At 45.4% G+C, this 121,896-nt stretch overlaps 1 protein-coding gene across 3 annotated transcripts; it reads left to right on the top strand.

The window, feature by feature from the left end:
• Positions 1–419: 419 nt before the first annotated feature.
• Positions 420–100,189, top strand: GMIP (GEM interacting protein). Of its 3 annotated transcripts, XM_056570688.1 has the most exons (22): positions 420–1,114; positions 14,770–14,907; positions 40,172–40,265; positions 42,908–42,980; positions 59,383–59,443; positions 63,166–63,291; positions 64,766–64,830; positions 67,719–67,829; positions 68,662–68,742; positions 70,946–71,128; positions 74,475–74,612; positions 79,497–79,687; positions 84,642–84,751; positions 85,381–85,482; positions 87,183–87,278; positions 87,376–87,536; positions 87,641–87,829; positions 90,863–91,000; positions 92,057–92,241; positions 95,066–95,327; positions 97,072–97,111; positions 98,801–100,189. In XM_056570688.1, exons 1-22 carry the CDS (start codon positions 1,087–1,089, stop codon positions 98,968–98,970), a joined length of 2,742 nt encoding a protein of 913 aa, XP_056426663.1. In that variant the 5' UTR covers positions 420–1,086; the 3' UTR covers positions 98,971–100,189. The 3 variants fall into 3 exon arrangements, with proteins under 3 accessions (XP_056426663.1, XP_056426664.1, XP_056426665.1); XM_056570689.1 differs by lacking the exons at positions 420–1,114; positions 14,770–14,907 and adding an exon at positions 34,722–34,837; XM_056570690.1 differs by lacking the exons at positions 420–1,114; positions 14,770–14,907 and adding an exon at positions 37,514–37,623.
• Positions 100,190–121,896: the final 21,707 nt, after the last annotated feature.

Below are 121,896 nucleotides of genomic sequence, written 5' to 3'. Positions count from 1 at the left end.
TCTCCAGTGAGATAAGCTTCTTCCAGAGGTGTCTGGCAGCGGAGCTCTCATCTTTCCATGGTTTACATGTTTAAAGGGGAATCAGGAACAATACCTGTTGGCCAACCAAGTGGTCAGCCACATCTATTGAAGGCATATTTCCACCTCCATACGCGCAGTGGGTTTATACATGCTGTGCATATCTCTCCCTTCTCTGTGTGGCCGTCTCATAGACTTAAAAACCCATAACACTTTACTAAGGAATTAAAGGAAGTTCTGTAAAGTGACTGCTGCGGCTCAGGGCTGGCAGAAAACTAAACAGTTCAGTATTTCCTGTGTGCTGATTGTGTCACAGCCGGTGAGGAAACACTTCCTACCGCATAGACTGATGTAGAACCCTCTGTGCCTTCACTACACTGGTAAACATCCTCACATGACACCACCGCTTCTCCATGCTGCAGAAATCCACTTTCAGTACAGAACCTTTGACAGCCAACTTGAAGCTTCTAGGCCCTGGTGCTGAATCAGTCATAAGGCCTTTACTTACGGTGTGCCATTTTTAGTATCTGGCAGAAAGGCCTATGGACCCAGTCAAGCATCAAGGCCCAGATTGGACTGCTACCATGCAAAACATTCCTGGTGAAGTTACCCTATAAGTTATACACATTTTGGGTACTTCTTAGTTTTCCCCTTTATTTCAATAAAAAGTGATCACAATTATGGTGGCCAACTGAAGGCTTTACCAGTGGCAGCGCCAAGGTAGGCTTGATTTGGTGTGGTCCTGAAGGCATCAAAGGGTTTATACTTCCATGTTTCTTGATTATTTGGATTGCACTGAGTTCCTGTGTGTACATTGAGGTTGTTGCAGAGAACAGGGGGTTAACCTTTGTAGTGTAAGGATGCTTTGCCTGTAAGAGCATGGTCACATATCCGTCCTTCAATATACTGCTCCGGCCCCTTTTTCTGGGATAGGAGGAGGTACTTCCCTTTGTGAAATGTAGTGTAGTCCTGACCTCGGTCAGAGGAGCACATGGGGCTCAGGAGCTCCTGTTACCAGACAAGAAGTTTGCCACAGGGTGCTTAGTAAGGTCACCATTTATCCCAGTCATGTCCAAGTCTGCTAGCGGGTCCCACTGTAAGTATAGAGCTCATTGTATAGAAGTAAGTTGTCACAGAGAAGAGAGAAGTACTCTTCTACTTTTCTGTAAAATTGACAGGGTATCGTATAGCCTAAGTGCAAACTCAAGGGCCACTCTAAACTAACGGACGACTTCTTCTTTAGCTTGAACATCTCTCAGCAACGTCCATCATGAAAGTAAGTGGCATGGCATACCACAGCTCACCCCATGTGAAGATCCCTATAGCTGCTCAGATATTAAGGACACCTGCAAGCAAAATATCAAGTTCAAGTAGTATAACAAGGGCCAGTATATTGTGAAAAGTGGCCACATTCTGAGGCTCCCAATTTACATGGGTATCATCTAGACCTGCTGTTTACATCATAAGTTTTACAAGTAAAATTTGCATTGCACCTTCTCCTCGTTTCCCTGTGTACGGTTATCTTCACACACCAACTAAAAATGGGCACCCCAAGCACCATCACCAGCAGACAGTATACTAGGATGTGCCCCGAGGATCCCACTACACTACCACCAAGTGCAGGCCCTCCATTGACAAAGCTGTGCGCACCTAGGGCTGGGTTACATGGGACTGCTACACCACTTGCAGCACCATTGACGTTCCAGTAGAACTATGGGTCCCAGCAGAAGACCCCCTGGGTCGCCACACAATTGTTTGACAACCTGTCCACTGAATTTTGAAATGGATACCAGCTGCTGCTGACCCCCACAGATCTAACTTTCCGACCCAATGAAGCCAGGTTTAAGATGACATAACTATTCAATGACGCAGGTAAAACATACTCACAAACATTTCTGCTTTTTTGTAGGATAATCCAGTTAACTTCACCGCAGAAGTGGTGCAAACCTCACCCAAAAGTGGGCTGTTTGGTGCGTTCTGGGGGACATTCCTGGGCCTCTATGCAAACAGGGCCCACTTCCTTCCATGCCTTTCATGATGTCACGTGTCAGGTTGTTGTTGCTAACCTGATGATCCCCTAGGAGCCCAAGTACTCTTTTGTCAAAGGAGTTTACCCCGTAGAATGAAGTTCACCAATGAGAAATCCAGACATTTGTGTAATGTGGAAACTACTTGAAATGTTACTAAACCTTCTGTGCAAATCCAGTTATAAGACAGTTTTTGTAGCACAGTGAAGTTAGTCACTGCCACTTTGAGAGTTGCTTTATTAGCAGATAACCTGACTGGAAGTCTCTGGTGTGCTACTAGTTAAATGCAGTTGCAGATAAAATACAATAACAATCTTAGTAGGTGCTGTCTACTGTGAAGATCCTACACAGGTTGTCTTACTTTGATGCAGGTACTTTACTTACAGGTTTTGTGGCACAATACCCTATATATTTATATATATATATATATATATATATATATATATATATATATATAGATATATATATGTATTCTAAACCACAAAGCGCTAAATCCAACTTTAGTTCACTGAATGGATTAATGTACGCAGAGGGGTCCTTGTCCAGATTTCTCCTCCTCTGACTAGTAAATACTCACTTTTGTAGCTGAAACCTGAAGTATGATGCCCTCACAGAGTGGACTGGAGACAATCTTTTAGGTGAAATTCTCCAAATGCCATACACTGAAGATTCTTAAACTAGGTGAGCTCCTTTCTGGCCTCAACTGAGCTGAACCTAGGAGATACACTCTAGACTAGGTATGTGTCTGCCTAGAAGGAGCAGAGCCAGGAGAGATGTTGCTTGGGCAAAAGTCAGACCAGAACTAACTTGTTTGGGTCCAGCCCTCTGAGGAGAGGCAGTTAGATTAGGGACTCTTCACACAGCCTTTCTGGAAGTTTCTTCATATAAACTAGCTTAGGAATCTGTCATGTGACCAATGAATCACTCATGTGATACAAGCAATGCAAATATTTAACCCCTACACAGTTGTGCGATCTCAGTGTTCGCTATTTTGGCAATGTAATACACAAAACAGTTATGCTGGTCAATTCACAGTACCCCGTAGGGGTTTCTCAGCCATACGACATGTAATATCTTGTATCTGGGACACTGCAAGACTTGAAAGTCTTGGGCCACAATGCAAAAGATTTATCTGGATCCACAACAGTTGATGACATTGCATTCTGCCACCAATTTATATGAATGAATGTATTTGACATAGTACTGTATGCATGTGCAAATAGCATGATATGCATAGCTGGATGATAGGGGCAAAAGGGGCAATTGTCCAGGGTAGCCTCTACCAGTTGCTTCTACTACCCTCGGGATTAGCAATTGACAACTATTCTTATATTATTAACATAAATTGGAAAGCAAACAAGGTGAGGACCAGCTCACCCCGCCCCGGACAGCAGAGCACGGATCCAGGTGCTGGACGGAACCAGCCAATGACAGGAAAATGAAGGAGAACGGATCCAGCTCAATGCAGGTAAAATCAAGTTTAATCCATAGGACAAGGAAGGAACACGTAACGCGTTTCAAGCGCTATACGTGCTCATAGTATGACTAAGAGCACGTATAGCACTTGAAAAGCGTTACCTGTTTCTTCCTTGTCCTATGGATTAAACTTGATTTTACCTGCATTGAGCTGGATCCGTTCTCCTTCATTAACATAAATTGTATTATAACTATAGTATTTACTATGATAAGCAGCCTGGCAATCAATGGGTTATGGGACCTTCTTTCTGCATACAGAACTTTGTATACAGATCACATCAGGACCATGGACAGTGGTCAGGGGCTGGGTGGGCTGCACTGCCTGTGGTTTAGGAGTGAGCTGTGAAGGCCGGATAAAGACATAACATTTATATAAAATAGTATCGCCGTCCTAGGGCATAGGTAGGTTTTGGGGGCCAAGGGGGGCACCAACTAATTATTCTGCCCTAACCAAGCTATGTACAGTAGATAAAGGGCTATAGCAGTTGGAAAGTCCTTCTAACATTGCCATCATTCTGTGAATTACTTATGAAACGTCCGATTTTACATGCAGTCCAATCTTGGTAGATGTCTTCTGAAATGCTCTGTGCTGCTGTTTTTCCCTGTTCGTTCCACTAACTGATGTTACGTGCCCTCCTCACTCCTCATGTAAACCTTTGTACTCCCTAACATATGAGTAAGCAGGTCACTATATTCATCACCTACTGCAATGGTCTTCAAACTGTGGACCCCCAGGTATGGCAAAACTTCAATTCCCAGCATGCAAGTTTTGCCACAACTAAAAGTCCAGAATTTGGAGACCACTGAAATACTTTTTTAAGAGGGCAGTGTGTCTCCTTGAGGAGGCCAAGTTGGGCAAGATGGACTCCTTCAGGCAATGCCAACTATTGGAGGTAGCTTCTCTAGAAGACAGTGCCTAAAGAGGTTATCTGGGGTAGGAAACGTATCCCCTATACAACGGTTAGGTGATAAGTATCGTATCATGGGATCCAACTGCTAGGACCTCCAGCCCCCAACCTTTCGAGACAATCAGAACATCTCTGCCGAACTTCTCCGTACTGCTGTGGATCCCTACTCTATCCAATATCTATTTACCTGCCATTTTGTTCCCATTCCTCTGCTCATACCATAAAACTGGCATTACTTGTCCTCAATAACAAAATTACAAAAGCCTCTCTGCCTGTCACAATGGTCACTGCCTCTCACAATGACATCACACTCTTCTATTGCTGCTGTAACTATACCCATCATCTACAGATTGCCCTATCGCCACCCATTTTATAACACTCCACAAACTGTTGTGTCGACCACCACAGGGTTACATGACTGGACCGGTCACTATTCCCCAGAAGATGAACCCCCCCCCGTCTTCCGCTGCTGTAACAGTGCGACCATGGTTTTTCTACAGAGTGATAATATGCCAAACCACAGGGCCGAAGCCTGTGGTAAAAAACCCTATACAGTAACCCCCCGACATGCGATGGCCCCGACATATGATAAAATCGACATACGATGCTTTTATATGTCGGGGCCATCGCATTAACTGCTGTCCGACAGCGCAAAATGCTTAAGCTGCTGTCGGATAGCAGTTTAAGCATCCCGGGCAGGTTCGCTTACCTATCCCCGCTGCTCCGGGTCCACTTCAAGATCCTCCGGCGTCTTCCGCATCTTCTCCAGGGTCCGGGCCTCGCTTTCCGGCGTCGTTATTACGTCACTACGCACGCAGCACGTCAAAGCAAGGGCCGGACCCTGCAGAAGATGCGGAAGAAGCCGGAGGATCGCGAAGAAGACACCGGAGCAGCGGGACAGCATCGGGAGCCCCTGGGACACTATCGGGAGCGGTGAGGACCTGGTCCGGAGCGGCGGGGACAGGTGAGTACAGCTTCCTATACTTTACATTGCACGGATCCCTCAACATACGATGGATTCGACAAACGATGGGTCGTTTGGAACGAATTACCATCGTATGTTGAGGGACCACTGTATATTACAACCCTAAAAAGCTACTTTTATTGAGTATTAGCGATGAGCAGCAGGGGCCATATTCGAATTTTCAATATTTTGTGAATATATGGATGAATATTTGTCCTATGTTCGCGAAATTCACATATTCGTTATGTTCGTTCTTTTTTTTTTTTCATGCGTAAATCTGTAATGAAATTCGCATAGTGCGGATGCGCAATTATATCTCACCTAAAAGAAGGGAGGGATCAGAGTCCAGTCTGGAAGTGCCGATATTCACATAAAAATTTGCATAAAAATGTGCATAAAAAAACAAATATTCGTCATTCCGAATATATATCACTACATTCTAAATATTCGTGAAAACGCGAAGTGCCAATATTCGTGGTAAAAATTTGCATTCCGAATATTCGCACTTAAGACTATTGAGTATAATTTTAAATGTAATCCCAAAGTGAAGTTAAAATAATTACTAGAGCAGGGTAATATATAAGTGTCAATATGTGGTACAAAAACGGATCCTCCTAATATAATATGAGCGGTACTACAGTACACGCTATGTAATTGCCCTGTCTAGTGTGCCTTTAAAACAAACACTTATATGCAAAAACAAGAAGAAGAAAACAGACAAAAGCGCAATCATGTGCCGTTATTCCGATAGACAAGGGGTTACCACTAGCAACAATATGGTAACGTGGTGTTATGCTCAGAGCATAACACCTACTGAAACTTGAATCCCCAATCTCTGGGTGGGTAGCCGTGGTGCTGCCTGGATCGTGCCCGTCTCTGAAGTCCTCACAACCTCACAATGTGAAGTTAAAATAATTACTAGAACAGGGTAATATATAAGAGTCAATATGTGGTAAGGAGACAGATCCTCCTAATATACTGTATTTTTCGCCCTATAGGACGCACCGGCGTATAAGACGCACCCAATAAAAATAAAGATTTTGAACCCAATAGTGATCTTCAATAGTGTTGAGCGGCATAGGCCATATTCGAATTCGCGAATATTCGTCATATATTCACGGATATTCGCATATTCGTAATATTCTCGTTTTATTTTCGCATATGTGAAAATTCGCGAATGCGAAAATTAATATATGCGAAAATTAGCATATACAAAATTAGCATAAGGGACAATTCGCATATGCGAAAATTAGCATATGCAATTTTTTGCATATGCGAAAATTCGCACACCAGTCTCACACAGTAGTATTACAGCTTTCTTTACACCACACAAGCTGGAAGCAGAGAGGGATGATCACTGTGATGTGTACTGTGGAAATTTTTTTTTTTTAAAAAGCTAATATTCGTAATTACGAATATATAGTGCTATATTCGCGAATATTCGCAAATTCGCGAATATGCGATATTCGCGAATAAAATTTGCATTGTGAATATTCGCGAGCAACACTAATCTTCAACCTGCGGACCTCCAGATGTTGCAAAACTACAACTCCCAGCATGCTGGGAGTTGTAGTTTTGCAACATCTGGAGGTCCGCAGATTGAAGACCACTGCATAGGAGGTAATACTCACGTGTCCCCGCCGCTCCGGACCCGTCACCGCTGCCCTGGATGTCGCTCCATCGCCGTTCCCTGTCGCTCCGGAACGTTTCTGCTGCTGGCCGGGTATCCTTGCTCTCCGTCGCCGTCATCACGTCGTTACGCACGCCGACGCACGTACGCGACGACGTGATGACGAGGAAGGAGAGTGCCGGCCATACAGGGGATCCCTGAACGGAGAAGACACCGAGGAGGCAGGTAAGGTCCCTCCTGGTGTCCAGTAAGCACTAACCCGGCTATTCAGTCGGGCTGTTCGGGACCGCCGCGGTGAAATCGCGGCGGTCCCGAACAGCCCGACTGAACAGCCGGGTTAGTGTCACTTTCCCTTCAGACGCGGCGGTCAGCTTTGATTGCCGTGTCTGAAGGGTTAATACAGGGCATTAACCCCAGTTTTTTTCCCTCAGATTTGGGGAAGAAAAAGTGCGTCTCATACGGTGAAAAATACGGTAATATGAGCGGTACAACAGTACACCGCTATTTAATTGCCCTGTCTTCCTCAGGTCCTGAGGAAGAGGGGGTCCCACCCCTTGAAACGCGTAGTCCCCAGCGCTTTGAATACATTTTTATTTTTATTGAATAATTTCCACTGTCCGACTCGGTATCTGCTATATACCACCGGGAGAGTGCCAAGAGGATCAAGCTTCAGTAGGTGTTATGCTCTGAGCATAACACCACGTTACCATATTGTTGCTAGTGGTAACCCCTTGTCTATCGGAATAACGGCACATGATTGCGCTTTTGTCTGTTTTTTTCTTCTTGTTTTTGCATATAAGTGTTTGTTTTAAAGGCGCACTAGACAGGGCAATTACATAGCGTGTACTGTAGTACCGCTCATATTATATTAGGAGGATCCGTTTTTGTACCACATATTGACTCTTATATATTACTCTGTTCTAGTAATTATTTTAACTTCGCTTTGGGGTTACATTTTAAATTATACTCAATAAAAGTTACTTTTTTGAGTTGTAATATATAGGTTTTTTTTTATCCCAGACTTCGGCCCTGGGGTTTGGTATATTGTAAATTTGGCCCCTAGCGGCCATTGTGGGTCCTTGTTGTCAGAGTTTCCACAGAGTTTACCCCTCACCATAGATATTAGGGTAGATACAATGAAGCCATTAAGGCCCTCTTCACAGGCCACATTTAGCAAGTTGAGGCCAAAGTCGACATGTAGCCCCATTGATAGGTAGAAAGCTTAAAAATGATAGACATGTGTATGGATGTAGGGAAAAAAAATAAAACATTTTAGTCCTCTGCTTACTCCCGATCCTGTGGTGCTGCACTAAACTATCTGGTGGAAGAGTATGGTCAAGTCAACGTACACTGTGAATGGGCCACTGCAGCCAGTCATTGGCCTCAGAGATGACAAACTCTTTCACGTGACTTTAAAAGGGAACCTGTCATCAGATTTTACCATATATTAAGCGTTATTCATGGTAAAATCATCTTCCTTACCATACCCAGTAGAGGTTTCTGCCAGCAGCGATGGTGAAGATAATGGGGGAGATTTATCAAAACCTGTGCAGAGAAAATGTTGTCCAGTTGCCCATAGCAACCAATCAGATCGCTTCTTTCATTTTTCAAAGGCCTTTTCAAAAATGAAAGAAGTGATCTGATTGGTTGCTATGGGCAACTCAGCAACTTTCCCTTTGGACAGGTTTTGATAAATCTCCCCCATAAAGTTTGAAAGGTGTCCCCCGTCGGCATGTAAGTAGTCCTCTGGGCGGGGAGCCATCCTCTTCTAATCCCACCTTCTCCAGCTGTAATCACACCGCCTCAGAGAGATTGACAGCCCGGGCATGTCCCACATCATTGCTCTACTCCGTCTGCTTAGTTACTGGTGACACTGGATGTCAATCACACTGAGGAACAGAGGTGTAAGTTGTAGCTTCTGGGCCCAAATGCAAAATATGCAACAGGGCCCCATATCTACCATGTGCCATTTATAATACCGATCTCATATGGGGCAGACGTACCTTGGGGTCCTTATAAGCACCAGGGCCGCGGTGCGACAGGTTCTTCTGCACCCCCTATAGTTACGCCCTGGGCAGGAACATCTCCCGGGCATGGTAGGGAAGAAGATTTTATCATATAGAACACATTGTACAGGTATATGGTGAAATCTGATGACAGGTTCCGTTTAAGGACAGTAACTGGCAGCAGTGGCCCATACACAGTGTACAGTGCAGTCGGGTACAGATGGAGAATGGAACCAGGAGCTAGCGGAGGAGACAGCACGTTTTTTGTTTTGTTCTGCCATTCCCTGCTAGAAGGATAGAAAAATCTATATATATAAAAAGAGAAGGCCTGACTCACTGACTCATCAACGCCCAGCCTAAACCCTTGGACCTAGAAAGCTGAATTTTTTCACAGGTGTTGTTTTTAAGACGAGGAATAAGAAAGGATTTTTCTAAATTCAACCCTTAAGGGGGTGAAAAAGGGGTTGAAAGATTGTATGGAAGTACATCATTTTTGAAGCTAGAAGCATGAAACTTTGTTTTTGGCTAACAATTAGAGATAAAGAAAGACGTGTTTTAACGTTTTCTAAAATTCCACCCCTGAAGGGATGAAACGGGGGTTCAAAGTTTGTATGAATTAACCTCTGGCCGCAGAAAGCCGAGTATACCCGGCGCTGCGGCACGGGAGGGTTATGAAGCGAGCTCAGGAGCTGATGTGATAGCCTGGGGGAGTAGGTATATGGGGTCTAGCTGTGCGGTGACTAAAGGGTGTCTGGTTAACCTTTTCTATTCATGATGCCAGGGTGAGGGCTCCTCTGCAATGCTTGTCCTACCGCCACCCTTCCCAAGAGCGATAGGGAGGTATGGAATAATTGAATGTCCACAACCGGAGAGTTTGCTGAAAACAGTCAGAACTTTACGGAAGATTTTATGCAAGTTTCATAACCAGAACAGTCTCTATACATGCAAAGTCTCTTGGAGATTGACAGTGGTTGGAACCTTAAGCGTTTTAGAATCCATAGACTGATATGTGCTGTTCCATTGAATTTAGGGGATTTAGTTTCCGTCCAGTAGTCACGCTAGCTTTAGTGGGGATTAGTTTAGAACTCACGGTTTAGCTTAGGCTGAGGCCGGTAGGTTTTCTGGCCTAGCGTGTCTTTGAAAGTTGCGCAGATCCGTCCTGCTAGTCCGGCATCCACGAGAGCCGCAACCCAAGAGAGCGATCATTGGCTACAGCTCCCTTATATGGGCAGGGGCTGGACTAGAGCTAATTGGTCCAATACTTCTGTCAATCACCTTTACATAGAGTTATGGGTAAACATGTGACCCAAGGACCTCCAAAGGTCCTCCAACATACCATAGAGGAATTAACATAGTCAGATGACCGAAGGTCATGCGACGCTAACAAGGTAAGTATACTATACATTATATTAAATATACACATTATTAAATATTTACACATAAACATTATAGAATTGGAGAAAGAAGAGAGGCGACCAGCGGCTGTCCCACCTGGGGGACCCTACCTGAGCATAGTAACTCTGACTTTGGGGACCATTATACAAGGTACGGTATGCAATACCGTACCGGGACACCACACTGAGCTCGCATCATACCCGCACGGTCCCGGCTGCTATCAGCAGCCAGGACCCGTGGCTAATGCCGGACATCGCCATTCCGGCAGATGTCCTGCATTAACTCTTTAGACACGACAATCAAAGTTGAAAGAATTCGGGTTGTTTGGATGTCCGTAGACTTTACCCAGAGAAGCCTCATTACTATGGGATCGTAAAAAGTAGATCTATGTTACCCCGAATTTAATGCGAGCGAAGCCGCAGGCAAAAGCTAGTCATAAAATATATATACTGTATACACTGTTCAAAAAATAAAGGGAGCTCTAAGATAACACATCCTAGATCTGAACGAATGAACTAATCGTATGAAATACTTTCGTCTTTACATAGTTGAATGAGCTGACAACAAAATCACACAAAAATTATCATTGGAAATCAAATTTATCAACCCATGAAGGTCTGGATATAGAGTCACACTCAAAATCACAGTGGAAAACCACACTACAGGCTGATCCAACTATGATGTAATGTCCTTAAAACAAGTCAAAATGAGGCTCAGTAGTGTGTGGCCTCCATGTGCCCGTATGACCTCCCTACAACGCATGGGCATGATCCTGATGAGGTGGCAGATGGTCTCCTGAGGGATGTCCTCCCAGACCTGAACTAAAGCATCCGCCGTTGGTGGATGGAGCAAGACATGATGTCCCAGATGTGCTCAGTGATTCAGGTCTGGCGACCAGTCCAGAGCATCAATGCCTTCCTCTTGCAGGAACTGCTGACACACTCCAGCCACATGAGGTCTAGCATTGTCTTGCATTTGGAGGAACCCAGGGCCAACCGCACCAGCATATGGTCTCACGAGGATCTCATCTTGGTACCTAATGGTAGTCAGGCTACCTCTGGCAAGCACATTGAGGGCTGTGTGGCCCCCAAAGAAATGCCACCCCACACCATTACTGACCCACCGCCAAACCGGTCATGCTGGAGGATGTTGCAGGCAGCAGAATGTTCTCCAAGGTGTCTCCAGACTCGTCTGTCACATGTGCTCAGTGTGAACCTGCTTTCATCTGTGAAGAGCACAGGGCACCAGTGATGAATTTGCACAACCCCCACCTGTGGACATGAGTCCCTCATACCACCCTCATGGAGTCTGTTTCTGGCTGTTTGAGTGGACACATGCACATTTGTGGCTTGCTGGAGGTCATTTTGCAGGGCTCTGGCAGTGCTCCTCCTTGCACAAAGGCAGAGGTCCTGCTGCTGGGTTGATGCTTTCCTACGGCCTCCTCCACATCTCCTGATGTACTGGTCTGTCTCCTGGTAGTGCCTTCATGCTCTGGACACTATGCTGACAGACACACCAAACCTTCTTACCACAGTTCGCATTGATATGCCATCCTGGATGAGCTGCACTACTTGAGCCACTTGAGTGGGTTGTAGACTCCGTTTCATGCTACCACTAGAGTGAAAGCACCGCCAGCATTCAGAAGTGACAAAAACATCAGCCAAGAAGCATAGGAACTGAGAAGTGGTCTGTGGTCACCACCTGCAGAACCACTCCTTTATTGTGGGTGTCTTGCTAATTGCCTATTATTTCCACCTGTTGTCTGTTCCATTTGCACAACAGCATGTGAAATTGATTGTCAATCAGTGTTGCTTCCTGAGTGGACAGTGTGATTTCACAGAAGTGTGATTGACATGGAGTTACATTGTGTTGTTTAAGTGGTCCCTTTACTTTTTTTGAGCAATATATATATATATATATATATATATATATATATATATATTTATATTTATGTGTATATTATCCCAAAATCATGTAATTATCTGGCACTTAAAACGTCATAAACAACAACAAAAAAATCTCATTAACTGACTGCAAAAAGGCAGCTGAATAGGAACGTCATTCTGCACTTCCTTCTATGGAGGACACTGGTTAATAGGGCTCAGCGGGCGTGGTTGAGGGCAGGACTGTCTCCCATTTCTTGCAGAGCAGGTTACCTACAATTAATAGGATAATTAAAGTTTCCCGCACACACCTGGTATAGGAATTTAACCCTTTGTCTAATATTTGCTCGGACCTTGTGCACCAACACCAAATCCAAATGGACCCCTGATAGTGGAGCCCTGGATCAGACAGTCCAGCTGAGTATATGGAGGATTGTAACTCTACTCATGGCAGGGTAGGGGGAGCCACGTTCAGCTCCTGTCACACTCATGAATACCTGGTGTTTATCCAGCAGCACTGACAAAGTCATTAGGGAGTTTCCTCTTCTCACCCACATTACTTTGATTTCCTTGGTATCCCAAATCCAGATTCTGAGATACTGAGCATCATTTCTTTAGCCGGACAGACGTGGATTTTCAGGCAGCATGGATCATAGCTAGAAATACCATCACTGGCTTAGAAGACTTTGCAGTTCAGGGGGCTCAACTACTACTAAGGGTCAGCATTTATACCCCAGGCTTAGTTGCAGATGGTGAGGTACGTCCTTTAATTTCATACATAGAGCTATGTGTAGAATGTCAGCTCTCCGGTCCAGTTATTCATTATAGGAGCAAGAACAGCAAGCAGAGTTAAGATAAGGACAAAAAAGCTTTTCTCCTGGTATGAGACAAATGTCAACTGCTTTATAAGACTTTTTTTCTTTTGCCTTCTTCTGGATCAACACTTTAGGATTATAGTTTGGACTTTGTGGACCCTTGTCTTTTTTTTTTTTTTTTACTTTATTAACTATGTAACTAGGTAAGATGAGCTTCTTCTTGATCCATGTAAGAGATTTTTAAGGTCAGTGGGAACCTTCCCTGTTACTTCAGACATGAGCTTTGCAGGGGAAGTTGGGGCTACACCAAGATGCCTTGTAGGCGATTGCTATCTGTCAGCTCTCTACCACTCAGCGTTGATGGGGAGTCACGCCGCCCCAGTGAACTCTCCTCAATTGATCCAGTTCTGCTCTCGGCTCAGGAAAGTTGACCAGAAGCTTCAGGAGATGAGAGATGTCTACCAAGGATCAGGTGAGAAAGGGAAAATCTGAAGGGGACATTTGTAGGGACAATCAGAGGCATGTGGAATGGGTGGGTGATAGTATAGATAAATTGGATAAGAAATGGTCTGAATTGGTATAGACATCGTATTCAATGGGTTTATCCATTATGTCATCTTTTAGCAGGACATGAGTGGTGTCCTTGGGTACTTGTTGGTTTTAGATGGTCCTTTGATGGACAAGGGACCTCTGTTCTCATGGTCGGTGGGTCCAAAGTATCGGAACCCCATCGATCAGACACTTATCACTTGTCCAATAGATAAGTGATAACTTAAAATCACCAAATAAATGCTTTGAAGAGACCTTCTTACATATATCAATGACACTTCAGAAGTTGCCATGAAGCAGGGGTAAACATTTTAACCAACATTTTGAGAGTGACTCCAATGTAAAAAAGGGGATTGGACAAAGAACTTGAAGGGGTTATCCAAAAGTTGATTTCTTCCAAACACAGCCCCACATGTGTTCTTAGGTGGTGTGTAGTATTACAATTTGGCTCCATTAACTTTAATGGAACTGAGCTGTAATACTACACAAAACCTGAGGACAAGTGTGGCACTGTTATAGGAAGAAATCATCTCTGTTTTACTAATCTTGGATAAATCCTTTAAAGCTGTATTCTTGGATATGTGGGGGTCCATCCCTTGCTGATCACAAGAACACAGGACAATTGTGTCCCTGAATATACAGAGTATACTGCCTTTGCACAGCCAGCGTTCCATTCATTCTCTATAGGGCTCCCAAATATTGCTGAGCACTGAAGTTTGCATTGTTTGAAAGCCCTATAGGAAAAGAACAGAGCACTAGCCATGTCTGCGCTCTGCTGCTTTATTCATTCAGAGGACATTTGTCCTCTATTCTCAGGGTATGGTGGGGGCCAGAGTGGTTGTGCTTCCACCAATTTTGTGTATAGGTGTTTAATTTCTAAAATGAGAAGACCCCTTTAAGTAGACACAAGTCTTATAAATAGCACATGGTAGTTGTAGTTCATGTTACAGATTTTGCATTGGGGCCTGGGAACGTCAAGTTACACCTCTGCTTACTATACTAAAATACCATATAAATAAATTATGAGGGTCTTGGCTTCTGAATTCTGTAATTTTTCATTATTTGGCTGCTTATTGCCATTTCTTCTCCTCCTCGTAGGTCCTTTTTCCTGTGACCAAATTGAGCTCAAGCTATCAGAATTACTCCAATCCGTTGTATTCCTTCTCTTCAAGTATCCAGCACTGAAATCTCACTGTGTGCAGGAGGCAATGACAAACCTTGTCAACCGAGTCCGAGGTACAACCCAACAACCCAACACATGGCACCAGATCACCACACACCATCCTAATCCATCCATATATACTATATTTCTATGCAATCCTTTGTAATATATTGTGATATACTGCTCTCTACTCAGGGCCGGCCCAAGACATTGTGCTGCCTGGGTCCAAGAGTGAAAATGCTGCCCCCCCCCCCAAAAAAAAAAAGAAAAGAAAAAGCATTAGGTAGACAGCAGTGCCCCCACATTAGGTAGGCAGCAGTTTCCCACATTGGATAGGCAGCATAGTTTCCCCACATTAGATAGCATATTTTCCCCACATTACGTAGCATAGTTTCCCCACATTAGGTAGCATAGTTTCCCCACATTAGGTAGCATAGATTCCCCACATTAGGTAGCAGTTTCCCCACATTAGGTAGCATAGATTCCCTACATTAGGTAGCATAGTTTCCCCACATTAGGTAGCTGTCACGATGCCGGCTGGCAGGTAGTGGATCCTCTGTGCCAGAGAGGGATTGGCGTGGACCGTGCTAGAGGATCGGTTCTAAGTCACTACTGGTTTTCACCAGAGCCCGCCGCAAAGCGGGATGGTCTTGCTGCGGCGGTAGTGACCAGGTCGTATCCCCTAGCAACGGCTCAACCTCTCTGGCTGCTGAAGATAGGCGCGGTACAAGGGAGTAGACAGAAGCAAGGTCGGACGTAGCAGAAGGTCGGGGCAGGCAGCAAGGATCGTAGTCAGGGGCAACGGCAGAAGGTCTGGAATCACAGGCAAGGAACACACAAGGAACGCTTTCACTGGCACTAGGGCAACAAGATCCGGCGAGGGAGTGAAGGGGAAGTGAGGTGATATAGGGAAGTGCACAGGTGTAAACACTAATTGGAACCACTGCACCAATCAGCGGTGCAGTGGCCCTTTAAATCGCAAAGACCCGGCGCGCGCGCGCCCTAGGGAGCGGGGCCGCGCGCGCCGGGACAGAACTGACGGGGAGCGAGTAAGGTACGGGAGCCGGGGTGCGCATCGCGAGCGGGCGCTACCCGCATCGCGAATCGCATCCCGGCCGGAGGTAGTAACGCAGCGCCCCGGGTCCGTGGAACCGACCGGGGCGCTGCAGTGAGGGAAGTGTAGCGAGCGCTCCGGGGAGGAGCGGGGACCCGGAGCGCTCGGCGTAACAGTACCCCCCCCCTTGGGTCTCCCCCTCTTCTTGGGGCCTGAGAACCTGAGGATCAGACTTTTGTCCAGGATATTGTCCTCAGGTTCCCAGGACCTCTCTTCTGGACCACAACCCTCCCAATCCACTAAAAAAAAAGTTCTTCCCCTGACCTTTTTAGAGGCCAAAATCTCTTTGACAGAGAAGATGTCCGAGGAGCCGGAAACAGGAGTGGGAGGAACAGATTTAGGAGAAAAACGGTTGAGGATGAGAGGTTTAAGAAGAGAGACGTGAAAGGCATTAGGGATACGAAGAGAAGGAGGAAGAAGAAGTTTGTAAGAGACAGGATTAATTTGACACAAAACTTTAAAAGGACCAAGATAGCGTGGTCCCAACTTATAGCTCGGGACACGGAAACGGACATATTTAGCGGAGAGCCATACCTTGTCTCCAGGGGAAAAAATGGGAGGAGCTCTTCTTTTCTTATCTGCGAATCTCTTCATGCGAGAAGAAGCCTGTAAGAGAGAATTTTGGGTCTCTTTCCATATGGTGGAAAGATCACGAGAAATTTCATCCACAGCGGGCAGACCAGAGGGCAAGGGGGTAGGGAGGGGGGGAAGAGGGTGACGGCCGTACACCACGAAAAACGGAGATTTGGAGGAAGATTCAGAGATTCTGAAATTATACGAGAATTCGGCCCAAGGTAGAAGATCTGCCCAGTCATCCTGGCGGGAGGAAACAAAATGTCGTAAATAGTCACCCAAGATCTGGTTAATTCTCTCTACTTGTCCATTGGATTGAGGATGGTATGCAGAAGAAAAATTTAATTTAATCTTGAGTTGTTTACAGAGAGCCCTCCAGAATTTAGACACAAATTGGACGCCTCTATCCGAGACGATCTGTGTAGGCAACCCGTGAAGACGAAAAATGTGTACAAAAAATTGTTTAGCCAACTGAGGCGCTGAAGGAAGACCAGGAAGAGGGATGAAATGTGCCATTTTGGAGAATCGATCAACGACCACCCAAATAACAGTGTTGCCATGGGATGGGGGTAAGTCAGTAATAAAATCCATACCAATCAGAGACCAAGGTTGTTCGGGGACAGGTAGAGGATGAAGAAAACCAGCGGGCTTCTGGCGAGGAGTCTTATCCCGGGCACAGATAGTGCAGGCTCGCACAAAGTCCACCACATCAGTCTCTAGAGTCGGCCACCAATAGAAGCGAGAGATGAGTTGCACAGATTTCTTGATGCCCGCATGACCTGCGAGATGGGAGGAGTGACCCCATTTGAGGATCCCAAGGCGTTGGCGTGGAGAAACAAAGGTTTTTCCTGGAGGATTTTGCCTGATGGAGGCTGGAGAAGTGGAAATCAGGCAGTCAGGAGGAATGATGTGTTGAGGAGAGAGTTCAATTTCAGAGGCATCTGAGGAACGAGAGAGAGCATCGGCCCTAATGTTTTTATCAGCAGGCCGAAAGTGAATTTCAAAATTAAATCGGGCAAAGAACAGAGACCACCTGGCCTGACGAGGATTCAGCCGTTGGGCAGACTGGAGGTAGGAGAGGTTCTTGTGATCGGTGTAAATAATAACTGGAAATCTTGATCCCTCCAGCAGATGCCTCCATTCCTCAAGTGCTAATTTAATGGCTAGAAGCTCTCGATCCCCGATGGAGTAGTTCCTCTCCGCCGGAGAGAAGGTCCTGGAAAAAAAACCACAAGTAACAGCATGCCCGGAAGAGTTTTTTTGTAGAAGGACAGCTCCAGCTCCCACTGAGGAGGCATCAACCTCCAATAGGAAGGGTTTAGATGGGTCAGGTCTGGAGAGCACGGGAGCCGAAGAAAAGGCAGACTTGAGTCGTTTAAAGGCGTCTTCCGCTTGAGGAGGCCAAGACTTGGGATCGGCATTTTTTTTTGTTAAAGCCACAATAGGAGCCATAATGGTAGAAAAATGTGGAATAAATTGCCTGTAATAATTGGCGAACCCCAAAAAACGTTGGATGGCACGGAGTCCGGAGGGGCGTGGCCAATCTAAGACGGCAGAGAGTTTATCTGGGTCCATTTGTAGTCCCTGGCCAGAGACCAAGTATCCTAGAAAAGGAAGAGATTGGCATTCAAACAGACATTTCTCTATTTTGGCATAGAGTTGATTATCACGAAGTCTCTGAAGAACCATACGGACATGCTGGCGGTGTTCTTCAAGATTGGCAGAAAAAATCAGGATATCGTCCAGATATACAACAACACAGGAGTATAGTAGATCACGAAAAATTTCATTAACAAAGTCTTGGAAGACGGCAGGGGCGTTGCATAGACCAAAGGGCATGACCAGATACTCAAAGTGTCCATCTCTGGTGTTAAATGCCGTTTTCCATTCATCCCCCTCTCTGATGCGGATGAGATTATAAGCACCTCTTAAGTCCAGTTTGGTAAAAATATGGGCACCTTGGAGACGATCAAAGAGTTCAGAGATGAGGGGTAGGGGGTAGCGGTTCTTAACCGTGATTTTATTAAGACCGCGGTAGTCAATGCAAGGACGTAGAGAGCCATCTTTTTTGGACACAAAGAAAAATCCGGCTCCGGCAGGAGAGGAGGATTTACGGATAAAGCCCTTTTTTAAATTTTCTTGGACGTATTCAGACATGGCAAGAGTCTCTGGGACGGACAGAGGATAGATTCTGCCCCGGGGTGGAGTAGTGCCCGGGAGGAGGTCAATGGGACAATCATAAGGCCTGTGAGGAGGTAGAGTCTCAGCTTGTTTTTTGCAAAAAACGTCCGCAAAGTCCATATAGGCCTTAGGGAGACCGGTTACATGAGGAAGCACAGGGACACGGCAAGGTTTACTGGGAACCGGTTTTAAGCAGTCCTTGGAACAAGAGGGCCCCCAACTCTTGATCTCCCCAGTGGACCAATCCAGGATTGGGGAATGGAGTTGAAGCCAGGGAAGTCCAAGAAGGATTTCAGAAGTGCAATTGGGGAGGACCAACAGTTCAATCCTCTCGTGATGAGATCCGATGCACATTAGAAGGGGCTCCGTGCGGAAACGTATAGTACAGTCCAATCTTTCATTGTTTACACAATTGATGTAGAGGGGTCTGGCGAGACTGGTCACCGGGATGTTGAACCTGTTGACGAGAGAGGCTAAGATGAAATTTCCTGCAGATCCAGAGTCCAGGAAGGCCACAGCAGAGAAGGAGAAGGCAGAGGCAGACATCCGCACAGGCACAGTAAGACGTGGAGAAGCAGAGTAGACATCAAGGACTGTCTCACCTTTGTGCGGAGTCAGCGGACGTCTTTCCAGGCGGGGAGGACGGATAGGACAATCCTTCAGGAAGTGTTCGGTACTAGCACAGTACAGGCAGAGATTCTCCATGCGGCGTCGTGTCCTCTCTTGGGGTGTCAGGCGAGACCGGTCGACCTGCATAGCCTCCACGGCGGGAGGCACAGGAACAGATTGCAGGGGACCAGAGGAGAGAGGAGCCGGGGAGAAGAAACGCCTCGTGCGAACAGAGTCCATATCCTGGCGGAGCTCCTGACGCCGTTCGGAAAAACGCATGTCAATGCGAGTGGCAAGATGGATGAGTTCATGTAGGTTAGCAGGGATTTCTCGTGCGGCCAGAACATCTTTAATGTTGCTGGATAGGCCTTTTTTAAAGGTCGCGCAGAGTGCCTCATTATTCCAGGATAATTCTGAAGCAAGGGTACGGAACTGTACGGCATACTCGCCAACGGAAGAATTACCCTGGACCAGGTTCAACAGGGCAGTCTCAGCAGAAGAGGCTCGGGCAGGTTCCTCAAAGACACTTCGAATTTCCGAGAAGAAGGAGTGTACAGAGGCAGTGACGGGGTCATTGCGGTCCCAGAGCGGTGTGGCCCAAGCCAGGGCTTTTCCAGACAGCAGGCTGACTACGAAAGCCACCTTAGACCTTTCAGTGGGGAACTGGTCCGACATCATCTCCAAGTGTAATGAACATTGGGAAAGAAAGCCACGGCAAAACTTAGAGTCCCCATCAAATTTATCCGGCAAGGATAGTCGTATTCCAGAAGCGGCCACTCGCTGCGGAGGAGGTACAGGAGCTGGCGGAGGAGATGATTGCTGGAGCTGTGGTAGTAACTGTTGTAGCATAACAGTCAGTTGAGACAGCTGTTGGCCTTGTTGCGCAATCTGTTGTGACTGCTGGGCGACCACCGTGGTGAGGTCAGCGACAACTGGCAGAGGAACTTCAGCGGGATCCATGGCCGGATCTACTGTCACGATGCCGGCTGGCAGGTAGTGGATCCTCTGTGCCAGAGAGGGATTGGCGTGGACCGTGCTAGAGGATCGGTTCTAAGTCACTACTGGTTTTCACCAGAGCCCGCCGCAAAGCGGGATGGTCTTGCTGCGGCGGTAGTGACCAGGTCGTATCCCCTAGCAACGGCTCAACCTCTCTGGCTGCTGAAGATAGGCGCGGTACAAGGGAGTAGACAGAAGCAAGGTCGGACGTAGCAGAAGGTCGGGGCAGGCAGCAAGGATCGTAGTCAGGGGCAACGGCAGAAGGTCTGGAATCACAGGCAAGGAACACACAAGGAACGCTTTCACTGGCACTAGGGCAACAAGATCCGGCGAGGGAGTGAAGGGGAAGTGAGGTGATATAGGGAAGTGCACAGGTGTAAACACTAATTGGAACCACTGCACCAATCAGCGGTGCAGTGGCCCTTTAAATCGCAAAGACCCGGCGCGCGCGCGCCCTAGGGAGCGGGGCCGCGCGCGCCGGGACAGAACTGACGGGGAGCGAGTAAGGTACGGGAGCCGGGGTGCGCATCGCGAGCGGGCGCTACCCGCATCGCGAATCGCATCCCGGCCGGAGGTAGTAACGCAGCGCCCCGGGTCCGTGGAACCGACCGGGGCGCTGCAGTGAGGGAAGTGTAGCGAGCGCTCCGGGGAGGAGCGGGGACCCGGAGCGCTCGGCGTAACAGTAGCTTAGCCCCCCCACATTAGGTAGCTTAGCCCCCCCCCAACACAGAGACACACACGGACACATAGACACACACAGATACAGGCACACAGAGACAGACACACAGACAGACACACATGCAATAACATGCAGAACTGTGGGGCATTTCAGATTCCCATCACCCTTTAAGCATTTTACAGCATCTTGGAGCTAGAGTCTATTGACAGATGAAGGACTATGGCATATGAAGTATAGTCTCAGACTACTCGGAAGGGAATTGGAGGAGGCTGGGAATTCTCCAGAGCGCTGCCTGTTATTATAAGAACCCAACCACAACTAAAGGGTGCCGGCCCAATAATATTATCCCAGAGCATTGCTACTATGTACTTTCATGTGGTTCCAAGGTGAGGCATCACTTTGCTATATATATATATATATATATATATATATATATATATATGTAATGGGATGTATTTACCATTATTCACCATCACGGAAGACGGTGCGGAGTGGACCCTCAGCAGAACGTAGGGTTACTAGGTATTTTGGCCACCCTGCCGGTATTTTATATTAAAAATACCGGCACTGCAATGGCCGGTATTTATCCAACCAATCCTCCAACTCCCGTAATTTTGCACCATAACCTATGCCAGTGTTTCCCAGCCAGGGGTGCCTCCAGCTGTTGCAAAACTACAACTCCTAGCATGCCCAGACAGCCGTTGGCTGTCCGGGCATGCTGTGAGTCGTAGTTTTGCAACAGCTGGAGGCACCCCTGGTTGGGAAATACTGACCTATACTTTATACTACTATATAGTCCAACATGCTGGGAGTCGTAGTTTTGCAACAGCTGGAGGCACCCCTGTTTGAGAAACACTGACATATACTATATACTACTATATAGTCCAACATGCTGGGAGTTGTAGTTTTCGATTGGGGAAGCTGTTGAGCCACAGGCTGTATCAGAGCATGCTGGGAGTTGTAGTTTTCATTTGGGGAAGCTGTTGAGCCACAGGCTGTATCAGAGCATGCTGGGAGTTGTAGTTAGTATTAAACACCTATTAAAACAGAATGCACCACAACTAAGTATGGAAAAATCGATGTATATCTCTTTATTAGGTTATGCAAAAATAATTTAAAAAACATTAAGATACATTTTAAACATAGACAGCACCAGATACATACATAGAATAGGTATGAAGGCTCAACCCATAGGAATGAAGCCAGAAGTTAAGAAACCAGATCAGGTACAAGGCGTAACCATTTATAAATTCATAGAATAATACAAGGAAAGACCTGAGCAAAAGTAAAGAACAATTACATAGGGGTGCCGAACCATACCTATACCGACCCCAACGATTGTTTCGCTGTAGTATCGCTTCCTCAGGGGTCGTGAGGAAACGATCCCGATGACCTGAGCAAAAGTAAAGAACAATTACATAGGGGTGCCGAACCATACCTATACCGACCCCAACGATCGTTTCACTGTAGTATCGCTTCTGTTATGCCGAGCGCTCCGGGTCCCCGTTCCTCCCCGGAGCGCTCGCCTCATCCTTGTTGCTGCAGCGCCCCGGTCAGATCCACTGACCGGGTGCGCTGCGGTTCCGCCTCCAGCCGGGATGCGATTCGCGATGCGGGTGGCGCCCGCTCGCGATGCGCACCCCGGTCCCCGTACCTGACTCGCTCTCCGTCGGTCCTGTCCCGGCGCGCGCGGCCCCGCTCCCTAGGGCGCGCGCGCGCCGGGTCTCTGCGATTTAAAGGGCCAGTGCACCTATGATGGTGCCTGGCCCAATCTCCCAATTACCAATTAGTGTGATCACCTGTGCACTTCCCTATATCACCTCACTTCCCCTGCACTCCCTTGCCGGATCTTGTTGCCTTAGTGCCTAGTGAAAGCGTTCCCTTGTCTGTTCCTAGCCCGTGTTCCTGACCTCCTGCCGTTGCCCCTGACTACGATCCTTGCTGCCTGCCTCGACCTTCTGCTACGTCCGACCTTGCTTCTGCCTACTCCCTTGTACCTCGCCTATCTTCAGCATCTTCAGCAGTCAGAGAGGTGAGCCGTTGCTAGTGGATACGACCTGGTCACTACCGCCACAGCAAGACCATCCCGCTTTGCGGCGGGCTCTGGTGAAAACCTGTAGTGGCTTAGAACCGGTCCACTAGCGCGGTCCTCGCCATCCCTCTCTGGCACAGAGGATCCACTACCTGCCAGCCGGCACCGTGACAGTAGATCCGGCCATGGATCCCGCTGAGGTTCCCCTGCCAGTTGCCTCTGATATCACCACGGTGGTCGCCCAGCAAGCCCGACAGATCGCCCATCTAATCCACCAGCTGTCGGAAGTGTCCTCCATTATGCACCAACTTCAGTCGCAACTTCATCAGCAATCTTCTCCTCCGCCAGCTCCTGCACCTCCTCCGCAGCGAGTGGCCACTCCTAGCCTCTGCCTGTCCTTGCCGGACAAATTTAATGGGGACTCTAAGTATTGCCGTGGCTTTCTTTCGCAATGTTCCCAGCACTTGGAGATGATGTCGGACCAGTTTCCTACTGAAAGGTCTAAGGTGGCTTTCGTGTTCTGCCTTCTGTCTGGAAAAGCCCTGTCATGGGCCGCACCGCTCTGGGACCGCAATGACCCCGTCACTGCCTCTGTACACTCCTTCTTCTCGGAAATTCGAAGTGTCTTTGAGGAACCTGCCCGAGCTTCTTCTGCCGAGATTGCCCTGCTGAACCTGGCCCAGGGTGTTTCTTCCGTTGGCGAGTACGCCATTCAGTTCCGTACTCTTGCTTACGAGTTGTCCTGGAATAGTGAGGTTCTCTGCGCGACCTTTAAAAAAGGCCTATCCAGCAACATTAAAGATGTTCTGGCCGCACGAGAGACTCCTGCTGACCTACATGAACTCATTCATCTTGCCACTCGCATTGACATGCGTTCTTCCGGATGGCGTCTGGAGCTCCGCCTGGATATGGACTTTGTTCGCACGAAGCGTTTTTTCTCCCCGGCTCCTCTCTCCTCTGGTCCTCTGCAATCTGTTCCTGTGCTTCCCGCCGCGGAGGCTATGCAAGTTGACCGGTCTCGCTTGACACCTCAAGAGAGGACACGACGCCGCATGGAGAATCTCTGCCTGTACTGTGCTAGTACCGAACACTTCCTGAAGGATTGTCCTATCCGTCCTCCCCGCCTGGAAAGACGTAAGCTGACTCCGCACAAAGGTGACACAGTTCTTGATGTCAACTCTGCTTCTCCACGCCTTACTGTGCCTGTGCGGATATCTGCCTCTACCTTCTCCTTCTCTACTATGCTCTTCTTGGATTCCGGATCTGCAGGAAAATTTTTTTTGGCCTCTCTTATCAACAGGTTCTACGTTCCTGTGACCAGTCTCGCCAGACCCCTCTACATCTATTGTTTTTACAATAAAAGATTGGACTGTCTCGTGCGTTTTCACACAGAACCCCTCCTAATGTGCATCGGACCTCATCACGGAAAAATTGAGTTTTTTTTCCTCCGGTTCTTTGGCCCCAAGAAGAGGGGGAGACCCAAGGGGGGGGGGTACTGTTATGCCGAGCGCTCCGGGTCCCCGTTCCTCCCCGGAGCGCTCGCCTCATCCTTGTTGCTGCACGCCCCGGTCAGATCCACTGACCGGGTGCGCTGCGGTTCCGCCTCCAGCCGGGATGCGATTCGCGATGCGGGTGGCGCCCGCTCGCGATGCGCACCCCGGTCCCCGTACCTGACTCGCTCTCCGTCGGTCCTGTCCCGGCGCGCGCGGCCCCGCTCCCTAGGGCGCGCGCGCGCCGGGTCTCTGCGATTTAAAGGGCCAGTGCACCTATGATGGTGCCTGGCCCAATCTCCCAATTACCAATTAGTGTGATCACCTGTGCACTTCCCTATATCACCTCACTTCCCCTGCACTCCCTTGCCGGATCTTGTTGCCTTAGTGCCTAGTGAAAGCGTTCCCTTGTCTGTTCCTAGCCCGTGTTCCTGACCTCCTGCCGTTGCCCCTGACTACGATCCTTGCTGCCTGCCTCGACCTTCTGCTACGTCCGACCTTGCTTCTGCCTACTCCCTTGTACCTCGCCTATCTTCAGCATCTTCAGCAGTCAGAGAGGTGAGCCGTTGCTAGTGGATACGACCTGGTCACTACCGCCGCAGCAAGACCATCCCGCTTTGCGGCGGGCTCTGGTGAAAACCTGTAGTGGCTTAGAACCGGTCCACTAGCGCGGTCCTCGCCATCCCTCTCTGGCACAGAGGATCCACTACCTGCCAGCCGGCACCGTGACAGCTTCCTCAGGGGTCGTGAGGAAGCGATCCCGAGGAAGCAATACTACAGCGAAACGATCGTTGGGGTCGGTATAGGTATGGTTCGGCACCCCTATGTAATTGTTCTTTACTTTTGCTCAGGTCTTTCCTTGTATCATTCTATGAATTTATAAATGGTTACACCTTGTACCTGATCTGGTTTCTTAACTTCTGGCTTCATTTCTATGGGTTGAGCCTTCATACCTATTCATTGTTGTATGTATCTGGTGCTGTCTATGTTTAAAATGTATCTTAATGTTTTTTTAACAATTTTTGTATAACCTAATTAAGAGATATATCGATTTTTACATACTAAGTTGTGGTGCATTCTATTTGATTAGGTTTGTAATATTTTATATGCACCCTTTACCTGCAGGTTGCTGTAGTTTTTTTTTTTTGTATCGGTGATATAATAGAGTTGTGGTTAGTCACTAACTGCAACTGCCGAATTTAATAAAAAAAAAAAAAACGATCAAAAAGCCACATCATAACAAAAATGGTACGGTTAAAAACTACAGATTGGGGCGCAGAAAAAGAGCCCTCATACAACCCTGTATAAAGAGAACAACAAAAGTTATAGGAGTCAGAATAGGACAACATTTCCCCTGCATATGTGTATCCTGTGATGTCATACATATATAATTAATTATGCAAATTAGCATGGCCTGTATTTTTTATTTTTTTTTGCAAGAAAGGTGGCAACCCTAGCAAAACGTGATATTAAAAGACTATGTGTTTGGGGTCATGTTGACTATCTAAGTCGATACTGGTCACATCTTAATATTGTATATTACAAAAGGGGGAACGTACTGACATGACCCTTTGGGCATTACGGTATTGCTATCCAGTCAAGCGGTGGTGTTGAGGTGACACTTTTTGGGAGGAAAGGAAACTGCTGTCTTGGTCGCCCATATACATCATTATCAAGAGCTTTGGACATGCTCAGCCACCAATCCTACAGTATATGTGGCTGCAATAGCAGATCGGGGGGCATCTCAAAGGTGGGTTTGGGGCATCTGGGTCTGAGAGGTGAGGTTGGGAACTTATATTGTTCACTCTCCAGCTTTACATCATCACAAAGAATTGCGACCCACATTACTCTGCAGTTCTGTACCTCGCCATCCATGTCTTGACTTCTGGACATTCCATGGATAGTTCTAGTAATAGGAGTCAGGACAATAGGATGTCATTAATATCATCCGGAATGACACCAGAATAGTAAATGGCGCTCAGGATCTACGATGTCACAGGTTAATTCAGTATAATTACCTCTGGAGGCTTCTCATCCATTAATTTCATGTGTGAGCGTCACATTCCATGTTACACCAGTCATTCATGTTTTATGACCTTAGATGGATTTATGGAAGGTGTTTAATGCTTTACGCAATGTAATGGCCCATGAGATCTGAGCTGCGATCCTGCGATCTTCATCAACTGTGACCTGTCATACAGTCTGGGGATTTGTTTCTAACCTATAACCATATACGAGAGGTCAAGCCTTATAGGCCATTTTAATCATGATTTCTTGGAACAAGAATTAGGTCTGATGTAGGTTTTTGCACTGCCAGGTTATAGAGTGGGCAAAAGGGGTTAGTAAAGGTAATGAGGGGCATGCGTTAAGATTTTACCCCTGTTTTGTGTTAAAATTTTTGCGCAAAATTTTGCGCAAGCTGTTTTTTTGCATCTTTTTTTGCGTACATTCTGGTGGAGCGTTTCCTCCGGATGTGTATGTTTCGGTGTACCTTGGAGTGACATATTTAGTATGAACGAATTTATTAACTGCGTACATTTCATTTACCCACAGAAATCTTGTGCAATGACCATATTTTTAACGCAAATATAAGCCATCTTGGACTGCACGTAGCAAGATGCTCTAAATCATCGACTCGATTTTTCAAAGAGTGGATTGGGGAGATTACTATATCTGCCCCCAATTTATTAAACTCATTGTGCTTGATTGATAAATTTACTGCCTCTGCGCTTAATTTAGAATTTGGCAAAAAGGGGTAAACTGCTTCTACCATACACAAATAATGATACATGTCCCCCAATAACCCTCTTATCCCCCTGCCCTTATGATAATCATGTGTGTTCCACTTTAAGTTTATTGTTATCCTATTGGTTGTGTCCACAGTTTCTATTATTGTGTAACCGACTCACAGTATTGCAAATGGCTAAAGGAACCTGTAGACAGCTCCACCTCCAGACCCTTCAGTATCATAGTTTCCTAGCTGCCAGCTTGTGGGGACTGAGCGTCACACCAGCCCATGCAGACCCCAATGCTGAGATAGTTGTACCTACAGGGTTGAAAGGTGCATCAGTGCGGGTTAGTTGGGAATAGAAGTCCCATAGGGAAGTAGATGGTCATTTCTGGGCCTTTTGGCTAAGATGAAGTGTAATATCTGTTCTTATCAGTAAGCAGGGAACGCTGGTGAGGTTGTATGCATGGGACCAGTGTACCAGGGCATTCTGGGGCTGGTTCTGAGGAATCAGCTCGACAGCTGCCCCGTTGAGACTTGTGCTCTCCGGGTCTGGTCATTGGGTTGTGGGGGTGTAGAGCCGTGAACCTTTGTTCCTCAGGTAGTAGGGACCCTAAGGAACCTAAACTCACTAAGGATGGAGTGAAAGCACTGGCACCAACCTCTTCACCTTCAGAACTTCACCTCTTAATTCCAAGCCTTCTGGCTAGGATCAGAGAACATTTTTATAGATCCAGCGGGATGTCTGGGCAGTATATACGGCACACATTCACTTATTTATTTCATTGTGTCTGTCACGATTCGGCTTCCAGGTAGTGGATCCTCTGTGTCAGCGAGGGATTGGCGTGGACCGTGCTAGTGGACCGGTTCTAAGAAGCTACTGGTTTTCACCAGAGCCCGCCGCAAAGCGGGATGGTCTTGCTGCGGCAGTAGCAACCAGGTCGTATCCACTAGCAACGGCTCTACCTCGCTGACTGCTGAGAAGGCGTGGGACAGAAGGACTAGGCAGAGGCAAGGTCAGACGTAGCAGAAGGTCGGGGGCAGGCGGCAAGGTTCGTAGTCAGGATGGGTAGCAGAAGTTCAGGTACACAGGCTTTGGACACACTAAACGCTTTCACTGGCACAAGGCAACAAGATCCGGCAAGGGAGTGCAAGGGAGGAGACTAGATAAAGGCAGGGAGCAGGTGGGAGCCAATTAAGCTAATTGGGCCAGGCACCAATCATTGGTGCACTGGCCCTTTAAGTCTCAGAGAGCTGGCGCGCGCGCGCCCTAGAGAGCGGAGCCGCGCGCGCCAGCACATGACAGCAGGGGACCGGGACGGGTAAGTGACCTGGGATGCGACTCGCAAGCGGGCGCGTCCCGCTGTGCGAATCGCATCCCCAACGGCCAAAACAGTGCAGCGCTCCCGGTCAGCGGGACTGACCGGGGCGCTGCAGGGAGAAAGACGCCGTGAGCGCTCCGGGGAGGAGCGGGGACCCGGAGCGCTAGGCGTAACAGTACCCCCCCCCTTAGGTCTCCCCTTCTCTTTGTCCGGTAACTGCCTCCCCTGGGATGAGGACACCGGGAAAGAATGGAGGGTTTCCTCAACGGCAGGCAGTACAGCAGGAGTGGGAATGGGGAGGGAGGGCAGAGGGCGAGGCCTGGCACGGGGCAGTGTGACACCAGGACGGGGGCCATGGGGAGGCACAGAGGCTTGCCTGATGGGACTGGGAGGGGGGGAGAGGCACTTCCTGTGGCAGGCAGAGTCCCAGTTCCTGATCTCCCCGGTGGTCCAATCAATGGTGGGGGAATGAAGCCGGAGCCAAGGCAGACCGAGGAGGACCTCAGAGGTACAGTTGGGGAGAATAAAGAACTCAATCCTCTCAAGGTGGGGTCCAATAGACATGAGGAGGGGCTCTGTGCGGTAACGCACGGTGCAGTCCAATCTGGCTCCGTTGACCGCGGAAATGTAGAGCGGCTTAACGAGACGGGTCACCGGGATGCTGAATTTATTAACAAATGACTCCAAAATAAAATTTCCAGAGGCACCGGAGTCCAAGCAGGCCACGGCTGAGAGGGAGGAGTTGGCTGAAGAAGAAATCCGCACGGGTACCGTGAGACGTGGAGGAGCAGACTTGGAACCAAGAGACGCCACACCCACGTGAGCTGGGTGCGTGCGTGCGTTTCCCAGGCGTGGAGGACGGATAGGGCAATCCACCAAGAAATGCTCGGTACTGGCACAGTAAAGACAGAGATTTTCTTCCCTACGGCGATTCCTCTCTTCCTGGGTCAGGCGAGACTTATCCACTTGCATGGCCTCCTCGGCGGGAGGCCCAGGCGTAGATTGCAACGGATACTGTGGGAGAGGTGCCCAGAGATCTAAGTCTTTTTCCTGGCGGAGCTCTTGGTGTCGCTCAGAAAAACGCATGTCAATGCGGGTAGCTAGATGGATGAGTTCTTGCAGATTGGCAGGAATCTCTCGTGCGGCCAGCACATCCTTGATGCGACTGGATAGGCCTTTTTTAAAGGTCGCGCAGAGAGCCTCGTTATTCCAGGATAATTCTGAAGCAAGAGTACGGAATTGTACGGCATACTCGCCAACGGAAGAATTACCCTGGACCAGGTTCAACAGGGCAGTCTCGGCAGAAGAAGCTCGGGCTGGCTCCTCGAAGACACTCCGGAGTTCAGTGAAGAAGGCCTGGACTGTGGCTGTGGCAGGATCATTGCGGTCCCAGAGCGGTGTGGCCCAAGACAAGGCCTTTCCTGAAAGAAGGCTTACTACAAACGCCACCTTAGACCGTTCTGAAGGAAACAAGTCCGACATCATCTCCATATGCAGGGAACACTGAGACAAAAATCCGCGGCAGAGTCTGGAGTCCCCATCAAATTTGTCCGGCAGGGACAAGCGGAGGCTAGGAGCGGCCACTCGCTGCGGAGGAGGTGCAGGAGCTGGCGGAGGAGATGGTTGCTGCTGTAGCAGAGGCAGAAGTTGCTGTAACGTGGCGGTCAACTGCGACAGCTGCTGTCCTTGTTGGGCAATCTGCTGCGATTGCTGAGCGACCACCGTGGTAAGGTCAGCGAGACTTGGCAGCGGCACCTCAGCGGGATCCATGGCCGGATCTACTGTCACGATTCGGCTTCCAGGTAGTGGATCCTCTGTGTCAGCGAGGGATTGGCGTGGACCGTGCTAGTGGACCGGTTCTAAGAAGCTACTGGTTTTCACCAGAGCCCGCCGCAAAGCGGGATGGTCTTGCTGCGGCAGTAGCAACCAGGTCGTATCCACTAGCAACGGCTCTACCTCGCTGACTGCTGAGAAGGCGTGGGACAGAAGGACTAGGCAGAGGCAAGGTCAGACGTAGCAGAAGGTCGGGGGCAGGCGGCAAGGTTCGTAGTCAGGATGGGTAGCAGAAGTTCAGGTACACAGGCTTTGGACACACTAAACGCTTTCACTGGCACAAGGCAACAAGATCCGGCAAGGGAGTGCAAGGGAGGAGACTAGATAAAGGCAGGGAGCAGGTGGGAGCCAATTAAGCTAATTGGGCCAGGCACCAATCATTGGTGCACTGGCCCTTTAAGTCTCAGAGAGCTGGCGCGCGCGCCCTAGAGAGCGGAGCCGCGCGCGCCAGCACATGACAGCAGGGGACCGGGACGGGTAAGTGACCTGGGATGCGACTCGCAAGCGGGCGCGTCCCGCTGTGCGAATCGCATCCCCAACGGCCAAAACAGTGCAGCGCTCCCGGTCAGCGGGACTGACCGGGGCGCTGCAGGGAGAAAGACGCCGTGAGCGCTCCGGGGAGGAGCGGGGACCCGGAGCGCTAGGCGTAACAGTGTCAGTCGCTGGGCCACTTTTCATGTTGTTTTGTCACTAAGATTGGTCAGGGTGGAGTAGCCCTTCTGGGTATCCCTCCTGGCGGTCTAGGGGAGGTGTGTGTGGCCAATATGTTCCTCACCTCCCTGTGACCCATGGGTGTCCTCTGCTTCAACAGAGTTGCCAACTGTATACAGCTCCGCAGGCTGATGCCCTGGTTAACGCCTAGGTTGATGATAGGAGCTTTTGTGGTCCCTAAGTAGCTTCGGCAAAAAGGGACATTGTACCTGGACCCTTGCTAGTTTCTTTGGGGATCTCTTTTCTTTCGGAGAAGGGCTTGCGATGGACTGGATCCTCATGCACGTTTTTTGTGTGCAACGTTTGCACTTTTTCTTGCGCTTGGGTGAATTGAGCATCCTAGATGGTAGTTAAACCGATGTTTCCCTGTGAGCCCAACAATCCTTATGTCAAAAAGTTGCGTAAAATCTGCAAATTTTTACATTACATACATTATGCCATGTCCACAAGGTGAATGGCCGATCACACCCACTAAATTTACTAAAACTTACACTTGCAAACAGCCCTACCTTTTGGCTGAAATCTATGCCTGCTCCTAGTTGCTGTGGGTTTTATTCAGGGGCATACAGGGCAGCCACACAGGTGCCATATTTTTTAAGAAGTTGTAGTTTTGCAAAATCTGGAGGTCCGCATGTTGAAGACCACTGGTTTTGGAGGTTATACTCACGTGTCCCCGCCGCTCCGGACCCTCACCGCTGCCCTGGATGTCGCCTTCCATCGCTGTCGCCGCGTCCCCGGGGTGTCCCTGATGCTCCGGCAAGGCCTCTGCTTCCCCGGCATCCTCGCTCTCCATCGCCACCATCACATCGCTACGCACGCCGCTCCTATTGGATGACGGGACGGCGTGCGCAGTGACGTGATGACGACGATGGAGAGCGCCGACGTTGCAGGGGATCCCGAAGACGACGCGCCGGAGCCCCGAGGACAGGTAAGTGATCATCAGCGGACCACACAGGGCACTGTAAACGGCTATCTGGTGCCAGCTGAAGCAGTCTGCGCTGCTGGATAGCGGTTTATGCGATGGCCCCGACATACAAAAGCATCGTATGTTGATGCTGCCTTCAACATGCGATGGCCTCTGAGAGGCCATCGCATGTTGAAATGATCATATGTCGGGGCGATCGTAGGTCGGGGGGGGGGGGTCACTGTATTAGGATTATTACTTCCGGTTCACTCCACAGACCTGTAGGGTCCACAAGGACTATGGATTCAAAAACAAACCTAACTACAGCTCCTCCGGGTTTGTGCCTTTCTCCATTTACCCTCTACAGGTGACAGATAATGGACTTTGTCCCACAACCCCAGTAGTCTCCCCGGAATGAGCTACTCACAGGCTGAGAATGTACAGCACACTGCAAGCCACCTACTTCTATGCCCAGTTCTTATCTGGTAAAAGAAGTCACTAGATCACCATCTGCTTTGTAAGTTGTAGGACCTGCCTGTCTGAACAATACTACTGCTCCTCCTGGGAAGACTTGTTGTCACTCCCGATCAGCTCCACACAGGCCTGCACCACGTCTCCTGTCTTCTGACCTCCAGACCACCATCTTCTTTCACCCTCCAGTCTCCCTCTCTCTCCAGCAATGTCCGAGCCCAGGCCTGCTTCCTACTGCACTCAGGCCAACAGGACTTCTCACAGCACCTTACCAGGTTGTTTCATCACTTTACCCCACTTGGCGCCAAATGCCCTGCCTTTTAACACTTCTCCCGCACTTCACCCTACATAAGAGAAACGGGGGCCATTAGGCTTGCCACCTTTCTTGCAAAAAAAAAAATATACCGGCCATGCTAATTTGCATAATTCATTATATATGCGTGACATCACAGGATACACATATGCGGGGGGAAATTTTGTCCTATTCTGACCCCTATAACTTTTTTTTTCTCCGTATACAGGCCTGTATGAGGGCTCATTTTTCGCTCTGATCTGTAGTTTTTAAAGGGGTTCTCCGCCCCTAGACATCTTATCCCCTATCCAAAGGATAGGGGATAAGATGTCAGATCGCCGCGGTCCCGCTGCTGGGGAGCTCTGGGATCCCCGCTGCGGCACCCCGCTCTCATTACAGCACAGAACGAGTTCGCTCTGTGCGTAATGACGGGTGATACGGGGGACGGAGCAGCGTGACGTCATGGCTCCGCCCCTCGTGACATCACAGCCCGTCCCCTTAATGCAAGTCTATGGGAGGGGGCGTGACGACCGTCACGCCCCCTCCCATAGACTTGTATTAAAAGGGGCAGGCCGTGACGTCACGAGGGGCGGAGCCGTGACGTAACGATGCTCCGGCCCCTGTACTGTTGTACTGTTGTAGTTTTGCAACAGCTGGAGGCACTCTGGAAAGGAAACACTGGTATAGGTTATGGCGCAACATTCCGGGAGTTAGAGGATTGGTTGGATAAATACCGGCCATTGCATTGCCGGTATTTTTAATATTAAAAAAAACAGCAGGGTGGACAAAATACTGGCTGAGCCGGTAAAATACCGGTCAGGTGGCATCCCTAGGGCTCATAGCAGATATAAAATGGGCTCTCTTTTATGGCGTCTGATTTTGCCTTCTCCCCCAAGGACCGAAAGGTCTGGTGTTTATATCCCTTTGCCTTCCATGACCCATTGGTCAATCTCCCTCCATTAAGTTGCTGACAATGCAGTTCCCTGGAGAGAGGACGTTGGCACACTTTCTTATCAATAAAATAAAAAGGAATGGGATCAACCACGACAGGGCTCCTTGTTCTCTCCAAGGATCCCATAGCAGGCGCATGGTCTGCCACTATGGCACCTACGCCCTTGCACTATGGTAGTACCATGGCTTGCTCTACCTCCAGGGCATATGCCCATGCAGTGGTCAGCAGCCTGTGAGGCTTGCTTTCCTGTTGCCTACTACTGCTATCCAACATGGTGGCACAGCTGGGCACCACAAACCACTATCCTTGGGCACCTGCAGGACAAACACAGTGAAATATGCAATGATATAGAAAATGCCAAGGGGCAACTCAGCTCACTCACCACACCGTAATGTAGTCCTGGGCTTCGTGGAGAGAGAACAGTCTGGAGCATGCAGATGGCATGCAGAAAGAAGGTGGGAAGTTCAGCTCACTGACCAGAAAAATAAAACGTAACCTTTACTGTGGACGGTTAAAATCCATGAGGACAAGAAAAACTAAATAGTGTATAAAAACATCGCGCCGACGCGTTTCGGGCTGCAGACGAGCCCTTAATCATGGTTAAGGGCTCGTCTGCAGCCCCGAAACGCGTTGGAGCGATGTTTTTATACACTATTTAGTTTTTCTTGTCCTCATGGATTTTAACCGTCCACAGTAAAGGTTACGTTTTATTTTTCTGGTCAGTGAGCTGAACTTCCCACCTTCTTTCTACAGTGAAATATGGCATAATTTACACAGTATATACAAAATTCAACAAGCAAAAATATTCTGTGATGCAAAATGGCCGTTTAAAGTAACAGTCAACCATTTAAAGAAGCACAGAGTCCTGCAAGGAAGAAGATTTCCAGCTCATGGTCCTTACAAGCAGCCATTGCCCTCTCCTGTATGTCAGCTCAGTGAGTACGCCTCTGAGGGCGATTGCAGCGCTCAGCACTCTCACTTTGCACTTCCTGATGCGATGACTGCTGTCAGGAAGCTGTGGGTCTTTGTCACTACATCAGTAAACCCGGGTTCCACAATTGGCAGGGGCGTCCACTCCAGCTGGGCCCTGGGAAAATGGCGTCAGGCAGAGGAGGGGGTAAGAAGCTGCAACCTGCCCCCCATCTTTTATTCCTTCTATCTCTAACGTCGCTTTCGGCTTTTGTGGGTTTATGTCTTACGTATAGTTGTGTATAGTTCTTTGCCACAATCTGTTCCTCTTCTGTGTTCACAACCATGTTCTCATGCAAATACTATAAATATATATATATATATATATATATATATATATATATATATTCATAGTATGTGCATGGTTTATTGGTTTGACTATGCTCAATATACTGTATGTGTGACACAGGCAAAATGTAGCTGTCGATTTATAGCCCGGACTTCCATGGTTCCTCTGACCAGTTTGTGTCATTTATGCAGTGTAAGATACATATGTCTTGATGCGTCTGTCTTTATTGTCTTACTTTCTGTCTATTATAGCAGAGTATAGACAAATAGTCGTATATGTGCCCAATCATGTCTGCCACTTCCTCTACCATAGTTGGGGGGTCGTGTATGTTGTATAGCGATTATATGTGAAACGCTATGATTGTTACCCGTCTCTATACGATCAGGCTTAGTCTCTATACAATATTCATGGTACGTGCCTGTGCCGGGCTTTATAGGGTTATATGTTCTCTTGATGATGTTTTAACCACATCCTGCTTTCGGCATGGTACAAGAAGTCAGTGACTTGTTATTTCTGTCTGCACAAAGTGTGGCAGGAAGGTGACGGGATTAGAAATGTAAGTAAAGGCGGGACAGACCGAGAGATTATATAATTAAATATAGGTTATTTTGGTAGGAAATAGGTAGTAATAGCATCGCACTATGGAGATGCCCATAGCCAATGCGCGTTTCTTCCACTGGCGGTTGAGGCAAAAAGGTGGAAGTTTACACTATGTTGGCCAAGACATTGCTTGCAGGACAGGTCTGTGATGATAATGGCTGTGTATTCCTAGCGTAGTACGGGTCTGTGAATTTGTTAAAGGGGGCCCATGATTTGTGATGTTGCTCAGCTCTGTATGTGGAGGAGAGAGCACTAGGGCAGTACCTAGGGACCCATTTAAAAAGACGCGTTCTATGAGGGTGGTCTTCATAAAGATGGTACTTCATCTGTTATAGTGGAGGACTCCAATACAACCCTCATGGTCACCAACCGTCCAGGATTTTTTCCCTGTTCTATTTCAATGAAGTAACTGAAAAAGCCTGGAATGTTGGTAGGCCTTGAGGACTGGGTTGGGGACCACTGAAGTATAGCGCCCCTAAGCGCACCTCTTTGAGAAGATCACCCCCTTATCCAGACCAAGTTTTATGTGACAGATTTTTAGCTCTCCATATATTATACATAGTGGCCACTCTCCTTGAGAAGACCCTTTTAAATGCAATTTTGAAAGGTCTTCTCAAGAGTTTCATTGTATTCCAACAATAGACCTTAATTGCATATCTCTTGGGATCCCCTCTGGTCCTAAGAACATGGTAGTAGGGATGAAGGATGACAGTCTTGTGCGACCCAAGAGCCTGGACAGTTAAATCATACTTTACCATGACTTTACCAGAAGTCCAGTACAAATATATGGGAAGTACAATTCCTAAACACAAAAATCTCAGCCTGGGAGTTTTAAACATCCTGCCACTGGACCAACGTTATGGTGCAAGGATTACATGGGGAGGAAGAGGGGATGGGGCAGTTGGGGGGGGGGGGGAAGAAGATTTATTGTGGGGGCATAGAGAGGGCATGGCAGAGCTGCTGCAGTGAGGAGTGCAGGGAGGAAAAGCAGACTGTCACTGCTAGGGCAGTATGCATGCTACCCAGCTTTCCCAGTCTCCTGAAGAGCTCCAATAGGGCTGCTTTGCCAGACAAATATTCTCTTCAGGAGACTGGGAAAGCTGGGTGGTAGGCAGTACACAGTGCAGGGCTCACACTACTCCCTCAGCTTTCCCAGTCTCCAGAAGAGATTATGTGGGAGATTTATCAAAACCTGCCCAGAGGAAAAGTTGCTGAGTTGCCCATAGCAACCAATCAGATCGCTTCTTTTATTTCTAACAAGGCCTATAAAAAATGAAAGAAGCGATCTGATTGGTTGCTATGGGCAACTCAGCAACTTTTCTTCTGGACAGGTTTTAAAAAATCTCCTCCTATGTGTCTGGTGAAGCAGCCATATTGCAGACATGTATTTCCTGAAACTGCATTGATTTAATTATTGATTATTGTTATTGAGTATTTTAAAGGGGTACTCGGCCCCTAGACATCTTATCCCCTATCCAAAGGATAGAGGATAAGATGTCAGATCGCCGGGGTCCCGTTGCTGGGGACCCCGGGGATCGCTGCTGCAGCACCCCGCTATCATTACTGCGCAGAGCGAGATTGCTCTGCACGTAATGACGGGCAATACAGGGGCCGGAGCATCGTTACGTCACGGCTCTGCCCCCGTCAATACAAGTCTATGGGAGGGGGCATGGCGGTCGTCACGCCCTCTGCCATAGACTTGCATTAAGGGGACGGGCCGTGATGTCATGAGGGGCGGAGCCATGACGTCACGCTGCTCCGGCCCCTGTATTGGCCATCATTACGTGCTGAGCGATCTCGCTCTGCGCAGTAATGATGGCGGGGTGCCGCAGCGGCGATCCCTGGGGTCCTCAGCAGCGGGACCGTGGCGACCTGACATCTTATCCCCTATCCTTTGGATAGGGGATAAGATGCCAGGGGCGGAGTACCCCTTTAAGGTGTGAAAAGCTTCAAATGAAACATAAAGCTATAGACCAAAATATAAAAGGACTGCGCTGCTTCTTCTCTCCCACAAGATTTAGGTAGAAACACCGGGTACTCAGCTAGTACGTAATAAATGTTAATCGCTGGAATTCCCCTTTAAAGTCTGCAAAGTAGGCTAGCCAAATTTAGCCAAAGAGTCTAGTCCTTAAAGGATTGTTTTCTTTCTTCTGGTGTAGAGCTCATTTGCATATTTTTTCCTATTCCTATAAAGTTTGGGATGTTTAGTGGTATTTCTCATATAGTAGAGTTTTTTTTGTTTTTTTTAGATCGCATTATATATTTCCCTTACATGATTTTTTCATTTACACTGTGTAATGTTTTATCCATGTGTCCTATTATTGAAAACCTTTCATAAAAACATTGGAAAATGAAACCTCTATGCTCCACAAGGTCTCTTCAGTGACAAACTATGACCCCCTACTTGAGGTGTATCAAGCTAGTGCCAGCTAGTGCCTTACTCTGTTTTGATAAGAAGGAAGAATCCCGAAACAGAGAGTACCTCCTCAGGCTTTCCCCCCAAAAAATAGCTTGTGGTGTCAACAGGGTGTTAGTAACAATACCTGATCACTTCGTGACGCCAGGGCACCGTTATCCTATGCACAGTCCGAGGTTGGGGACAGCTTCTCCTGGGCCAGACACGGGGAGTAAATAAACACACCGACGTCAGGTTACGGATAACTGTCTTTACTGAGCTGGTGCAGATGGTAATACAATTACAGCTGGCTTTAGGTGAGAGAGTGCAGCGTTCCCCTTGGAAACCCTGTTGCCTTGCTGGGACTTATGGTGTTGACACCAAACAGATTTATACTGACTTGTGAGACGGAAGATTGAGTCCTGGTAGCTAGGGTCCTGTCAAGGTACTGAAGACCGTTCCGAAGAGGCATGAACTACCTCCTTGCGAGTAATCCTTGCAGGATGACCAGAGAGATTTGATTTGAAGTAGGCCTCTCCTCAGAGCACACGACACACAGCACACCTGAGCTAAGCTGTTGCTCAGGAGCCACACTAGGGTGAACTGACTAACTCCTCCCCTGCACTATACAGGGGGAGACTTTTGGGGTTCCCATTGGCAGGCAGGGTCACTTGGAATTCACTGCTCTCATTTAAGGATACAGAGACATGAAAACATATAAACATATAACAATAAGATAGTTAATTTAGGAACAGATATCATTTGTGTTATAAAGTATGAACATAATTAATTTAACAATAAGTCCTTTGAGTGGGCCCAACACCGTACGCTACCAAGCTGCCCGAGACAGTCCAAAGCCACAGGACAGCTATTGGTGCAGGGACACCACAAGCTGTCTATAGATGGGTGCCTCTTCCTTTCAGGGGATTGCCTAGTATGAGATAGTGTTCTTTCTGTCTGCATTTCTCATCAATGAGAATTGGTAACCCCAATAAAGTCCCAACGGCTTCCCATAGAAACATTACTGCATTGAGTAGGACATAGTTCATGGTCAACAGGATTTTTTTTAGGTCATGTTTATTTAAAAAAAAGCAATAACTATTTCCCAATCGGAATCACGGGTCTATCACACACTAGAGGCACCTCCATAAAAATTAACTACCCTATGTTGGGGTCTGAGGGACAACCCATGTCCTGGTATCTTTTGCCCACCAGTGGAGGTAGGGTTCTCATCCTAGGCTATACGAAACATCCTCATATTTTCTAACATGACACAAAATGTGTGAACATTATGGACCTTTTGTGGCCCCATTATTTTGTCAGATCTCAAGCCGCCATCCTCTGGTGGGCCAGTCTAACCATGAATGACCCTACTAACCATATTAAGTACTGTCCGTACTACTTACAGTGGTCCCTCAACATACGAAGGTAATCCGTTCCAAATGGACCATCGTTTGTTGAAACCATCGTATGCTGAGGGATCCGTGCAATGTAAAGTATAGGACAGTGGTCTACAACCTGCGGACCTCCAGATGTTGCAAAACTACAACACCCAGCATGCCCGGATAGCCAACGGCTGTCTGGGCATGCTGGGAGTTGTAGTTTTGCAACATCTGGAGGTCCGCAGGTTGAAGACCACTGGTATTGGAGGTTATATTCATGTGTCCCGGTTACTCCGGACCGTCACCGCTGCCCTGGATGTCGCCCTCCATTGCTGTCGCCGCGTCCCTGGGGTGTCCCCGCCGCTCTGGCAAGGCCTCTGCTTCCCCGGCATCCTCGCTCTCCGTCGCCGCCATCACATCACTACACACGCTGCTCCTATTGGATGATGGGACGGCGTGAGCAGCGACGTGATGACGACGATGGAGAGCACCGATGATGCAGGGGATCCCGAAGAGGACCCGCAGGAGCCCCGAGGACAGGTAAGTGATCGTCAGCAGACAATACGGGGTACCGTAAACGGCTATCCGGTGGCAGCTGAAGCAGTCTGCGTTGCCGGATAGCCGTTTATGCGATGGCCCCGACATACAAAAGCATCGTATGTTGATGCTGCCTTCAACATGCAATGGCCTCTGAGAGACCATCGTATGTTGAAATGATCGTATGTCGGGGGGGGGGGGGGTCACTGTATCTATCTATTATTAATAATAATCATAATAATGATAATAATAACAATAATAATTGTGTTTTTTTTATAGATGTAAATGCACATGTTGCGCCTGCAGAGGGTCAGAAAAGGTTTAGTGAAATATTTCGAGACCTGGATGCCCTGGAGATAGGCCTCGGGAATGAGTGAGTATGACTCGTGTATTTGTGACATTTGGGACTGAGGAAAATGTATCTTCTGTCTAATGTCTTATGATCAGCATAATGTACTGTATTATGGACTTTGATCATCAGGGTCTGAGTGTTAAGAACCTGACCAATAAGTAGCATGAACCTTAGAGCTTTCTCTCCCAGCTCTGAGCCAAGTGACTGAGACGGTCTCATAATGGAACTCAATGGAACCATTTTGCTCATATGGACATAGAGCGGGGAGAGAAGCATGTGACTGAGAGCTTCTCTCTCCACTTGTTTCAGTGATCAGCCGAGGTCTGGCCATTTAAACCCCAAATGAGGAAACCTTTTGGCATGTCTCATGGACCTGTGACCATGTTAACACTTTGAAAGGATATAAATAGACCACTTTGAAAAAAAATGCCTTTGGGGCACCAAATCTAGAGCACTGCATAGAGAGTTAGCCACCATTTCATGGCCTATATGATCTGATATTTTTTTGCAGATCACTTTCTTTACCAAGAGTGACTTTTTACCCCAGGGAAAAAAAACTCTAAAGTTTTGCCACTAGGTGCCCCACTACTCTGCAAACTGCTGTTCCATTGGCTGTTGTTAGGAGCATTCTGCCCCTAGAAAAAGATAGATTAGGGAAGTGGGGGCAGAAATTAGGTAATTTTATGTGCAGGCAAGAAGGAGCAACCTTGGGCTGTGTACATGGAAGCTGAAGCTATCTCCTTTCTACAGAGTATTTGCACTGTCCATGAAAGGTAAATCTGCCCTTTCTACAAACCTTAGCAACAGCAGCAACAATCTCCTTTTAATTAGCTGTTGTTAGGGGAATTCTGTCCATAGTAACAGCTAGGTTGGGATGGAACACAGCAAGTGGAGGAATTGGCTACTGTTATGTTCATGGGAAGCAACCCTTGGCTGACTGTTGAGACCCAATTAGCTCCTAGCAGGCTATAACTACCCCTCCCCCTTATTACAATAATTAATTAAATAATAACTGACACAACAACAATTTAACTTTTCCGTGGGTGGGAATCGGCCACAGCTTTATTTATAAAATTACTTATATAAATAACAATTTAACTGTAACAAAGACACCGATTGGCTTCTTACCAACCCGAGAGGTGCTGCCACACTGTCCTGTGTGGAGGTCTACCCCGGGTTGACCCCACTTTCACCGTCTTCTCACCGCCAAGCTGTGACTTACAATAAACAAAGATACAAAAAGGGAGGGAGGGAGGTCAAAACTCCGGGTCCTGGGCAGATTGAGGGGGGAAGGGAGACACCACAGCTATAAATACCCAGGGGAGGGCCTCTGAAAGCCCGGGAAACTATTAAACCCCTGATTGGTGCACTCCTTCCCCCCTACCCATGGGACATACCACTGTAGCCACTGGCAAGTTTTACAGGCGGGGGAGGGGGCTAAAAAACCTTGCCTGTACATTTCTTAACCCCTTAACTGCTCACCAGTCAGGGGGCAAGCTAGTTATGCACAGCTTGCCCCTCCAGTGTACATGCAAGCTGTGGCTTTCTCCTTCCTCCAGAATATCTTACTGTTCATGATAAGTAAATCAATGCTTTCTTCAAATCTTAGCAGCAGCGTGTGCAGCAAGAGCAGCAGCAGTTCGGTGCTTGGTGTAACCTCTTCCTAGCTGTGGGAACTGCCTCCATGGTTGCAGCTTCTTTTTAAAACTCAACGTTTCAGAGTAAATCATTGTGTCTCTGCATGCTGCTGCCTGTATCTGTTTCATGCTGTCTGTGGTTTGGGTAGCATGAAACAGGTTACAGATCAAATTTAATGGTGCAGAGTTGCATTATCAGACAAAGCCCACAGACAAGTGCAGATAATTGATTTTCCTGAAGACAAAAAACATGCCCTCTACCAGTTGGAAGAAAGCTGTTTTTTGTCTTTAAAATCTGCTGCATATTTTTGCTGCATATTTTCTGTAGTTGATTTTGGAATTGAAGTTAAAGGGGTACTCTGGTGGAAAATATATTTTTTTCAAATCAACTGGTGCCAGAAAGTTAAACAGATTTATAAATTACTTCTATTTAAAAATCTTAACCCTTACAGTATTTATCAGCTGCTGTATGCTCCACAGGAAGTTCTTTTATTTTTTAATTTCCCTTCTGTCTGAGCACAATGCTCTCTGCTGACACCTCTATCCATGTCAGGAACTGTCCGGAGCAGGAGATGTTTGCTGTGGGGATGGGGCTTATACTCTGCACAGTTCCTGATACAGACAGAGGTGTCAGCAGAGAGTACTGTGGTCAGACAGACAGGAAATTAAAAAAGAAAAGAACTTCCTGTGGAGCGTACAGCAGCTGATAAGTACTGGAAGGATTAAGATTTTTAAATAGAAGTAATTTACAAACATGTTTAACTTTCTGGCACCAGTTGATTTGAAAAAATTTGTTTTCCACCAGAGTACCCATTTAATGGGTAGCAAAATCAGATGCACAAAAGATGCAGCAAAAATATGCACCAGATCCTGTTCGTGTGATTGTACCCTTCAGTAGAAAGTTAAAAGAGCCTGAGGTATTTTGCCTTACCATGAATGACAGCAGAGAGGCTGAACTTTTTAAACATTTATCATATCATCATCTCTAATAACCGTGTGACTGACTAAAATATTTATTCCACCTAGGACTGTCGACATGTTCTTAAATGACTCTGCGCCGGAGCACTCCGAGATGCAGCATGATGAAGAAGAACCACTGGTAAGACCTGGGAATACATGTGTGTGTGTATGTGGCACAGACGGGAAGGGACAGACGTCTCCTTTAGAGATGACCGAATTTTTGAAAAATTTGATTCGGCCGATTCGACAAATTTTGGCAGTTCCTCCCCTGTTTGGCTCTGTTCGCCAAGGAAAACCAATCAAGAACAGTGTGACACCGCCATGCCCCGTGTACATGGTATGCTGGAGGGGCACTGAGACTTGTCTGTGCAGTGGAGGCTGAGGACACGGTGGAGGATGAGGAGGTGGAGTCGCACACTGTCACAGGACCAACGGCCTGAGAGCGTGGAGGCAGAAGCGGCGTGACCTGTCCAAGTTGCTGTTATGGCTAAGCAGGAACTACATTTACCCAGTGGGCCGTAAAGGACATGTATTGTCCCTGACCGTAGTTACAGCTCCACACGGCGGCGCTGCCGTGCACTTTGGTACACACCGACAGGCTCAAGGACTGGCCCACCTTCTGTTCCACAAATTTGTGCAGGGCTGGTACTGCCTTCTTCGCAAAGAAATGACGGCTTGGGACTCTCCACCTCAGCTTGGCGCAAGCCATCAATTCTCTGAAAGGTGCAGAGTCCACCACTTGAAAAGGGAGGGACTGCAGCACCAGCAACTTGGACAGGAGCACATTCAGCTTCTGCGCCATTGGATGAGTGGGCACATACTGTTGTGTCTTGGACATAGCTTCGCCGATGGATTGCTGGCGCATAATTACTGATTTGAAGTAGGAGGAGCAGGAGCATCTGGAATGACAGAAAATAGGTATGACACACAGCTCCCTTCGGCTGAGGTGGTGGAGCCTTGGCTGGATGAAACAGGAAGCGGCGTGCCACTGGGTGATGCAGCAGGCTGGAGCACCACATCGGAGCCACGGTTCTCCCAGGCCGCTTTATGGTGGTGAAGCATATGTTGATGCAGGGCCGTGGTGCCGACATTGGGACCCTGGCCAAACTTCACCTTGGGCAGTAGCTGCTGACTGTCCTCTATTTGATCGTCCTCACTGAATAGTGTTGCTGAACCCACAGCATAAGATACTTCTGGAGGGGAGGGAACAGCATAGGACAGAGGCAATGGGAGGACAGGGACTGCTCCCGGGCCATGCCAGCTGAGGGTTGTGTCTGAGGAACCCACTGACTGTTGACTGGGGGTGTCAGATGTCACTTGAGATGAAGTGGATGACCATGTTAACCAATCGATGACGGCAGATGGATTGCTGGTCGAGACATGACTGCTAGCTGATATCGGGAGCTCAGGCCTCTTGCTGCAACTCCTGCTGCCACTCGCCCCTAGTCTGCTGCGATCTCTGCCTGATGAATTTAGGCCTCTGCCACTCCTCTGTGCACGTCTTGGCACTTCTCAGCCTGACATACTTAGTGTGTATGAGAGGAGTACAATACGCTCCACTACGCTTAAAACAGTATTTGTCTACAACACCAACACATGTGTACTTTTGGCTGGCCTTTCACAGTAACTAGGCCCTTAAGACTTAAACAGGAACAAAATGGTACACCACTTAGATGTACGTATGTGGTATGCACTTATGAGGGGAGGACAATGTGCTACAGTACGCTTAAAACGGTATTTGTCTACAACACCAGCAGGTATGTACTTTTGGCTGGCCTTTCACAGTATCTAGGGACTAAAGACTTTAACAGGAACAAAATGGTACACCACTTAGATGTACGTATGTGGTATGCACTTATGAGGGGAGGACAATGCGCTACAGTACGCTTAAAAACAGTATTTGTCTAGAACACCAGCAGGTGTGTACTTTTGCCTAGCCTTTTACAGTATCTAGGCCCTTAAGACTTTAACAGGAACAAAATGGTACACCACTTAGATGTACGCACAGGTTACACTTAATAGAGGACAATACGCTTTTAGTGCTCTGTTCACCCTAACTGGCTGGCTACTATTAGCTTTTCAGTTGTTGTACACACCAGTGCTGCAGCACACAGTAGCTGTGTACTACACCCCAAATTGCAGTTTCTCTCTCAATCTCACTCCCTTCCCTATCAGTGCTTCTAGGCTGGATTTGGGCTTGAGGTGAATCACTGCTGTAAAAAAGCTTTTCTGTGCAACACACACTGCTCTCTGTCCCTTCCTGCAATATAATTTTGATGTGACTGGGAGGTGAATTGCTGCTGTAAAAATGCTTTTCTGTGCAACACACACTGCTGCCTGTCCCTTTCTCTCTGTAATAGAACACTGATGTGCCTGGCCGCAAGATGGCTGGCGATTATATAGGGCTGTGACATCACAGGGGTGGCTGGCTGCTGATAGGCTGCATGTTGCATGTGATTCAGGGTCATCCTGCCTACCCTTGTTCCCGCCTTCCCAGGATTCCTTGCCCCATGTCCTCACATGTGGATCTGCCATTTTAGATGCCCGGCACCTGGAGCCTGGATCGCACTAAATGGATCGTGGTGATATTCGCATTCATAACGAATCGATTTTTTCCTAAAATTCGTAACAAATTCGTATTTTTTAGATTCGATTCGCTCATCCCTAGTCTCCTTTCATGTGGTGTTATCGTTCCTATTATCAGCCCTGGAGGCCAGGACTATGTTGTTACATTATTCAATGTGCTGATGACATGGAGGTTGGCACTGATAATGCTCTCCATTATCAGTCTACCCACAAGAAAAGGAGGTTGGCATTGTTAATGACCGCTTGCAATGTTGTATTTATCTGATGAAGGTTGGTGCTGTTTTTTTGTAGTATTATAATTGTGTGCGTCATAGGAAGGCCAGGAGTATTATTGTGCGATACTGTCATAAGGTGTTGGAGAGGGAAGTTGGCGCATTCTTTATATGTGGTGTTATTATTTTGTCTAATAGGATTAGCTGGTTGGCACCAGTAATCTGTGGTATGGGTGTGTAATAATTAAGGTATGGAGGTAAACTAAGGGCATAAGGGCAGTTTCCAAGGGCTATGGCCGGCAGATGTCCCCAGCTCCCTGGTCAGTAAAAGAACTTAAAGGGGTACTCTGCCCCTAGACATCTTATCCCCTATCCAAAGGATAGGGGATAAGATGTCCAATCACGGGGGTCCTACCACTAGGGACCTCCGCGATCTCTCTGCTGCACCTGGCATTCTTTTAGAATGTCAGGTGCAGTGCCGGAGGCTTGTGACATCATGGCCACGCCCTTCTCTTGACGTCTAGGCCATGCCCCCTCAATGCAAGTCTATGGGAGGGGGCTTGACAGACATGAAATGTCAAAGAAATATGTCAAAAATGTTAATCGGTTGGGGTCTAAGTGTTGATTTCCCCCATGGATTATTAAAACGAGTGGAAAGAAGCGAGTGATAGGGCGCTTCATCCTCTGGTTCTGAGCAATCTCAGCAATTCTTCACAAGACGTCCCCATAGACTTATAATGGAATGGAGATTGCTGATATCCAGGGAGTGCTAGCGTGCTTCTCCACATTATTTCTGATGATAGGTGGGGCACTGATACCCCGATTAAAACTTTTGTCTCATGTCACACTTTAAACATGTTTTTAAATAATTTTTGGTGATTATTATTATATTTTTTTTTAATCTGGTTACTAAAAGTCCCTTTAGCAGAAAATTGCCAATCTGAGCATCGACTATATCAACTATATAAAAGTTGATCAGCATCATTTACAAGGGGCAATACTTAGGAGTTCAGCAATTTTCGGAAGCCCAATAGAGAATGAATTAGGTGCTGGAACTCCATTTGCTTTGGGGACGTTTGTCCTCTGTTTTTGGGAATATGGGGGCCCCAGCAGTTGGACCTCCACCAATCATCTGGATATCCCTTATCCTATCAACTGTTTTGTAAAGATCATTTTTCAACATTTCATCTCTTTATCTTGCAAAAGCAAAAATCAGGCTGGGTTCACACCTAGTATTTTGGTCAGTAATTGTAGCCAAAATCAAGAGAAGAACAGACAGGGACAACAATTATAATGGGAAGATTTAAACTTATAATGATTTGCGCCTTTTTCTGGTTTTGTCTCTCTTGGTTTTAGCTAAAAATACAGATCAAGATAATGTATGTGAACCCAGCCTTAGTGCAAACTGGTGATCCAGGAAAAATCCCTGTAGATGAAGAGCAATCTTTACTCCTTTTTGGGAGAACCTTTTCCCCATTATAGGGCAGCTGACAGTTTTTCTAGTCTCTCTGGGTTTCAATCCCAAATACTTGGCCTCAAGTGTTTTGTACTGATCTGCTGCTTGAAATGAGCAATAAGATGGAATAGAGGAGGTTATACACTGTCAATAGCTTTAGCCAAATACTCCTTAAAGGGGTACTCTGCCCCTAGACATCTTAACCCCTATCCAAAGGATAGGGGATAAGATGTCTGATCGTGGGGGTCCCGTGACTGATGACTGGCGATGCGGGTTGGAGGCTTGTGACGTCACAGTCACGCCCCACTTGTGATGTCACGGCCACGCCCCTTCAATGCAAGTCTATGGGAGGGGGCATGACTGCCGTCATGCCCCCCCCCAATAGACTTGCATTGAGGGGGCGTGACCATGATGTCACGAGCAGGGCGTGACCATGACATCACAAGCACCCCTGCGAACAGACATCTCATCCCCTATCCTTTGGATAGGGGATAAGATGTCTAGGGGCAGAGTACCCCTTTAAGCCAAACCAACATCCCCTGATCCCCTATAGACATGAAGGCTTGGCTCAACCAAGTGTTCATGTGTTCTGGATGGGGTGATGGAAAAAAAATCCTTACCAGACTCCTTTGGGGATGGCCTATTTTCCCAAGAACAGAAGGATTGTGCAATTGAATCCAACATTCTATAACCAACACACATCTTCATCATCTCACCCTTCCATGTGTTCCAGTACCAATAGCTCCAGCCTGGTTGGGGAACACTACATTAGACTCTTGGCCAGTCCCACTGAAATCGACAGGTTCGGGCTTTACCCAGAAAATAAGAAAAACTTAGGTGCTTAACCACCAGTGGATTCTGGAAAACATTCCTGCTCATCTTCCTACTACACATCAAGTAATATATTGACACCCTTCCCTACTAGACACAAATTTACCTACACCTCCTTCCACTAGACACCAGGAAACCTACCTACCTTCCACTAGACAACAAAGAATCTTGTATATATACAGTTGAAGACAAGAATTACCTCTCCATCCGTCCATCTCCATCTTATGGTGACAGGCAGCTATGGAAAAGGGATTACTATTGACTTAGTCAGGCACAAATCCTGTGCAAAATACCATGTATAATGTATTGTTACACCCTTACTGGGTTATGGTAAGGAATCTAGCACAGATTCTGCATGGTGTTCCCATTTTATGGCCACCTGATGTGAAAAGTATGTGGGGTATTGTCACTTCAGTTATCAAAGCTGGCGCATGGATTATTCTTGTCTATAGCAATTAGACTGATAAAGAAATGTTATTATGAGATAAATATGAGCTAAAAGGGTCTTATGAATACAGCAGTATGCACCACTGAAAACACCTTAAAGTTTTAATGGACGTACATCAGGGGTCTTCACTGTTATGGCCATCTATATTGAGACCCTCAAAATTATGGTTTATACTGTACCTGAATACATTTTTATATGTCAATATTGGAACCACAAAGTAGGTTTTAAGATAGGATCTAGTCCTAGAATATAATACTTTGATTAAGGGGTACTCCACTGTAAAACATTTTTTTAATCAACTGGTACCAGAAAGTTAAACAGATTTGAAAATTACTTCTATTTAAAAATCGTAACACTTCCAGTACTTATCAGCTGCTGTATGCTCCACAGGAAGTCCTTTTCTTTTTTAATTTCCTTTTTGTCTGACCACAGTGCTCTCTGCTGACACCTCTGTCCATTTCAGGAACCATAATGGCCGTAATGGAGCTCTATGATGGCTGTAATGGAGCTCTATGATGGCCGTAATGGAGCTCTATGATGGCCATAATGGAGTTCTATGATGGCCGTAATGGAGCTCTATGATGGCTGTAATGGAGCTCTATGATGGCCGTAATGGAGTTCTATGATGGCCGTAATGGAGCTCTATGATGGCCGTAATGGAGCTCTATGATTGCCGTAATGGAGCTCTATGATGGCCGTAATGGAGCTCTATGATGGCCGCAATGGAGCTCTATGATGGCTGTAATGGAGCTCTATGATGGCTGTAATGGAGCTCTATGATGGCTGTAATGGAGCTCTATGATGGCTGTAATGGAGTTCTATGATGGCTGTAATGGAGCTCTATGATGGCTGTAATGGAGCTCTATGATGGCTGTAATGGAGCTCTATGATGGCTGTAATGGAGCTCTATGATGGCTGTAATGGAGCTCTATGATGGCTGTAATGGAGCTCTATGATGGCTGTAATGGAGCTCTATGATGGCTGTAATGGAGCTCTATGATGTCTGTAATGGAGCTCTATGATGGCTGTAATGGAGCTCTATGATGGCCGTAATGGAGTTCTATGATGGCTTTAATGGAGCTCTATGATGGCCGTAATGGAGCTCTATGATGGCTGTAATGGAGCTCTACGATGGCTGTAATGGAGCTCTACGATGGCTGTAATGGAGCTCTTTGATGGCTGTAATGGAGCTCTATGATGGCTGTAATGGAGCTCTACGATGGCTGTAATGGAGCTCTTTGATGGCTGTAATGGAGTTCTATGATGGCTTTAATGGAGCTCTATGATGGCCGTAATGGAGCTCTATAATGGCTATATCATATAGCAGCTGATAAGTACTGGAAGGATTAAGGTTTTTAAATAGAAATAATTTGCAAATCTGTTTAACTTTCTGGCACCAGTTGATTTAAAAAAAATATATTTATATATTTTTTCCAGGGGAGTACCCTAAGGCCTTAAAGCAGCTGCATGGTCAGCCTTTTGTTGTATGCCTTTGTATGTACATGTGGTACTCTGTATGGTTGTGTATGTGTAAAAAAAAAAAAAAAAAAATATATATATATATATATATATATTTATATATATATATATCTATATATATTACCATACAACCCTTGTCCAAATACATTAAAGCATGTATTCATTGTTGGGTGTTGGGGGGTATGTATTAATATTACAACCATAACTATACCTGGTAACATAGTAGATAATGCTCAGTTTGTAATAATGATAATCTGCAATGTTTGCAGTATATATCAATGCATTTTAAGTGTCCCTGTTGCTTTAAAAAAAAAAAAAAAAAACAGTTGACACCTCTAGAAAAGTTTAAAATAAGGAACACTCTAGACTTGGTACAGACACTTTTTTTTCTGATTAAATTGATTTACTGGTCTTCCTAGCAAGAGCAGGGTCGGGAGACTTCCTCTTACTTTGCCGGCCTAGGCCGGACTGACTGGTTTTAGGTCCAGCCCTCTGCGGAGAGGGAGTTGGACTACGGATTTTTCCCATGTTTTTCTAGAAACTTCTTCATAGAAATTAGCTGCGGAGCATAATGTGACCAAGGCATCACCTATTCTCACACAGCATTATGCCAGTGTTTAACACTTACACTCTTGTAATGCCTCAGTCTATTATGGCAATGCAATCTACAAAAAACGCTTCCCCACACACAGATTTATGTAGGTAGAGTTACTCTTAGCCCCATGACAACTACAAATGCAAGGTAGCTGGAGCATAGGTGCCAGACCAGGACACTACACACACAATTTTATGGGTATGTTCACACTACGGATTTGTAGCTGAATCTCCGCTTGCGGAATTCTGCGAGAGGAGATTCAGCCTGGCAGCCGGTGGTGGCAGTAGGACCGCATAGCACTGCGCCGTCACCATTGACGGGTATGCAGTGCTCGCGGACTTCTGCGCAAATAATGAACATGTTCTTTCTTTGCACGGAACAATTTCAGTGCGGAATTCTGCAGTGTGAACATACCCTAAGAGATAGAGATGGCACTCCCCAGTAAGGTTTTCTTCTTTATTAACCCCTTAAGGACACATGACGTTCTCATACGTCTCCATTTCCGAGTCCTTAAGGACACATGACGTATCAGAACGTCATGTGCTTTCCCGGCCCCCCGCAGCCATCTGGAGCGGAGCCGGTGCCCGATGCCTGCTGAAATCGTTCAGCAGGCATCGCGGCATATCGCCCAGGGGGGTCATGACCCCCCATGTCAGCGATGGCCGCAGATCGCTGTACAATTGAGCCCAGCGATCTGCGGCGGATTCCGGGTCAATCGGGCCTCCAGTGACCCGGTGACCCGGAATTACTGGCTGATCGGGGCCGTCTCTGACAGCCACAGCCAGCAGGGGTGAGGTGGCACTGGTGTCACCTCACGATCGCCCTGATCAGGGCAGCTGCTGCCGGTGTCACTCCCGCAACCCGCTCCGCCCCTCTTCCGGAGGACGTGAGCAGGTGCGGGACGTGGACCCCGGAAGCTGGAGACCCCGATCCCCGGCGTCCCTGTTGGGATCGGGGCCCCTGGAGCAGCGGTGGCGCCGTGAGGGACTGACCTGCAGCGTGGATCAGCAGTTGGGTGAGTGACAGCCTCCTGCTGTTGCTTAGCAACAGCTCCCAGCATGCAAAAAGGGCATGCTGGGAGCTGTAGTTATGCAATAGCAGGAGGCAGACCACCACAACTCCCAGCATTCCCTTATGGGCATGCTGGGACTTATAGTTTTGCAACAGCTGGAGGCACATTTTTTCTATGGAAAACTGTACCTTCAGCTGTTGTATAACTACAACTCCCAGCTTGCACAATCAGCTAAAGTGCATGCTGGTAGTTGTAGTGGTGCATTTGCTGGTTGCATAACTACAACTCCCAGTATGCCCGTTGGCTGTCGGTGACTGCTGAGAGTTGTAGTTTTGCAACAGCTGAAGGCACACTGGCTGTGAAACACAGAGTTTTTTTTTTTCTTAACTCAGTGTTTCACGACTGGTGTGCCTTCAACTGTTGCAAACTACAACTCCCAGCATGCACCGGACATGCTGGTAGTTGTAGTTTTGCAACAGCTGGAGGCACACTGGTTGTGAAACACTGAGTTAAGTAGCAAACCAGTGTGTCTCCAGCTGTGGCATAACTACAATCCCCAGCATTCCCAGCCAAAGTAGTATGCCTCCAGCTGTTGTAAAACTACAACTCCCAGCATGCACTGATAGACCGTACATGCTGGGAGTTGAGGTTTTTGCAACAGCTGGATGCCCCCCCCACCCAATGTGAATGTACAGGGTACACTCACATGGGCGGAGGTTTACAGTAAGTATCCGGCTGCAAGTTTGAAACTGCCAGCGAGAAACTACTGTGAACCCCCGCCCATGTGATTGTACCCTAAAAACACTACACTACACTAACAAAAAATAAAATAAAAAGTAAAAAACACTACATATACACATACCCCTACACAGCCCCCCTCCCCTCCCCAATAAAAATGAAAAACGTCTGGTACGTCACTGTTTCCAAAACGGAGCCTCCAGCTGTTGCAAAACAACTACTTCCAGTATTGCCAGACAGCTACCGACTGTCCAGGCATGCTGGGAGTTTTATAACAGCTGGAGGCACCCTGTTTGGGAATCACTGGCATAGAATACCCCTATGTCCACCCCTATGCAAGTCCCTAATTCAGGCCTCAAATGCGCATGGCGCTCTCACTTTGGAGGCCTGTCGTATTTCAAGGCAACAGTTTGGGGTCACATATGGGGTATCGCCGTACTCGGGAGAAATTGTGTTAAAAATTTTGGGGGGTATTTTCTGCTATTACCCTTTTTAAAATTGTCAAATTTTTGGGAAACAAAGCATTTTTTTTATTTTACATATGCAAAAGCCGTGAAACACCTGTGGGGTATTAAGGTTCACTTTACCCCTTTTTTTTTGCTGTTCTGGCACCATAAGGGCTTCCTAAATGTGGCATGTCCCCAGAGCAAAATTTGCTTTCAAAAAGCCAAATGTGACTCCTTCTCTTCTGAGACCTGTAGTGCGCCAGCAGAGCACTTTTCACCCCCATATGGGGTGTTTTCTGAATCGGGAGAAATTGGGCTTCAAATTTTGGGGGTATTTTCTGCTATTATCCTTTTTAAAAATGTAAAATTTTTGGGAAACCAAGCATGTTAGGTAAAATTTATTTTTTTTACATATGCAAAAGTCGTGAATCACCTGTGGGGTATTAAGGTTCACTTTACCCCTTGTTATGTTCCCCGAGGGGTCTAGTATATGTGTTTTTTTTTTTTTTTTGCTGTTCTGGCACCATAGGGACTTCCTAAAGGTGACATGCCCCCCAAAAACCATATGTCGCTCCTTCCCTTCTGAGCCCTCTACTGTGCCCGCCGAACAATTAACATAGACATATGAGGTATGTGCTTACTCGAGAGAAATTGGGTTTCAAATACCAGTAAAAATTTTCTCCTTTTTATCCCTTGCAAAAATAAAAAAATTGGGTCCACAAGAACATGCGAGTGTAAAAAATGAAGATTTTGAATTTTTTTGAGTTGAGTTTGAAAATTTTGTGAAAAATTTTAAAATTGCTGCTGAACTTTGAAGCCCTCTGGTGTCTTCCAAAAGTAAAAACTCATAAATTTTATGATGCAAACATAAAGTAGACATATTGTATTTGTGAATAAAAATATAATTTATTTGGAATATCCATTTTTCTTACAAGCAGAGAGCTTCAAAATTAGAAAAATGCAAAATTTTCAATTTTTTCATCAAATTTTGGGATTTCTCACCAAGAAAGGATGCAAGTTACCACAAAATTTTACCACTATGTTAAAGTAGAATATGTCACGAAAAAACAATCTCGGAATCAGAATGATATATAAAAACATTCCAGAGTTATTACTGTTTAAAGTGACAGTGGTCAGATGTGAAAAAAATGGCCGGGTCCTAAGGTGTAAAATGGCTGGGTCCTTAAGGGGTTAATTCACAACATCACAAAGCAGGCAGGAGCGGGAATGGCGGGGGGCGCCCGCGCCCCCCGCCATTCCTGCTCCTACCTGCTTTGTGATGTTGTGAATTAATAAAGAAGAAAAGCTTACTGGTGAGTGCCGTCTCGATCTCTTTACTCCTTATGTTGGTGTGAACTGATCCCCCCAGTCCATAGTGCCGGCTTTACCTGTTTCTACCCCCTCGCCCCACTCTTTGTGCGTACAACTGAGGCGGTCTCATAGACTTAAAGGGGTACTCCGGTGGAAAACCATTTTTTACATATCAACTTGCTCCAGAAAGTTAAACAGATTTGTAAATTACTTCTATTAAAAAAATCTTAAAGGGGTAGTTCAGTGGTGAAAAACTTATCCCCTATCCTAAGTATAGGGGATAAGTTTGAGATCGCGGGGGGTCCGACCGCTGGGGCCCCCTGCGATCTCTCTGAACGGGGGCCAGGCTCTCCGGCCAGATAGCGGGTGTCGACCCCCGCACGAAGCGGCGGCCGAAACGCCCCCTCAATACATCTCTATGGCAGAGCCGGAGATTGCCGAAGGCAGCGCTTCGGCTCTGCCGTAGAGTTGTATTGAGGGGGCGTGCCGGCCGCCGCTTCGTGCGGAGGTCGACACGCCCCCTTCCCGCGGGCTGTCGGGGCTCCGTATAGGAGATCGCAGTGGGCCCCAGCGGTCGGACCCCCGTGATCTCAAACTTATCCCCTATCCTTAGGATAGGGGATAAGTTGTTCACCACTGGGTCACCACTGGACTACTCCTTTAAAGGAGTACTCTGGTGCAGAGTACTCCTGCTCCGTCCTGCCGGGGCTGCAAAGGAAAATGAAAATAAATCATCCCTCACCTTCCTGGGTTCCCGCGGAGCGCCACTACAGCTGATCGGTCCTCCGGTCCATCTTCATCATACTTCCGTGTGTAACAAAGCGTCTCATGGCGCTCAGCCTATTATGGGTCGAGGCAGAACATTGCGGCGGACGGCGATAGGCTGAGCGCCATGTGACGCTTCGCTACACACGGAAGTATGATGAAGATGGACCGGAGGACCGATCAGCTGTAGTGACGCTCTGCGGGAACCCAGGAAGGTGAGTGATGGTTTATTTTCATTTTTTTTTTTTCAGCCCGGGCAGGACGGAGCAGCAGTACTCCTTTAACCCTTCCAGTGCTTATTAGCTACTGTAGGCTCCAGAGGAAGTTGAGTTGTTCTTTTCTGTGTCAGACAAAAAAGAACAACTCAACTTCCTCTGTAGTATACAGCAGCTGATAAGTAGTGGAAGGGTTAAGATTTTAAATAGAAGTATTTAACAAATCTGTTTAACGTTCTGCCGCGGTGCAGCGCGCTGTTAGCCCAGGGTCCCGGCTATCATTAGCAGCCGGGACCAACCTGGCGTGATGCGGGGTCACGGCGTGACCCCGTTTTAAACACCGGGACCGGGCGTAGGGCGTACAGGTACGCCCTACGTCCTTAAGGAGTTAAGTCACTTGGTCACTGATACCTCCTGGGTAACAATCACATGACAACTCACATGACAACTGATGATCACATGTTAAACTTTCTTGATACAACATTCTTATATACATGGGCCACCACAATATCCTTAAAGTATGACCTGTTGAGGGTCTTGAGGACGACGTTTAGGAAACACTGGCCTAGAGTGTTTGTGTATAAATAGGCAAATATACACACACTACTGTGCAGGTGGCAGGGACAAGCATACGTTCCGGTTACCATCAATGACCCCCAATGGTTTTATGATAGCACCAAGGTGGCCGGCACTGTTTTGGGGGCACTGAGGGGTGTTGTTAGGTTATATCTTTGGAAATCTTAAGAACGTTTTGCTTTTTCCTTCTGTAGACCATAGCCATTGGCCATAGACCATTTATGTATCTTTGACATCAATATAGAATCATCTATAAGTCCATGGAGCATATATACAAAAAACTGATCAAACTAGTTCTGCGGGAACCCAGGAAGGTGAGTGATGGTTTATTTTCATTTTTTTTTTTTCAGCCCGGGCAGGACGGAGCAGCAGTACTCCTTTAACCCTTCCAGTGCTTATTAGCTACTGTAGGCTCCAGAGGAAGTTGAGTTGTTCTTTTCTGTGTCAGACAAAAAAGAACAACTCAACTTCCTCTGTAGTATACAGCAGTTGATAAGTAGTGGAAGGGTTAAGATTTTAAATAGAAGTATTTAACAAATCTGTTTAACGTTCTGGCACCATTTGATTAAAAAAAAAAAATAATAATAATTTCACCAGCGTACCCCTTTAAATTGTAGGTCATGTGGCACAGAGAATGTTCATTGGTCATTGTCTGAACACTCAGACCCTGACCGATTAAAACTTTTCTTATATCTCAAAGACATGTCAAAAGTATTTTTAAAGGGACAGTGTCCATTTAAAATCTGCAGATTTTTAGCTGTGGAAAATCTGCAGCATATCTTCCCTTGTGTGAACTAAAGTGGCTGTTAGCTGAGTGTTAGTTGCTAGGATTTTACAATCGCTATTGTGAACTCAATATTATTCTATCTGTTACCAGGTGCGGTTATGGTTGTGATAATATATACCACATACTATGCAACTTCCTCTTCCCACTGGCCCCACTTTGATGTGATCTCATCATTTCTCGGTCAGTTCAGGTCTCAATGTTTTTGTCTTTGCAGAAAAGCATGCTGGGAGTGTAGATACAGCTGACCACAGCCAGGGATATTAGGCAAGGCCTACTTCACACTACTACTAAAGTACTAAAATACTGCACTTTGTTCTACTCCAACTGGAGCAACTAACTTTCCTTCTATATAATTCCAGGTTTTTTGTAGTGCTTGTATTTGCCTAAAACAGTGTTTCCCAAGTGTGGTCCTTAATTACCCCAAACAGGTTATGTTTTTTTTTAAAGGATTTTCTTAGTCTTTCACAGGTGATATACTTGTGGTCAGTGCATTAGGTATCACCACAATAATATAACCCATGAAAGACTAAGGAAGTTGTGGTATGGGGTGTGATGCAGGGCAGATGGAATTAACCCCCTGTATTTGTGACGCCAGGGCATGGTTTATCCTCAATACCACCCAAAGGTATGCCGCTGGATCATGGGCTAGGCACAGGGGGGGGGGGGGGCAATAATGATTCCGATGCCAAGTTATGGACAACGGTAGCTTTACTGAGGTTAGACAAGTGGAAAATTCTATACAGTTCAGCCGGGCCCACGGAGGTGACCAGTGACTTCAGAGACCTTAAGGGATTGCTGGCACTTGCAGTGGTTTTGGACAATTTAGTGGAGGCCACATTAACTTGACAATAGATGACAGTGACTGACTTGACTTGACTGGAGATAGACTAAGCTGTGACTTTATCTTACTTGTAGACTTGTAGCTTGTGGCTGCAGACTTGACTTGAGGCTCCTATGACTCCAGACATACTCTTAGGCTCGACTGCACCTCAGCAAAGACTCAGGAACTAAGAGAGAGAGAAGACTCCTCCCAGGGCTTTTATGGGGGAGACTCTGGTGGGGTCCCATTGGTCACCCTTAACCCCTTAAGGACGCAGGGTTTTTCCGTTTTTGCATTTTCCTTTTTTCCTCATCACCTTCTAAAAATCATAATGCTTTCAATTTTGCACATAAAAATCCATATGATGGCTTATTTTTTGCACCACCAATTCTACTTTGCAGTGAAATTAGTCATTTTACCCAAAAATCCACGGCAAAAGGAAAAATAAATTCATTGTGCGACAAAATTGAAGAAAAAATGTCATTTTGTAACTTTTGGGGGCTTCCGTTTCTACGCAGTGCATTTTTCGGAAAAAAATAACACCTTATCTTTATTCTGTAGGTCCATATGGTTAAAATGATACCCTACTTATATAGGTTGGGTATTGTCGTAATTCAGAAAAAAATCATAACTACATGCATGAAAATTTATATGTTAAAAATTCTCATCTTCTAACCCCTATAACTTTTAAATTTTTCCGTCTACGGGCTGGTAAGAGAACTCATTTTTTGCACCGTGTTCTGAAGTTTTTATCGGTACCATTTTTGTATTGATCAGACTTTTTGATCGCTTTTTATTCATTTTTTTCATGATATAGAAAGTGACCAAAAATACACTATTTTGGACTTTTGAATTTTTTTTTGAGCGTACGCCATTGACCGTGCGATTTAATTAATGATATATTTTTATAGTTCGGACATTTTCGCACGTGGCGATACCACATATGTTTATTTTTATTTACACTGTTTTTTATTTATGGGAAAAGGGGGGTGATTCAAACTTTTATTAGGGAAGGGGTTAAATGACCTTTGTTAACTTTTTTTTTCACTTTTTTTTTGCAGTGTTATAGGTCCCATAGGGACCTATAACACTGCACACACTGATCTTCTATGCTGATCCCTGCAAAGCCATAGCTTTGCACGGATCAGTCAGATAGTGGCTCGATTGCTCAAGACTGTAGCTCAGGATTGGATCAATCAATCGACGATCGGACGCCGCAGAGACAGGTAAGGAGACCTCCGCCTGCGTCCCAGCTGATCGGAACATCGCGATTTTATCGCGATGTCCCGATCAGACCGACTGAGCTGCCGGGAAGCTTTTACTTTCGCTTTCAGACGCGGCGGTCAACTTTGATCGCCACGTCTGAAGGGTTAACAGCGCGCGGCACAACGATCGATGCAGCGCGCTGTTAGCCCAGGGTCCCGGCTATCATTAGCAGCCGGGACCAACCTGGCGTGATGCGGGGTCACGGCGTGACCCCGTTTTAAACACCGGGACCGGGCGTAGGGCGTACAGGTACGCCCTACGTCCTTAAGGAGTTAAGTCACTTGGTCACTGATACCTCCTGGGTAACAATCACATGACAACTCACATGACAACTGATGATCACATGTTAAACTTTCTTGATACAACATTCTTATATACATGGGCCACCACAATATCCTTAAAGTATGACCTGTTGAGGGTCTTGAGGACGACGTTTAGGAAACACTGGCCTAGAGTGTTTGTGTATAAATAGGCAAATATACACACACTACTGTGCAGGTGGCAGGGACAAGCATACGTTCAGGTTACCATCAATGACCCCCAATGGTTTTATGATAGCACCAAGGTGGCCGGCACTGTTTTGGGGGCACTGAGGGGTGTTGTTAGGTTATATCTTTGGAAATCTTAAGAATGTTTTGCTTTTTCCTTCTGTAGACCATGGCCATTGGCCATAGACCATTTATGTATCTTTGACATCAATATAGAATCATCTATAAGTCCATGGAGCGTATATACAAAAAACTGATCAAACTAGTTCTGTCCCCTTCTCCTTTATTTAGTGTCCTCACAACAATGTTTTGTTGGATTCTAGGGCGGCAGCCTGCAGGGGGCAGTACGATGTGTGGTGAATTGAATATATATATGCTCATACTTTCTTTTATACCCTAGTTTCACATAGTACATCAGCACTTTTTGATGAAGTGTTTTCCAGGAGGCAAAGACTACTCTAAGGGTATAGGGTACATGACATGTATCCTAATGTCCATATTCTATTATAGATCAGCACTCCTCTGGAAATAAACCGAACAACAAACGACCGGGAAGGCCTAGCCTCATCTAGTAAGTAGCATCTTTATTTCTTTATTTTGTCATTCAAGTGCTATATATATATTTATCGCTTTACAACCTCAGAAGCCCATGAACCTGAATATATAATGTGGCATATTGTCTCAGTGTTTAACATTGTCGCCTTTATGTCTGACTTGGAGGACATCTGCCGAGTCTATATGGTTTGATGGGTTTTCCCCTAAAAACTCTGGTGTCCTCATTTACAACAGAGACCTACTTTTAGGGTAAATGGTTTCCTAAGAAACTCACCCTGGTGCACTGTATGGGCCTAATTTACTAAGCTTTAACTGACCAGTTTTTGTCGGGTTATTTTGGCGCAGAGTCTGCGCCAGTCTACGCCAGTTAGCGGCAGGAAAATCCATCAAACCCCAACATTGCACCGTGAAAAGCCGAAAAAGGGGCGTGATCTTCCGCACAGGGGTCGTGACCAGCCAATAAAGGGGCGTGGTTTCACAATCCGACCTATTTACTATGGAATTCACAGAAAATCCTGTGGATAAATGGCTGGAAATTTCCACCCAGTAAAAGCTGGTCAGAAAATGTTTTCCCTATATTAACCCCTTAAGGACCGGGGTTTTTTCCGTTTTTGCATTTTCGTTTTTTGCTCCTTGCCTTTAAAAAATCATAACTCTTACAATTTTGCACCTAAAAATCCATATGATGGCTTATTTTTTGCACCACCAATTCTACTTTGTAATGACGTCAGTCATTGTGCCCAAAAATCTACGGTGAAACGGGAAAAAAAATCATTGTGAGACAAAATTGAAAAAAAAAACGCCATTTTGTAACTTTTGGGGGCTTCCGTTTCTACGTAGTACATTTTTCGGTAAAAATGACACCTTACCTTTATTCTGTAGGTCCATATGATTAAAGTGATACCCTACTTATACAGGTTTGAATTTGTCGCACTTCTGGAAAAAATCATAACTTCATGCAGAAAAATTTATACGTTTAAAATTGTCATCTTCTGACCCCTATAACTTTGTTATTTTTCCGTGTATGGGGCGGTATGAGGGCTCATTTTTTGCGCCGTGATCTGAAGTTTTTAACGGTACCATTTTTGCATTGATAGGACTTATTGATCGCTTTTTATTCATTTTTTCATGATATAAAAAGTGACCAAAAATGCACTATTTTGGACTTTGGAATTTTTTTGCGTGCACGCCATTGACCGTGCGGTTTAATTAACGATATATTTTTATAATTTGGACATTTCCGCACGCGGCGATACCATTTATGTTTATTTTTATTTTTAATTACACTGTGTTTTTTCTTTTATGGGAAAAGGGGGGTGATTCAAACTTTTAATAGGGAAGGGGTTAAATGATGTTTATTCACTTTTTTTTTGCACTTTTTTTTTGCAGTGTTATAGGTCCCATAGGGACCTATAACACTGCACACACTGATCTTTTACATTGATCACTGGTTTCTCATAAGAAACCAGTGATCGATGATTCTGCCGCATGACTGCTCATACCTGGATCTCAGGCACTGAGCAGTCATTCGGCGATCGGACAGCGAGGAGGCAGGTAGGGGCCCTCCCGCTGTCCTGTCAGCTGTTCGGGATGCCGCGATTTCACCGCGGCTATCCCGAACAGCCCACTGAGCTAGCCGGCATGCTTTCGGTTTCACTTTAGACGCGGCGTTCAACTTTGAACGCCGCGTCTAAAGGGTTAATAGCGCGCGGCACAGCGATCAATGCCGCGCGCTATTAGCCGTTGTTAGAGGCCGGGCCCGAACCGCTATGACGCGGGGCCACGCCGTGGCCCCGCGTTATAGATCGGGAGTGGACACATGACGTTCCAGTACGTCATGTGTCCTTAAGGGGTTAATAGAGAGGAATCCTACAAGGCTGAAACTACATTTTCCATTAGTAAAAACCTGACACTCCTAGTAAATGAGGCCCAATGTGTGTATAAAAACACTAGGGGAGTTATTAATCATTGTGTTCTATTTCTTTTTTTGGTCTACATTTGCGAATTTCTTTTATTTTTTTGTACTAATTGTGGGGCTTTTTTTCTTTTTTTTCTTCAAAGTTCTAAAATCTGTCATTTTGACTTTTTGGTGTCTTACAGTGGTCACGGATTCATTATTTATTATTTATTATTATTTTGATTTTTGCGCAAACTTTTCCGCAACTGGCACAAAAAAGAAATAAAACGCAAATCTAGACCACCTCCTGAACAGGTCTAAAAAAGATTACTACTCCTGTCTGTTTGCCGAAAATAAAAAATAGAGAGATATATTTTTCAAGTTACAAAAAAGGAATGGTAAAGATGTAAGAAACAATAAGATTGTTACCAATGGCCACCATCTCACAATTACATGTGCCCAAGTTTTAAGAAATATCCAACAAAGTGATGATAACATAATTTAAGAAAAAAAAGTGAAAGGTAAAAAAATAAAAAAAATACCTGTTCAACTTAAACCTCTGTCTCTTGAACAATAAAGTTTTTTTTTCCTGGCCTGCGGCAAGGTAAACCACTATTCAGATGGGAGGGAGACTCTCTTTGCAGACCTTCTTTAAGACATTAATTTGCCTTAAAATTTAAACTAAAACAAATAAAGCCAAACACAGACAAACAAGCTCCTCAGAAGCATCATCTGGGTAGAGATCTGCGCAAAATTTATCATGGTCACTGCGACAATATGATACATTTGGAGCAGCAGCGCCAAAAAAAAAAAAAAAAAAAAGAATCTAGACAAACAACAAAAAGGATCTAGCCAAGATCATTATTGATAAATATCCCCTAAGGCTAGGTTCAGACTACGGAATTTCCAACAGAAATTCAGGCGTAAAATTTCCTTCAGAAATTCCGCTTGCTAAAATGTCTAGTGTAGTGAATGGTTTTCCGTTCACAAATTCACACTTCGGAATTTGTGAAGCGGAAAATCCGCTTAGTAAATCCGCTTAGAAATTTCCGCCTGAAGAAAGGTGGTGCTCTTCCTTCAGGCGGAATTCCTCGCGGAACACATTGCAGTCTATGGGAGACTGCAGTGTCCGCACAGTCCTAGCGCCGACTTATTCAGTCGGCGCAGGTGGAAATTTTCTGCCCTGAGATTCCGTAGTCTGAACCTAGCCTAAAGGTCCATTCACACGGCAGAATTTCCGCTTGTAGAATTCCAGCTCAGATTAAAGCCCATAGACTTCTATGGGATTCTGCACTCCCATTCACACTTCTGAATTTCCACTTGCGGAATTGCGCAAGCGGAAATTCAGAAGTGTGAATGGGAGTGTGGAATCCCATAGAAGCCTATGGGCTTTAATCTGAGGTGGAATTCTACAAGGGGACTTCCGCAATCGGAAATTCTGCCGTGTGAATAACCCTTAAGGTGCCCATACACCTTATACTAAAGTCTGCCTTCAGTTAACTGTCTGAGGTGTATCGGCGGCCTCCCGATTTTCCACCAACAGATGATTTCAGTGGAGACAAAGGTCAGGCGTGTTAGATATTTTTCTGCCCCACCCATTTGTTCTGGGAAAGATAAGCCAACACTAGAGCTGTCTGGCTGTAGCTTACCCCTCCCCATAGAGAATTTGAGGCTACAACATTTGCCCAATTCCCATTAAATTCAATGAGAATTGTATAACTTCCCAGTTTGCTTTTGGCTTTCCTGACGACCTCTGGTGGCCACAAACTGGCCAGAAAGACCAACTTAGGAGATGGCAATAGCCCTTTAGGTTTATTTTACTCTGTTTTTGTCTCTTATAGCAGTGGAAGCTGATGACATTCTCATAAGTAATGAAGGAGGAGTGGAGTGTGCCCTCAGCTATGCCAAAAACTGGTGTAAATATGTGCGGGAAGTGCTGGGGTACATTGAGAAGAAACTCAGCTATGGTATGTATCCATGATCTACTTGCAGAATTTCAGTAAACCAAAAATCTGTCATTCTGTTATCATATTGGATTTTCCTCTATAATCATCATTCTCTACATTTGTTTAACCCCATTTTTTGCTTTTCTATTCTGTCAATATGATGGGGTATGAATACGAGTCAGCTGGGATCCAACCTTTGGATCTCCACTATTGGGATAAACAAGGGGCCCTAAGTTCCCATTCTCTACTGGAGAACAGGCCCAGCATGCACTATCCCCCTCCATAAACTCTAGTTAGGGCATTGGAAATACTGAACACCCCCATTCGGCCCATCTATAGTTAAAGGGGTACTTGGTGGAAAACTATTATTTTCAAATCAACTGGTGCTAGAAAGTTATACAGACTTGTAAATTACTTCTATTAAAAAATCTTAATCCTTACAGTACTTATCAGCTGCTGTATGCTCCACAGGAAGTTGTGTAGTTCTTTCCAGTCTGACCACAGTGCTCTCTGCTGACACCTCTGTCCGTGTCAGGAACTGTCCAGAGCAGGAGAGGTTTGCTATGGGGATTTGCTCCTGTTCTGGACAGTTCCTGCACGGACAAATGTAGCAGCAGAGAGCAATGTGGCCAGAGGATTCTGGCAGCAGCTTACCCTTCCTCTCTCTTTATTAAGAACACATGAAAGCTCAGCTTAGCTTAGGGGTATCTTAAAGGGGTACTCCGGTGGAAAACTATTTTTGTGAATAACTTCTATTAAAAAAATCTTAATCCTTCCAGTACCTATCAGCTGCTGTATACTCCAGAGAAAGTTGTGTAGTTCTTTCCAGTCTGACCACAGTGCTCTCTAATGCCACCTTTGTCCATGCAGGAACTGTTCAGAGCAGGAGCAAATCCCCATAACAAACCTCTCCTGCTCTGGACAGTTCCTGACACAGACAGAGGTGGCAGCATAGAGCACTGTGGAAAGACTGGAAAGAATAACACAACTTCCTCTGTAGTGTACAACAGCTGATAAGTACTGGAAGGATTAAGATTTTTTATTAGAAGTTATTTACAAATCTGTTACACTTTTTGGTGAAATTTTTTTTTTCCACCGGAGTACCCCTTTAAGTCCAACCCTTGATGTCTAAACCTTCTCTGATCTGTCACCCACACAAGGCTCCACATACATGCAGAGTGGGCTCCGGTTGTAGAAAAGCCTTTGTTTGCTTGTTTTAGGCTGCCAAACAGTGGTTTCCAAACTGTGGCCTGGCAGATGGTGCAAAACTGCAACTTTCAGCATGGCAGACAGCCAACGACTGACCGGGCATTCTGGGTGTTGAAGTTTTGAACCATCTGCCAGGCCACAGTTTGGAAACCACTGTTGTAGAGTAAATTGTGGAAGGTGGGGCATCACTTTAACCCCAAATGCCTCTAATTTTACCGTATTTTACCAAATTATTAGGAAATTTAAGATATTCCGTCTCCATTTTAGTGATTCTCCTTCCTTGCAGAGTCCGAATTTGCCAAGAACATCATCCGATTGTGTGAATCTGCACGGAACAGCCTCACCCAACAGGTATGTCCCTTCCTTGGATTCCAGTGGGTAACAGGAGTGGGTTGGGTATTTGTGGCACAGTTCAGTACAATACATGCCAATGGGGCTTTACGGATTTTGTTTACATACAAAAATTTGCTAAAAAATTTAAAATATACTCGGCATTCCCTAGGTGTCTTGAGTATAAATCTCCTTCCAGGTTGCCGACACAGCTCCTATAAAGACCTATACAGTTTTGGATGTTGACTGGTCCTGCAGTCATATGTTACTCTCTGTCCTCCTACTGTGTATTTCGGTTGGGAAGTCGAGGGGTACTAAGATATTTATAGAGTTCCATATATTCATAAGTATCACATTTTGGGGAAACATACATCTTACTCAGTTTCTAGAAATCTGTTGCTTCCCTTTTTCTGCCTTCAGGCTTTCTGTAAATGTCCTTAAACCTTCTCAGTCCCCCCAAAATCTGTGTAGTGTAAAACAGTATTGACTATACAATGAGGAGGGGAGAGGAGGAAATGAAGCAGCAGGATATCTTCTTCATTTAAAGAGACTTAAATGGGCGCTATCATTAAAACTAATTTTGCTATTGCACTCCTTATGGTAAATAAAAATAAATCTTTCTAATGTATTTTGTTTAAAAAAATTAATTTCTATGTTTTATTTATGCTTAAAAAAGCTGCCACTAGGTGTCTCCATACTTGTCCAGAACACATTTCCCCCATCTCTTGCACAGACTTTGGACTGCTGTTGGTCTGGCAGAAGTCCAAAATCAGGAAATGCTGTGTGGAGTGCTGAGGGTGGGGGGGGGGGGGGGTGCAGCCTTAGCCGGTCATAGCTCATCTCACACTGAATAGCTCTGTGCTTTGTGTAGCAGAGTGAGGGAAGAAGTTCTCCCCTGTATGGCTTCAGATGATGTCACATCTGCTGGGGAACGTCCCTTCCCAGTCTGTGAATCTGACTGAGCAGAAAATACAGAGCAATATCAAGGTCGAAAACTAAAAAATTATAAAATAAAAGCAGGGGGTGGTTTATCATGATTGAGGCAGTGAACTGGGAGAATTATAAAATTTAACAAGATCATGACAGGTACTCTTAAAGTGAAAGAGCACTGTGGGTATGAATCCAAAGAATCCAAGGCCTGTCTACTGAGAGGTGTGACCTGACTAGGCATGAAGATAAAACTTTGAACCATTAAGATGGCTATGTTTAAAGGGGTATTCCAGGGAAAAAAATTATATATCAACTGGATCCAGAAAGTTAAACAGATTTGTAAATTATAATAATAACAAAGAAAAGGGGTCCGGCAACTCACGATCTAGACGCTAGCTGCTAACAGGCTTGAAGTCCGTCCAGTCCGGACGGACTTCAAGCCTGTTAGCAGCTAGCATCTAGACCGTGAGTTGCCGGACCCCTTTTCTTCGTTATTATTATTGTTTCGTTTGAATACCTCAGTCCTGGCACCACTGTCACACAGGATATTCAGTATGAACATGAACTACCACTACAGTCTGCTATTCGTGGGACCTCTATAATATATACTTTGCATTTTTATATACCGTTAGGTGCCACTGCCACTATCTTTTTCTACTTTACATAAGATTTGTAAATTACTTCTATTAAAAAAATCTTAATCCTTTCAATAATTATCAGCTGCTGAAGTTGAGTTGTTGTTTTCTGTCTGGCAACAGTGCTCTCTGCTGACATTTCTGCTTGTCTCGGGAACTACACAGAGTAGAAGAGGTTTGCTATGGGGATTTGCTTCTAAACTGGGCGGTTCATGAGACACGTGTCATCAGAGAGCACTTAGACAGAAATGTACAACTCATTTTCAGCAGCTCATAAGTACTGAAAGGATTAAGATTTTTTAATAGAAGTAATTTACAAATCTGTTTATCTTTCTGGAACCAGTTGATTTATAAAATAAAAAGTTTTTTCCTGGATAACCCCTTTAAGTAAGCATGAATAGTTGATGTTCTTACTTATAGGGGTTCTCGAGGGAAATCCATTTACAGTCAAATGTGCTGGCTGGGGTAAAGGAAAAAAAAAAGAAAAGTGTACTCACCTGCCCGGATCCCCCACCACCACTATTCTGATGGTGGCTGGTCTAATTGTGCAGTGCTTCCGAGTTTCAGCCTCAGCATAAGGAAGTGCCCCCTCAGCTAATCACTGCTCACAGAGGGGACCCACCTCAGCCAGTGATTGGCCGATCAGGCACTTCCTTTGTCAAAAGACCAGGAAGTGCTATGCAGTGGGATTGTTAAGGATGGTCCGAGGGTGAGGCTTTCAAATGTGATTGACTGTGCTGTTATATACTGCTAAGTGTCGACATAAGAAAATATACACCAGACAGGTTGTTGGTATGAACTCTCTCTTAGCAGGAAACTCAGCTGTTCCCCAAAAGAGTTCTGTTTAATCCAGGAAGTACATTTAGTTTTTACATTTGACAAAGAAGGAGGTTTAGTTATGACTTCTGAATCAGCATGTTACATTTTGATTGGTTGTTTGATTATTGCGTCCGTATATATTAGCATATCTAGTGTCCATTAATTTCTTGGCACAAGTTTCTCTACTGGGAAATTCCAGAGTTCTCTGTTCGTCAGATATTTTGTCTTTCTACTCCTGCATGGAGTCAACTCAAGGACTCCATCGTAGTCACGAGCAGATAGCAAGCTGATGTATATGGGTTAAGGGGTAGGTAAGAGATATATTTTTCCAGCAGCAATGGCATATTAGTATTAGTATATTGATCAGTCATCAGAAACATAAGGGTCATCCCTATCAGGATCAGGCACCATCAGAATGGCAACAGTCAGGGGATCGGAGTGATTGAGTACCTTTTTTTAATGCTTAACATGGGTTATTCTTTGATATACATATCATGTGGTCCCTCTGTGGTTGAACTATTACAGACATGCATGCCGCTACAACATGTCTACATCCCCCTCTTGGACCATGAAGCTCACACTGGAAATGTAGCCCTTGAAACAGTGGCCCTGCTTCAGATGAAAAAGTATTGTCAAGTGAGTACTTGGCCATTTTATCACTCTGTTCACTCTTTATTGTAAAGGACTAGTGTTGAGTACTAATATTCAAAATGTGAATTTTTACCGCGAATATCGGCACTTCGCGATTTCATGAATATTTAGAATATAGTGATATATATTCGTAAGGAAAAATGTTTATTTTAAATTTTTTTAATGCAAATTTAGGTGAATATTTAGGTGAAAGATATAATTGCGCATGCACACTATGCGAATTTCATTATCAATTTCCACATGAAAAAAAGAGAATGAAAATAGGCAATATGCAAATTTTGCAAACATAGGATTGATATTTGTCCATATATTCGCGAAATATTGCAAATTCGAATATGGCCTCTGCCGCTCATCACTATAAAGGACATAAGTATATTAAGATGTTCTGCCCACAATGTAGGTATGACAGATAAAGTACTTAATGACTATGTACATACCAATGCGGGTTTTTCTACCTATCTTTTTGGGCTCATGCGCACAACGTAGTCCTTATGGCTTAGGTTATGCTTTGAGAGAAGACTAATAATATAACATCCCATGGAATATGACAAAATGTTCTTTATTTTTGGAATGGACAGGAAAACCTCATAATGAAATGGAGGTATACAGAGATACAGTAGACTTCTAGCTTCGTTGCATTACGGCTTTCTACATGTCATAGGTTTCACAGAACCATAATACAATCTTTAGGGATGAGATCCATTTTTGAGATGAGGGATGAGATCCATTTTTTAGCTGTGCCCATTTGCAAACCTAGAACATTTTCTAGAAGAGACATCCATGGATTCAGTAATATAACACCCGGTTTATGTTCCAGCCTTTATTAGCAAAGAAGACAGAGATCGAGAAGTGGAGAAAGGAGTTTAGAGAGCAGTGGCTCCGAGAACAGAAAAAAATGGTGAGTGCCCTTATATTGTCATTTATTATGTCAGCCTTGGCCACCAGTTGTTTACAATCTTCTCCATACAATTTAGTTGTCGAAATCGGGGCATTTATGCTCCATCCTCTGGAATACCCTGGGATGACTCCCCAAATACGGATGTACCCAAAGTTTCTACTTTGGTTTGGGGTTTGCATACACCCTGTCCATTTTTGCAGTTTGTATCCCTGGATTGTCCTACCAAAATTGGGACTGCGGGCCTTGTCTTTATTCTGAACAAACCAAGTGGCTCACATCCTCAAATTCAGGCCAAACAGAACCTTAAAGGGGTACTTCAGTTGAGAATTGTTTTTTAAATCAACTGATGTCAGAAAGTTAAACAGATTGGTAAATTACTTCTATTTTAAAAATCTTAACCCTTCCAGTACTTATCAGCTGCTGTATGCTCCAGAGGAAGTTCTTTTCTTTTTGAATTTCTTTCCAGTCTGACCACAGTGCTCTCTGCTGACACCTCTGTCCATGTCAGGAACTGTCCAAAGCAGGAGAGGCTTGCTATGGGGATTTGCTCCTGCTCTGGACAGTTCCTGATATGGACAGAGGTGTCAGCAGAGAGCATTGTGGTCAGACAGAAAAGAAATTTAAAAAGAAAAAGATTTTTAAATAGAAGTAGTTTACAAATATGTTTAACTTTCTGGCACCAGTTGATTTAAAAACAATTGTTTTCTACCGGAGTACCCCTTTAACATGCAAATCCACTCCCAACAACATTCCTTAGTTCTATGTAAAACTATATAGGTCTATTGCTCCATTGTTTTGAACCAATTCATTTATAACAAAGACCTTCCTGTGGTAAAAACATCAAAGCACCTTTTTAGGACTATAACTTTTTGAAGGGGGTTGTCCACCTTAGATAAACCCTTTGTTGGTGTAACCTCTGTGACTTACTGTTATCTGTGTAAGTGTTCATCTTCTAAACTGGACAACTCCTTCAAAGGGAAACTGACAGCCGATTCACCCGCACCAAACCAGATACCCAGAGGTATAGTGCGGGTGAACCAGATTAAAATGAGGTATAACTTGCCCAAATTGGCGTTGTCATTCCGAAGACACAGTTTATCAGCCTCTGTTGCTAATATATAAAGGTCGCCCTATACACAATGGAGGTGGGACCCAGCATACCCAAAATCCCATCTTCTGTCCCCTCTGCTCCTATATGCCCACGACCACATGCTCACATGGGTGAAGGGTCATGGACAAGGTGGTCGGGCATATAGGAGCGGAGAAGATGGAGGCAGGGATGCTGGGTATGCCGGGTCCCGGCTCCATTGTACAAAGGACAACATTTGCCACGTTTCTTGCGAAAAAATACCGGCCATGCTAATTTGCATACTTAATTACATATGCGTAACGTCACAGGATACACATATGCGGGGGAAATTCTGTCCTATTCTGACCCTTATAACTTTATTTTTTCTCCGTATACAGGCCTGTATAAGGGCTAATTTTTTGCGACCTGATCTATAGTTTTTAACAGTGACATTTTTGTTTTGATGTGAATTTTTGATGGCTATTTTTTTTTTTTTTTTTAGCAACTTCGGGAGTTGCAGTTAGTTACCAACTACAACTCCCAGCATGCCCTGATACAGCCTGTGGCTCAGCTGCTTCCCCAAATGAAAACTACAACTCCCAGCATGTTGGACTATATAGTAATATATAGTATAGATCAGAGTTTCCCAACCAGGGGTGCCTCCAGCTGTTGCAAAACTACAACTCCCAGAATGTTGGACTATATAGTAATATATAGTATAGGTCAGTGTTTCCCAACCAGCGGTGCCTCCAGCTGATGCAAAACTACAACTCCCAGCATGCCCGGACAGCCGTTGGCGGGGAAACACTGGTATAGCACATGGTGCAACATTACGGGAGTTGAAGGATTGGTTGGATAAATACCGGCCATTGTATTGCCGGTATTTTTAATATAAAAATACCGGCAGGGTGGCCAAAATACCGGCTGTGCCAGTAAAATACTGGTCAGGTGGCATCACCATATACCCCGTATCTCTGTAATGGCACCGCCGATCTGAGTGAGCAATACGCCATTTTAATGCAGTTAATCTGCACCCTTACCCTGTGCATTGGGTTTAGTGCGGGTGATGTCCCAGTTATATATATGCTCACTGTGTAATACCGCTGTAAGCTTCACTTTTCTATTCCTCCACAGTCCGATTCCCTGAGCTCATTGCGTAAGGCCCGACAACAGTATGTTCAGCGCTGTGAAGACCTGGAGAAAGCCAAGCAACTCAGTGCCAAGATAGAAGAAGAGCAGAGCACGGGAACCTACCCTGGCAGTGCCAGCAAACTTCTAGAGAAGCGCAGAAGGTCCCGGGAAGAGGCTCAGATCAAGGTGAGGTGTAAAGTCTAACATGGTGGAAGACATCATAACAATACAATTGTCTTACGGGTATATTCGGAGACCATTTTCACTTTAATTTTCATCTTATTGATTGGATATTGTTGGCCTACAATATAGGCAAACATGATGGTGCATCTATATACTGTATATCAAAAAGTACGTAAACCTCCCTCTTAACTGCCTAAATTACGTGTTTCAGCCAGTCCCTATTGCCAACAGGTGCATAAATTCAAGCACACAGCCATGTAAGTTCAGAACTGCGCATTTTTTGTACACTTCATATACCAGAAAAAAAAGTAAAAGAGATAAAAAAATCCCATAAAAACATTTGGTACCGATAAAAACGACAAATTACGGCGCAAAAAAATTTGCCCTCATATAGTCCTGTATATGGAAAAATAAAAGAGTTATAGGGGTCAGAGGAGGACAATTTTAAAGGGGTATTCCGGCCTTAGACATCTTAGGATAGGGAATAAGTTATCTGATTGCAGGAGGCCTGCCGCTGGGACCCCGTGATCTTGGCGCTGCTCTCCCGAGACCAAGATGTGATGTCACGGCCACACCCCTTGTGACGTCATGCCACGCACATGAATGGAGGGGCATGGAAGGTCGGAAGATATCGAAGGCCAAAACACCCCTTTAAGCATATACATTTTTGTACAAAAGGTATAATTTTTTTAAAATAGTAAAACAAAATAAAACCTACATGAATTGAGTATGGTTGTAACCATATGGACCTACAGAATTAAGGCTTACCAATTTTTACTGAAAAGTGCACTGTGTAGAAACAGAGGCCCCCAAAAGTTTTGCCCCAAAAATAAGCCCTTATCTGTAGGTCTGTAGGTGGAAAAGTGAAAGCATTACAACTATTAAAAGGCGAAAAGTAAAAATCCCTGCATCCTTGAGGGGATAATAAACTTGGCACTCGCACACATCACTGAAGTGCCTGAACAGAGGCGCTCCCTGCTGTATATAACTATGTAAGAGGACTTACAGCCTTCTGCTCCATCTCCCGGACCCTCTTTAGCGTGAGACCAAGCAGAATGGGATTCTATGGGGTTGGGTCTCGCGCTGGAGTTGGGTACTTTGGAAATGGAGCAGGAAGTTCTGCTCACAATGCATAGTTATATAAGACAGGGAGCTGGGAGAACGCAGGCACATTCAGGCCTTTAAAAAAATAAAAAATAAAAATGAATCAACTGGTGTCAGAACGTTAAACAGATTTGTAAATTACTTCTATTTAAAAATCTTTATCCTTCCAGTACTTATCAGCTGCTGTACGCTCCAGAGGAAGTTTTTAATTTATCTGCTGACACCTCTGTCTGTCTCAGGAACGGTCCAGAGCAGGATAGGTTTGCTTTGCGGATTTGTTCCATTTGTTGACAGAGGTGTCAGCAGAGAGCACTGTGGTCAGACAAAAAAGAAATTAAAAAAGAAAAGAACTTCCTCTGGAGCAAACAGCAGCTGTCACGATTCGACTTACAGGTTGTGGATTCACTGTGTCAGCGAGGGATTGGCGTGGACCGTGCTGGTGGACCGGTTCTAAGAGACTACTGGTGTTCACCAGAGCCCGCCGCAAAGCGGGATGGTCTTGCTGCGGCAGTAGCAACCAGGTTGTATCCACTAGCAACGGCTCAATCTCGCTGACTGCTGAGAAGGCGTGGGACAGAAGGACTAGGAAGAGGCAAGGTCAGACGTAGCAGAAGGTCGGGGCAGGCGGCAAGGTTCGTAGTCAATATGGATAGCAGGAAATCAGGTAACACAGGCTTTGGACACACTAAACGCTTTCACTGGCACAAGGCAACAAGATCCGGCAAGGAAGTACAGGGGAAGTGAGGTGATATAGCCAGGGAGCAGGTGGAAGCTAATTAAGCTAATTGGGACAGGCACCAATCATTGGTGCACTGGCCCTTTAAGTCTCAGAGAGCTGGCGCGCGCGCGCCCTAGAGAGCGGAGCCGCGCGCGCGCCAGCACATGACAGCCGGGGACCGGGACGGGTAAGTGACTTGGGATGCGATTCGCGAGCGGGCGCGTCCCACTATGCGAATCGCATCCCCGCCGGCAATGTCAGTGCAGCGCTCCTGGTCAGCGGGTCTGACCGGGGCGCTTCAGGGAGAGAGACGCCGTGAGCGTTCCGGGGAGGAGCAGGGACCCGGAGCGCTCGGCGTAACAGCAGCTGATAAGTACTGGAAGGATTAAGATTTTTAAATAGGAGTAATTTACAAATCTGTTTAACATTCTGGCACCAGTTGATAAAAAAAAAAAATTAAAAAGAAAAAATTCACAGGAGTACCCCTTCAAGTGCCAAACTTAAAATGTATGTAATTTAGGAAAATTGCACACAGTGCTGCACAATAGTCATTTGGCAATAAAATTGTGTCTAGCTTCTGTACTTGGCTCACAAATTCCTCTGTTCTGCTGATTCACTGCTCAGGAAGGGCATGTCCAAGGCAAGCACTGAGCCTGCCTCCCACTCACCATGCTTTCACTTCCTTCCTGAGTCTGCTGTGCTGTGCTGGGTCTCTTCATCCAATCACTGCAGGCTGCTCTGTAACCCTCTCCTCTCTGTTTTCATGCTGCAGTATGATAGGACAGAAGTGAGCACTGAGGAGTGCTATTCCTGCTCTCACTTTCCCAGCCTGTGCTTCAGCTAGAACAGGATTATGTTCTGGATGGTGTGGGGACCACTCGTGGTCATTTTTTATAAGCCATGATTTCTATAACTAGGAGATAACAACATTTTTTTAATGAAGTATATTAAAGAGGTTGATGTTTTGCCGAGATGTAAAACATGAAAAAAGTTTTTGAATCTGACAGCACCTATTTCAGGTAAATTTGCACATTGCCGTCCGTGTACAATGGGAGGAATTTATGCATTTCAGACCTGTGTTTCATATGTCAGTCTTAAAGGGGTACTCTGCTCCTAGACATCTTATCCCCTATCATGTGGCATGGAGCGAAGTTCGCTCCGTGCACCGGATGTCTGGGGTGCCGCAGCCGAGATGGCGGGGGTCCACAGTGGCGGGACCCCCGCGATTAGACATCTAATCCTCTATCCTTTGGATAGGGGATAAGATGTCTAGGGGCGGAGTACCCCTTTAAGTAATTGCCCACCAGTGTAGGAAAGCACTGGGTCTATGAGAAGGTGCACACCTTTTCCTAAATCCAGGTACAGGTGAGGTTGCCCTGTGTGGCAGCCGCAGAAATCTCTGCCAGTATAGAAGCAGCACAACGTTGTGGTGCAGGTGATGGTTAGTGGTGTATGGCCATCCTCAGATTTGCATTCAGCTGACTATTTATAGGATGTCTCACTTCCTTAATCTTTTTGTCATCTCAGGCACATGAGGCTGAGGTTATGTACAAATCCTGTGTGACAGAGGCAAATGCCCGCAGTGAGCAACAGGAGAAGGTCCGGCAGAGGATCATATCCCACGTCAGGAAACTCATTAACCAGGGGGACCAGGTGATGAAGGAGGTAGGTGCCATATACACATGATATACTGTCACTGCACAACCACTGCATCCAAAATGGTGGCCTCTCCATACATCCTAATTATGTCTGTTCACTTGGTGGCACCATTGTATATAAGGAGACCCCATCACTATAACAGGCCTATTAGACTACACATCTTAGTATGATACCCTAAGGCCCCATTCACATGGCGGAATTTCATCCAAATTTAGATGTACAATTTGCCCGTATTCTGTATCTAAATCCACATGAATTCAGCTCCAAGACCACATCCTGTTATGTTTACCAAAGATAATAGAGAATTTGTTTTCCTGATCAGAGCCGGATACTTAAACATGTTCTTTGTTACTAATCTGTTTTTAATTTTCTGATTTTTTTTGTTGTACATTAATAAGAAAGTAGCCAGCTTGCCTCAGCTGTTTTTAACAGCGAGCCCCATGTGCATAGGAAAACATAGACCTGATCCGTTCACATGAATTGGAAACATTACTGGATAATGAAACAGACTCCATGAGGGTGGTATGAGGGCCCAACATCCACAGGTGGGGGTTGTGCTTACAGCCCAACACCATGCAGGACATTTGGCATTTGCCAGAGAACACCAAGATTGGCAAATTCGTCACTGGCACCCTGTGCTCTTCACAGACAAAAGCAGGTTCACACTGAGCACATGTGACAAATGTGACAGAATCTGGAGATGCCATGGAGAACGTTCTGCTGCCTGCAACATCCTCCAGCATGACCGGTTTGGCGGTGGGTCAGTAATGGTGTGGGGGTGGCATTTCTTTGGGGAGGGGGCCGCACAGCCCTCCATGTGCTTGCCAGAGGTAGCCTGACTGCCATTAGGTACCGAGATGAGATCCTCAGACCCCTTGTGAGACCATATGCTGGTGCGGTTGGCCCTGGGTTCCTCCTAATGCAAGACAATGCTAGATTTCATGTGGCTGGAGTGTGTCAGCAGTTCCTGTAAGAGGAAGGCATTGATGCTATGCGCTGGCCCGCCCATTCCCCAGACTTGAATCCCACTGAGCACATCTGGGACATCATGTCTCGCTCCATCCACCAACGCCATGTTGCACCACAAACTGCCCAGGAGTTGGCGGATGCTTTAGTCCAGGTCTGGGAGGACATCCCTCAGGAGACCATCCTCCACCTCATCAGGATCATGCCCAGGCATTGTAGGGAGGTCATACGGGCACGTGGAGGCCACACACACTACTAAGCCTCATTTTGACTTGTTTTAAGGACATTACATAAAGTTGGATCAGCCTGTAGTGGGGTTTTCCACTGTGATTTTGAGTGTAACTCCATATCCAGACCTCCATGGGTTGATAAATTTGATTTCCATTGATAATTTGTGTGATTTTGTTGTCAGCACATTCAACTATGTAAAGACGAAAGTATTTCTTAACAATTAGTTCCTTCATTCAGATCTAGGATGTGTTATCTTAGTGTTCCCTTTATTTTTTTGAGCAGTGTATGTGCTTTCAGCACCTGAGATACAGAAGTTAGTGTCCAGCAAACCTTTTACCATCTTAGCCCAACAACTCTCCAGGTAGCAGCTAGAATAGCCACCACATTTCCACTTGTGATGGAGCCATGTCTGCCATTACAGATCAGTTTTCAAAAGGACTCTTTAAACCTACAAAGAGATACATCGTGTTTTTAAGAGTGTGTTTTTGACACTATGAAGAGTGTTCCGGAATGTGTTATTTCTGCTGTCTTGCTGTAGATATTTAGTAGGTTCTATATGGTGGTAATCAGGGCTCAAGTCCTGCAGGAATGCATAGGAACTGAGTTCCTGCACTTTTTCCACAGCAGGAATGCAATTTCCATTAGCAGGACCAGCCCATGAGTGGAAATCTTCCCACACTTTTTTATCCCAGGACTTGACCCCTGGTGGTAATATTCTCCTGTGCTCCTATATATATCTCATAAATCACCACCTACTTATATTGTCACCAGTGGGAGCCAAACCTAGGACAAGTTTTATCATGATTTCTTGTTCTTGGAAATCCTGTCAACCCTGTTATTAGGCTGTCATAATCCCATATCTAACAAAATAATTTCCATATCAGCTCAGAGACGTCAACAAGTGTTGCAAGACATGAAGGAGGACAATAACTGGCTGACTTTTATGGTCCTTATTACTGTAAAACTTTAAGATGATTACAAAAAATGTCAATGAAAATGGTCTTTTAGGTGGCCTTTTCATAAAAGAAAGATGATATACATAGTATATAAAAATATTATAGACACATCTGGTCTAGACCAGGGATGGTCTTCTCAAGAGGATCGTCTTAGAGTCTATTCACATGGCAGAATTTCCGCTTGCAGAATTCTGCCTCAAATTAAAGAGCATAGACTTCTGTGGGATTCCGCACTCCCATACATACTTCTAAAATTCAGCTTGCGGAATTCTGCCTCAAATAAAAGCCCAAGCGGAATTTCTGAAGTGTGAATGGGAGTGCAAAATCCCATAGAAGTCTATGGGCTTTAATTTGAGGCAGAATTCTGCAAGCAGAAACTCCGCCATGTGAATAGACTGCACCAATTCCGCACCAATTCCACACAAAATCCACTCAACCCAGAAACCATCCAAGGAAGCTGAAGCTGAATTGGTGCATTCAGACGAGTGGATTTGTAGTGTATTTTACGCTGCAGATCCGCCGCTGAGGGACCTCTGTATGGTGCCTTTACATATGCTTGCTTGGAGCGGCAATACGCCGCTATATGCAGACACACTGAAGCGATGTGCGAGTCACTGCGCATGCGCAGTGTACTTGCACACATTGTGGCCGCTCCCCCTGCTCAATGAGCTAGGCCGGCGACTCGCACATCGCAGTGTGTCTGCTCGTAGCGACGTATTGCCACTCCGAGCAGCCACATGTAAAGGCAGCAAATAGAGGTCCTTCAGCGGCGGATTCGCAGCGAAATACGTGCGGAAAATCCGCTCGTTTGAACGTACCGTTAGGCTAGGTTCACACTACGGAATTTCAGCCTGCAATTCTGCTTTGAAATTGCAGACAGAAGTTCTGCTTACTAACAAGCTAGTCAATGGGTTTTCCGTCCACCAATTCACACTTTTGCTTTCTAATTTCCGCCTGAAGAATGGTGGTGCTCATTCTTCAGGTGGATCTACACATTGAAGACATTGCTGTCTATTGGGGATGGCAATGTCCACGCGGTCCCAGTGTTGACTGACTTAGCCTCACTCGGAATCTCTAGATGGAATTTTTCAGAGATTCAGTAGTGTTACCTAGCCTTAGGGTCTATTCACACGGCGGAATTTCCGCTTGCGGAATTCCACCGCAAATTAAAGCCTATAGACTTCTATGGGATTCTGCAATCTCCTTAAAGGGGTTCTCCACCATAAGGGATTTTAGTACGTACCTGGCAGGCAGTAATGGACATGCTTAGGAAGGATCTGCGCTTGTCTTGGGGCTAAATGGCTATGTCATTGTCAGGATCCGGACTGGTATGCAAAGAGGACACTGGTGGTGGATCCTCTGTGTCAGTGGGGTGATGGCGTGGGCCGTACCAGGGGAACGGAATCTAAGGGGTTACTGGTTTTCACCAGAGCCCGCCGCAAAGCGGGATGGACTTGCAGCGGCAGGTAACCCCCAGGTCGTTCCACCCGATAGCGACTCAACCTCACTGACAGCTGAGTCAGGCGCGGTACAGAAGGACAAGGCAAGAGCAAGGTCGGACGTAGCAGAATGTCTGGGAAGGCAGCAATGGTTCGTAGTCAGGGGCAACGGCAAGGGTCTGGATACACAGGCTTGGTATTCACAAAACGCTTTCTCAGGGCACTAGGGCAACAAGATCCGGCAAGGACAGGAAGGGGAAGTGGGTTTTTATAAGTATTGAGCTGATTGGGCCTAGAGAGCGGGGTCGCGCGCCGGGAGGGCAGTGAAGGAGGATGTGGTGGGTGAGAGACACGGGGCACGATCCGAGAGCGGACACGTCCCGCACCTCGGATCGCGTCCCCACCGGGAACATGGAAGCAGCGCTTGCGGTCAGCGGTGCCGACCGGAGCACTGCATCCAGAAGCATGCCGCGAGCGCTCCGGGGAAGCAGCGGGACCCGGAGCGCTCAGCATGACAGTCATGATATTACCATAACACTGTGGCTAGCTTTTTGTGAACTGGTATTTCCTGTTTGACTTTTCTTTTTTGACTACAAATACCACAATTCCATTTTCCTCCCTCCCACACATCAGCCACCCCACCTATTGAAGCATAAATGAGCTGCATCCATTTAAAGACCTGTGGTTTTTAATCAGGGTGCCTACAGCTGTTGCATTAGTTGCAGATTGATCTCTCTCCCACCAAGTGATCCCTCCACCCATTGAAGCAGACAGGCTCCCTGTCATCAGCTGACTAGTGAGTCAGGTCTCGGCCTCATTGCAAGCTGGGAAAAATCTGAGACAACAGTCATTTTGTATGCTGTTAAAAATAAATATTGGAGTGAAAATCACATAAGAATTGTGAGTAAACCGTCACACACAGGTACAGACACTATATTATGAACTACACTAACTTTACTCCTGGAATACCCCTTTAAGCCCATAATGAGCTGAGAAAATACAAATGATAGTGACTGTTTCCCCATTAAACTAATTATTTGCCTGTTTTATAACAAAATGCTTGAAGATTGAACAGTATTTTCATGGTGACAGGTTACATTTAAAAAAAAAAAGTTCTAAGGAATTATCTGATTTGCGGCCACATTTATGATCTGTTGATGCCGCTATAAGCTTAGTTTTAATGCTTTTACTGTAAAGAACCCTTTCTACCTCTCATTACTTCCATCCTTTCTCTGTCGTGATAACTTAATACTGGACAGAACCTACGATTTATGTCTTGTTTGTCTGTTTTCTGGCAGGTGACCCTGAACCTTATGCGTATGAAGCGTTCACAGTGCGAATCTGTACCTACCGGATACGGTAACTTGCTCAGCCTGTGTGAACCATATGAAGTCGGTGAACGGTATCTTCAATTCATCTTGGCTCTACCGCGAAAGCATATAGAGCCTGATAAATTCGCTTTCCAGGAACATGCCCCTGCGATCCAAAGGTGATGTCACCACGATATGGGGAATGTTGTTATATATCTTCCATGTGGGTATATAGGGAGAATTAGTTTACTGTACCTGTTCCCCCATGAGTTAGAAGCTGAACCAGGATCGGCCTCCTCAACAGGATTACTGAAATATACAGATTTATTAAAAATATAATTTACTGTATATACTTTACATACTGTGGAAATTACTATTGTAGTGTGTATATCAGTGTTTCCCAACCGGGGTGCCTCCAGCTGTTGCAAAACTACAACTCCTAGCATGCCCGGACAGCCTTTGGCATGCTGCAAGTTGTAGTTTTGCAACAGCTGGAGGCACCCTGGTTGGGAAACACTGGTGTATATAGTTCCCTACCTACAACTGCAGTGCCACCTACAGGCGCAATTGCAGTGCAGCCAGTTTGTTCCCGAAACCCTAAATTTCAATTTTCGGCTTACATTTTCTTCCTCTTTACCTTCTAAGATTCATAATGGGGGAGATTTATCCAAACCTGTCCAGAGGAAAAGCTGCTGAGTTGCCCATAGCAACCAATCAGATCGCTTCTTTCATCTATGGAAAATGAAAGCAGCGATCTGATTGGTTGCTATGGGCAACTCAGCAGCTTTTCCTCTGGACAGGTTTTGATGAATCTTCCCCAATGACACTAAATTTGGATTATTTGTTTTATTTTATTTTTAATACAAGAAAAAAAAAAAAAAATCATATCTGTGCACCATATTCTGACCCTTAGAACTTTTTTTTATTTTTAGGGAGCTGTGTGATTTTGTGGCAATTTTTTTTTTTTTGCGTTGGGATCTGTATTTATTATAGGCATCACTTTTAAGTAGATGTGACTTTTTGATGACTTTTTATTCCATTTTATGTGACAAAGAATCAGCAATTTTTACATACAGTCACTGGCCACTTTATTAGGTACACCTTGCTAGTATAGGGTCCCTTTTGCCTTTATTCTCGGTGTCATACTTTCTACATGGTGCTGGAAAGTATATGGACATGATAACATCACACAGTCCCTCCATATGGACATGATGACATCACACAGTTCCTCCATATGGACATGATGACATCACACAGTTCCTCCATATGGACATGATGACATCACACAGTTCCTTCATATGGACATGATGACATCACACAGTTCCTCTATATGGACATGATGACATCACACAGTTCCTCCATATGGACATGATGACATCACACAGTTCCTCTATTTGGACATGATGACATCACACAGTTCCTCCATATGGACATGATGACATCACACAGTTCCTCCATATGGACATGATGACATCACACAGTTCTTCATATAGACATGATGACATCACACAGTTCCTCCATATGGACATGATGACATCACACAGTTCATCCATATGGACATGATGACATCACACAGTTCATCCATATGGACATGATGACATCACACAGTTCCTCCATAAGGACATGACATCACACAGTTCATCCATATGGACATGATGACATCACACAGTTCCTCCATATAGACATGATGACATCACACAGTTCCTCCATATAGACATGATGACATCACACTGTTCCTCCATATGGACATGGACATGATGACATCACACAGTTCCTCCATACGGACATGATGACATCACACAGTTCCTCCATATGGACATGATGACATCACACAGTTCCTCAATATGGACATGAGGACATCACACAGTTCCTCCATAAGGACATGGTGACATCACACAGTTCATCCATATGGACATGATGACATCACACAGTTCCTCCATATAGACATGATGACATCACACAGTTCCTCCATATGGACATGATGACATCACACAGTTCCTCTATTTGGACATGATGACATCACACAGTTCCTCCATATGGACATGATGACATCACACAGTTCCTCCATATGGACATGATGACATCACACAGTTCCTCCATATGGACATGATGACATCACACAGTTCTTCATATAGACATGATGACATCACACAGTTCCTCCATATGGACATGATGACATCACACAGTTCCTCCATATGGACATGATGACATCACACAGTTCCTCCATATGGACATGATGACATCACACAGTTCTTCATATAGACATGATGACATCACACAGTTCCTCCATATGGACATGATGACATCACACAGTTCCTCCATATGGACATGATGACATCACACAGTTCCTCTATATGGACATGATGACATCACACAGTTCCTTCATATGGACATGATGACATCACACAGTTCCTCTATATGGACATGATGACATCACACAGTTCCTCCATATGGACATGATGACATCACACAGTTCCTCTATATGGACATGATGACATCACACAGTTCCTTCATATGGACATGATGACATCACACAGTTCCTCTATATGGACATGATGACATCACACAGTTCCTCCATATGGACATGATGACATCACACAGTTTCTCCATATGGACATGACGACATCACACAGTCCCTCCATATGGACATGATGACATCACACAGTTCCTACATATAGATATGATGACATTACACAGTTCCTCCATATGGACATGATGACATCACACAGTTCATCCATATGGACATGATGACATCACACAGTTCATCCATATAGACATGATGACATCACACAGTTCATCCATATGGACATGATGACATCACACAGTTCATCCATATGGACATGATGACATCACACAGTTCCTCCATAAGGACATGATGACATCACACAGTTCATCCATATGGACATGATGACATCACACAGTTCCTCCATATAGACATGATGACATCACACAGTTCCTCCATATAGACATGATGACATCACACAGTTCCTCCATAAGGACATGGTGACATCACACAGTTCATCCATATGGACATGATGACATCACACAGTTCCTCCATATAGACATGATGACATCACACAGTTCCTTCATATGGACATGAGGACATCACACAGTTCCTCCATATGGACATGATGACATCACACAGTTCCTCCATATGGACATGATGACATCACACAGTTCCTCCATATGGACATGATGACATCACACAGTTCCTTCATATGGACATGAGGACATCACACAGTTCTTCCATATGGACATGATGACATCACACAGTTCCTTCATATGGACATGATGACATCACACAGTTCCTCCATATGGACATGATGACATCACACAGTTCCTCCATATGGACATGATGACATCACACAGTTCCTCCATATGTACATGATGACATCACACAGTTCCTCCATATGGACATGATGACATCACACAGTTCCTCCATATGGACATGATGACATCACACAGTTCCTCCATATGGACATGATGACATCACACAGTTCCTCCATATGGACATGATGACATCACACAGTTCCTCCATATGGACATGATGACATCACACAGTTCCTCCATATGGACATGATGACATCACACAGTTCCTCCATATGGACATGATGACATCACACAGTTCCTCCATATGGACATGATGACATCACACAGTTCCTCCATATGGACATGATGACATCACACAGTTCCTCCATATGGACATGATGACATCACACAGTTCCTCCATATGGACATGATGACATCACACAGTTCCTCCATATGGACATGATGACATCACACAGTTGCTGTAGATTTGTTGGATCCATGATGAGAATTTCCGGTTCCCCCACATCCCACCAGTGCAGTCCAGTGACCTCATTGTCCTGTATGAGATGATGTCATGTGACCTCATTGTCCTGTATGAGATGATGTCATGTGACATGGGGCATTATCCTGCTGGAAGTATCATCAGAAGATGGGTCCACTGTGGTCATAAAGGGATGGACTTGGGCAGTAACAATACTCTCACAAGTCAATGATGCTCTATTGGTACTAAGAAGCTGAAAGTGTGCCAAGAAAATGTCCCAACACCATTACATCCCCACCAGCCTGAACCACTGATACAAGACAGGATGGACACATGCTTTATGTTGTTTACACCAAATTCTGACCCTACCATCTGAATGTCGCAGATGCAATTTAGGCTCATCAGACCAGACAATGTTCTTCCAGTCTTCCATTGTCCAATTTTGGTTCCTGTGTGAATTGTAGCCTCAGTTTCCTGTTCTTAGCTGACAGAAGTTGCCCCCAGTGTGTCTTCTGCTGCTGAAGCCCATCTGCTTCAAGGATGGATGTGTTGCGCTTCAGAAATGGTTCTTCTCAGGGCTCCAGTCCAGCAGGAACGCATGGGAACTGAGTTCCTGCACTTTTGTCCACAGAAGGAACACTGTTCCCATTAGCAGGACCAGCCCTTGGGTGAAAATCTTGGGTGAGTTCCCATACTTGATGCCTGGTTATTCTGCATTCCTTGGTGGTAACCAATGGTAATTTGAGTTACTGTTGCCTTTCTGTCATATCGAACCAGTTTGCCCATTCTTCTCTGACATCAACAAGGCATTTTCAGCCACACAAATGCCACTCAATAGATATTTTCTCTTTTTCGGATCATTCTCTGTAAACCCTACAGATGGTTGTCCATGAAAATCCCAGTAGATTAGCAGTTTGTTAAATACTCAAACCAGCTCGTCTGATACTAATAACCATGTCACATTCACATCAATGTAAATACCTTTTCTCCCTATGCTGATGTTCTTTTTGAACTTCATCACATTGTCTTGACCATGCCTACATGCCTAAATGCATTGATTTACTGCCATGTAATTGGCTGAATAGGTATTTGTGTTAACAAACAATTAAACACCTAATAAAGTGTCAGTGAGTGTATAATATTCAGAATATTGGGAAGAGTAGGGGGGTGGAATGGTTCTCATCTTCTGAAACATTCTATGTTTCTTTGATGCCTCTTTTGTTTTGGAAAACTTACAAAATTATAGGTTGAATTCTATAGTGACTCGTCTATCATAGAAACATTTTATTACATTGTCAGCATCTTCACACTCATTGTATATTAATCCTATGATAACTCTGCAGGTCATCACCCAGCGGCAAAAGAAAAAATGCAGTGCAACTGGTCCGAGTGTCGTCTTCCTTGTCTGACCTCAATGTCAAAGTGGATGAGACGGGAACAAGGATAATACCAGGTGTTGTGTTAAGTAGATAAAATACACATCCATGATACAACTACATACACCTATGATATATACCTATACGGGGTCATATTCATGCATGCTGTTATACCTACACATAATCACACATACACAATCATGTCATCAAACAGCATCAGCGGTGCAATGTTCTAGGCCCCAATGCAGAATCTATAACCTGGCCACCATCTACCGATAATTATTTATGGTAGTGAAGTCTTCTCATGTGGGGACAGGGCTTGCTCTGCCTATCGGCTAAATAGGCAGCTGCCTAGAGCGCCTTCTTGATGGGGGGCGCCGCTCTGCCTGCCACAGGAAAGTTAGACAACCAGCATCTAAACCACTCGCTCAGCCAGCAGCATGATGAGGAGGTTTGTTACAGTGTGTCACCCCAGTAGTAAAGTGGGGCGGCACACCAAAGGGCTGGCCAATGGGCGGAGTCAAGGGGGCGGCAAAATTAGCTTTTTCCTAGGGTGACAAAAATTCTTGCACCAGCCCTGTGTGGGGTAGAGAGGTTTTAATAGTGCGGCCATTTCCTGGCACTTTTGATAGCTGCACCCAAGATTTCATTGCAGATGGGATCACAAAAATTTAAAAAGTAACCTGCTTTTTTTTTTGTTACTTAGGAGAACGAGGCTCTTGGGGCAACAAGATTCTGTCCAGTGACTCTGACAGTGTAGGAGGCAGCAATGAGCTCAGATCTCAAGAATCTCCAGTGGAAGGTCCAAGTAAGTCCAAGTAATGCTAGGGTTATCCAGGATTAGAGACATGGTTGTTTTATTCCTTACACACTGCCACGCCTGGTCATGGGTTGTGACTGGTATTACAGCTCAGCTCTATTGTTCTGAATGGGTCTGAGATGCAGTACCGCGGACAACCTGTGGACAGGTGTGGCTCTGTTTTTATATTATTGCTCTCGGAGAGAGAGAGAAATTGCAGTCTTGCAGTAATGATACCTTTTAAAGGGGTACTTATGATGGTACATGGCGCGCTTTGGAACCTGCTTAGGCTTCTTTTTTGGCATGGTGTGACCAAATACCTTAAGATTCCGAATGAAGATAAAAACAGTAGAGCTCTTCAAATGGCAAAATAGTGTCCACCGTTGCAAGAAAATTGTAGATCGTCTTAGACCAATATTTAGGTGATAATAATCTTTTATTTCATGTTACAAATTCTGACACACGACGCGTTTCCAGGCCAACTTAGCTCTTCATCAGATGCTGTATGGCAGAACACAACACAGCATCTCATTGTGATCACTACCTTCTGATATCTTCCATTCTGCTGAGAAGACAAAGGCTTGATACCGTGTTAGCCAGTTAAAAATCGAAAATACCATAATGCACCACGCATAAATGGAACAGAAAAACTTCTAGCGAAGAAAGAAACTAGCGAAACTTGACTGTGACATTTTATTTTTAACCAAATGCAAGAAGGAACATCTGAATCGAATTCTATACACCTACAATACCCCTTATTCAAAAAAAACCTTGGGGGAGATTTATCAAAACCTGTGCAGAGGAAGAGTGGTGCAGTTGCCCATAGCAACCAATCAGATTGCTTCTTTCATTTTCCACAGGCCTCTTTAGAGGCCTGTGGAAAATGAAAGAAGCAATCTGATTGGTTGCTATGGGCAACTGCACCACTCTTCCTCTGCACAGGTTTTGATAAATCTCCCCCCTTGATCTTATGATCTTACATGTTTTATTAGTTTTTTTCAGATATACGTGCGTTTTTTCAGATATTTTGTCACATGATGCCAACAGAAGAATCCTAAGCAAGTTCTTCTTCTAGCTAGCATGGTACTAAACCCTTGTCTGTTTCATAATGCTGGACAACCTCTTAAAGGGGTACTCCCCTGGAAAAAATGTTTAAAAATAAACTGGTGCCAGAAAGTTAAACAGATTTGTAAATTCATTCTATTAAAAAAAATCTTAATCCTCCACAGGAAGTTGTGAAGTTGTGAATCTTAATCCTCCACAGGAAGTTGTGTAGTTCTTTCCAGTCTGACCACAGTGCTCTCTGCTGACACCTCTATCCATGTCAGGAACTGTCCAGAGTAGGAGCAAATCCCCATAGCAAACCTCTCCTGCTCCGGACAGAGGACAGTTCCTGACATGGACAGAGGTGTCAGCAGAGAGCACTGTGGTCACACTGGAAAGAACTACACAACTTCCCCTGGAGCATACAGCAGCTGATAAGTACTGGAAGGATTAAGAATTTTTAATAGAAGTAATTTACAAATCTGCTTAACTTTCTGGCACCAGTTGATTTTTTTTTTTAATTGTTGTCCCCCGGAGTACCACTTTAAGTGTATGCCATTTTTCTCTTTGTAAGACAATACCTGACAATTGACTCTTTCTTCACCTATTTTTTGATCTGGCACCCTATGAATTACACCTATTTTCTTTTTCTTGCCTCCCTACAGTTCATTATGTGAGGAGAGTAGCCAAAGCTTCCTCTACGGGGACCATGTCTTCTGATGACCTGGATGAGAGAGATTCCTTCCACGCCGAGGACGTAGGTGCGTCATTTTCTACTCAGAAACCTTCATACCCAAAGCTGAGTACCGTATGTTCACCATCTTAGCTATCTACTTCACCTTGTATATGACTTTGTAGACTCCACAGATGCCTCCTCGGAGAACGGCTTACACCTGCACAGCACGGACAAGCTGGTCATGTCACCGGCTGCCCAAAGCCACCGAATTCGACGTGTAAGAGTTCCAACGAAATGCAGAGAGTGTGAAAACTTCATGGTTTCCGGATATGAGTGTGAGGAGGTGAGTTGTCAAGTCTTTCTACGAGGGCAGTCATCTCTGCTTGTACCGTATATGCGTAGGAGCTATAGACCTCTAACAGACTAAATCCTGTCTTTTTGCTGCAGTGCTACTTGACTTGTCATAAGAAGTGTATGGAGACCTTACTGATCAAATGTGGTCATCAGAAATTACCCCCCAAAGTACAACTGTTTGGGATTGATTTCTGTCAGTTCCCGAGACACTTTCCTGAGGAGGTGCCCTTCATTGTCACCAAATGTACTTCTGAGATCGAGCTACGGGCACTGGGACAACAGGTAAACCCATTCCTTATCCTACATGAAATTTGGTCAGGGTCAGTTATAACCTTCACCTATAAAGCATTTATTTAGTTCTTCAAAATATCACCCTCAAAGGATCTTCTAGTTTTAATACATAGAAGGGGGGAAGGTCTTTCGTTTGGGATCCAGAGTGAACAGAGAGTACGCAGGGTATTTTCTCTGGAGCGCCTGTCTGACACAGACAACCTATTGATTAAACTGAGCAATGTGTAATACCTCACTTCTCCTGCAGGGGGGCTGCAGGAAACTGACCACTTACTGTGAGGTTTCTCCAGATTACAGCCGGTCACTAGAGGTTTCAGAAGTTGGGCACTTTTTCATCTTCTTATTTTAAAGTGGACCTGTCAGCAGGAAACGGGTATAAATAAAGATATGGCTGGATAGGATTAGTCATCAGGATTGTGGGCACACCTCTTTTATGTCCATAGCTTTTTCCGGTGCCAAGATAAAAGCCTTTTTTTTTTTTATAATGGGGCTCAAGTGCCCAGGGGGTGTTTCTCAGCAGGGCAAGAGCCCAGTGTTACCCAGCTAAACTTCTCTTATTCACTGACTCCATGCCTGCTTGCATACATCTATACCCACATTCAATGAAAGCAAACACACAACTGGTGAATAAGAGGAGATAGGTTGGCTAACCCTGGGCTCTTGGCATGCTGGGGAACACCCCCTGGGCACTTGAGTCTTATTTACACATTAACAAAAAAGCTTATATCTTGGATCTGGAAAGAACTATGGAGATAAAAGAGATATGCCTAGAACCCTTATGACTGGCCCTATCTAGCCATGAGTTGGTTTACACCCCTGTTAGGCCCACTTTAAAGGGGTACTCCGCCCCTAGACATCTTATCCTCTATCCAAAAGATAGAGGATAAGATGTCTGATCGCGAGGGTCCCGCCGCTGGGGAGCCCCATAATCTCGGCTGCGACACCCCAGACTTCTGGTGCACGGAGCAAACTTCACTCCTTGACGGATGACTGGCGATGCGGGATGGAGGCTCGTGATGACACGGTCACGCCCCGCTCGTGACTTCACAGACACGCCCTCTCAATGCACGTCTATGGGAGGGGGCGTGATGGCTGTCACACCCCCTCCCATAGACTTGCATTGAAGGGGCGTGGCCGTGACATCATGAGCAGGGCATGACCATGATGTCACGAGCCTCCGGCGCTGCACCCGACACTCTATATGAACAACGGGTGCAACAGGGAGATCGCAGGTGGAAATTAACGAGGCAGCCAAGTGTCAGGCAATGGAAACAGGCTGCCTCATTTGCCTGCTTGGCCTCATCCTCCCCCTGCTGCCCGTTATCCTAAATTATCCTGTGCGTACAGTTGAGGGGGGGGGGGGTGCATCAGAGGACCAACACCGCGTCAGTCCATTAGGGGGATGTGTTCCACCTGTCCCCAACTTTACTGATGCCCATGATACTCATTTAGACTACTTTCCAGGGCCGAAGTGACGTGGTGTGAGTTTGTGTGTAAATCACCGCACTGCGACTTTTTTTTTTGAGTTTTCTCAGACTTTCAGAGAAAAGTCCCACATAATGAATCAGTGCCCACTGCATAAAACTAGTCCAAAGCACTGCAAATGGTGGTTCACTTTCACATATGATCAAAAGCACAAGTCTCACAAAAGTCTCAAGGGAACTGACTGAGACTTTTTGTGAGAAAATTTTAGATAAAAAAAAGTTTCTAAACAGTTTGATGAATTCTACGCAAGATGTCTAGGGGTGGAGCAGAGGCGTAGCGTGGGGGGGTGCAGGGGGGGGGGCGGCCGCACTGGGCGCAACTTCTGGGGGGGCGCGTTCTCCGGGATAGGAATACTTCTTTTTATGTGCCCGGGCCGGCTCCCGTGTGTGGCTGCAGGCGGGGGCCGGCCAGAGCATATAAAAACTAATACTGTATACTAAAAACCACGGGGCCTCCAGCTGTTGTGAAACTACAACTCCCAGCATGCCTGGACCGGCAAAGGCTGTCCAGGCATGCTGGGAATTATAGTTTCACAACAGCTGGAGGCCCCCTGGTTTTTAGTATACAGTATTAGTTTTTATATGCTCTGGTCGGCCCCCGCTTGCAGCCACACACGGGAGCCGGCCCGGGCACATAAAAAGAAGTATTCCTATCCCGGACATCCCTGTGTCCCAAAAAATCTTTTCGGGACATAAGGATGTCCGCCGGTCACTCACCATTCCCCGGCGGCCTCCTGCGATCCTCCTTCGGTCCTTCGCTTCTCCGCCTCTATGGTTGTACGCACGGGACGTCACTGACGTCCCGTGCGTACAACCATAGAGACGCAGGAGGACCGCAGGATCATCGCAGGAGGACGCGCGCCGGCCGGGGCCTGGTAAGTGACCGGCAGCGCGTCATCTTCTTCAGTGTTCCGGTCACCGCTTCCCCGGTCCCGGCACCTACTGCTATGGTGCAGAGGTACAGGATTGAGGAAGTTGGCTCCATCTAGCCCAGTCTTGGATCATCTCCAGGGTTTGGTTCCATTTTGATGTTTAGTTTTTGTTCTTGATATTTTTAGTCGTTTACGATGGTTGTGAGACGACATATAATAGCACGGCCCATGCTAGGTTACTACGTTTGTAGATTTGTATTCATAGACCTGCTGAAAATGTGGAGAATGTGTAATGCATGTTCGCACTCAATAAAGTGTTTGGAAATAAACTTGTATTTAGATGCATTTTACTTTAATTACATCAGTATTTCATAACAAACAATACATGTGCTTAGGGGGTAAGGGTTTCTTTAACTAATCTAGTGGAAGAGACTCGAGTGCTAAAATCCACGGGTTAGGGGGCGCAAATGACTTGCCTTGCCCCGGGTGCTGACAACCCACGCTACGCCACTGGGGTGGAGTACACCTTTAAGGGACTCTTTAAACAAGTAAAGGATTTTCAAGGCAGAGAATTTCTTTAACAGATTAATTTTGCATTGAAACACCCAAAAGCTATGTGTGGGCCTGTGCCCGTCTATTAACACTTTGTCATATTGTCTGTTTTCCAGGGTCTGTACCGTATCAGTGGGGCCAAAGCTCGTGTGGAAAAACTTCAGCAGGCATTCGAGAATGGCAGAGAACTTGTGGATTTGTCAGGACATTCACCTCATGACATCACCAGCGTCCTAAAACACTTCCTGAAAGAGGTACAGTATAAGGCAGGGGTCACCAGCCTTCAGCTGTTGGGCATTGTGGGAATTGTAGTTTTACAACTCCTGGAGGCTGGGGAACACTGGTATAAAGCATTGTAATTTGCATAGATGACATATGAAGACTATCACAAATTATGTAAAAACAGCAGATTTTATAGGCTAAAACCAACAATATACAGTGGTCCCTCAAGTTACAATATTAATTGGTTCCAGGACAACCATTGTATGTTGAAACTATTGTATGTTGAGACCATAACTCTATGGAAACCTGGTAATTGGTTCTTAAGCCACCAAAATGTCATTCAAAAATAGTAAAAAGTGAGGATTAAAGAAAAATAAGTAGATAACTAATATAGATAAAGCAAATCCTTACATATAAAAGTAATAAAGATCTGCTGGGAGCTGTAATCACTGTCTATGTAGAGGACAGGAGCTTCTTCAGGGTCCTGTACAGTACACAGTGTCCTAAAAAAGTAACATGGAGCCGCCCTCACCTGGTGTCCGAGGGAGCAGCTAACCCTGGTACAGGTAAGGAGTAGTACAGAACATGTAATATCTCTCTGTACTGTAGGAGGCGCCACCAGACAGCCAGTCAGTGCATGCACTTCAGTAATACAGGTGTTTTACCAGTGAAATTTCCATTCTGATTGGTCGTTTCTTCCAGCCATTGACATGTTCCACAGATCTGGACTGTCTCAGCATTGTATGTTGAGTCTGGTTTCAGGTTAAAATGGTCCAGAAGAGACCATTGTATGTTGAAACCATTGTATGTTGAGGCCATTGTAAGTTGAGAGATCACTGTACTGTATAGCAGGACTTGACACCATCATATAGTAAGTGCTTGGCGCTTCCAGATGTGTTTGCGCATACATTTTGCGCCAATTTGAAAAAGTTGCAGTTGACAAATCCTCGCTTACCATGTAACACTACATTTAAGTTGTTTTCCTGAATGAGACTTGATTTGTACAAACATTTAGCGTCTTTTTCACAAGTGACGCAAAATACAGGATAAAACTAAGGATAAATTTCCCCTAATATCTTTTTCTCCAGCTCCCAGACTCTGTGGTGACCCATTATCTATATGAGAAGTTTATGGCCTTTTCAAGAGACTTCCCTGAAGAAAAGAATGAGCCAGAAGTTCGACAAGAGGCCATTCAGCAAATGAAGTATATTCTATGTCAGCTTCCAGCCAGTAACTACAACACACTGCGCCACCTGACAGCGCACTTGTACCGGTGAGTGAAACATTGTGGTGCTGCCAATTTATGTATACAACACTGCCCCCCTAAGCTATGGCATGTTACTGAAACAGTCTGGAGCGCCCTTATAACACCAGTCTGACTGTATAGTGTGGAGCGCCCCCTATAACACCAGTCTGGCTGTATGAGTACCCCCTATAACAACAGTCTGGTTGTGTAGTCTGGAGCGTCCCCTATAACAGCAGTGTGGTTGTGCAGTGTGGAGCGCCCACTATAACAGCAGTCTGGCTGTGTAGTCTGGAACGTCCCCTACAACAGCAGTCTGGTTGTGTAGTCTGGAGCGCCCCCTATAACAGCAGTCTGGTTGTGTAGCCTGGACTGCCCCCTATAACAGCAGTCTGGTTGTGTAGTCTGGAGCGCCCCCTATAACAACAGTCTGGTTGTGTATTCTGGACTGCCCCCTATAACAGCAGTCTCGTTGTGTAGTCTGGACCGTCTCCTATAACAGCAGTCTAAATGTGTCGTCTGGAGCTCTACCCTATAATAGCAGTCTGGTTGTGTAGTCTGAAGTGCCCCCTGTAAAAGCAGTCTGGTTGTGTAGTCTGGACTTCTCCCTATATCAACAGTCTGGTTGTGTAGTCTGAACCACCCCCTACAACAGCAGTCTGGTTGTGTAGTCTGGAGCTCCCCCTATAACAGCAGTCTGGTTGTGTAGTCTGGAGCTCCTCCTATAACAACAGTCTGGTTGTGTAGTCTGGAGCGCCCCTATAACAACAGTCTGATTGTGTAGCCTGGAGCTCCACCTATAACAGAAGCCTGGTTGTGTAGTCTGGACCTCCCCCTACAACAGCAGTCTGGTTGTGTAGTCTGGAGCGCCCCTATAACAGCAGTCTGGTTGTGTAGTCTGGAGCGCCCCTATAACAGCAGTCTGGTTGTGTAGTCTGGACCACCCCTTATAATAGCAGTCTGGTTGTGTAGTCTGGACCACCCCTTATAATAGCAGTCTGGTTGTGTAGTCTGGAGCGCCCCTATAACAGCAGTCTGGTTGTGTAGTCTGGACCACCCCTTATAATAGCAGTCTGGTTGTGTAGTCTGGACCACTACTTATAATAGTAGTCTGGTTGTGTAGTCTGGAACGCCCCCTATAACAGCAGTCTGGTTGTGTAGTCTGGAGCGCCCCCTATAACAGCAGTCTGGTTGTGTAGTCTGGACCTCTCCCTATAACAGCAATCTGGTTGTGTAGTCTGGAGCACTCCCTATAACAGCAGTCTGGTTGTGTAGTCTGGAGCGCCCCCTATAACAGCAGTCTGGTTGTGTAGTCTGGAGCTCCCCCTATAACAGCAGTCTGGTTGTGTAGTCTGGAGCGCCCCTATAACAGCAGTCTGGTTGTGTAGTCTGGACCATCCCTTATAATAGCAGTCTGGTTGTGTAGTCTGGACCACTACTTATAATAGCAGTCTGGTTGTGTAGTCTGGAACGCCCCCTATAACAGCAGTCTGGTTGTGTAGTCTGGAGCGCCCCCTATAACAGCAGTCTGGTTGTGTAGTCTGGACCTCTCCCTATAACAGCAATCTGGTTGTGTAGTCTGGAGCACTCCCTATAACAGCAGTCTGGTTGTGTAGTCTGGAGCGCCCCCTATAACAGCAGTCTGGTTGTGTAGTCTGGACCTCTCCCTATAGCAGCAGTCTGGTTGTGCAGTCTGGAGCGCCCCCTATAACAGCAGTCTGGTTGTGTAGTCTGGAGCGCCCCCTATAACAGCAGTCTGGTTGTGTAGTCTGGAGCGCCCCCTATAACATCAGTCTGGTTGTGTAGTGTGGAGCGCCCCCTATAACAGCAGTCTGGTTGTGTAGTCTGGAGCTCCACCTATAACAGAAGCCTGGTTGTGTAGTCTGGACCTCCCCCTACAACAGCAGTCTGGTTGTGTAGTCTGGAGCGCCCCTATAACAGCAGTCTGGTTGTGTAGTCTGGAGCGCCCCTATAACAGCAGTCTGGTTGTGTAGTCTGGACCACCCCTTATAATAGCAGTCTGGTTGTGTAGTCTGGACCACCCCTTATAATAGCAGTCTGGTTGTGTAGTCTGGAGCGCCCCTATAACAGCAGTCTGGTTGTGTAGTCTGGACCACTACTTATAATAGCAGTCTGGTTGTGTAGTCTGGAGCGCCCCCTATAACAGCAGTCTGGTTGTGTAGTCTGGACCTCTCCCTATAACAGCAATCTGGTTGTGTAGTCTGGAGCACTCCCTATAACAGCAGTCTGGTTGTGTAGTCTGGACCTCTCCCTATAGCAGCAGTCTGGTTGTGCAGTCTGGAGCGCCCCCTATAACAGCAGTCTGGTTGTGTAGTCTGGAGCGCCCCCTATAACAGCAGTCTGGTTGTGTAGTCTGGAGCGCCCCCTATAACATCAGTCTGGTTGTGTAGTGTGGAGCGCCCCCTATAACAGCAGTCTGGTTGTGTAGTCTGGACCTCTCCCTATAACAGCAGTCTGGTTGTGTAGTCTGGACCTCTCCCTATAGCAGCAGTCTGGTTGTGCAGTCTGGAGCGCCCCCTATAACAGCAGTCTGGTTGTGTAGTCTGGAGCGCCCCCTATAACAGCAGTCTGGTTGTGTAGTCTGGAGCGCCCCCTATAACATCAGTCTGGTTGTGTAGTGTGGAGCGCCCCCTATAACAGCAGTCTGGTTGTGTAGTCTGGACCTCTCCCTATAACAGCAGTCTGGTTGTGTAGTGTGGACCTCTCCCTATAACAGCAGTCTGGTTGTGTATAGCCGTCAACACGTCAAGCAATTGGTCCCACATATGATCTGTTTTCTCGCAGTCTTTGTGGTGCACAACTAGAGATCTTTCTTTTCTTTCCACATGTATAGAGTTTCAGAAAGGTTTGAGGACAACAAGATGAGTGCAAATAACCTTGGAATCATCTTCGGGCCCACACTAATTCGCCCAGCGCCGGAACAGGACAAACCTATGACCTGCTTGTTAGATTCTGGAAACCAAGCCCAAGCTGTGGAGTTCCTCATCAATAACTATGAAAAGATATTTGGGATGGATGAGCTACCTGCAGCAGGACGTCAAGAAGTGACCGAAGACACGTCTGAGGCCGAAATGGATGAGTCAATGATATCTGAGGTAAGAAAGATCATAGAGTGTCATCTCTCCAGAGGCTCACAGGACGCGTTTCGGCCACCTGGTGGCCTTCATCAACTGATCTTCAGGTGATTTTGCATTCATCCATGTGTGCCGGGACTTCTTCTACCTACTATGGGGGGTATTTATCAATAGTTGCTGTGCTTTGTCACATTTTACCCTTCTTTTTCTTGCGTTTTTTTTCACGGACGTGCGCCAAATTTATCATTCGCACGTCCGTTAATAACTTTGGCGCAAGTCCCGAAAAGCACATTAGACCGCGTTTTCCAGTCAGGAACGGCCACCAGAACTCTTGCGCTTCATAAATACTTTCTCTGCTGTTTTTTTCGTGTGTTTCGTTAGGAATTACTTTGTTAATGAAGTTTGATGGTTTGCAACATGTAAAATTTGTTATGTTAAAGGGGTATTCCGCCCCTAGACATCTTATCCCCTATCCAAAGGATAGGGGATAAGATGTCAGATCGCCGCGGTCCCGCTGCTGGGGACCCCCGGGATCCCCGCTGCGGCACCGCGCTATCATTACAGTACAGAGCGAGTTCGCTCTGCACGTAATGATGGGCGGTACAGGGGCCGGAGCATCGTTATGTCACGGCTCCGCCCCTCGTGATGTCACGGCCCGCCCCTTTCAATACAAGTCTTTGGGAGGGGGCGTGGCGGTCGTCACGCCCCCTCCCATAGACTTGCATTAAGGGGACGGGCCGTGATGTCACGAGGGGCGGCGCCATGACGTCACGCTGCTCTGTCCCCCGTATCGCCCGTCATTACGCACAGAGTGAACTCGCTCTGTGCTGTAATGATAGCGCGGTGCCGCAGCGGGGATCCCGGGGGTCCCCAGCAGCAGGACCGCGGCGATCTGACATCTTATCCCCTATCCTTTGGATAGGGGATAAGATGTCTAGGGGCGGAATACCCCTTTAAGCCTGTCACTCGCTACTTTGCCTTCTAGCTGTTCTTCCCTAACGACCTTCTTTGCTCTTCAAAGGCAATCAGCCATGTCTGGTGACATTTCCTCTGATGGAGAGGCACCTTCTAAAATGGCAACCTCTAACATAGCATCTTGATTAATGGGGTACCTGGAGCGCATTATGGTTAGCCATTTTAACACAAAGAAGGGTTAAGATGCCAGGGCCGCTTTAGCCGAATTTCTGGACATGTAATTTCATGGCGGCGAGATGCGACAAAGTTGCGGGAAAAGTGAGGCGAATTGCGCCAAACCAGGATTGTCGCAGATAATAAAATTGCGTCTACTGCAGCAAAAGTAGCTATGCCGCCCTACATTTCGGTTCAACATGAATTATGACGGCCCCCGATTGTCGCAAGCAAAGTCGCAAAAACAAAAAGACGCAACGCATATGCGTCAAAGACCCGCCAAAAAACCGGAGTAAAACGCATGGTAAATACCCCCCCATATGCCTACTGGTCCACGTGCACCACACTGCAGAAATGAGTGCCACCTCCTTCTACTTCTATTCATCTCTCCAAGAGACTCCAGCTGAGGTCTACACCGGGCTGGTCTGTGGTGAATTCTCTCATTTTGGATGGGCGATTGTCCTAAAGTGGTTTCACTTTCTGTTTAAGCTATGTGGTCACTGGTCAGTCTCAAAATATAGTAGAGATTGACTAGATGTACTCTCTCCTCTACTTCTAGTTGTTACTATTCTTTTGCTGTTTTTGGCTAAATTCTCAGACAATACGAAATCATTTCTTCATGTCTTCTGTTCCGTAGGATCCTGCGGAGGGCGCTGACTACTGTGCTGATGTATCAGGTAAAGATGGCCTGTCAATCCATTCCGGGCTAAACTTTATGGGTCGTAAAAGCTTTAATTAAATATTTGTTCATAAAAATGATTCATCAATAAAGGGTTACACAGCTTTACATATACAACTCCTTATGGACCATTTATGGTCTTTCCTCAGCATAGGTCATCAATGTCTGGTCGGAGGGGTGCTACAACCTGGCAGCCTCCCCCCTGATCAGCTGTTCACCAGAGCCAGAGCTACAGAATATAGACCAGCGGTCTCCAAACTGTGGTCCTCGAGATGTTGCCAAACTACAACTCCCCGCCTGCCCGGACAGCAAACGGCTGTCCGGGCAGGCGGGGAGTTGTAATTTGGTAACATCTAGAGGTCCCCAGTAATGGAGGACCACTGATATAGACAACGAACAGGGAGAAAGCACTGGCTCCATTCATTTTGTAGTGATGGCACCTTGTTACTACAGCTCGAATCCTATCTCCACTTAAAGGGCTACTCCTGTGGAAAACATTTTTTTTTTTTTTAAATCAACTGGTGCCAGAAAGTTAAACAGATTTGTAAATTACTTCTGTAAAAAATAAAATCTTAATCCTTCCAATACATTTTATGGGCTGTATTGTATACTACAGAGGAAATGCTTTTCTTTTTGGATTTCTCTGATGTCATGACCACAGTGCTCTCTGCTGACCTCTGCTGTCCTTTTTAAGAACTGTCCAGAGCAGCACATGTTTGCTATGGGGATTTTCTCCTGCTCTGGACAGTTCCAAAAATGGACAGCAGAAGTCAGCAGAGAGCACTGTGGTCGTGACATCAGAGAAATTCAAAAAGTGAAGCATTTCCTCTGTAGTATACAGCCCATAAAAAGTACTGGAAGGATTAAGATTTTTTTTATCGAGGTAATTTACAAATCTGTTTAACTTTCTGGCACCAGTTCATTAAGAAAAAAAAAAAAAGTTTTTCACGGGAGTACATCTTTAAATAGCTGCTCATCTGCAGTAACCTAGCACCACCACAACCCAATGAATGGAGCCATTTCTTAAAGAAGCGATAGTTCATAAGGCAGAAATATTGACACTCCCCCATATGTAGGAATCTTCATTTCTTTATTTCAATTGTGCAAAAAACATACATGGAGCGATAGGACAAACAAATGGACTATGGGAGCGATACGAAGCGGCTACAGCAGTTTGTTGCATTAGCACGCACTTCTCCCGGCCAAAAGCATCTCTTAAAGAAGCACTTCAAGTGCAGCATAGGCTATTATTAAAGAATAATGTAGAGGTTCTTGTGTATGCCTTGCACAAACCTGTTTTAGCCGATGTGGCAGGCATAGGCTAGACCCCATTTTGGATGTAAATTCATCACTGAAATGGTTCTGTCTACATTTCCCATGAATTCTTTGGCTGAGGGTGGGGCTAATCTTTGGTTAATCTGGCCGCCAATGTTGGAGTTCACACTGGGTAATACATTAGGCTCATAAGTGGGTTGAGGTCAGTTCACATTTAGTGTAGTTTTGATGCGTTTTGTTATTGACAGTGGGAGGCCAAAAGGTTGGACAAAAATTTTGACTCATTTACGCCAAAAAACTGGTGTACTGGTTAAAAATAAAATCCCCCCAAAGTAGTTTCACTTTTGCCAACAGTGTAGTCCTTGGACCATGTAGCACTAACAATAGATCTACCCATTGTCTTTTATTCTAGATTTCGATGGAAAAGATGGTGAACGAGCCTATCCAGGAGAAGAAGAAGATGATCCGAGCCTCTCCGACAGCTTAACATATTCCAGGGCTCACTTTAGTCGTATGCCCGTGAAGTCTCCGCGTGGTGAACACATCAAGACATCAAGTAGCGATGCTGGAACCGAAGTGTGAGGTTGAGACTTCTTATCCTGTAGGAAGTTGTACGAAAACCATGAGGAGAAAACCCAAGTTGGAGATCTTTTTGAGAAACTTTTCGTTGGCCTTCATGTAAGGAACAATCTGGAGTCCTTCTAAAATAGATCCAGATGTATTTTTTTAAGACTTATTTCTCAGGTTTACTTGTAAAATCCAATACTGAACCTCACACTCTACATGGAAATTACCAAAAAATGAACAACAAATCGGAGAAACATGGTGGAAGACCCACCTAATAAGATCTTCGAGAAGAGTCTATGGAGACTTAAAGACTCGTAAGTTGTGAGATACTGTATATTACACATCCAAGAGTGATATAAGAGTAATATTTATAGTCAAAAGAAACTTATGTTCTTGAAGAGGTGACAACGGGAGGTCTTTCCCTACTGAACAGGACAATCCTTGTTGTCCTCACTGGAGCTTACAGATGATCATGTTTGTCCTTCTGACCATTGGGTCATGGGATATGGTTGGCTTGCACAGAACATATGATCGTTATATAAGTGTTAATGTGTCTCCAATCCAACCAGTGTTCCAAAATGATATCTGGAAAGATGACAAATTCCTGTGAAAAAAGGGTAGGAGCTCCACTCAAGGGATGGTCCTGCAGGACTCCTGCTAATGGGAACAGTGTTCCAACTGCGGAAAAAGTGCAGGAACTCCGTTCCCATGCGTTTTTGCAGAACCTGAGCCCTGAATTTTCCTATGCAAATAGGCATGTGCATTGTTGGGGGAATCTAAATGAGCGTCCATATACTGCAGTGTTCCCCACCTTGTGACGCTCCAACTCTAATCATGCCCTGACATCTCAAGGCATGCTGGGAGTTGCAGTTTTGAAGCACTTGGAGAGCCACAGGTTGGGGGACACACGTTGCAAAACTACATCTCCAGACATGCCCGGACAGCCTTTGGCTTTGGCATGCTAGGAGTTGTAGTCTTGCAACATGTGGAGGTCCATAGTTTGGAGACCACCGATAGAGACAATGGACAGGGCGGTAGTACTTCTACGGTTCTTTAAAAATAAAAATGAAAAATGAACAAACTTGGCTTTGATGGAATGATAAAATAATGGAATATTTTTTTTTCTTATTTATTTGTGCAAGGAAATTAGCTTTTGTTGTATCCTATTTTATATTTTTCTCTATTGTACAGAGCTGATGACATATGTGATGTTATGTATAAATATCTATATCTACTTATGACTATAACATTGTATGTTTTTTTATGAGCATATTATAGGAGGTTAATAATAATAAAAAGGTACCATATATTCAGTGGGGCAAAAACAACAACAATTGCTAGTAGTAAAAAAAAAAAAACACACTAATTGCTAGCCAGTGGCAATAAAGAGAATCTGTCAGCTCTATATCATGCTCAGAGCTGCAGTCATGGGCAGATAGTGAAAATAAAATAAATCATATCTGTCTCTATGCTGATGGCTGTTTAAAATAATGTTTTCCTTCCAAGCTCAAGTGTCATAGAGGTCGTGCTGAGCTGCAGAATGCATGTCTTCTCTGTCGTCCACCTTTCTTACTCTACATGATTGATGTAGAGGGTTTGGCTTCCAGCACTGAGCTTTGTACATCAATCATTGCAGGTAGGGAATGGTGTGCATCCTGCAGCTCAGCACTGCCTCTATAACACTTGAGCTTGGAGGGAAAACATGATTTTATAACTTTGCAAACAGCCATTAGCTAAGAGACGGGTATCATGTGTTTTATCTCCCTATCAGCTATCTACCCATGGCTTTAGCTCTGAGCATGATATAGAGAAGACAGCATGCCTTTAATGCCACTGGCTAGGCATTGGTAGTTTTTTTTTTTTTTTTACGACTGCCAACGTCTGCAGCTCTCATCATGATATAGGGCTGACAGATTCCCTTTAAGGTATGCAATTGGCTTAATTTATCAAACTTGCTTGGTTCTGTAGATATCTATTATTTTCTCCCCTCTTGTTGACAGCTGGCTCCCGTCCACCAGCTCTGCTTTAGAAACAGTGGTGATGTCATTTCCTTTGGCCAGAGCTTCTGAGCTGAGTTCAAATCAGGGTCCCAGCTTGGGCTTATCTCAGCTTATTCATCATATCTGACAGTTGAAGGCAAAGTGCTTAGCTTAGTAGCTGTCAGATACAGAAGCAGACGACCTACCTCTGACTTCAGCCATCCACCAGCAATCCCAGAAATGTGAGCAGAGGACAGCAGCAGAGAGAGAGAGAGATAATCAGGGAAGATGAGACAACCCCTTTGGTAGAATAATAAAAAGGCATGTGAGACATGTAGAAGAAATGTGTACAAAGAGCATAAAAATATAATGTGACCATAGACTAATATCGGATAGGTGAAATTTGGTTAGCAATCAGTTCTTTTTTCAACATTTTGTATTCTCTACAAACAACTTCAGGGATGATACATCATCTTTATAAGGGTAAAATGGCTTGAAGAACTTTTACTTTGCCAGACTCGGCTCGCATGAGCCTAGCATAGGCGCTATTATTACCAACAAGGATAAGGAACACATGACGTTTTGCATTCTCAATGAATAAAGGAAATACTAGGAACACTTAGATTATGTCAGGGAAGCCCAGCATACCTTGCAGCTAGAAGCAAGATCACATGATCCCAGGTTATATACTTATTGCTTGCATTATGTGAGATCCAGCTTCCAGGCCAATCAGGAGACAGCACAGAGGTAAGTTTAAGAGGCTGATTAAACCCTATACATTGCATTGCGGCCACCATCATGGAGAGAAAGCTGATAGAGAACAGGAACTACAGATCCCAGAAAGTCTTTGCAAATCTAATAGAAAGCAAGATGAGTAAAGCATTGAGCAGTGTGTTGACCTCAGACAGTGACCTCCTGTCACCTCCCCGTATTATTGTGTCCAGTTGGTGCATTACAGATGCCAGCAGTGTCACTTCAGAATAAGCCAATAAAAGCTAACACAGCAGTGGGCTGACCTGTATTTTAAAATAAAAACAAAAGGTTTTTTTTATTAATGTAAAATACACATTTTACGTGCATTTTACGTGGATTTTCTGGGTTTAATTAACCCCTTGGGGACAGAGCCCATTATGACCCTAAGAACAGGAGCATTTTTTGCAAATCTGACCTGTCACTTTAAGCATTAATAACTCTGGGATGCTTTTACTTATAAATTTGATTCCGAGTTAGTTTTGTTCGTGACATATTCTACTTTATGTTAGTGGTAAATTTTCGTCGATACATGCATCATTTCTTGGTGAAAAATTAAAAAATTTCATGAAAAATTTGAAAATTTTGCATTTTTCTAACTTTGAAGCTCTCTGCTTGTAAGGAAAATAGACATTCCAAATAAATTATATATTGATTCACATATACAATATGTCTAATTTATGTTTCCATCATAAAGTTCACATGTTTTTACTTTTGGAAGACATCAGAGGGCTTCAAAGTTCAGCATCAAATTTTCGGCAAAATTTTCAAAATTGGAATTTTTCAGGGACCAGTTCAGTTTTGAAGTGCATTTGAAGGGTCTTCTGGTTAGAAGTACCTCATAAATGACCCCATTATAAAAACTGCACCCCTCAAAGTATTCAAAATGACATTCAGTAAGTGTGTTAACCCTTTAGGTGTTTCACAGGAATAGCAGCAAAGTGAAGGAGAAAATTCTAAATCTTTTTTTACACTCGCATGTTCTTGTAGACCCAGTTTTTGAATTTTTACAAGGGGTAATAGGAAAAAAATCCTCTCAAAATTTGTAACCCAATTTCTCTCGAGTAAGGAAATACCTCATATGTGTATGTTAAGTGTTCGGCGGGTGCACTAGAGGGCTCAGAAGCGAAGGAGCAACAATGGGATTTTGGAGAGTGAGTTTTTCTGAAATGGTTTTTGGGGGGCATGTCCCATTTAGGAAGCCCCTATGATGCCAGGACAGCAAAATCGTATACTATTATGGAAAGTACACCCCTCAAGGAATGTAACAAGGGGTACGGTGAGCCTTAACACCCCACAGGTGTTTGACAACTTTTTTTTTAAGTCCGATGTGTAAATGAGAAAAAAAATTTTTCACTAAAGTGCAGTTTTTTCCCCAAATTTAACTTTTTTTTACAAGGGGTAATAGGAGAAAATGCCCCCCAAAATTTGTAACCCCATTTCTTCTGAGTATGTAAATACCCCATGTTTGGACGTCAAGTGCTCTGCTGGCGCACTACAATGCTCAGAAGAGAAGGAGCGTCATTGAGCTTTTAGAGAGATAATTTGTTTGGAATGGAAGTCGGGGGCCATGTGCATTTACAAAGCCCCCCGTGGTGCCAGAACAGTGGACCCCCCCACATGTGACCCCATTTTGGAAACTACACCCCTCACAGAATGTAATAAGGGGTGCAGTGAGCATTTACACCCTACTGGCGTTTGACAGATCTTTGGAACAGTGGGCTGAGCAAATAAAAAATTTAATTTTTCATTTTCACGGACCACTGTTCCAAAAATCTGTCAGACACCTGTGGGGTGTTAAGGCTCACTGTACCCCTTATTACATTCTGTGAGGGGTGTAGTTTCCAAAATGGGGTCACATGTGGGTATTTATTTTTTTGTGCTTATGTCAGAACCGCTGTAAAATCAGCCACCCCTGTGCAAATCACCAATTTAGGCCTCAAATGTACATGGTGCGCTCTCATTCCTGAGCCTTGTTGTGCGCCCGCAGAGCATTTTACGCTCACATCTGGGGTATTTCCGTACTCAGGAGAAATTGCGTTACAAATTTTGGGGGCCTTTTTTTCCTTTTACCTCTTGTGAAAATAAAAAGTAAAGGGCAACACCAGCATGTTAGTGTAAAAATATTTTTTTTACACTTACAGGCTGGTGTAGACCCCAACGTTTCCTTTTCATAAGGGGTAAAAGGAGAAAAAGCCCCCAAAATTTGTAGTGCAATTTCTCCTGAGTACGGAGATACCCCATATGTGGCCCTAAACTATTTCCTTGAAATACGACAGGGCTCTGAAGTGAGAGAGCGCCATGCGCATTTGAGGACTAAATTAGGGATTGCATAGGGGTGGACATAGGGGTATTCTACGCCAGTGATTCCCAAACAGGGTGCCTCCAGCTGTTGCTAAACTCCCAGCATGCCTGGACAGTCAGTGGCTGTCCGGAAATGCTGGGAGTTGTTGTTTTGCAAGAGCTGGAGGCTCCGTTTTGGAAACACTGCCGTACAATACGTTTTTCATTTTTATTGGGGGGGGGACAGTGTAAGGGGGTGTATAAGTAGTGTTTTACCCTTTATTATGTGTTAGTGTAGTGTAGTGTTTTTAGGATACATTCGCACTGGCGGGTTACGGTGAGTTTCCCGCTAGGAATTTGCGCTGCGGCGAAAAATTTGCCGCATCTCATACTTGAAGCAGGAAACTTACTGTAAACCCGCCCGTGTGAATTTACCCTGTACATTCACATGTACCTCCAGCTGTTTCAAAACTACAACTCCCAGCATGTACTGACAGACCATGCATGCTGGGAGTTGTAGTTTTGCAACAGCTGGAGACACACTGGTTGGAAAACCTTCAGTTAGGTTCTGTTACCTAACTCAGTATTTTTCAACCAGTGTGCCTCCAGCTGTTGCAAAACTACAACTCCCAGCAAACACGGTCTGTCAGTACATGCTGGGAGTTGTAGTTTTGCAACAGCTGGAGGCACACTGGTTGGAAACCCTTCAGTTAGGTTCTGTTACCTAACTCAGTATTTTCCAACTAGTGTGCCTCCAGCTGTTGCAAAACTACAACTCCCAGCAAGCACGGTCTGTCAGTACATGCTGGGAGTTGTAGTTTTGCAACAGCTGGAGGCACACTAGTTGGAAAACCTTCAGTTAGGTTCTGTTACCTAACTCAGTATTTTCCAACTAGTGTGCCTCCAGCTGTTGCAAAACTACAATTCCCAGCATGTACTGATCACAGGGCATGCTGGGAGATGTAGTTATGCAACAGCTGGAGGTACGCAATTACAACTCCCAGCATGCCAAGACAGCTGTTTGCTGTTTGGGCATGCTGCGATTTGCAGTTTTGCAACATCTGGAGTGTTACAATTTAGAGACCACTGAACAGTGATCTCCAAACTGTGGACCTCCAGATGTTGCAAAACTACAACTCCCAGCATGCCCAGACAGCAAACAGCTGTGTGGGCATGCTAGGAGTTGTAGTTTTGCAAGATCTAGAGGGCAGTATAGAGATCACTGTGCAGTGGTCTCTAAACTGTAGACCTCCAGCTGTTGCAAAACTACAACTCTCAGCATGCCCAGACAGCAAACAGCTGTGTAGGCATGCTGGGAGTTGTAGTTTTGCAACATCTGGAGGGCTACAGTCTAGAGACCACTATAGTGGTCTCAGACTGTAGCCCTCTAGATGTTGCTAGGCAACTCACTGGCTTCCGTCGCATCCACGGAACCGTCCTCTTCTGCCGCACGCCGCCTGCAGATCTCCGTCACCGCCCGCCGATCGCCGTCGCTCCGCTGCCTCTGGACGGGTAAGTGATCTTTGGCGCCGCTCCTCTTCGTTTTCCCCGTTCTGGCCCGCCTATTGTGGGTGGGCAGGATGGGGAAAACGAATGTAACCCCCCCCCCCCCGCCCCGATCTGCTATTGGTGGTCGCGTATAGACCACCAATAGCAGGGATAGGAGGGGTAGCACCCGTGCCACCTCACTCCTATCGCTTCAGGGGGATCGTGGGTGTCTTAGACACCCACGATCCCCCTTATATTCCGGGTCACCGGGTCACCATAGACCCGTAATGACCCGGAATCGGCGCAAATCGCTAGTGTGAATTCACTTGCGATTTGCGCCGATCGCCGACATGGGGGATCTAATGACCCCCCTGGGCATTTACACAGGGTGCCTGCTGGTTGCAGCGAGAGGCCTTATTTCCTGGTATCAGCTAGAGGTCATGTCTCGACCAGCAACTCATCTGCTGTCATTGACTGGATAATTCTGTCATCCACTTCATCACAAGTAATATCTGTCACCCCCAGTCAACAGTCGGTGGGTTTCTCAGACACAGTCCCTGTCCTCTTATTGCCTCTGTCCTATGCTGTTCCCTCCTCCAGAGAAGTATCTTATGCTGTGGGTACAGCTCCACTATTTAGTGAGGAAGATCAACTAGAGGACAGTCAGCAGCTACTGGACAGCCAAGAAGTGGAGGAGACACCCGCGGCTTCCTCCGTTAGGCGGCAAGTAGTGATGAGGAGAGTGACGTGGGAGGTGGTGTTGCGAGCGTTCAGGCTCCTGAAGCAGACACTGTTGGGGAACCTGAGGAGGACATCAGTGACGTGCAGACACAACTCGATGGTGATGAAGCCGATCACACTTGGGAGCTGGGTGCAAAAGGGGTTCATTATCATCAGGAGAAGAGAGTTGCAGGTTGCCCATGAGGCAGCAGCAGAGCCAGCAAGGTGGTAGCATGGTTGGCAGTCAGCATGGTGGCAGCAGTGGGAAGTCTGGAGCCAAACATGCCCAGGGTAGGCCACCTGCTTTGTGGCAGCCTATCTTCCCAGGAGGTAGTTAAGCAGGGGTTCCCAGAGTTGGCAGCAGTAGCAGTTAGTCAGTGCGGACTGTTGGGGGGAAAATCAGCTACTCGGCGGCGTAGCAGTTTTTTTTTATCAATCATCTGGAGGATGTTAACATGGTCACATGCAAGATCTGTCGGCAGAAGGTGAAGCGTGACCACAGCCCTGCATCAACATATGCCATGTCGCCATCAAGCGGCCTGGGAGAAACGTAGCTCCGATGCGGTGGTCCATTGACATGCTGCTCCCTGTATCAACCAGCCAAGGCTCCACCACCTCAGCCGAAGGGAGCTGTCAGTCATTCCGGCAGCAATCCATCACCGAAGCAATGTCCAAGAGACAGATGTATGCGTCCACTCATCCAACGGCGCAGAAGCTGAATGTGCTCCTGTTCCAGTTGCTGGTGCTGCAGTCAAGCCCTGCACAAACATGTAGAATAGAAGGTGGCCCAGCCCTTGAGCCTGTCGGTGTGTACCAAAGTGCACGGCAGCGCCGACGTGTGGAGCTGTAACTACGGTCAGGGACAATACATGTCCTTTACGGCCCACTGGGTGAATGTGGTTCCTGCACAGCCATACAAGCAAATTGGCCAGGTCACACCACTTCTGCCTCCATACTATCACGTCGTTGGTCTTGCGACAATGTCTGACTCCACCTCCTCATCCTCCACCATGTCCTCAGCCTCCACTGCCCTGCATGGCACACATGTTCAATCTGGTTGTGAAGCAGTTCCTGAAGTTTCCCCCCCATCTGCAAGACATCCTAACAATGGGAAGGAAACTTTGCATGCACTTCAGCCACTCATACACCACAAAGCACACCCTCCTTGAGCTGAAGTGTCAGAATGGTATCCCCCAACATAGTCTGATTTGCAATGTTTCCACTCGTTGGAATTCCACCCTCCATATGTTGGACCAACTATACGAACAGAGAAAAGCCATCACCGATTTCTTGATGATCCAAGCGGATAGGGGTACTCCACTGTGTAACTTCAATGTCAACCATTGGCAGCTCATATGTGACACCTGCCGTTTGCTCAGGCCCTTTGAAGAAGCCACATTATTAGTCAGTCGCCAGGATTACAGGATGAATAACGTCCTTCCACTGCTTCATCTCCTACAACAGATGGTGGAAACGATGGCTGGTCAGGGCACTGGAGATGTGGCAGTGCATAGCCATGGTCAGAGTATAGGAATTAGGCCTCTACATAAACACCTGGACAGGCATGACATGACATGGCTAGAAGTATTACTAGTCCTCTACTGCATGCTGTCCGCAGGCTACTACACCTCCCACCAGTCCACCACCCTTGCTGATACTGCTACTATTAGCCAGGCCTACACACACAGGGATCATTTTTTTTCAGCTGTTTTTGCATTCAAAAGCTATTTCTTCTTTACCATTTTGGGACACCAATCCTATTGCAACTTCCATAAAGCAAGATTTAGTGGAAAACCCCTGAGCCCCCCCCCCCCCCCCCAAAAAAAAAGGGATGCTGACATTATCAACCACCTGTCTGTATGTTACCATATACTGTCAATGTTGCAGTCTAGTCCTGCTGTTTGTAAGATCCGTGACACTGTTTTTGGAAAAAATGTTTCCAAAAATATATACTCCTGGCAAGGAGAAGAACCGGATGGGGGAAAGATAAAAGGTTAGATCGTGCTGCGTCCTGTATATCACAGGCAACAGCGGGAGGCGGTTTTCACAGTGATTTAGAAGCGTAACAGGTGCACATTCTACATCCGGATCAGCACTGAATTTTATTCAGAAAACTGTCGTACCCCACAGTTCTCACTAGATGGAGCTTATGCCTTCATTTACAGTCTACACAGCATTGTTTTCCAAACAGGGTGTCTCCAGCTGTGGCAAAACTACGACTTCCAGTATGCCCTGTTCACACAGAGGAATTTCCATTAGCGGAATTCTGACTGAATATTATTCCACCCAAGGACTGAACATGTCCATTCTTCAGGAGGAATCTGCAGGTAAAAGCCCATTGAAGGCGTTAGGATTTTGTTTTCCTGACGAACTGAATTTCACGCGGATTTCGTGCAGAATTCACATGGGATTCAGTGCGGAATTTCTGTGCAAAATCTTCCCTAACTTCGCATCAATTTCACAATTATTCCTCTTCAATTCCACTCCAATTTCTCAGTGTGAACATACCCTAAGGGATTCCATCTGCGGCGACTGAAATCCTTCGGCAATAGGACCGCAGGCAATGTAGTGCGCATGTAATTACGCTAAAAGAATGAACATACTCTTTCTATTGGCGGATCAATTTCAGTGGTGAAATTCCGCAGTATGAACAAACCACAGAAGACCCATTCACACCAATGCAAAGGTTCCCACTGCAGAATTCTGGAGCACAGATCAGCGCGTGGAAATTCCATAGTGTGAGCATAGCAAAAAACTAAATAACTCATGAAGGGTACGTTCACATGAAGCAGATTTGACGCGCAGGATTTGATGCACAGGATTTTCTGCTGCAGATTTCAATGTAAACTAAATGACTGAGCGCAGCTTCTAATCGGCAGTTACAAATCTGATGCATCAAATCTGCGCAGTATCCTGTACGTGTGAACGCACCCTTAGGAAGAAATTCTCAAGTTGGTGTATATGTTTAAGAATTTGAACTCTTGCGTTACTATGAAACCGCCCCAGAATGAAGAAGTACAATTTGAAGCGATCCCGTTCCATCGTTCCAGATTCTTTAATCAAGGTTCCAATTAAAAAAGAATAATTCCCGACAAACACATTCTGACCCGGTGATGTAAGGGTTATTAGGAGAGCGTTTACATGCGGACGCGCGCCAAAGACAATTACATGAGGCTAGAAGTCGCTCAGAATTTGGCAACTGCGTTCACAGATCCTCTGGTTTCCATCAAGTAGCCTTCAAGACTGAAGAAAATACAGAACGGTCTTTAAAATAATGTAGGGATGGACACAACACAAACTTCCCATGTTTTCTAATTTAATCCAAATTAGCACAATTCCGCCCCTTTCATTTTCTTGTTCGCGACAATGCCCTACCCAGTGCAGAATGCAGCCGATTCACCGGCCAGAGGCTAAGACTGATGTCTGCCCTGGCATAGTATTGTTTCCTAAGACAAAAAGTGCTGGAAAATCTTCATAAATGTCGCGTGACACCGGATTCCCTCCCATTTTTTTCCCAACACAATCGGACATGCTGGAAAAAGTGTCGCATAGGATTCATAGCTAAGGAGAAAAGTGGTGTACACACTAAAGAATCTGAGTGTTCTCATGTCCTCATTTAGCCCCACAGGGTAATGGGTTTCACATGGGTAAAACAAGAATTTACTAAAACACATATATCAGGATAGCTAATAGATCCTCTTTAACCCCTTAAGGACACGGCCCATTTTAGACTTAAAGGGGTATTCCAGGAAAAAACTTTTATATATATATATATATATATATATATATATATATATATATATCAACTGGTTCCAGAAAGTTAAACAGATTTGTAAATTACTTCTATTAAAAAATCTTAATCCTTTCAGTACTTATGAGCTTCTGAAGTTAAGGTTGTTCTGTCTAAGTGCTCTCTGATGACACCTGTCTTGGGAAACGCCCAGTTTAGAAGAGGTTTGCTATGGGGATTTGCTTATAAACTGGGCGTTTCCCAAGACAGGTGTCATCCGAAAGAACAACCTTACTTCAGAAGCTCATAAGTACTGAAAAGTTATTTACAAATCTGTTTAACTTTCTGGAGCCGTTGATATATATAAAAAAAAGTTTTTTCCTGGATAACCCCTTTAAATTATTCCACTGGAAAACATATATTTTTTTTTAATCTACTGGTGACAGAAAGTTAAACAAATTTATAAATTACTTCTATCTAAAATCTTAAAGGGGTATTCCATAATTTTTATTTTATTTGACTATGCTACAGGGGCTGTAAAGTTAGTGTAGTTCATAATATAGTGTCTGTACCTGTGTGTGATGGTTTTCTCACGATTCTTCTGTGATTTTCACGCCAATATTTATTTTTACCAGCATACAAAATGACTGTTGTCTCAGATTTTTCCCAGCTTGCAATGCGGCCGAGACCTGACATTACTAGTCATCTGATGACAGGGAGCCTGTCTGCTTCAATGGGTGGAGCGATCGCTTGGTGGGAGAGAGATCAATCTGCAACTAATGCAACAGCTGTAGGCACCCTGATTGAAAACCACAGGTCTTTTGAATGGATACAGCTCATTTATGTTTCAATGTGTGGGGTGGCTGATGTGTGGGAGGGAGGAAAATGGAATTATGGGGTTTGTAGGCAAAGAAGAAAAAGGAAATACCAGTTCGCAAACAGCTAGCCACATTGTTATGGTAATCTCACAAAATAACCATTTAGGCCCAAGACAAGCGCAAAATCTTCCTAAGCACTGCCAGGTACGTACTAAGATCACCTTATGGTGGATAAGCCCTTTAATCCTTTCAGTACTTATCAGCTGCTGTATACTACAGAGGAAGTTGTATTTCTTTCTGGAGTTCTTTCCAGTCTAACCACAGTGTTCTCTGCTGACACCTCTGTCCATGTCAGGAACTGTCCAGAGTAGGAGCAAATCCCCATAGCAAACATCTCCTGCGCTGGACAGTTCCTGACATGGACAGAGGTGTCAGCAGAGAGCACTGTGGTCTGACAGAAAAGAACTACACAACTTCCTCTGTAGTATACAGCAGCTGATAAGTACTGGAAGGATTAAGATTTTTAGGTAGAAGTAATTTATAAATCTGTTTAATATTTTCCCATGGATTACCCATTTAAGGCCAATTTTATTTTTGCTTTTTAATTCTTTCCTTCTCGCCATAACTCCTTTATGAGGATTTTTTTGGCATAACCAATTGTACTTTATAATGACACCTTTAATTTTACCATAAAATGTACAGCACAAAAAAAAAAAAAAACATTATTTGGGGGGGGGGTTATTGAAAAGAAAAACACAATTTTGGTTCGATATTTACACAGGGCACTTTATGGTAAAAATGACATGTTCTTTTTATTCTGTGGGTCAAAGTGATAAAACAACCCAATTTTATAGGTTTTCCATATTCAGACCAATGTAACTTTTTTTCTCCATATACGCAGCTGTTTGAGGGCTAATCTTTTTACAACATGGTATTTAGTTTTTATCTGTGCCTTTTTGTTTAGATGGGACTTTTTGATCACTTTTTATTATTTTTTTTCTGATATATGGTGTGACCATTTGACCCCTTTAGATCATGCTGCAGGGGTCTACCTTTAGGTACCATAATTAGCATTGATCACGCTGTCTAAAGGGTTAATGACGGGTAGCGGTGGGATTGCCACTTCGCCTCATTAGTAGTGAGCGCCCGGCTACTAATAGCAGCTGTCACTCACCACCTATAAAGCTCCTGTGCTCACTTCACAGACACTTGGCGCTCTAAGGCGTACAGGTACACAGCTTTGTGAGGGCAGCTTTCTTCAAGTATCCTGTTTCCAGCAACAAGAAGAATCTAGAAACGGCTGAGCAAGGACCCTTCTGCAAAACACTAAACTCATTGCAGAGTTTTTGCTGTGTGGCATAACACATCAGGAAAAGTTTCTTTAGCACATGTTCTGCACATAGGGTATCATGTCAAAAAACCATGAGTAAAGATTCAAGAATCTGCACCACAGTATGCCAACCTTTGCAGGCCCTTCACGGTAGAGCTTAATTTAGTTGAACTGTATCTACTTCTAAATCTGCAGCTACATTTGCTTCTCTATTATTACCTCACTAGCAACTCTAAAGTGTGAGAAGTCCATATAGTAGAGAAAGCAGATGACACTCACCAGATACTGTGCAAAAACATCAGTAATTTGTTACAGCTGTTTCACGCTGTTAATTTAGTTGAACTGTATCTACTTCTAAATCTGCAACTACATTTGCTTCTCTATTACTACCTCACTAGCAACTCTAAAGTGTGAGAAGTCCATATAGTAGAGAAAGCAGATGACACTCACCAAAGATACTTTGCAAAAACATCAGTAATTTGTTACAGCTGTTTCACGCTGTGCGCTTCATTAGTGTGAGAAGTGTAAGAAGCACAATAGAAGCTCTCAGTTACAATGACGTTCTAACCCACGACCAATCACTACTCCTCCCACCTTCTGACGAAAATATAAACGTGCGGAAATTTAACTTTACATTACATAGCAACTATATCAGCTCTGCATTCCAAACTTAGCCATATACATTAGATCAAACCTGCAAATTTCAGTAGGACCAGTCCACTGTTAAACGTGAGAGGAGAGAAGGATCGAGCATGTTGTATTTTAATTGCCGGATCCTTTAAGTTTTCAGGGAAAGATAAAATAAGCTGTGCCAGAGGTGTCTGGCAGCAGCTTTCTCCTCTCTATTCAAAACAGAAGTTTAAAGGGGTATTCCAGGAAAAAACTTTTTTATATATATCAACTGGCTCCAGAAAGTTAAACAGATTTGTAAATTACTTCTATTAATAAATCTTACTTCTTCCAATAATTATCAGCTGCTGAAGTTGAGTTGTTCTTTTCTGTCTGGCAACAGTGCTCTCTGCTGACATCTCTGCTTGTCCCGGGAACTGGGCTGAGTAGAAGAGGTTTGCTATGGGGATTTGCTTCTACTCTGGACAGGTCTCGAGACACGTGTCATCAGAGAGCACTTAGACAGAAAAGAACAACCTTAACTTCAGAAGCTCATAAGTACTGAAAGGATTAAGATTTTTTAATAGAAGTAATTTACAAATCTGTTTAACTCTCTGGAGCCAGATGAGATATATATATATATATATATATATATATATATATATAAATATATATATATATATATATATATATATATATATATATATATATATAAAATTCTCCTGGATTACCCCTCTAACAGGATCTGGAGAGACAGCTATTAGATAAACAACAAGTTGCCGACAGTTGTCATAAGCAGGGATCAAGGCATGGGAACGGAGTTCCTGCACTTTTTCCATTGTCTAGATTAGTGGTCTCCAAACTGTGGCCCTCCAGATGTTGCTAAACTACAACACCTAGCATGCCCGGACAGCCAGCATGCCAGGAGTTGTAGTTTGGCAAACCTTTGGTTTCACTGATAGTTGCAAAACTGCAACTCCCAGCATGCCTCTGGATGTCAGGGCATGATGAGAGTTGCAGTTTAGCAACAGCTAAAGAGTCACAGGTTGGGGAATACAGCCCATTTAGGTTCCCCCAACAATGCGCGTAAATATTTGCATGGAAAAATTCAGGGGTCAAGTTCCGCAGAAAGGCATGGGAACAGAGTTCCTGCACTTTTTCCCACAGCAAGAACATCATTCCTATTAGTAGGAGTACTGCAGGACTAGCCCTTGAGTGGAAACCTTGGGTGAGTTCCCACACTTTTTTTTTTTTCCAGGACTTGACCCCTGGTCATAAGTGTATGGCTAGCTTAATGGTGCTTGTTAAAAAGGGGGTGTCTAGTGAAAGAGAGAGTATAGTGGTACATTCCAGGCCCCTGTACATGAACAGTATATGTACCCCGTGCATGTAAAAATCCTGATTATTTTTTCCAGACCTACAATGATGCTCGATTTTAATCTCAATTCTCTTGGGTATATTTCATGGTTTGTACATTTTCTCACACAATTATACCAATTATGTTCCTTTTTTTTTTAAAGGGCTAGTCCACTGGAAAACATTTTCTTTTAAATCAACTGGTGCCAGAAAGTTTAACAGATTTGTAAATTACTTCTATTAAAAAATTCTCAATTCTTCCAGTACTTGTCAGCTGCTGTATGCTACAGAGGAAGTTCTTTCCTTTTGAATTTCCTTTCTGTCTGACCACAGTGCTCTCTGCTGACACCTCTGTCCATGTCAGGAACTGTCCAGAGCAGGATAGGTTTGCTATGGGGATTTGCTCCTCCTCTGTACAGTTCCTAAAATGAACAGAGGTTTCAGCAGAGAGCACTGTGATCAGACAGAAAGGAAATTCAAAAAGAAAAGAACTTCCTCTGTAGTATACAGCAGCTGATAAGTACTGGAAGTAATGGATTAAGATTTTTTAATAGAAGTTATTTACAAATCTGTATAACTTTCTGGCACCAGTTGATTTAAGAAAAAATGTTTTCCAGCGGAGTACCCCTTTAAGTTAAGATTTTTTTTTATTTGAATGTGGGAAAGGGGAAGGGGTGATTACATTTTTCTTCTTTTTTTTACATTTCAGAATCATTTTTATTTTAACAATTTTTTTTTGTCCCTTTATGAAACTTGTATAAGCAAATCTTTTCATTGCTTACACATTGATGATCTAATACAGCGGATCCCAAACTGGGGTACAAGTACCACTAGGAGTACTTAGCAGTTCTCCTTGGGGTACGCAAAAAACAAGTCTGTATTGGCGGCTGTAGCCACTGGACTACTTCTAAAGAGACCACTGCCAATGCTGCCTGATCTTAAAAGAGGACCTCTTTAGGAGAAATGAGCAGTGGCTGCTAGTACCAGCTGACATCGCTGCCCTGAGGAGCGGACAAGGAGAAAGACAGAGGAGAATGCGGGTACCTACCTGCTTCAACTATATAGGGGGAGGTGTGGGGGCCTACAGCTATATAGGGGAAGTGTGGGGGCCTAGAACTATATGACAGATGTGTAGGGGCCTACAACTATATAGGGGGAAGTGTGGGGGCCTACAACTATATAGGGGGAAGTGTGGGGGCCTAGAACTATATGACGGATGTGTAGGGGCCTACAACTATTTAGGGAAAGTGTGGGGGCCTACAACTATATAGGGGGAAGTGTGGGGGCCTACAAATATATTGGAAAATTGTGGGGGTCTACAACTATATGACGAAAGTGTGGGGGCCTTCAACTATTTAGGGAAAGTGTGGGGCCTACAACTATATAGCGGGAAGAGTGGGGGCCTGCAAATATATAGGGGAAGTGTGGGGGCCTACAACTATATAGGGGGAAGTGTGGGGGCCTACAGCTATATAGGGGAAGTGTGGGGGCCTACAGCTATATAGGGGAAGTGTGGGGGCCTACAACTATATGACGGAAGTGTGGGGGCCTACAACTATTTAGGGAAAGTGTGGGGGCCTACAACTATTTAGGGGAAGTGTGGGGGCCTACAAATATATAGGGGAAGTGTGGGGGCCTACAACTATTTAGGGGAAGTGTGGGGGCCTACAACTATATGAGGCAAGTGTAGGGGCCTACAACTATATAGGGGGAAGTGTGGGGGCCTACAACTATTTAGGGAAAGTGTGGGGGGCCTACAACTATATAGCGGGAAGAGTGGGGGCCTGCAAATATATAGGGGAAGTATGGGGGCCTACAACTATATAGGGGGAAGTGTGGGGGCCTACAGCTATATAGGGGAAGTGTGGGGGCCTACAGCTATATAGGGGAAGTGTGGGGGCCTACAACTATATGACGGAAGTGTAGGGGCCTACAACTATTTAGGGGAAGTGTGGGGGCCTACAAATATATAGGGGAAGTGTGGGGGCCTACAACTATTTAGGGGAAGTGTGGGGGCCTACAACTATATGAGGCAAGTGTAGGGGCCTACAACTATATAGGGGGAAGTGTGGGGGCCTACAACTATATACGGGAAGTGTGGGTTCCTACAACTATATAGGGGGAAGTGTGGGGGCCTACAACTATATAGGAGAAGTGTGGGGGCCTACAACTATATAGGGGGAAGTGTGGGGGCCTACAACTATATACGGGAAGTGTGGGGGCCTACAACTATATAGGGGGAAGTGTGGGGGCCTACAACTATATAGGGGAAGTGTGGGGGCCTACAACTATATGAGGCAAGTGTAGGGGCCTACAACTATATAGGGGGAAGTGTGGGGGCCTACAACTATATAGGGGAAGTGTGGGGGCCTACAACTATATAGGGGGAAGTGTGGGGGCCTACAACTATATAGGGGAAGTGTGGGGGCCTACACCTATATGAGGCAAGTATAGGGGCCTACAACTATATAGGGGAAGTGTGGGGGGCCTACACCTATATGAATAGGAGTAAGCAGCTTCAAAGGAGATGCCGGCTTTTTTGTGAAAAATTTTGTGAAAAATTGGAAAATTGCTGCTGAACTTTGAAGCCCTCTGGTGTCTTCCAAAAGTAAAAAACACGTAAATTTTATGATGCAAACATAAAATAGACATATTGTATATGTGAATAAAAAAAAAATTATTCGGAATATCCATTTTCCTTACAAGCAGAGAGCTTCAAAGTTAGAAAAATGCAAAATTTTAAAATTTTTCATAAAATTTTGAGATTTTTCACCAAGAAAGGATGCAAGATACCACAACATTTTACCACTATGTTAAAGTAGAATATGTCACGAAAAAACAATCTCGGAATCAGAATGATAACTAAAAGTATTCCAGGGTTATTAATGTTTAAAGTGACAGTGGTCAGAATTGCAAAAAATGGCCGGGTCCTGAGGTGTAAAATGGCTGGGTCCTTAAGGGGTTAAACACTTTATTATCCTCTTTTATTACACCACGGAGTGCTGTTTCCCGTTTTTTTTCCAGATACACCTATATGAGGAAGTATAGGGGCCTACAACTATATAGGGGAAGTGTGGTGGCCTACAACTATATAGGGGAAGTGTGGGGGCCTACAACTATATAGGGGAAGTGTGGGGGCCTACAACTATATAGGGGAAGTGTGGTGGCCTACAACTATATAGGGAAAGTGTGGGGGCCTACAACTATATAGGGGAAGTGTGGGGGGCTACAACTATATAGGGGAAGTGTAGGGTCCTACAACTATATAGGGGAAGTGTGGTGGCCTACAACTATATAGGGGAAGTGTGGTGGCCTACAACTATATAGGGGAAGTGTGGTGGCCTACAACTATATAGGGGAAGTGTAGGGTCCTACAACTATATAGGGGAAGTGTAGGGTCCTACAACTATATAGGGGAAGTGTGGTGGCCTACAACTATATAGGGGAAGTGTGGTGGCCTACAACTATATAGGGGGAAGTGTGGGGGCCCACAACTATATAGGGGAAGTGTAGGGTCATACAACTATATAGGGGGAAGTGTGGGGGCCTACAACTATATAGGGGAAGTGTAGGGGCCTACAACTATATAGGGGAAGTGTAGGGGCCTACAACTATATGAGGGAAGTGTAGGGTCCTACAACTATATAGGGGAAGTGTGGGGGCCTACAACTATATGAGGGAAGTGTAGGGTCCTACAACTATATGGGGGAAGTGTAGGGGCCTACAACTATATGAGGGAAGTGTAGGGGCCCACAACTATATGGGGGCACAGAGGCAGCATACAACTAAATGGGGAAGTATGGGGGCGTATATGGACGTACAATTTTTGTAAATGTGTTTTCAAAGGGTACTCGGGCAAAAAAAGGTTGGAAACCTCTGATCTATGGGAGGCTGTAATTGTGAGCCACAGAAGACCTTCTATATCAACCCACTAGCACCCCACAATTGCATTGCAGGGGTGCCATTCGATACTCTGACTGTGTGGGTTCAATTGTCATATAACCACCTACATGCTGAAGTTGCTGTTGACCATGGCATATAGGGGGCTAAGGACCAGCATCTGATCTCTGATGCTGGTCACTGATGGTGAGTCTTGGCTTCAGGTAACCCTTTCCATACACCCTGAGCGCACATCCTCCATACCTCTGCCCGATAATATTATCCCATTCATGATTCTGATAAATCCTCTGTAGGAACATTAATGCAGATTTTAAACAGGTTCCTTCATTACTGGGGCCTGGGTGTGACTTCATTCTTTACACCCCCTACAGCTACACCCTAATTTCTGTGCAACTATTAGGGTTGCCACCTTTCTTGCCAAAAAATACTGGCCATGCTAATGAATTAATTATATATGCATAACATCACAGGAAATGTTGTCCTATTCTAACCCCTATAACTTTTATTTTTTTATTTTTCCTTATACGGACCTGTATGAGGGTAAATTTTTTGCGCCCCGATCAGTAGTTTTTAACAATATTATTTTTGTTTTGATGTGATCCATTTTTGTTTTTTTCATTAAATTCGGGAGTTGCAGTAAGTTACTAACTACAACTCCCAGCATGTTGGACTATATAGTAGGATATAGTATAGGTCAGTGTTTCCCAACCAGGGGTGCCTTCAGCTGTTGCAAAACTACAATTCCCAGCATGCCCGGACAGCCGTTGGCTGTCCGAGCATGCTGGGAGTTGTAGTTTTGCAACAGCTGGAGGCGGTTTGGTTAGGAAACACTATTATAGGTTTTGGTGCAACATTCCGGGAGCTGTAGGATTGGTTGGATAAATACCGGCCATTGCATTGCCGGTATTTTTAATATAAAAATACCGGCAGGGTGGCTAAAATACCTGCTGGCCAGGTGACAACCCCAACTATTCATATTTGGAATGTACACTCTTGGTTGGTCCCTCGATCACATAAGCTAGGTTTAGATACACTGACTCAGCAGAAAAGTGTCCCTGGGAATGGATAGAGAATGCAGAAAGCTATGTACACGTGTGAGCGGCTTTATCTTCATGAACTGTGGTATCTGCAAGAAAGTGACCTTCTTATTCTCATTCTTCAACTACCCAAGGGAAAATACAGTTTTCCCTCAAATCTAAACATTCGGGAAACATTTGGCAGTCATTTTTGTAATTGATGCGACTTGTTTCCTGCTCTTCATGTCAGTTTCTAAGCCATCATCTCCTCTCATCTGTATCACTGATGTCGCCCATTATCTTCTCTATATATATCTCTCTGCTTGCCATAACACCAGACAGCAGCATCATATGCAATATTCAGAGGCAATGCATGAGAAGCATTGAGATTTCTTCCTGCAGTTTCCCGAACATGCAGCTGTCCATGGCTTCAGATCTGTATGACTAGGGGTAAATGGGTGGTACCTGGTAGTATCTAAAAACACAATGCATTAGCGGTAATTTTTTTAATACTTTTTAAAATGAATGTGTGGTGTCCCGGTACAGTATTGCATACCGTACCTAGTGTAGAGGTCCCCAAAGTCAGAGTAACTATGCTCAGGTAGGGTCCCTCAGGTGGGACAGCCCCTAGTTGCCTCTCCTCAAGTCTAATTCTCTAATGTTAATACATGTATATATTTAATAATAATGTATATCTAATATAATGTAATGTGGTAGGCCTCTGAGGTAGTGGTTGTGTAGTCAGAGTTTTGCTTTAGTATATCAGGGGTTAAGGTTAACCCAATTGTTCGTGACGCCAGGCTGAGGGCTAGTATGCTGAGGTAATTCTCCGGCCTATCGCCGCCCTTCCCAGTAACGATAGGTGCATGCATATAATGACTGAAGGTCCACAAGGTAGTTGAACTTGAACTTGGATAAACTTTACTTAAAGGCTTGCGATACATCCAATGAACAGTAACAGTCTCATTCAAACAGTCTCTATACATTTCAGTGACTGACAGTTGTTGCGGACCTTGACTTTGGATATAAGTCTCTGAATTTAGGGTTAATTGCGAAGATCCGTCCGGATTTAGGGGATAGATAAGGTCTGGTGATCTTGCAGAGTGCTTAGGGATTGATACACTCACGGTTTGGTAATGATCAGCCGTCTCCGCAAGGCTCGGGCCTAATTCACTGATAACAGCAGCGCAGATCCTTCTCTCACAACAGCCCACGAGGAAAGAGAGTGAGCAATGGCCGCCGCTCCCTTATATGGGCAGGGACGTTTTGATTGATCCGAATAACTGTCACTCACCGTTACAAGGAACGATGGGTGCAATACGTCATAGGGACCTCCAAAGGTCCTTAAGCAAAAACCATAGAGTTTACCTGATCACGTGACCCGCAGGTCCTACTACGCTCCGTACAGGTAATTAACCAATTATATACATTTGTACAATTATATTTATATAAATCCTGAATAAACTGTTAAATTACTAATACCTAGATGAGAGGTGACAAGGGGCGGACTAGATAAGAAGGACCCCGACGTCCTAGGGACTCTGGCTATGGGAACCTATATACAGGTACCGTATAGGATGCGGTACCGGGACACCACAGTAAAGTACTTACCTTGTTTAGCCTCGCAGGACCTTCGGTCATGTGACCATGTTAATATCCTCAATGGTATGTTGGAGGACCTTTGGAGGTCCTTGGGTCACATGTTGCCCATAATCCTTTGTAATGGTGATTGACATCAGTTTGGACCAATTAACACTAGTCTAACCCCTGCCCATATAAGGGAGCTGTAGCCAATTATCGCTCTCTTGGGTTGCTGCTCTCGTTGAATCCGGACTAGCAGGACGGATCTGCGCAAATTGCAAAGACACGCTAGGCCTGAAAACCTACCTGCCTCAGCTGAACTAAAACTGTGAGTTCTAAACTACCCCCGCTAAAGCTAGCGTGACTACTGGACCGCAACTAAATCCCCTAAATCCGTGGAACAGCACCTAATACTTAAAGACTCTAAATTGCTAAAGTCCCAACCTTTGTCAATTTCCAAATAAAGCAGTTGTATGCATAGAGACTGTTCCGTTTATGAAGCTTGCAGAAAATCTTCAGTAAAAGTTATACCTGTTTCAGAAAACTCTCTGGTTGTGGACATTTTATTATTATCTACCTCCCTATTGCTCTTGGGAAGGGTGGCAGTAGGACAAGCATTACTGAGGAGCCCACACCCTGTCATCACGAATAGCAAGGGTTAACAAGCACCCTTTAATCACCGCACAGCTACACTCCCCATACCCTACATCCCCCAGGCTATCACAAATGTCCAAAAATGATCCGGGCAGATGTCTTCTGGTGTTTATATGCACACCGAGGTATCAAATGAGGCAATGTTTTTTTTCCAAGTGGTCCAAAAATGATCCCTTTTAGGGAGTAGCAACAGGTTTTGTGAAGAAGCAAAGGCTTTTTACAAGTTGTGAAAAATGATTTCCTCTTTGGGGCAAAGCAACAGGACTGATGTCCTAGAAAGTACACAAAAGTGACTGTTACGCCGAGCGCTCCGGGTCCCCGCTCCTCCCCGGAGCGCTCGCAACATCCTCGCTACTGCAGCGCCCCGGTCAGATCCACTGACCGGGTGCGCTGCGATACCGCCTCCAGCCAGGATGCGATTCGCGATGCGGGTGGCGCCCGCTCGCGATGCGCACCCCGGCTCCCGTACCTGACTCGATCTCCGTCGGTCCTGTCCCGGCGCGCGCGGTCCCGCTCCCTAGGGCGCGCGCGCGCCGGGTCTCTGCAATTTAAAGGGCCACTGCGCCACTGATTGGCGCAGTTGTTCTAATTAGTGTGTTCACCTGTGCACTCCCTATGTATACCTCACTTCCCCTGCACTCCCTCGCCGGATCTTGTTGCCATTGTGCCAGTGAAAGCGTTTCCTTGTGTGTTCCTAGCCTGTGTTCCAGACCTCCTGCCGTTGCCC

Source organism: Hyla sarda, chromosome 4, assembly GCF_029499605.1.
Source record: "Hyla sarda isolate aHylSar1 chromosome 4, aHylSar1.hap1, whole genome shotgun sequence".
In the NCBI taxonomy this organism is placed as follows: Eukaryota; Metazoa; Chordata; class Amphibia; order Anura; family Hylidae; genus Hyla; species Hyla sarda.
Note: the sequence above shows the minus strand (reverse complement) of the source record. Positions and strands in the feature narration are given on the sequence as shown.

Excerpts from the sequence above, each read along its gene's own strand:
- GMIP (XM_056570688.1), top strand. The coding sequence starts at position 1,087 with ATGTCCAAGTCTGCTAGCGGGTCCCACT. Across the intron at positions 64,831-67,718 it reads GGAACAGCCTCACCCAACAG|ACATGCATGCCGCTACAACA; the intron begins GTATGTCCCTTC and ends GAACTATTACAG. Across the intron at positions 79,688-84,641 it reads CATGCCCCTGCGATCCAAAG|GTCATCACCCAGCGGCAAAA; the intron begins GTGATGTCACCA and ends ATAACTCTGCAG.